Raw genomic sequence first — 126,892 nt, forward strand, 5'->3', positions numbered from 1 at the left:
TCCGTTTTACTTACTCTTGCTGCTGTGATACACGTAGGTCCTACCAATGCTTAAAGTCAAATATTGCCATCTTCAAGACGCAGAGCGCTATAACATGATATTAAGTTTCGAAAACAATGGCCGGAATATTGTCTGACGTATAGAAACGAATAATTACTCGTACAAGTCGGCTGGCCGCTCTGGACGCTGGTTCCCCAGAGGCCGCAACTTGTCACAGTTACTATGTAATATATTTTATGAAACATTCTCTTCCATTCCCTCTCAAATAACTCCCCAAATACTTGTGGGTTCCTATACAGAACAGCCGTTATTTAATCTTCATATGTAACTTATATCTAGGAAAATTGCTATGTAAGCGTATGTATCATATAGACAATAACCTACGAGTAAAGAGAAATGACGAATTATCTGTCCCGAGTGATTTAGTTTTGTAGTGAGTGAGTTGGATTTAAAGCCACTTTAAAAAGTATTCCAGTTCACGGCGTGTCAACTTAATTAGGGAGGAAAAACCCGAAGTGATGCAGGTATGCCACTTCGGTGAAACCCACGAGCACAAGTATGGTGCTGACAAACCTAGAAACGTAATTGGGGCGAACCGGGATTCGAACCCACAATCACAGAGTATCGCAGCGCCAAGGACGACTGGGCCACCCGCGCCCCCTTGTCACGAGCCTTGACGAGGAATGATGGATTATCTTTCCCGAGTGAATAAAATTTTGTAGGTCACGAGCCTTACTTTGTAGGTGACTTACAAAAATACATTTACGAGAGGACAGATAATCCGTCATTCCTATGTCAACTTCAGCAAACTGAATGACAGGATACTGCAACAAAAAAGTATATTCCACAAACATATTTATGTGAACAAATGTTTGCAAACAAATATGTGTCAGATGTAAACATTTGAAAGGTGCGCAAGCCCTGACCTCGAAGTGGTCAGTGTTTTTTGCAACACGGAACGAACTTTCAGTTACTGTTCACAAGTGTATGAAAATGGTCCGTGCAGGGACGAAGAGTTAGAAGGAGTGTACACTTATTCTGAATCGGATGATGTATCAACGGCAGACTGGAAAGACTTGCAAATGTTAATTGTGAATACCGTTTGTTTGTTTGTTGTTTAACAACGCACCCAGCAATATCCCAGCTATATGACGGCGGTCTGTAAATAATCCAGTAAGGATCAGGCAATCCAGTGATTGATATCATGAGCATCGATCCACGCAACTGCGATCCCGCTCTCGCTAATGACAGCGACACCGCCCTTGGACCTATCTGTAAATCGAGATTTGTAAGTATTGTAAGAGCTTCCCCATTGATTATATTCTTGCTGGTTAATTAGTTGGTGCCAAACTTTAGTTTGGTCAGTGTCAGTCCACCTCTGGTTTGCAGACAAGTGATGTTGCTGTAATATCATATACATCTCTCTTGATAGAAATTAATGTCTGATGACATAACGTTGGCCTTCTCGAAGCCCAGACCTGAATCCAATCGAGCATCTATGAGATCAGTTGGGACGTAGGGTTAGAGCCAGGGACACTGCAGTACAGCATCTTCAAGAATTGACCAAGGCATGGCATCAGGAATGGCAACACATCCCTTAGTTGAGGATCAGGCGTCTGATTTCGAGCATGAGAAGACGTCTTGCGGATGTGATCCATATACGAGGTGGCAACTCCAGATATTGACTTACACTGTTGATCATTTAATGTGACATGGGTACAACGTTCGTGTTGGTCTTTTTGATCTTATTTCTGACAGAATCCATACTTAAACTGCCTCTATTTATCCCCACACAGTCGCTTGAGAATAAAGTTGTGTTTTTCCTTTGCAAATGCACATTTTCCCTATTATTCATAAAATTAACATTCTATTTAACATAAAAGTAACACTTTTGATTGCTTTTGTTCCGCTCTCGAGCTTCTCCTTACCGACCTCTTTTCTGATTATCCAAAAATCTGGGTGGTGCGGTACTTTTGACGAGGTGTATGACACGAAAAAACAAAAAAACAACATATATTCGTAATAATTTAGAACATATACAATAAGTTTTGTGCTTGTGTTATTTCCATTTGCAATTGCTCATTTTTCCTATTATTCATAAATTAGGATTTCATGGTTCCACACACTTGAATGAAACTCACCAATCAGAGTCATATTTGCAATTTTTAAGCTTTGACAGTTTCCAGTGAGTTTTAGACAGTGGATACTATAGTGCTACTTAACTTTTACGAAACTTACGGCAATGAACGTTTCAACTGGTTACAATTACTCATAGTTTCCGATGGCAAACAACAAAAGACTAAACCTATGCTACCCAGTCTCCATTTGAGTTCCTGATCTTTACACACATGTAATTACATCGAAGTATGTGTAAACATGAATATTCACCTACCATAAGTAGCACAACCGAACACACAATCACAGAGAAAAATAACGCAAATGCATTAATATTTACTGAAAAAAATGGCTTTGTTCTTCTCATGACAATGTCTTTAGTCTTGGTTACTCGCGGACGACAGCAACAACATGTGGACGACGAGCTATCTGCACATTCGTTAATGAACTATATAAGACCTTTTTCGTCGTGATGTAAAAGATCGCTATGTCCCTGTGAAAAAAAGTAGCTATTGTTATCGGTGTATTAAATCATCTTGCATATACAACGAGCTATCAATAGTACTGATATAACTGTTTGTTTGTTGTTTAACGCCGCAATCAGCAATATTCCAGCTATATGATGGCGGTCTGTAAAATAATCGAGTCTGGACCAGACAATCCAGTGATTAATATCATGAGCATCGATCCACGCATCAACCAAGTCAGTGAGCCTGACCACCCGATCCCGTTAGTCGCCTTTTACGACAAGCATAGTCGCCTTTTACGGCAAACATGGGTTGCTGAAGACCTATTCTACCCCGGAATCTTCGCGGGTCACTGCTAGTACTGAGACAGTGTAACTAACACATTTAACACCGAACTAACATACTTGATTAAGAATTGTGTATGCAAACTCACCTTTTCTTGGGCCAAAATAGATATACCCCATTTATTAAAATCTGTAACTTGGTAAATGGCCATGTGTGGGGGACAACTTGGAGGATAGTTGGAACTGGGGTCGTTTTCACTGCATGTATGTCTCGGATCAACATCAACGTTTTGTCATTGGTCAGCAAGTACATCACGTGATCTGAAACCAGATAATACAACACTAACGTTATAATCACTGACAAGCCGACACGTGAAGATCCGGGGTAGAATGGGTCTTCAGCAAACCATGCTTGCCGTAAATGCCAAATGTGTTTGTCGTAAAAGGCGACTAACTGGATCAGGTGGTCTGGCTTGCTGACTTGGTTGATACATGTCATCGTATTTCAATTGCATGGATCGATGCTCATGAAGTCAATCACTGGATTGTCGTCCCCTGGAGAGGATCCATAACTTCCATTCTTTCAAAGTAAATTTTTAATCGTAGAATATTTGTTCGTTTTAATTGGTGGTTACTCTTGCCTACAATCGCCAGCGACTGAAGGGATGGTGTAAATCCTGCTAGGGAGCCGTGCAGGTAGCAAAAGCATCGTAAGTCCCCTCGGTCCCTAGTGTGGTGGCCGAACTTTGGTTGCTGGCGATCTATAACCCGTTTTTATATTGTTTTGTTGAATTGTTCCATTGTTCTTTTATATACTCTCAAACTAGTTTTAACTAAAATCTGTGATACTCTAGTTATTGTACTGTCCTTTGTCGACAGGTTTTATAGTTCATTTTTTGTGTTTCATGACTATATAACTTGATTTAGTCACGATATGGCTGAAATATTGCCGATGTGACTATAAACCATAACTCACTCACTCACTGGATTGTCTGGTCCCGACTCGATTATTAACAGACTGACGTCACATAGCTGGAATATTGCTGAGTGTGGCGTTAAACAACAAACAAATAAAATGATAATTGTTACACATTCGTTGTCTTTAAATATTTAGTTTCAAATAAAGACGGAAAGCGACTTTTTAACACAAACAACCAACATTTAATTCTTGCCCACATTCTAGCATGATGTGGCATTTGTGTCATTAACGTTATTATTATGATTCTATAGGCATTCAGTATTCATTTCCATTATCGTAATCTGGTTTCATAGATTCCTGGGAGAAATAACCAAAGGAAATCCATTTTACGAGCGTATATTTAAAACACCTACCTCAGAGGCTGCATGTTTATAATTGAGTATGGCGATAAACAACGAACAAACAAAACATGATTATAAACAGACAATCTCGATCTATTGGGGTTGAGTCCCGTCCGGGAATCGAACCCCCTCTGCCAGGACTCAACCCCAAAAGTACGAGAATCTGTACTTTACTAAGAAAGTGTTATCCCAAATATAACATTATATACCATTTGTTACACTTTCTAAATGGCATTGTGTTTTCATAGATCTCGACAAAGCGTCCCAACAGTATCTGCTACTTAGATGCATAGATTACTGACATCAAAATGCATTTATGAGAAAACCCTTGATCTTAATTATTTCTGCACACGTCATGTACAGTAAACTACGGTTATAACGAATACGCTTATAACGAACTGACGGATATAACGAACTTCTTTTTTGGTCCCGACTATTTGCTGTAGTTATGCTGTATATATGCTTATAACGAACTACGGTTAAAACGAACTAAAATTAGTAGTCCCTTTGAGTTCGTTATAACCGTACTGTACATGTAGTTTGCAATCTTTGACATGGATGGCCTTTAGGTTATGCGACTTTAGCTAGTATTTCAGTGAGAAGCACTTACTAGTGGAATCAATGGTGAAGGTAAAATGGTTACTGCAGATATACAAAGGATCCATGCGTTTAACCTCCTTTCTGTACATCTGAGCTCGACCTATGCGCCCAAACCTCTCCTCACGCCAGAACATGACCCTGAAAGAAGTTAATCGGTTTGGTGAGATTTTTATTGCATGTTTTCTGACAGCAAATGATGAAAGGTGCTCAATCAATTTTTCAAACAATCCATTCCTGTCCATTCCTGTGACATTATGATGATTATATCATGGTGGAAGATCCAGGGTAGAATAGGTCTTCAGCAACCCATGCTTGCCGTAAAAGGCGACTATGCTTGTCGGAAAAGGCAACTAACGGGATCGGGTGGTCAGGCTGGCTGACTGGGTTCATGCATGTCATCGATCCCAATTGCGTGGATCGATGCTCATGATGTCAATCACTGGATTGTCTGGTCCAGACTCGATTATTTACAGACCGCCGTCATATAGCTGGAATATTGCTGAGTGCGGCGTAAAACAACAAACCAAACCCTTGAACATAACAAACTCAATAATGACATCCTTTTAACATAATTAAGATACACTTTTCTTAGTACATCTAAACGTATATATCTTATCTTCAGACCTTCGTTCAGTAACCATCAAATAGCCAATTCTCTTCCACTGATTTATCAACCTGAACAAGGAATATAGGAGACCAGTGAGACAGCCTGTGTTTCATATTTCGATCTATGCATAAATATTCAGAGTAACAATACGTTTTCCACAAGACTGTATGACAAGAGAATTGAATTCAATTTTCCCTTTATGTGGAGCAATATTCCATCAGCTCCAAGGGGGCACGAGTGGCTCAGTCGTCTAAGGCGCCGCGATTCGCTGTGCAGAGTTGCGTCCCTTGGGCACGCCAGAAACCTATGATTGTGGGTTCGAATCCCGGTTCGGCCCGATTATGTTTCAAGGTTTGTCAGCACCATACCCGTGCTCGTGGGTATCACCGAAGTGGTAAACTTCCTCCCACATTAAGCTGACACGCCGCGATATAACTGGAATACTTTTAAAAGCGGCGGTAAACCATCAGCTCCAGCTCCAGCCTTTGGTGTTTACATTGCACAATTTGCTGTTTCTACGAAGATTCGTACGATTCTTGCTTAAAAGTTGCAGGTCAGGGTTACTGCCTCAGTAAAGCTTCAAAAGAATTTATAGCAGACATGTATTTGTTCACATGAACACTTGACTTGACTGGGCGTGTATTTGTGATGAGTGCTATCGTTTGGGAAGGATATGCCCACCTTTTTGTACCATCACTATTTGATAGTGATTCATAAACACAAACCTCATGACATAGAAAGAATCTGGATGTGTCTGGATAACTACAAATGGGTTAAAAACTGTAGTCTGAAGTATATGCATTTTACTGTCCACATTCCTACTGCAAAACAACTCGTACGTATCATACAAAACGAGCATTCGCAAACTTAGACGTAGATTTCCTATTACTTTTATCCCATACTGTATTGCTCTGTAGCAATATGAGTGAGTGAGTGAGTATGGTTTTACGCCGTTTTTAGCAATATTCCAGGAATATCACGGCGGGAGACACCAGAAATGGGCTTCACACATTGTACCCATGTCGGGAATCGAACCCGGGTCTTCGGCGTGACGAGCGAACGCTTTAACCACTAGGCTACCCGACCGCCCCTGTAGCAATATAAACCTGAGCTTGATTTTCTGTGATAATTTACTGAAATCACATTAGCTCGTATTTTCCGTCTGCGTGATGTTGTGATTTCATAGCTTTTTAAAACTGGATAATAACAATACCTTTTCCCGTTCAGTGCATCTATGGCTATCTCAGAAGGTGTATCCGATACCTTCATAAAAAGTTCTGGATGTGAAAGTTTCTGTCGTTTAATCTGTAAACGGTACACTGATGTGCCAGCAGACACATACAAGTAATCTTGGTGCAACTGCATTCCTCCAATTGTGCCCCCTGAAAGTGTAGTAGTGTATTATTCATATGCAATATGACACTTTCGTTGTCATCTTCGTTGTCTTTGTTTTCGAAATGTTGCAGCATGTGATAACCAGAATGGCAAACCAACATGTTGCGTCAGGCAGGCATCGATCGCGAGAGCGAGTTCGATAGATATGTATTAATTATTACACGTGCACTACAAAACATAACCACTAAATTGCTGGAACATTCATGGCCAAAGAAATGTAAAATATTTCCCTTCTGGTGACTCTACAGCGGCCATAAAATGTCAGAGTCCCGTGATGGGATTCGAACCACGGACCTTCTGATCCATGGTAGGACGCGTTGTCCACATGACCAAAGAGGTTAACCCCGTCAGCAAGCTGACAAGATAAGGTTGTCATCAGTGGGACGACTCCACGCCCTGCTGCAAGTCTAACAAAGAATAATTATCTTTCGTACATCGAACATAATTTTGTTGTTTTATGCTGGAATTAGCAACATTCATGTTTATTGAAATTGAAACAATAATAAGGAGATACCAAAGGAGATACCTAAATATGCTATTGACAAAAAATAAGAGAACTGATGAAATGATAGGGAAAGTGTAATGCCGATTAATGTGTGTGAAATTAATTTTGGGCGTGTAGGCTTATGTCTGGTATGCCTTCCATGTTGGGCTATACATGCACGACACATTGATGGCATGCTGCTGATGAACTTGCGTATGGTCACCGGTGGTAACCAAATTAGTTCGCGTGTCGCCTGTCGTGTTTGATACCACCCCACATCATGACAATGCCGCCCGAACCGACCATTGCCAACAACGTTTTCTGCCATATTTGAATCGGAGGCAAAACCTTGATTCGTCTGTGAACATGGTGCAACGCTATTGGTGCACAACTCTCCGTAGAGTTCCCAGCACAAACCAATCTTTGCCGCCCATGAGAAGCAGTCAGGGCCACACCTTTCACAGGACTTCTTTCTTGAAGGCGGATTGCAAAGACCCGGTGTTTAACGGTAGATGTTAAAATTCGCCTTTATGTTATTTTACGGAATTCTCAATTGATGACAGGAGCAGATTTGAATCTGTTGGGTAGTGCAGTTATCGTAATGTGACGTTCACGTCTTGATGTATTTGTGTTGGGTCTGCCGCGCGCAGGTCTTACAGCAACAGAACCCGTTTGACGGTAAATTACTCATTTGGATTTGCCAAACATCCCCCAACCACTTATCGTACCAACAATTCGCCACTGTGACTGTTGATTGAGATACAATCCCATCGCATTTTTAAGCGTCTGCTCAGCTCAATTGTTTTAGTGATCGTGAGTTCACCTCCAGGTGCCACACTTTGGTTTGGGTATAGGCACATCACATGGTGTTCATGAATGATGTGAAATTTTCATGCATGGTTTTGTGGTTAGATGTTGCGTTCAGATGCAACGTAGCGGTATTGTAAATGTACACCTCAACGATAGCTACACTCAACCAGTTAATTCCCATTTTGTTTGTCGTTAGTATACATATAATTAACTTGTGGTCGAACCAGCTTCTGTACCTATTGATTTTTGTGTACTTACAGTTTGGAGGCACTGGCATGCACGTGAATTCACTGAAGAGCTTCCCAGAACACAATGTTGGTGGCATTGCCAGGGTGAGGATGACAGTTGTTGAGGAAGCTAACACAGAACCAGTCACCCACTGACTGGGATCCCCGACAGCATCTGCTGAAGCACGCCATAACTTCGTCTTTCCAGTATTTCTATCGTACCATCTAAGTTTGCTTTTTATCAACCCCCCTTTTCGTGTCCATTGCCCGGGTAAAACGCTTGCACTAAGTAAACATGAAGCCTTGGACTTGATCCTCAAATCACTAGTCTTTTCAGTGGCCTTATATTTAGGCTCTGCCCAAATTTCTAGAAGAAATAAGAACAAAAGAAATAAATGTTTCTCATCATGTACTGAATAATGCAAGAAGAAAAACAAATGCGTTGTTTTGTTATTAAGGATGCCATTTGAAAGTTCAAAGCAAGATACATTTGTTTGATGGCATCCATGTTGGATTACATCTAATTGGAAAGTTAAAAGTAGAGCAAACTACGGTTATAACGAACTCAGAGGGATCACTAATTTTAGTTCGTAATAACCGTAATTCATAATAAGCATATGTACAGCATATATATATATACAACCGCCGTCATATAGCCGGAATATTGCTGAGTGCGGCGTTAAACAACAAACTGCATATCTACAACAAATGGCCGGGACCAAAAATAAGTTCGTTGTTTTGGTCAGTTCGTTGTAAGTGTGTTCGTTATAAACGTAGTTTACTGTAGTTCTTAATGACCCCAGATAAGGAATATCTCTCAGGCTATATTTCGCTAGATCTCAAACTCAGTAGCACGTAGGTAGAAACTACTTCAATATTGATTTTGGTAGTTCTTCAGAACATAGCAGCTCAAGATAAAAATGAAATGTTAATGTCTGTGTACCTGTACGTTTCCAGATAAATCCTTCACCTGCGGGTATCTTCGCCAATGTGCTGCATTCCATGTCATTTTTGTCTGCTCTTATGCCAACACATTTGTCATCTGACGAACAATGTCCAGCGCACAGGATAAGATGAGCAGCATACAGAGGGATAAAAGGTCGATGTTTCTCTGATTTTAATCTGAAATTACTCGAACGAAACTGGACATCCCGGTGGCATGGTGATGTTCCCACACTTCCACTGACACTCAATATGATGAGGAGGCAATGTACCGAAACCCACTGTGTCTTCATCAGACTGTCCTGGTCATTGTCACATTATTAGTTACGGTGTCTTTAGTTGCCGTATACGGTGTCATATTAGGTTAGCAGAAAAATATCTTCTTTAAGAGCACAAAAAAACTATTTCGCAGCAGCAATAGCTACAATAAGGCAGTAAAGTCTACTGAAACCAAATCTACACACCTCCTCTATAAACCCACCCACCTCCAAATACATCGAATGTGGTATCCATTTGAATTGCAGATCCTGTTCGTTTGTATAATGTTTCAATATTTTGGTAGGAAACAGATTTGTGCCCGAAGATGTAAACAAAAACTTTTCCGATACACACCAAGGAGAGTATTTCACGCATGTCTAGCGTTGAAATCAGCAGTACAAGATTTATTTTCATAACCAATGATTGTAGGACGGTGTACATAGTAGCCTAGAGCGTTGACTGGTCACCCCGAAGAACTGGGTTCGATTCCCCACATAGGCACAATGTATAAAGCCATTTTTCGTGTCCCCTGACGTGATATTGCTGGGATATTGCCAATAGCGGAGTAAAACCATACTCACTCACTCATCATACGATATATCACTGTGACAAAATATATATTGTGTTGTGTCTGTATATGTACGCGCCTATGTATATTCTTTGTTTCAAATTAAAAGCATGTATGGCACAGTTGAAACATGTGTTGTTTGGTTGATTGGTTTAACGCGGCACTCAGCAATATTCCAGCTATATGATGGCGGTCTGTACATAATCGAGTCAGGATCAGACAATCCAGTGATGACATGCATCAACCAAGTCAGAGAGCCTGACCACCCGATCGCCTCTTACGACACGAATAGTCGCCTTTTACGGCAAGCAAGTTGCTGAAGACCTATTCTATCCCAGATCTTCACGGGTGTGAAAAATATGTGAACAGACAATCCAGTGATTAATATCATGAGGATCGATCAACGCAATTGGGATCGATGACATGCATCAACCAAGTCAGCGAGCCTGACCACCCGATCCCGTTAGTCGCATTTTACGACAAGCATAGTCACCTTTTATGGCAAGCATGGGTTGCTGAAGACCTATTCTACTCCGGAATCTTCACGGGTCTCATAAATGTGAGAAAAAATAGAAACTTCATACATACACTTTGCTCCCTTTGTCAACAGTCCCTTTCATCTGATGACGTCTGAGGAATTCTGAGGAAACATTTTTCAGACAGAAATATAAAAATATAAAACGTCAATGTAACGTAATAAGTAATGAAACCACAAACACAGCGGTCCTTGTTTATACCAATATCTGTAGAAACATGAATTATTAATCTCGAAAGTCTTGAGTCATCCTCAAAAGACTGATGTATCTGCATATTATGTTTCAAAATGCATTTGGAAATGAATTTCAAACGTGCATGTGATTATCATTTAGCTTTATGGGCATGATTTATGCTTGGGTCATTTGAAAATGCAAAAGTAGTTCCACGACACTGTAGCTCACCTGGATATATAGTCAACATTTTAATAAATTAATTGTGGCAATATTGCAGTGTATTTTATTGTTAAACAATGATTGTAACTGTCTTACAATGTTTCCGTTAAGACTCAGAAGAAGCTCATTGCATTGTATTTGGACAATGGTTAGTTTTAAGGAATGTTGTACTAGTTAGCAAAAGTTAGGGGGGTTAAACGGGCGCGTCCCTATCTCATAGCTCACACATACATCAATACATCAAGACCAGCTTTCATGTGAAGATCACATATCACCCCGAATTCCCTACCTAGGCCTTTCTCGGATTTTTACCACTGTCGCCGCTGGGTGAATATTCTAGCATCACTGTGTTTTGCTATCACCGCTCATTTTTTGTATTTGATGCTGACACTGACTATTGTACTATGACTCTATTGTGTACTGCCGTTGTAATTTCAGTGCTAGTAATTTGTATTGATTCGTAAACCTAAAATATTTTAAAAAAACTTTCAAATTATCACAAGATCATGTTGAAACGAACCCAACCTGGCATTTCACTGCGTATTCAACCTTCTTTAAGAGAGATTTTACAATAGGAAATCATCTCTTAATCCACCACATGGGAAAAGAATACGCCCTCTCGCTTGTCTTTTCCTCCACGGCAGTTGGTAAAGTCAGAAGCTGACCTGACATTAGCTAAAGAATAGAATTATAAAATAACACGTGTTGATCAACAAGAATGTTATCAGGAATGAAGCGTATACAATTCAGTCCTTAATGACGAGCGTCAGGCAGGGTTAAAATAAGTACCATTCTTTGGTCTGACGTGGCCGGGGATGAACCAACCCTTCGCTCTCCGCGCAGACGCTCTTTCCACTGCGTGGATTCAACCGCAACCTATGGCACCATTCGTGACCAACTCGTGTTATTCCGGGACGAGCCGAATACGACTCGTGCCCCTCTCGTGGCCATTTTTGCGACCGGGTTCCGTCTTAGCGCAAACAGGCATACCTAAAACAATTGTCAACTCGTTGCGTAATGGTTCACAAATATTTCCCCATATATTACATATATTTCAGATGCAATTTCGCACATAACATTCATCGATAGGGGGATGAATCTTCTTGCAGGTTACGGAAAGGGGCGAGTGGTGACGAATAGTATGGCACAGAAATAATGTATGTCATGAGTGTCCCAAATTACCCAGTAATCGGGGCACTTGAAAAAGGTGAGTGAAAGTTGTTAAATGCTAAAATTATCAATAGTATTGCTTTAACATTATCGTAATGTAAATATTCGATTATGGCTACAGTGAGTGGAAGGAATGCTCCAAGTGATGCAGGTCTTAGACGTTTACCACTTTGGTGAAACCAGTGAGTGAGTGAGTATGGTTTTACGCCGCTTTTAGCAATATTCCAGCAATATCATGGCGGGGGACACCAGAAATGGGCTTCACACATTGTACCCATGTCGGTGAGGTGAGGTGAAATTGGGTTTTACGTCGCGTCCAAGATTATTGCACTTATATAGCGACGTGCATGCACGTGTAAGTGTGTGGCTGCTTGTACTAGTCCGGACTGATGCCGATTTTATAGTGCTAGCTCACTGAGATACCATGCCGCAGTTTAACATGAATACCCTACTCAGATACAGTATACTGACTCCGAGCCGACCAGTCCTTGTTTTAGTCCCTTAATGCCGAGCGCCAGACAGGGCAACAACAAGTACCATCTTTTTACTTCTTTTGGTATGACGCGGTCTGGAATCGAACACCGGACCTTCCGCTCTCCGGGCGGACCCTCCACCACAAGACCACGGAGACGGCATGTACCCATGTCGGAAATCGAACCCGGGTCTTCGGCGTGATGAACGAACGCTTTAACCACTAGGCTACCCGACCGCCACGAGCACGGGTATGGTGCTAACAAATCCAGAAACACAATCAAGCTTCTATGACTAACATAGTATGGTTATGGTGCTGACCACAAATCCTGACAGTTTAATGGGAGCAAGGTAGGGCTTCTTGGCAGCCCCTTAAATAACAGTTTCTTAGTCTGCGTAACCGCCGGCCAATACAAAGTATACATTTGAAAATTGGATTTAACCAAGAAATAACAAACGCTATCGAAATGTTACTAAGACCAAAACAGATCGAAACCAAACCGAAACAGGTCCAAACACACAACTTTGTTACTCATGTCATATAAATTACCATAGAATGACCGACCCGCGAAGATCCGGGGTAGAATAGGTCTTCAGCAACCCATGCTTGCCGTAAAAGGCGACTATGCTTGTCGTAAAAGGCGACTAACGGGATCGGGTGGTCAGGCTCGCTGACTAAGTTGATGCATGTCATCGGTCCCAATGGCTTGGATCGATGCTCATGATATTGATCACTGGATTGTCTGGTCGATTATTTACAGACAGCCGTCATATAGCTGGAATATTGTTGAGTGCGGCGTTAAACAACCAACCAACCATCGAAAGGCCATTTCATGATAGTTTCTTCTTCCCAGCAGTTTTGTTCAAATTTTATGACTTGTACCAAGTTAGTAGAGTTAGTAGATATTGATAACTCTAATTACACTGAGATAATGAAAGTTTGTTTGGTTGTTGTTTAACGCCGTACTCAGCAATATTCCAGTTGTATGACGGCGGTCTGTACATAATCGAGGCGACTAACGTGATCGGGTGGTCAGGCTTGCCACAAGCATAGTGCTAAGGTGTGGAAAAATAACGTTGGTGAGGTAAAGTGGGTTTCAAACTCGTGTTTCGTTCACTCATATAGCGACAAGAATGCACGTGTACAAGCATTAATGACTGTTTGTTCTTATCCGATTTTAAAGCGCTAACCCACAGACATGCCATGCCACAGACCGCCTCCGTGGTCTAGTGGTAGAGCGTCCGCCCGGAGAGCGGAAGGTCCGGGGTTCGATCCCCGGCCGCGTATTTCCAAAAGACGTTAAAAGATGGTACTTGTTGTTACCCTGTCTGGCGCTCGGCATTAAGGGGCTAAAACAAGGACTGGTCGGCTCGGAGTCAGTATACTGTGTCTGAGTTGGGTATTCATGTTAAACTGCGGCATCAGTCCGGACTAGTACAAGCAGCCACACACCCACACACACACACACACACGTGCATGCACGTCGCTATATAAGTGCAATAATCTTGGACGCGACGTTAAACCCAATTTCACCTCACCTCACCTCATCATGCCACAGTTTATGTTCTAATTCACTATGTTCAACCGAACATAAAACATTTACTATGACAACATACTCCACTCATGGGTAATGCCTACCGCTGTTAACAGGCGAGCGGGTTTATTAACAAAATCATACATGTAGACACGCGACTGTCGTGTTATATTCCATTCCAAACTCCGACACTCCATATTCTCTAAGATATTCTTTCTGTAACAAAAACGTACATTTTAATATTTTTGGCACATAAAACCGTTACGAAATACTGCAATATCCATGTAATATCGCGCTTGAACACTTGATAAATTACTGCGAAATTAACTTTTTGAAAATATAAAGATAACTTATCTGGACGGTGGGTCTTCTTGTGTATCCAAATCCATGTCCGGACTCCTGAATCACCTCTTTGTGGGATCACTCACTGAAAGAAAGCAATACCCTTCTCTGTGCTAAACAGCACTCAATGCCCTGCGGCAATTTTTCCCATACGGTTTTACCTGCCATTTGGCAGCACTGCAATAACAGGCGGTCCAACACAGACAAGCATTACACTAAAAGTCTGATTACCTTTATGTGTATATTTTTCACAAACAAAGAAGACAACAGCTCGCCTGTGTGACGCGAAGGCCTCGAGTGGTGTTTCTTGCCCTCTCCTCTGCACCTTAAGCACGTGACGCCACCGCTTTCACGTGCACAGCCTTCTTCAAATCACATTCGTTACCGTATTTACCCCATAGTAAATACATTTAACATGGATACCCAACTTAGACGTAGTATACCGACCAGTCCTTGTTTTATCTATTTAATGCCAAGCCCAAAGAAGGGTTACACTAATTACCATATTTTGACGTCATTTGGTATGGTCCTGTCAGAGGATGGAACCACCAACATTTCACTCTCCGGTTCTACGCTCTATCCATTTGGGGGCACAGGTGGCGCAGTTCGCTGTGCAGAGTTGCGTCCCTTGGACACGCCAGAAACCTATGATTGTGAGTTCGATTCCCGGTTCGCCCCGATTATGTTTCTTGGTTTGTCAGCACCATGCCTGTGCTCGTGGGTTTCACCGAAGTGGTAAACGTCTGAGACTTGCATCAGGTCCTCCCACATTAAGCTGGCACGCCGTGATGTAGCTGGATGACTGTTAAAAGCGGCGTTAAACATAACTCACTCACTCACTCTATCCATTTGATCGCGGAGTCAATCACAAAGTCGTTTATGTTCATCACTTTTGTGACACCTACCATCACGGGAATGGTGCCGATTGGCCAAGCAGCATAACTGATGATGCACAAGAAAAAATACACGATGAGTATCAATTATTTGTTTGTTTGTTGTTTTACGCCGCACTCAGCAATATTCTAGCCATTTGACGGCGGTCTGTGAAATAATCGAGTCTGGACCAGACAATCCAGTGATTGACATCATGAGCATTAGGGCTGGCACGAATCCAAACTTATTTCCCGGGTACCCACCCACTATTACCCGACCCTAACCGGGTACCCGCTATAGGTCTCAAGGTACAAAATGTCCAACTGGGAAACGTTTGACCGTACTCCTGTTAAAATGTATTTAGATTCAGGTATCAAATGATCTGGTCATGCATACACTGAAGTTGACGGAGACCGCCTCCGTGGTCTTGTGGTAGAGGGTCCGCCCGGAGAGCGGAAGATCCGGCGTTCGATTCCAGAACGCGTCATACCAAAAGAAGTAAAAAGATGGTACTTGTTGTTGCCCTGTCTGGCGCTCGGCATTAAGGGACTAAAACAAGGACTGGTCGGCTCGGAGTCAGTATACTGTGTCTGAGTGGGATATTCATGTTAAACTGCGGCATGGTATCTCAGTGAGCTAGCACTAGCTAGTCCGGACTAGTACAGGCAGCCACATAAACACACACACGTACATGTATATGCACGTCGCTATATAAGTGCAATAATCTTGGGTGAGTGTGAGTGAGTTTGGTTTTACGCCGCTTTTAGCAATACTCCAGCAATATCACGGCGGGGGACACCAGAAATGGGCTTCACACATTGTACCCATGTCGGGAATCGAACTCGGGTCTTCGGCGTGACGAGCTAACGTTTTAACCACTAGGCCAACCGACCGCCCCGCAATAATCTTGGACGCAGATAATTTGTGCGTTAAACAATATAATCACGTGACTAACCACATGTCCGGGTAGTCCTGTGGGTCCCCGGGTCCTACTCAGTACACACCCGACCCGAGTACCCGAGTAACCCGTCCCAGCCCTTATGAGCATCGATCCACGCAACTGGGATACGATAACATGCATTTAACCAAGTCAGCGAGACGGACCACCCGATCCCGTTAACCGCCTCTTACGACAAGCATAGTTGCCTTTTACGAAAAGCATGGGTTGCTGATGACCTACCCCGAATCTTTACGGGTATCAATTAAAAAGAGGTAATATATGCAAGAACTATAGAAAACTAGAATTTCCCGGAAATAAATAACAAATCGCCGAAACGCAATCCCGTGCAAAACGTGCCCTTTGCTTTCCGCGCACGGTTGCCTGTGGTATATAAACGACCGTAGAACCCTTATCTAGTAGCACGTGCCGAGTCAGAGCTGAGAGAATTGAGGTAAGATTTTGAATCAGTCGTCTCCTATAATGTTGTTTAAATATTTAATGAGAAATGTTCATTCTGTACCAATTGCATCCAATGGGATATAAATTAAATGCAATGATGAATAATATGCTTAGTTTTACATGAATAGCAATTTAATCGGATGTATTTTTCTTTGCAGCCCCCCCCCCCCAAAGGCCAAAATGCCAGCTCGTGTGACTATCTTGGCGATTCTTAGCTACATGGTCTGTAAAATGCTTTTTAACAAATGATTTTGTATTTAAAAAAACCCTGATTCTAAACAGCAGTTGAATTTGAAAATGTTTTACTGGTTGAAGGCTCGGTACATTTCGCAATTGAATAGCATTTGACATCAAAGCGTATTCATTCTAATATGTATTTAATGCGTTAAACTTTATTCTTCAATAATGGTTTGTATATTTTATAAATTCTCTCCAGAAGCGTAAGTATTACACACGTGTTGCCTTGGGTTCGAATCCCACATTTACTGCTATAATGGCCCTCGCTCTGTTCGCCACATCGCTAAAATAATACCGATGCCACGTATTTTTTGTATTTTTTTTTTTATAACTCGCTCACTCTGTCCGTGTTGTTCATTCATCTCTCCTGTCTCTATTTCGAGCATGACTATTTTTCCATTCTTCGGTCTTGATACATTCAGTGATTCAATCCATTACGATTGAAAGAGGATCAGAGCGATTGCTGCACTGGGCGCAATAAATATTTCTGAAGTTACTTCATGGCGTTATAGGATTATTTTTACGAAGGCCATTTTTGTAACCACACGTTTCCGTGAAGATCCGGGGTATAATAGGGTTTTCAGCAACCTGTGCCTGCCCTGAAAGGCGACTATGCTTGTAAGAGGTGACCAACGGGATCGGGTGGTCAGGCTCGCTGACTTAGTTGATGCATACATCGATCCCAATTGCGTGGATCGATGTTAATGATATTGATCCTTAGATTGTCAGGTTCAGACTCTATTTACAGACCGCTGTCATATAGCTGGAATATTGCTGAGTGCGGCGTTAAACAACAAACAAAAACAAAACGCAAAAAATTCTAAAGGTTGGTGTGCTATTGCTATTTTAGTATGTCAATCTGAAGTTGGGAACGACGATAATAAACTTTTAACAAAGTAAATGCATTTGTGGAGAGATGGGTACGTTTTTAACTACTTATTGAATATATAACCTCGTGTAGCTCAATTCCCAACAAACAAGTGGCGAGCACTGTGGGCTTCGATGCGTCAACCTTGCTTTCCTCGTAAAGCGCGTGTGGTCGTATTAGTTAGGAGCTGAACAGATGAGGCTCAAACGTGTGGGATTGCATTTCAACAATTGAAAAGGAAGTGTTTCTGTAAATATTGCCTTGTTTTGAAATGTATAAATATCTATTTCCCAAACTCATGGTAGACTGGGTGGTCACAATTTAATGAATGACTCCATTTGTTTTAACTGTACTTTGACCATCAATATCTCGGCCTGACGGATCAAGGGAAAGCTCACATGCATGCCTTATTTTTACAGGCTACCACCCAGGCTATTGTACCACCGGGGCATATAATGCACAGTATGTATATACTATATAGATCAATCTTAAACTACAAACGGCCCTGGCCAGTTGTAAATGGTAATATGAAAATTTTACTTGACTACTCGATATACATGCTAACGTAATGGGACCGAAACGGTGATCATGGCTTCTTTTGGACATTGAGCAAACCATTTTTTTTTAAAGTCTTCAGTCTTAACAAGTCTTCAGTGGATCGATGCTCATGATATCAACCGCTGGATTGTCTGGTCCAGACTCGATTATTTACACAATAGCTGGAATATTGTTCAGCTTTTAACAACCAAATCACTTCAAAAATGGTCCCCAAAAATATTCATGATCCCTAAATGTTCCGGATATGTTAACATGCCATTGATTTAATAAGCATTTAAAATCCCGAATTTGGACAAAGTTAGGTTTTTACATTTGTCTGCCAAAGCTACAAAGTTTAGAGTCTTCGTTAAAATCCTTTTTTTTTTTTGTTGCAGTTTTTCCTACGTGTGGCACTAATGTAAGCGGTGACGCCCTCGTCAAACTAGTCACCGACTACGAAACCGGAGCTCAGGCCACCTGTGCTGGAGGTAAGAAGGTGGACTTCGTCTCCAGCAATGGCGTGGAATATATGTTGCCGGTGTCCTACCCAGTTGCCGGCGGGGGAACCTCCAAGTGTAAATTTGTGGTAGGTTTATTCAGTGTTTACTCTAGATTTCGTCTTTGTACGTCCAAGGTGACGAAGCGGCATACTAGAAGCTGGATAGGTAACTAGTGATGCGATGACGTGCATCGACCAAGTCGGCGAGCCTGACCACCCGATCCCATTTGTCATCCTCTAACAAGGATAGTCGCAAATATGGGTTGCTGAAGACCTGTTCTACCCCGCATCTACGTTGGTCCAAAAGTTGATTATCCATACCATCAGTATGGTTTTACGCCCTTTTCTTTAGCAATATCACGGCGGGGGACACCAGAAATAGGCGTCACATTGTACCCATGTCGGGAATCGAACCCGGGTCTTCGGCGTGACGAGCGAACGCTTTAACCACAAGGCTATTCGACCGCCCCCTCATACCATCAGATATCAAGTAATGGATAAGAGGGGGCACGGGTGACCCAGCCGTCTGAGGCGCCGCGATTCGCTGTGCAGAGTTGCGTCCCTTGGGCATGCCAGAAACCTATGATTGTGGGTTCGAATCCCGGTTCGCCCCGATTGTTTCTAGGTTTGTCAGCACCATACCCATGCTCGTGGGTTTCACAGAAGTGGTACGCTTCAGAGACCTGCTTCAATCCGGGCTTTCCTCCCACATTAAGCTGACACGCCGCGATATAAACTGAAATACTGTTAAAAGTGGCGTAAAACCCAACTCACTCTCACTAATGGATAAGAGGCTCCTCCGTTTTACTAACTCCATCTGTCGCCCTCGGGTTTTACAATTCCTGTCAAAGCGTTTTACTATGTGTAGTTTAAAGACGGATGGCACAATCGTGAGGCGTTGTCGTAAGCTGTTGCGTTCCTTGGGTCAGCAATGACCTTGGGCTCGAAAACCGGTTCATCGCCGTTTCTATGTTTGTCAGCACCACACCCGTGCTCGTAGGTTTCACCAACGTGGTAAACGTCTCAAGACCTGCATCATTTCGAGCATCCCCCAACATCAAGCCGACACGTGATATGCCTGGAATACTGTTCAAAGCGACGTTAAACCGAACTCGCTCACTCGTAAAAAGCTGACGCTAACCTAAAATACAAACACTAAAATACAAACACTAACATAAAAACAGCATATCGTTTTGTTTCCAGATGTAATCGAGTACTTCGTCTCTAGCAAGTGAGAACTAGTGTGAAATTCCATGTACCATGTACTGCAACACATATTTTTATTCGGTTTGATAGACATCAGTACGGAAGCCTTTTAGTGTCATTTGTTTAATTTTTTAAAAATATTTCGATACTAAGTTGAAATTTCAAGATAGTATCGAAAACAATAAAAAACGAATGGCCCTAAAAGGCTTCCGTAATGTCTATCAAACCGAATAAAAAAATATTTGTTGCAGTTCTGAACATCATGGCGGCTCGACAGTACATGGGTAGAGAAAACCCTTGTTTGTTTCAAAGAGAATTAGTTTCGATTGTGTTTTTTAGAAAGCGAAAGACTCACTGGTGTTCACAATTCGAGTGTTTGTTGGGTACGGTGCTCCTGGCAGTCGCATCCACCAGTACGATGAGCACTACACCATCAGCTGCTCCTTCCAGCCTGCCGCCAATAAGAAAAGCGGATCCGTCACCGTCAGCCCTGGGTACGTCTCGTGGGTCCACATCGTTGCCGACCCGTGAAGATTTCGGGTAGAATGGGTCTTAAGCAACCTATGCTTGCCTTAAAAAGCGACTAACGGGATCGGGTGGTCAGGCTCGCTGACTTGGTTGATGCATGTCATCGGTCCCAATTGCGTGGATCGATGCTCATGATATTAATCACTGGAATGTCTGGTCCAGACTCGATTATTTACAGACCGCCGTCATATAGCTGGAATATTGCTGAGTGCGGCGTTAAACAACCAACAGCACTGCCAGGCTGTATTTCTAATTAAAAATTGGTCCAATTTAAATTTTTCCCAGACACAAGCCGACAAAGGACAGATTGATATGTGCGTTAAACCGAAGTGTAGCTTCTGAGTGGAAACTAGTTTTGTTTACTGTTTAGCACCACACTCGGCAATATTTCAGCTATATGACGGCGTAGTGTATATCGAGTCTGGACCAGACAATCCATTAATTGCCACCACGCCATTTGGGATAACACATGCATCAACCAAGTCGGCGAGTCTGACCACCCGATCCCGTTAGTCTCTGCTTTGCACTACCGTCTAGTGTCGCATTGTAGGGGCGGTATTCTGAAAGGGACACGGGTCGTGCATGGTTACCGATGCTGTGTGAACATCCGGGGTAGAATAGGTCTTCAGCCAACAATGCTTGCCGTAAAAGGCGACTAACGGGATTGGGTGGTCAGGCTCGCTGACTTGGTTGGAGCATGTCATCGATCCCAATTGCGTGGATCGATGCTAATGATATTAATCGCTGGATTGTCTGTTCCAGACTCGATTATTTAGACCGCCGTCATATAGCTGGAATATTGTAGAGTGTGGTGTTAAGCAACAAACCCACAACAACCAAAGTTGTAAAATATACCAAAGGCATGGGGTAGTTCAACCCACAATAAGCGTATACTAATTTGACAGCACCGTGCCTTTAGCAAAATGTCAAACATCTAAGGCAGGCACGGCTTCAGGCTTTCCTCCTAAAGCAAAATAAAACGTGATCTAACTGAAAAACGTTTCAAAACGACGTGTAACCCAGCTTAATCAGTGTTCCGTCTCGTGTTTGGATTAACACGCAGTATAAATCTTTAGTGATATAATTGTATTGAGAACCTGATCGACGTGGTCGCTAAGTAGGCGGATGTAGTTAACTGTTTCTACTGATAGTGCAGGTACAGCGACTTAAAGACCACGTACCAACGTAGCCACCAATGTATTGATTCATGTGGAAGCATTTGTGCAATAAAATGTTACTGCCAATATAAACCCCATTGCAGAATCCACCCAGCAAAGGTGATCGCTGGAAATTCACCCCCTAAGAGCAAGTCCGTCATCCATTTGTACATCGTGGATGTGATTGGGAAGAAACTTGGCCCCGCGGCTCCGGCAGGCAAGATGGTGAGGTTGCAGGCGGTCACTCTAGGTATGTGTATATTTAAGTTATAAATATTTCAAGTAAACGACTTATACCGGTAATAACTGCTCTTTGCGAAAACTTTACTTTGTAGTGCAAACTTCAGCACATCCAGGTGTACCAAGTCAAACTAACACTAGTCATATATAATATTATCTAATTGTGATTCGCTAATAACGAACCCACCACGCAGTCGGGATACGATGACTCCTATCAAACTACACCATCCATTTTTATCGCCTCTTACGACCAGTGTGATAACGGGAACCTGTAGACCCGTAAAGATTCCGGGATAGAATAGGTCTTCAGCAACCCATGCTTGCCGTAAAAGGCAAGATGTGCTTGTCGTAAAAGGCGACTAACGGGATCGGGTGGTCAGGCTCGCTGATTTGGTTGAAGCATGTCGCCGATCCCAATGGCGTGGATCAATGCTCATGATGGCAATTTACTGGATTGTCTGGTCCAGATTCGATTTATAGACTGCCGTCATATAGCTGGAATATTGCCGAGTTGCGTCCCTTGGACACGCCAGAAACCTATGATTGTGGGTTCGAATTCCGGTTCGCCCCGGTTGTTTCTAGGTTTGTCGGCACCATACCCATGCTCGTGGGTTTCACCGAAGCGGTAAAGTGGTCTGAGACCTTCATCACTTCGGGCTTTCCTCCCACTTAAAGCTGACACGCCGTGATACAACTAGAATAATATTAAAAGCCGTGTTACACCCTACTCGCTTACACAAAACAAGAAACACATGGTAAAACGTCAACCAGTCCAGCGCCCAGCTGCTTCCCTAATTAGGATTTTGCATACTTGATGAAGAAACGCTTAAACATATGATTTTCAAACGTCTAGGACTGAAGGACAAAGGCATCAGGCCCGAATCTTGCGATGCTTTGAATTCAAAGGGTGGCAGGTTTCCTGTGCTGAGATCAGGGTGAGTTAATGAGTTTAAGATTTCTTTTCGGTACCATAGCTCGCCATGAACTAAGCCTACTTACTTTGTGGCATATGCGCGTTGTGCGCCTCCCATCAGACCCGGACCGCCTCCGTGGTCTAGTGGTAGAGCGTCCCCCCGGAGAGCGGAAGGTCCGGGGTTCAATCCCCAGCCGCGTCATACCAAAAGACGTTAAAAGATGGTACTTGTTACCCTGTCTGGCGCTCGGCATTAAGGGGTTAAAACAAGGACTGGTCGGCTCGGAGTCGGTATACTGTGTTAAACTGCGTTAAACTATGTTACTATGTTAAACTGCGGCATGGTATCTCAGTGGGCTAGCACTATAAATCGGCATCAGTCCGGACTAGTACAAGCAGCCACACACTTACACGTGCATGCACGTCGCTATATAAGTGCAATAATCTTGGACGCGACGTTAAACCCCAGTTCACCTCATCTCCATCAGACCCGTAAAGATCTTGTTAGAATTGTTCTTCAGCAATCAATGCTTGTCGCAAGAGACGACAGGCTTGCTGACCTGTCATAGTATCCATACTGTGTAGATGGATGTTCATGTCAGTCCCCGTCCTCCGTCTAGTGGTAGAGCGTCCGCCCGGAGACTGGAAGGTCCGGTTTTCGTTCTACGGCCGCGTCATACCAAAAGACGTTAAAAGATGGTACTTGTTGTTGACCTGCCTGGCGCTCGGCATTTATGGGCTGAAACAAGTACTGCCGGTATACTGCGTCTGGGTGGGGTATTCATGTTACACTGCAGCTTGATTATATCATAGGGCTGGCACTCTAAATCGGCATCAGTCCACTCGCACACGCATGTACATGCACGTCACTAATATGGTGGTGACACGTGGTCCTGTGCACAGCGCACAGATCACAAATCAGGTGAAGTCCGTCTCGGAGAGTAGTTGGATGGGTGACCACGTTCAGCAGCTTCACTGATAGTTTCTAGGGCTTCGGTCCTGCCCAACACTGAAGCACATGTACTACATGTGGTGTCTCCTTAGGCAAGTGACTTTGTTCGAAATGCGCCTTTGTTCACCCAGCAGTGAGTGGGTACCCAGTAGGATGAGATGGTAACCTTCTAGCGCCTCACAGGCAGCTTGGGTTGTATACTCCCCAGGGAGATGAGAATGAAAACCCAGTGCTCACTGCTCCATTGACCGGGGTAATAGTGTAGCGCTATGAGCATCCACTTGGTGAATGGAATCTGGCGCATTATAAATGTTATTTGTTTATTTTTATCATAAAAAAACTTTAAAAACACTGGAATAACGTTATCTATTTGGATGTATGTACTAAACATTTGCTTGGGACCACCATACCCGTGACGATCGGGTCTTGAATAGGTCTTCAGCAACCTATGTATCCGGTTGTCAGGCTCGCTGACTTGGTTGATGCATGTCTTCGTATCCCAATTGCGTGGATCGATACTAATGTCAATGGATTGTCTGGTCCAGACCGCCGTCATATAGCTGGAATATTGCTGAGTGCGGCCTTAAACAACAAACCAATATCAAGAGTATCGTTGGGCTACGTGTTTTTTATCCCTTGTTCAGTGTCTCTATATAAATTTCAGATGTGGAGATGGGATGGTTATAAAGAGGACAAAAGGCTTCCTTACTGTCGGCAAGAAAACCTACAGTTCTTTCTTTAAGCTGTTCATTGTTAATGGGGATCCGTTTCTGAGTTTTGTGTGTAACTTCACGGTGTGCGAAACAACATGTAATGGGGTAAGTACATACTCTAAAGCCAGTTCCTTGGAATCCGACCCGTGAATATCCGGGATAGAATAGGTCTTCATCAACCAATGCTTGCCGCAAAAGGCGATAACGCTCCGTAATCGGCTTCAGAAATCTATTAGGCGTGACATAAGGAAACAATTTTCATTAGCCGATAGGTTTCCGCGTTTACGAATCTTGTGATTCTCGGCAGTTTTCCTTACACTGTTTCTGCAAAATAGGCGTTGCATATGTTAAATATGTGAAACTACCTTTTGAACTTGACATTGATATCTTACAATCAACGGTCGACGAAAGTTATGTGCTAACATACGACAAATCAATCGGAATGGGCGTATGGCATCTGGTGTTTCGATCAAAGAATCCCTCAGGAATTATTTTTGATTTTACAAATATCATGCATTTGAAAACATACCCCAGATACAGTTAAATATGTTCAATCATACTGTATAAATACCGTAAGTCAAGATGTATTTGAAATTATAGAATCGGGAATATGACATGATGGGAGGGGGAAGTGATACGTAAAAACTTCATAAATGTTCAATTATTTTTTTTCGGTTTATAAGTAGGATGAAACACTTCCCCCTTGGGATAAAACCTCGGGGCTGACACACCTCGGGTTTTTATCCCGCGGATGCAGGTTTTAAAGACCATTTAAAAAAACACACAAAACAAACCCTGAACGTTCCTTATCGTACACACAAGCCCCCTGAGCAAACTGAAGGCATCCTCAATGTAACTAACGTGATACAAGTTGAAGACCCGTTGTCAAGTGGATGTGCAGAAAGGAAAATAGACAATGTACGAGAACTCGAGGCAGAAGCTGGCTGGGCGTCGTCCATCGTTATGATAGTTGTAATTGCGCAGGGCGTCAAACATCGGGAACAGTTTTAACCTCTGTAATATTTCGTATTGGGGACGTTTTCGCCTGTTCTGTTTTATCGTCTTGAGCTATTTCCGTTTTTCTATAGTCAAGCATTTGTAAATAAGTATGCCCCAAATTAACTGCCAATTTGCCGTGATTTTAAAGGCCCTTTCAAAGTATCTATCACTGACATCTTGGTACATCGCTCGCTATGTAACAGAAGCAATGTTATTTGTGAACTCGCACAATTGTATTTCAAGATTCTGACGGATGTCTAGCGTGACAAGTGATGCCTGCAAAACGTAATGATAAAAACAGAAGCCTCTTCATAAATAAAAGGATGTGCTAAAATCAGTTATACGTGTAGTTAAAGTAGACAGAATTGCATTAAAGTGCGTTCAAAAAACAAGCAGAATGAAGGACCGTTTCTGAGCCAGGTCCCACGTGGGGGTAAAAAGTGAATGGTATGCTTGACTGCTTTTTGACAATTTTTTTGTAATGATATTGAAAGGGTTACTTTTGGTAAATGTTCCCTTTTTGTTTGTTTGGTGTTTTTGTAGCTGAACAATTGACTTTGCGTGTGCCACCCATGCGTGTACTTTTCTGTGAACACCTGGTATCATGTGATTTCTAATTGATTCATAAACATCAATAACACATCGCACAATTGACTTTGCTTGTGGGCTTTTAGCAGACTTCTTCTGAATTTGGAAAGTGTTTTGTCTTTACGAAATCTGACATTACATTTACTTCTGTTGCATGTTTTCATTCCAGTCGTCGTGTTCTGCGACGGCATCGGGACGTAGACGCCGAGATCAGTCAGGTAAATATGACAGATTAATTATATATGTAATACTGTTATCAACATGCGTGTCGGATAGGACTTTAGGCCGCTGTGGCAAACGCCCTCATTTACACTTAACATACCTCGTGAACAGTTTCACACTTCGCTTAACTTTTTGTACAGTACTTTTAGGTAACGTTTTGTTTCCCTGGTACATATTATACGCAGGCCGCCATATTGCCGGAAAAATGCCGTCAGGTACTATAAACTTCCCTGTTATTCCCGTGAAGATCCGTGGTATAATAGCTCTTCAGCAACCCACGCTTGCCGTAAAAGGCGACTATGCTTGTCGTAAAAGGAGACGAACGGGGATCGGGTGGTTAGGCTCGCTGACTAGATTGATGCACGTCATCAATCCAAAGTGCGTGGATCGACACTCATGATGGCAATTACTCAATTGTCTGCTCCAGATTGCATTATTTACACACCGCCATCATATATCTGGAATATTGCCGAGTGCGGGGTTAAATAACAAATTTGCCCTGTTAAGTAGGTGAAAAAACACCTTGTGTACTTATGGCAGCATCTGGAGACTGATCCTACAGCCTTTCCTCAGTACGGATATGTTAGCGTATGTTTGTAACTCGCCAGCTAAACTCTCCAGGAAAACGACTCGCTCTTGGGTGGGAGAAGTTTATTCGGACTGTTATAGCCGTGTGGCCCAAAATCACGTTTGCTTGATTTTGATTCGCTTGACCCTGTAAGCATTAGGGTAAAGATATGTATCACGGTGTATTAGTTAAAAGGTATTGCATACTGCATATGTTCACATTCAATAAATTCAAAAGCATATACATATAAAACAGGACGGGATCATTCCAGCAGATTAAAATATTTTGGGACATACAACCGAAAAAGCCCCACCCCCATTTGTGGAATAGGGTTTATGGATAGCTACAATCCGTACCAAATGGTCATGACGCCAATGTGCCCTGAAAATTATGACCATGAACAGACGTACCAAACATCCTCACTCGTACACGCACAGAACACGCAAACTAAAACGAACAAGGACACCACACATAAATGCCAACTTGCGGCACAACTACGCACTTAGGAAGAACTCCACGATGTAACGGCAAACTCTGGTTTTACACTAAGCACTGGCTTAACATGTCTACAAATGCAATACAATATAAATTAACTATAGAATTATATTAAACAATTTACAAAGCTGGAATACCTTTTATTCTTAGCAATAAATAGCATTGACTAATGTTATTTCAGGGGGCACGGGTGGCCCAGTTATCTAAGATTAGCTGTGCAAAGTTGCTGTGCAAACACTTTCGTAAAATGTTCGAAGTCTTATTACAGAATCACTCTGCTACATATTGACTTGTGTTACTATTTTATATTTGTGGCAGGTGAGAGTACTGGTACATTTTTCTGGAGTTCAAAGAGCCAGGCCTCGACCAAAGTTTTGACGTTGACCAGTGACCCTATTGACGTTCATGGGAGCATGGACCAAGTTTAATGATTTTGGTGTTCGAAGCAACCAGTGAAGTGTACTTTTATTTGGTTTTTGGGTGAAATAAACTTCAGAAAAATGAGTTCCATATTCATCTTGTGTAACGATCTATAGTATTTTGGTGAGTTTGTGGAGAAGGATTTGCCCTCCCTCGTTAGTAGAAACCTTTCGTATCTAAGGGACGGACCATCGGGGTCCACTTGCACAAAGCGATCTTAGCGCTAAGACAATCGTTATCGTGTGTTAAGGTATGGGATTTACGATCATCTTAGCGCTAAAATCGCTTTGAGCCCTGATAGGAGAAAACGTGAACAAATAGGATGGCAATTATTACATGAACGAACGCCGTTGTCGACGTTGAAGACGCCTACGTAAATACTTTGCGTTATCTGAGGTTCATTTCGATTTCAGACTCGATTATTTACAGACAGCTGTCATATAGCTGGAATATTGCTGAGTGCGGCGTGAAACAAACCAAAATAATCGACCGAAAATGAATACGCAGACTATCTTTTTACTTCGGTGGTGTTTTGAATATAATTCGCGTATATAAGTCTTTAACGCACATAGGTTAGGATAGACTGTTCTTTACAGAGGAAATCAGCATTCGTGATTCCTCAATTGCCTACACATTGATTTCTTGTATCGGTTCCCATACCCATGCTATAGTTGCAGTGATTGCCATTGCAGGGTGGCGCCATCTGCTAGTTGCTACGGGCTTTTGTTTAACGCCGCACTCAGCAATATTCCAGTTTTATGACGGCGGTCTGTAAATGGTCTGTACCAGACAAATCCAGTGATTGCCATGAGCATCGATCTACGCAATTGGGATCAATGACGTGCATCAACCAAGTCCGCAAGCCTGACTACTCGATCCCGTTAGTCGCCCTTTAGTTCTTCACTTCATTCACCCAACAGTACATAAAAATCGCTATATGCCAGAATGAGACATGTACTTTTGGCAAATGGCTCCATTGCAAAATACTGATCCCGTTAGTACTTGTGAGAAATATGGGAACTGTCGCTAGAAGGTTGATGTCTGTTAAGTGTTCCCAATTTCGAACTTAAAGTGGCAATGCATTTGAACGTTGAATTCGTGCGGAATATCGTGCCACCTATTTTCAAACATCCATGCACCGAAACATTGCGGGTGAAAATGGTAGATACCTTCACTGACGGGTCCTACATTTTGAGAACTCTTTACCCCCCCCCCCCCTCCCAAATACCAAAGTAATGGTTGTTGGAGTTTATCACCCGTGTCCGTTACATATGATTAGTGTATAACTTCTCCAGCACAATGAACATGGATGGAAATCGAATGTTCATATAAGGGAGGCTGAATCGCAAAACAAGTTCAATGGCTTCAACTCGGAACATAATTGGGGATTGAGTTTAGTTTTCATTAGTGTTATAACCACATGTGTATATTGTATACACAATACGTAAAAACCAAACGTTTGAACAACAAAACCTATTGGTAAATATTGTTAGTTTATGATAATTAAATACACACATTTAACTTTAATCACCGTGCAGTTATTTTCGCTTGGTAGTTGAACACATTATGCATGAACATTGTGGTGTTTGTAACACTGAACTGGTAATTCAGTTGTCATGCTATGGTTTGCTTGGATATACACTGCGTTATTAAATAGTCCAGCAATATATCGACATCTTATACATGTAGATGCACCAGATTACAGGGTTTACATTGTACTCCCATGGGACATCGAACCGAATTTTAGCGTGTACACAACACGTTATAATTAAGAACAAATATCCGACAATTAGCTGTCTTACTGACTGTAATGCCCTGTACAGTACGTGTACATTCAAACGTTTTACCAGTTCCTGTTATCACAATGACGCTTAGCACATGTTACACAGAAAGATCCAAAGTTAATAGTTGATTTATAGTGGCATATCCTACACTAGGAAATCTGACTTGGTTGTGGTTCAGGGATATTTCACAGCAAATCGTTTCATGTATCAAATTCTTCCAATCATTGACCGCCAGAGAGCTGTTTAAGCGGGACAAACGCACACAGCTCGTGTCATGGTAGACTACCTACATAATACCAACATCCACAACTTGCCCTGGCCGTCAGTCTCCAGATCTCAACCCAATCGAACACCTCTGGGATGAACTCGATCGACGTGAACGTCAACGTCGGAACACGCCGCAGACACTCCCACAACTGGCCAACGCGTTACAAACAGAATGGCGCACAATTCCGCAGGATAGAATTCGTACACTTATCTAGTCAGTGCCGAGGTGCAGAGCCGTGATTGCTGAGCGGGGCTTTCACACGAGATACCGAGTTCAGCGCAACCTTGTGGCTTTATGTGACATTACAATGAACAGTTTTTAATGCCTCTGTACAACAACCTGTGACTTTCGAGCTCCAAAATTTCATATTGGCATCTGTGATATAGAGGATTAACCACTGTGTTCGGTTGTTACCGAAAAATCTACACACGGGTGATTAATCTGCCACGATCAGAACGAGGCTTTGCCGAGTTCTTATCGTGGCAGATTAATCACTCGTGTGTAGACTCTTCGGTAACAACTGAACGCAGTGGTTAATCCTTTTTCTAAAAAAAGTCGAGCTCGTAGTTGAAGATTTCCTTTGTTTTGTAGCAACTCGGGATTCCCCCCGCCTCATTTTATATATATATATCATCAATATGCTCAGTAAGACAACTGCACCAAAAAGAGGTATAAAGGGTCTAGCGAAGACAACCCACACGAGTTTTCCCGTGACAGGCAAGCCACTTGTTAGCATTCATGTTATGGTCTTTGTTAACTATTAAAAGTTGATGGGAATAACGTTTTGAAAATAATTAATGTGATTTGATATTTGTTGATGACTTTGGATTACTCGGCCCATAACTTTATGTGCATTCGTCTCGCCGTGACTATCATTCTCAATGCGCAACACTAAATAGGCCCACATTTGTAGTGTATGTAAATACGTTATTAGTTTATTTGTCCGTTAGAAACTAATGTAATAAACCCAAATGAGGAAATTAATTAATATTGTCTTTTTTTGTAACATATTGTTAACGAAATCCAGGGGCCATAGGAACTGTCAGCAGGATTGATCAGGCTAGATTCTATAAATACCAACTCGGGCAACTGATCAGCTGATTACTGCTAGGTAAATCTTCTCAACATCATCAATGAATTGTAATATTTTTAAACGGATTTTCGTCTTTAAAATGAACTTTACAGTGAATAATTTAATATATAAAATGATTATTTCATGTCATTTTTTAATCTATTTTTTTGCTTTGTTCCTGATCATGGTGAGCACATGTATTTCTATTATAAAAAAAGAAGAAAATATTTACTAATTTAGTGGACATTTTTTCTTTTGACCATGATATTTAACATCATAACACCAAAAATGTAACTAAATGAGTTATCTAATTTTCCCATATATGTGAATGACACAATGTGAATTTGAAAAGCACAATACTTTATTGTGTGTGAAACATAAATACATAGAATATTTGTAAACAATAAATTATAATTTCAATAGTTATACAAATATTTACATTATTTTGATACCCTTGTAATATTACGTTGTTGTTTTACTGCTACAGTTACATCCAAACTTTATTTTATTCTTATTTTATCAGATTAGAAATTAAAAATTACTGATCACAGGTAATTAAAATTTAACATGTGCTTCTTTTTATAAACAAGACTCATAATAAATATATATTTTAGTGACCTGATCATATGTGAATTGTTTGTAAAAAGAATTAAAATTAAATTTTGACATTGCTTATGTTGAGAAATGAGGTTAATGGTAAATGTTGTAAGATGACATCTTGTTAGTCGTTTCTTCATCATCCATAAATTTGAGTTTTTCTTTACTTACCAAGTTATGAAACTTTACACATAACACAATTGAATAATTTAAGGTCTCTGGTTAAAATAGCAACATAGCTTTCCACTCACAGGCAGCCAATAAGATTGTGTGAAAGAAAAGACCCACTGTAAACCTTGTAATGGGAAAATAATACAGAAAAATTACATTTCTTATTTGTTTCATATGTCCAGTTTATCATCCAAAGAAATGCTGAATAATATCTTTACAATTAAGCTAGCTATGCATCTTGGGGTTCTTTAACTGCTATGATAATGTAACAGTTTCATTATTAAAGAAATGTTGTTTTTCAGTAAACATGGTAAATAAAAAAACCCACACCTTTGGTTTAAAGAATATACATGAGACAAACATAATTCTATATTTCTTAAATACTCTGTATTGTCTGTTAATTCTGAAAATAATTAACTGTGATAGTGAGTTTCTATCCAAAATACAAAATATATTTTAAGATGCATAAATGTAAATCATTATTGAAAAAAATAAATATACAAATAATTACAGGCCAAAATGAATGAATTATATTGATCTGGATAATCTCCAACTGTTGAAAGGGGAAACAACTGCGGTGGTTGCAAAACATCTTGGTCGTGAGATGTTCGGCGAAGGTTTATCGTTTAATGCATTAAAATTGAGTATGTCTTTTGATACAAATTATTTAAGGTGTTTATTTTCTTAAAATGTGAAATATAAGCCTCGATTATTTTAATATAAATATAAAATATGTTTTTGACGGTGGGTTACACAAACGATCGATCGGCTCTAGATCAACATTTCGAAACAACGTGACATTTCTTATGTGGTTGATGGTTATTTTTTAAAAGTACCAAAAACAATATGGTATGTTTCGCAATTTTATCAGTATATTTACAAGAATTAATTAACTGTTTCATTAGTTGTTTTATTAATCTTGAAAAAGCCCAGTAAAGAATCTACCGGAGTGGCTCACCTGGTCCTGTAATATCGAAGCGGTATCTCGGTTACCGTCTTCTCATTCTGCAACTGAATCTCGTACACTGGGAAGCCGAAATTCTCTGATACATTTCCACATATCACATCCCTTCCTCCCCCACAAATTTTCTCTTGGTCACCATCTTTCGGAGATGGAAACATCGTCACTACGGTAATGTTTTGACAGCTGGGGATTTCCTGTACTAAGACGACCTCGGGTATCCCCGATCCGAAAAAAAGTGCCTTCAATTATTTTTAGACAGCCAATCAAAACGCGATGACACAGCTCTCCACTCTCAGCCAGCCAATCAGATTGCGTAAATAAAGATAAACCACACCGAATAAACCACTGCTGGCGATTTGAGATCAAGCCCTGTCATGGGAGAAATTAAATTAAATTTATCGAATTTATTAGCTTCAATAAATTTACTGAATATCCACCTGTGCGTTTCCGTTTTTGAAGAGTGTATTTCCTTGTCCAATATCAATCTCGAACTTGTACTTTACGAGGATTCATGACCTACTTGATGGTTCACTTCGCTCTAATTAGTTATGTACCATGATCACATCAATATCTGCATATTTGTATAATTCCATCACAGCAGCAATGTAAAGAAATTAACGATATCCACATTGCGTCAAGTCGTAATCAATGTGATTCTCGCTCTGTGTAGACTTCGACGGTGTAGACAGAGGCTCTATTATTAACTAGGATCGTTAATTAACTAGCAATGCCGTTTATTACTAATTCAATTTATTTTGAAGGGTGATTGTTAAATGAAACCTAACGCTATCTTTCTGCAACGTCAAATCTTTCAACACGCGTACGTTCATCATCCTCAACGTCAGGAACAGCACGACGCCATGTTGGCGCAACTTCTGCTTTCACTTAACTGGCGGTTGGTTCTTGTCCTACACACACAGGAGCTAGGTGAGTCCTTTTAGGTTAAGTGTACCATTGATTGAATGGTTGCAAGAGGGAGGGGGGGGGGGGGGGGGGGGGGGGGGGGGGGGGTTGTCCCTTGAAAAATTGCCTTAGCTCTGAAAATGACGTTTATGCTACATTCACGTTTGCAGAGCCGCTCTGCCAGTAGAATGTACATTAGACAATGACCAGTATGGTGACCGCTTTACAACGAAAGAATTTGAATTTAGAAGCACTTCTTTCGCAAGGGCAAGTTTTTGGCAATTTCGAACAGTGATCTCACTTTTTTAACGCTGCAATTCCTATATTTGCAGCAAGTGTGGTGATATATTTCAGACGGATTTCTAATACTTCGACAGTTAGCGGAAAGTCAGTTACAGGGCAACACGGCTTGACTTTTGGTGTTCATTATTCACGAGCTGTGATGCCATTCATACTTAGACTTCCTACCTTAGGCTTTGTCGTCATGATGGTGGTGCGTACTTTGGAACAAGACATTACAGTGAGTGAGTGAGTGAGTTGGGTTTAACGCCGCGTTTAACAGTATTACAGTAATATCACGGCGTGTCAATTAATGTGGGAGGACAGCCCCAAGTGATGCAGGTCTCAGATACCACTTCGGTGAAACTCACGAGCACGGGTATGGTGCTGACAAACCTAGAAACATAATCGGGGCGAACCGGGATTCGAACCCACAATCATAGGTTTCTGGCGTGCCGAAGGGACGCAGCTCTGCACAGCGAATCGCGGCGCCTTAAACGAGTGGGCCACCCGTGCCCCCACAAGACATTACAAAGGTCGCTTCATTATTTTTTTGCGATGTCTGTTTGAATAATTCATACATGATATCGGCATGCCTACTTGATGTTTGTGTTTCTCATTGAAGTGAATGGTTTGGGTAATAAACAAACGCACAGCTTTTTCCCGATGAACCACCCGTTCCAGTAGAAAAGAGACAGTCATGTTATAGTTTTGTAAACGCTTTTGGTCTTAAGCTACTGGAACTGTGTTTAACTCATGATTTATATATCTTCAACGGCAGGACAACTGGAGACAAAGAGGGTATTTCACTTACATAACACATCAAGGATGTAGCGTAATCGATTATTTTATAGGTTCAGTTAATTTTCACAATTGTTGTCAATCCATGTTTGTGGATACAAGAGTTGAGTCAAAACATTTGCCTGTATGTCTACATTTGGACATATTTCTCCCTAAAGTATCTACAAGTGTTGATTACTTTTCCACCAAAACACACAAATATAAATGGAACCCTCGTAAGCGTGTTTATAGGAAGTAATGTGTTTATAGGAAGTATAACAAATCTATGTCCATCCTTCAACGAGCTTATCGATCTTTTAACTTTTGGTTTCAATCTTGCCCTCGAAAAAATTGTTAATGTTGTTCTTTGTGCCGCTGACTGTATGAAGGTACCTTGTGTTAAAAGTTCACCCCGAAATACGGGGTTTTATAATAGTGAATGCAGACGAGCAAAACGGGAAGCAAGGCGATACATGAGGAAATTCAAAGAGAAGAAATCTAAAGAAAATAAGTTAATCTTTTGTAAAATGAGAAACAAGTATAAATATGTTTGCAGAACAGCAAAATCAAACTATCAATTTATGACACGAACAAAACTAAAGCCATCTCTATCTGATTCAACCACATTTAGGAAAGAGTTACGGAGTATATCAGGTAGCAGGGAAACAAAGAATAACATAAGTAAAGAGTGCTGGTTTGATCATTTTACAAACGTATTTCATTGTACAGATGTATTACATGCTGAAGTCGAATGTCAATGTCATGAAGATTTTATACTTGATGAGATTGACCAGTGTATTTTGGAATCGACCATTACCGACTCAGAAATCCACAAGGCTATAAATCGTTTAAAGAATGACAAATCCCCTGGTGTTGATGACGTGGTCATTGAAATGTTAAAATGTTGTGAAAATGTAAGAACTCCTTTCCTATAAGTTATTTGATTCTGGATTATTTGCTGAGAACTGGACGAAAGCTATCATCCTTCCACTACATAAGAAATGTAACAAAAATAATCCAGATAACTTTAGAGGGATATCTCTATTGTGTACAATTAATAAGGTTTAGACAAGTGTCTTAAACTCTAGACAAACTGGGCTTATATAAGAAGTAAACTACCCGAGACACAAGCAAGCTTTAGACAGGGATATTCTCCTGCTGATCACATATTCACGTTGAATGCAATTGTTAACAAATGTTTATCGAAAAGAAAAGGGAAATTATACGTTGCTCTTGTGGATTTTAAAAAAGCGTTTGATTCAGTAAATCACCTTAAGCTATGGGAGTGTCTGCACGATGTAGGCTTGGGTGGAAAGATGATGAGAGCACTTAAAGGTATCTATGCCTCCGTGAAAGCGTGTGTGAGATGTAATGATAACATTTATACATTATATATCGTGTTTAACGCCGCTTTTAACAGTATTCCAGTTATATCACGGCGTTTCAGCTTAATATGGGAGGAAAGCCCGAAGTGATGCAGGTCTCAGACGTTTACCACTTTGGTGAAACCCACGAGCACGGGTATGGTGCTGACAAACCTAGAAACATAATCGGGGCGAACATGCACATTACAGTAAAGTTGTCCTGTGGAGGTGAATGGGCGATTATTGTAAGCCGAGATCGAAGAATGTAGCAACTCTCAAGGAGATGTTGTTTCACTGATTATAACTCTTTTTTTAATCATGGCTGTTCATAAAATCTTGTGCCTTGTGTACACTGTCCCCACCCCCAGGTATATCAGCAAACATATACACATGCTGGAAATATTCGGTCAATTGCACATTGATAATACCTGGGCTTCTTGGCACTGAAGGTAAAGAAATAATATTGTTGACACGTCTCCAAACGGATTTACCATTATTGCTATTATTGAACAATATTCCTAATGCTCCATTCTATGTTGTCTGCACAATTCACTCTTATTCTTAATCGCACAATTTTCTGTTATATGGTAGTGTATTTTGTTGTTGAACAATGATTGTAGCTGTGTTACATTGGTTCTGTTGAGATTCGGTAGACGCTCATTGCATTGTGTTTAGGCAGTGATTAGTCGTCAGGAATGTGGTACTATTTAATGCGGGCAGTCGTCGGGAAGATAGTATTTGGTACTGTGGTGCGTAAACTTCCGGTATACCGTGGCCTGGCGTGGAATATTCTGTGGTGTTCTAGTGTCGCTGCACTAGTGAGGGCACTGGGTAGAAGTTTCCAGTTTTCGGAATTGGCGAGTTGGAGTGTACATACAGAGGGAAACGAGCATGTTCACGTATCTCTCACACATTCTCATCTGAGAATACATCGGACCGCTTCCGTGGTCAGGTGGTAGAGCGTCCGCCCGGAGAGCGGAAGGTCCGGGGCTCTATCCCCAGCCGCGTCATACCAAAAGATAGTACTTGTTGTTACCCTGTCTGACGCTCGGCATTAAGGGACTAACACAAGGACTGGTCGGCTCGGAGTCAGTATACTGTGTCTGAGTCGGGCATTCATGTTAAATTGCGGCATGGTATCTCAGTGACCTAGTACTATAAATCGGCTTCAGTCCGGACTAGAACAAGCAACCACACCAACACACACGTACATGCACGTCGCTATATATGTGCAGTAATCTTGGACTTGACGTTAAACCCCATTTCACCTCACCTCACCTGAGAATACATCAAGACCAGCTTTCGTGTGAAAATCACCTGCCTGGGTCCATCTCGGAAAATGGGCCACCGTAGCCGCTTGGTTAATATACTAATATCACTGACTTTTGACATCTCCACTGTATTTTTGTATTTGATACTGACCACTGCATATCATATCATATACTGACACTGAATATTGTACAACCACACTCTTGTGTACTGCCACTAGTACTGTTTCAATTGGGAATCGACAAGTAACAATTCCTTTCAAAGTTCCTAATTTCCTGAAATTCTAACAAAATCGATTAAACTTTTGTCTTTTAAATTTCACACGATCATCACCGTACCACTCATTACTACCTTAGACTGTGAAACATTACTATAATTCTTTAAAAGGCCACACGACTCGGCGCAGATGTGAAATAAAGTTTCTACAGCAGACTCGATATCAAGTAGAAGCTGGTCATTGTCAACCTAGTGTGTTTTGAAATTTGATGTGGTCCCACTGTAGAGTAGATACCTCTTTATTTTAATTGTAAACCGAGCGCGTCAGCTATGAAACGGGAGGGATATTGGACGGTTGCGCTTTTGGAATCCAGAAGTATTTGTTGATCTAGAGCTGGTTTCTTGAGGTAGCATTTATCTCCGCTGATGACGTATATGAATCTGTACTGTTGAATGTTGTGTTATGTCTTGCTACGAACACGTTACACTTAGCTAAGATGGGCAAAACTGGGTTGAGCTCACAATGTCTGACTGGCGTACGTCAGACAACGTAACCGTTGCACTTTTAATCAGTCTGTGAATACATCACCCCCTATAATTTCCGTAAGAAAATCACCAGTTTTCTTTTTCGCCTCGAAAACTAGCACACATCCATCAATAAGTCCCATGGGTTGCAGCGTGCAAAACAATGGCACGATTACCTTTACCTGATGGTACCATGGGTGTTTTTTGTCCATCTGCCGATAGCCACATGTAGTCAGTGAAATGATTCATCAAGGTAAATTATCTGGACGCCCTGACTGCGATAGTGATGAATGGTTCGGAAATTATGTGACCTCGTGGAATGATGGAATATTTTGCCCTGAAAAGTGCTTGGTCATCGCCACGCGCAGTGTATGGAAATCCCCTCTCTTGGAGGGCACTAGTTAGTGCAGTCGGGGAAACATTAATTGTATCATTAATTCCTACCAAATTCTACAAGTCAGGGTTACCTTCTGCTCATAAAGCTTGTGCACTTTACGCCTAATCACCCTGTATCAAAGCTGTTTAATATCCTTTCACTTCCAAGTTTGGTTTTTGTGACCACACCTACACCTGTTGTTTTCTGGTTTTCATACCGTAGACGTGATGGTAACCCCATAGCTTGGGCAATTTGGTTATTCAACCTATCTAAATTCATAAATGGTTTACTTCTATCTCTCTAAAGTGTAAAGTGAGTGAGTGAGTTGGGTTTAACTCCGCTTTTAACAGTATTCCAGTTATATCACGGCGTGTCAGCTTGATGTGGGAGGAAAGCCGGAAGTGATCCAGGTCTCAGACGTTTACCACTTCGGTGAAACCCACGAGCACGGGTATGGTGCTGACAAACCTAGAAACATAATGGGGGCGAACCGGGATTCGAAACCACAATCATATGTTTCTGGCGTGCCCAAGGGACGCAACTCTGCACAGCGAATCGCGGCGCTTTAGACGACTGGGCCACCCCTGCCCCCCTAAAGTGTAAAGAACTTGTATACATTTCCCAGTACAGACTCCATATCGTGTACCATGGTTATGGCTATGCAAATGTAATGTAACATGCATCATGGGAGCAATGTTAAAAAACAACAACCCGGCGTCATTTTGTCATTTTAGAAGATGCACATCTCGAATTTTCTCCAAATGATTTTTGTGTGTGGATTAGATGTTTTATGAAGATTTCATTATTGTCATAACAACGGAGTCACGTGCGCATAATTCTATAGTCCGTTTCAGACTGTCATCATTGGACTTAAAATAAATGGGAACTTCCTGTTTTCGTTCAACGTTGTCTCCTCTAAACTTGTCGATAGTACTCATTTTCACTGAAATACTTCCAACCACAGGTAGGGCGATCGGTAGTTACTCGATATTTCAATAACAGTCTGTGAAAAAATATATCTTTTTTAACAGGCAAAAAGCAGTTTTCTAGCATTTCCGACAGTACTTTAAGTGACACGTCGCTATTCTTCGCTATGCGGATGATAGACGTCGAGTTTACAGGCGTCGTGGGGAATGACATGCACAGACATGCTTACATAAGAGGACAGATTTGGTGGTGGTAGTGTGATGATGTGGGCAGCCATCTCCTACACTGGTAGAACAGACTTGGTGCAACCCATTATGCAACCAGCAAAAAGAAAACGCCCGACCTCACACGGCAGGACTAAGAACAGCCTTTTTCAGGAATCACAACAACTATTCCTGCCATGGCCCTCCAGGTCTCTAGATTTAAACCCAATCGAACATTTATGGGATGCACTGCGAGCACGTCAGCAACAGCAACAGAACCTCCGACAGTTGGAACAAGCACTGGAGACAGAGTGGGTGAACATTCCCCTGGTCACAATTCGGGATCTGATTGTTACCATGACACGACGATGCCAGTCAGTTTTGGACTCTAATGGTGGCCATAAAAGATATTGAGAACAGATGACCTTCACCTTGAAATTCGACTGTTCCATGTGTGTCAATGAAGCTGGGTCAATGACAATGATAAGTGCCAATTTGAACAATCGATTACCTTCTGTTGATTATATTTATGATAAATAAAATATTCATCTATTATCACCTTTGCTTTTCTTTTTTTGCAGAGTATATCATCACGGCTTCGTCTGAAAATGTCAAAGGAATCAGACACATAGTCCATGTCCTCAATGCTCGGTGTATATACCGATTCCCATCATCCACAATAAAATCGGAAAATCTATAACTTTTAACTTACCATTTGGGAAAGGATTAGTAATAAATAGTCAACTTTGATCTATACCTTGCAGTGGTCTGTTACTACAGAGAAGCTAAAAGGATGTAGATATGTATACCTCAGATGTAATCAGACAATGAGCTAAACACAATTGTCTAAAAACAACAATTACAACACAAAGGCTAAATGAAGTATATTAATTATAAGGGGCGACTGATAAACATATCTTTCATCGTTATTTCAGTGATCACAAGGACATATACAACTAAACATTTGCTAAGGACCACAATAGCAATCGTTAGGCAAAGGTGTGGCCCTTAGCAGATGTTGGGTAGTATATTTACCAGGATAATAGAGGCAATGTTAAAGTATTGTTTTCAGAAATCCCTCAATTCGATGGATATTGTAAACCATTTTGTTCCCAAATCGCTTCTAAAGATTGTCTAAAGCCTCAATCTCTGCTGTAAAACTCAATTCGTTCATTCTTTGAAGTATGAAACACCCTTGACCATTTATTTGTTTTCGGACAATTGGATGCACCAGCTGTGTGTTATCACTGATTTGGACTGACATATAATAGACCTGCAATATCAACCCATCATTTGATAAAGTGAAATGTTTTCAATCTCTCACACATCCTGGTTCAAAGATCACGTAATGGCATCAAAGGAAACTCTGCGTTTAATATCCACTACTATGTGCTCTCTGAGACGACTTGATGTGAGATGCGACTTGTTGTTAGAGGCGACTTGTTGTCAGAGGCGACTTGTTGTAAGATGCGACTTGTTGTCAGAGGCGACTTGTTGTCAGAGGCGACTTGTTGTAAGATGCGACTTGTTGTCAGAGGCGACTTGTTGTTGGAGGCGACTTGTTGTTAGAGGCGAATTGTTGTTAGAGGCGACTTGTTGTTAGAGGCTACTTGTTGTAAGATGCGACTTGTTGTCAGGGGCGACTTGTTGTTAGATGCGACTTGTTGATGGAGGCGAGTTGTTTTTAAAGGCGACTTGTTGTTAGAGGCGACTTGTTGTTAGAGGCGACTTGTTGTTAGAGGCGACTTGTTGTTAGAGGCTACTTGTCGTTAGAGGCGACTTGTTGTTAGAGGCGACTTGTTGTTAGATGCGACTTGTTGTTAAAGGCGACTTATCAGAGGCGACTTACGGGATCAGAGAATCAGGCTCGGTGATTGTCATCGTATACCAATTGCACATATCGATATTCATGATATCATGCACTGGATTTTCTGGTTCAGACTCGATTTTTTACAGAAGAAGGTTATGTAGCTGGAATATTGCTGTGTGTGGCCGTAAACAAACAAACAAACGTTCACTCATGAAGAAAGATACACCGTTTCAGGTACTTCCGTGTACACCCTGGGAGCATCCGGTATTTCCTATATGGAGTATGACATCAGTTCCTACACAGAAGGATACCTGCTCAAAACCCTGGAGGATGTGGAGAAGGTGTTCAAGACCCACTTCCACGTGCTGCTCCTTTGTGACGTCACTACTACTGTTTCCGTCTTACGCCAATTGGTTAGTCAAGCATCACATACATATATCAAATAAAAATGAACTTAAAAACCATATAGCCTAATAGCAGACATATACGTAGGTGACACGCTTTCCATGGACTGATAAAATCTTTGCCTCTCTTGGAAGGAATTGCGTAATATTTAAATCATAACACGATGACGATGCCATTGCAACAATCCACGAGTTTAGCGTTTAAACCCCTTCAGCATCCACCTTATTCTCCGGATCTGGCTTTGTCAAACTTCCATTTGTTCCCAAATATGAAGATAGCTTTAACCGAAAACGATTTCAACTCGAATCATGACGTCATAATAACTGTGGAGAACGTTCTGTGCAGCCAAGAGTAGGTCTTTTATGAAACGGGAATAAAATTCCCCCAACACCGTTGTTAAAATCATATTGAAGTAGAAGGATATAATGCTGAAAAATGTAAGTTTAATATTTTTATATGATCAAGTCTTTCTATGTGAGGCTCAGAACTTATCAATCAACCTTCGTACATACAAAGATGAATCAAATTGATAAACAACGTCCTTTCAGCAGTCTATGAATTCAAAGATTCGACTTGATGGAGTCCATATGTTTGGAATTAACAAATTTGAAAATACAAAGTGTGCCAAGGGCTCTTTTTACTTGTTTTTCGTCTGTCTGCAGTTTGGAATGAAAAATATCATTTTTTGTTTCGTGTGGCTCTATTGACTGTAATGCATATACCATCGCTTTCAGAAGACGATATTGACTAATGCTCGTTTACAACACGGCCTGTAATTACGGTACTCTTTACACTATACACTTTCCTCACTGCTGTAACGAAAGAAACATAAGAGTTAGTGTATACACAGTTTTAGATGTATCGAGTTGATAATTGTCGTTCCGTCACCAGTCAGGACTGTGTGGAACAAGATCCAACTCCTCGGTCGACTGGTGTCACATGTCAAGGGTGCTGGTTCTCGGGAGATCAGAGGACTTGCCTGTACTCCTGGACAGCAATATTCAGGTGGAGAACGTGGCGTTGCTGGAACTGCCTAAAGGACAGGTGAGTCATTTTTTTTTTGGACTCAAATCAAACACTCAAATATCAGAAACACCTTTTTGAGCAGTTATTGGTATGCTTTAACACGTGCTTGTTTAATTCTTGGATCTGTCATGGAGAAAGCTGTCCAATGTTTGGATGCATTGTTTATACTTTTTGATGTTTAATCAATACTGCTAAGAAGTGAAGAGAATATGTACAGTGACTGATCAGTTTTCCATGGGATCAGTAAACCTTTAATTTCATTTCTCTTTACACACCCTTTCTTATCCATATTAACTGTTATGTGTGTGTGTGTTGATCAAACATTCCAATTAATATAAATGGATCGTCTGCTTCAAACAGTAGATACAGTTTTTAACAGGGGTTATGTTAATAGGATATCCATAATATCTATATTCCCACACAGCCTGTTACTGGCGATGTTATCCCAAGAAAATGCTTGCCTAAAAGTTAACCTTTTTTTATTTCAATCAATATTCGTGTGTTTTTTTTAACCAATTTGATGCAATTGACATCCTAGTATTAACACATACAAAACATTCAAAGTTCAAAATGTGGAAAGCCAGTAATATAATAATTATGGGTCCAATTCTAAATGGTGATAATTTATAAACAAAATGACGTTAGCTTTTATTCACTGTGAGGGATAGTGAGTTTCAAATTGTCATTTGCGTCCGTTGACTATAATTACTGTATCCAATATAAGCATGACATCCTCCTAATATAGATTTATTTAATTTTATTAACTAATTCCTATTGTAAATATAAACAAATGCATTGTGTACACATCCCCGGCAAACTTCACGGTGCAACTAAACATGGCATAAGTGGATCAGATCACAATTGTTAATATCAATACACACACATGATTAAACATTTTCCGGAGTTGATATAAATTCCTTTTCCATATATTACCTTTTTCTAGTTTTGCCACTTTCGTGCTTTTGTGTCACAGGGATCACAGGGACATAACACAAAGCCAAGGATGTGGACACTGATGTTTCATCAAACGGGACATGCCTTCACAGATGTTGCTCTTTTTGATGAAACAGCCCCAAATCTGACAGAAGTGTTCCCCAATGTGAAGTTTGGTTACAATGGTCGGTTACAATGAAGGTGACTCACGCCGTTATATCCTTGGCAACATAACATCAAATGGGTTAAGTAAGATTGGTCGTGTATCTGAGAAGATTGAGATCCTTGCCTGGATCCTAACAAGGGGCTAAACATTGTAGGAAATAATTTCTGATTCTAATTCTAACTAATTAGAAGCCCCTCTCATGAAATCAAACATATTCAGTATACAATCAATATCATGTCTGATAGGCGCATTTTGAGCAACTATTTGAAAATGAAATACATATTAATAAGCCATGCGTTAATGGATAAAACATAATGCATTGCTTGAAGTACACAAGAGGATCGAAAGGCCATAAAATCATCCCACATTTTACAATGAAATTAATTTTCCTCTTTTTTTTTTTTATAAGGGTAATATCCGCAGGATTTAAAAAGTAGATAACTGTTCATGAAAATGTTAAATTTTACATTAAAAATGCTTGTTATTTCCCTGTATCTTCAGCAAAATAGCTATGGATATGGCTACGAGATAGTGAATAAACGGAGGGTGTTTGGTTATCCTTTCCGAATATTGAAGATGCTGGCACAGAAAATGAATTTTAGGTGAGTTAATTACTCTACATTATTTCCTTCTCCAGATTGAAGTATGTTTGGTTTGCCCGTGGTTTACTGGAGAATCAACTATGGTTATATTTTATCTAGTACCACAGACGTAATTTGAGGTAAATTAAAAAATATATATGATTTCGTATGAATGAAAAAAGGCTACCAGTATATTTGTTTTAAGTGTCAACACAGTCAAACTTCGGCAAAACATAGTTCTCTATGCAGTAGTTGTCAATACACACACCTCCAAATTCCAGATATTGTTCAGGTACACTACATCAGATGTTTCACTTCTTTGAAAGGCATTTAGAAGTTGGATACTGAGTAAGGATAAAGTATATGGATGAACAACTACATTATAACATTCAAGAGCGGCGTAGGTTCTAACACCATTATCAAGCAAGTGATGTACAGATTATGGTTGACAAGCATAGATACAGGTTAATTCGGTTGAGTGGTATGGGGGAGTTGGTACAATAGAATGGGACCCGTGAATATCCGGATAAGAATAGGTCTTATAACTAATAATTGTCATAAGAGGCGACTAACCGGGACTGGGTTGTCAGGCTCACTAATTTGGTTGATGCATATCACCGTATCCAAATTGCGTGGATCGATGATCATGATATCAATCACTAGATTGTCACTGACACTGTAACACATTAAACCTCTTCATTTTGCACCTCTTGGTCCACTAATTTTGCTTTTATGGCCAAAAATATCCATATTGCGTTTCTTTATTTGAAGAGTATATATGAACGCGTTTTGTTTTTTAAAAAAGTTACAGAGTTATAGCACCAAGGGAAGATGACTGGGGCAAGAACATTAATGGCTCTTGGACAGGGGTTTTCGGAATGCTGCAGAGGAGGGTACGATGGTATTGGATTTTTCGTTGAAAACTGCGGTTTCAGATTCATGAAACGTCATTCAATAGTTTGGTATGTACGTTTTTGGTGAAAGACATACATGTGGTGTATCACAAACTGAATGCCATCAGAACCTGTGCCTTTTACAATCATAGAATCCTTAATCCAATTACGTTTGGACGTTATATCACTTTCTTTGGGGAAATCATAACAGGTCAGTCTACTGAAACAAATAGTGTCATAAAGTTTCCAACCACTATAATGAGCGTTCCATTGTTCCTATTAGCATTAATGACACATTCTAATCCAATATAGATCATAACATCTCTTTCCGTAAAATCAATAAAAATATCTTTGTTGTAGGAAGCAGACTTTGCGTCGGACATGCTAACTATTCACCTTGATCGCACTGCGGTTTCCGATTATATCCTGCCTCCAATAGGTGAAAACAAACGAATGATCCTGTACAAGAAAGAGAAGGATGCTGATGGGGACCATCTGATGGTCTTTCTTATGGCTTTCCAGCCTGATGTCTTTACCATATTTGGAGGGGCTTTGGTTATGATCGTTGTTGTCCTGTCCTCCGCTAGATTAATTCATAAGACGGATGAACAAACGAATCATGCAAATTCAAAAAACGATATCAAGCTTGATGGAAATACTCAAATAGAAAACGGGAGCCCACCAAGCGTCTGTGCAAAACAGATTATTATGCTGACATGTTTTGAAGTTTTTGGAGCAACTTTAAAGCAAGGTCAGTAAATTCTTGTTAAACAAATCATTCATCAATATTTTCAACATCATTTTCCTGTCAAGTTATGTAACAACGTAACAACCTCAGCCTCAAAAGTTTGACTTTTACTTATTATAAATATACATAAATGTGTACAGAGTTATTATATGAGGGGATATGCAACACTGACTCTTCAAATTGAAAGGTAGTTTTGCCAGGACCAGAAGAGCATAATTGTTATAATCCCGGAATCTCCTGATCTAATGCTCTGCCAGTCTGCATCATGGGCTCGTGGGTATCAATGAAGTTTCCCACCTACATATGGCTCTCCGTTACGTTTAAGATAATATTAATATTATTATACCATCTCACTCACCCATTTATTTTACGATGCATGCACTATGCTAAATGACATACATATCATTGTAGAGATTTCCATACCATTATTTGCACACAGGATCCACCAACAGTTCATGCCACAACTCGGAACGGATCTTGATAAGTGGATGGTGGATATTTACAACTATCATCTCTGCTGTCTACTGTGGGGCCATGATGGCAACATTTGCTGTAAAATTAGAAACACCACCCTTTTCCAGTTTGGCTGAATTAGTGTCCAGAAAGGATTATACAATAGGATATGATTCATCAAGCATCACCGAAATCATCATTCAGGTAAAATGAAAAGCAAGTGCATTTAACCATTCTAATACCCTACAATACACAGTGTCGATAGTAACTACCAATAAGGCAGAGTGCTTGCACTGCATTATTGTTTTTCAGAATGCAAATCTATCATATGTGGTGGCAATGAAACAAAGAACCCGCGACCAATCTATCAAAGATCCTGACCTACTCAGTAGCAACGTCACCAAGCATTTGCAGAGGGTTCAAGAAGGGAAATACGCTTTCATCACCGGCATGTTAATTCTCCCCTTGGGTCGGGCTAAATGCCAGTTAGACATGTTGGACTCGAGACTTAGTAGTGCTTATACAGCCTTCCATCTACCAAAGTCCTCACCATTCAAACACGATCTGCAAAAAAGGTATGTACGTGAATATCGTTAAAGCAAATTCGAAACATGGCAGTATGTGGGCACCCTGAAGTTTGATCACTTACCCAGGCTATCAATATGTAATTGAATATTATCCATTACCATCAGTATATTATCTGCAGCCTATAATTTCGTTTCGCTTTGGTAAAAGGGACAAAAACGTATGCTGATTTGGTGAAATGATTGATTTATTACTGTGTCTTGTACCAAATTTATTAACAGTTTCATTAGCATTTCTTGGCAATTGAATTATGAAGAATGGAATCAAATAACAATTTAATTTGTTACATTATTTAACAATTTGAATTTCTTGTTCCCACCAGCATGCATTTCCTCCGCGACAGTGGCATCCTGCATCAACTATTTCAAGAATGGCTTCAGTCGGTCCCAGAAGAGATATGTCAAGAAGAGGAGTTCCCTAAGGCTGTGTCGCTGATCAAGATTCAGATTATCTTCTTAGCTGCGGGAATTGGACTGGGCTGGAGTATCCTGATACTGATGGCAGAGATTATTTTGCATAGAACAAAACGTGACATCTGTCAAAGATGAAAAGGCAATGCTGGCGTCCATCTTCTTGTCAAAGTGCAACACAGGAACACTTGGTTAGATGAGGGAAATAAGAACATTTTATTACCCACATGTAGATGCGGATACTATTATTCTCTTGTAACCTCCGTCGCTCAATGTCGATTGACTGTTTTAGAAATCATGTAATTTAATTGGTTCACGACGCAATGCTGGAATGTTCGTTCATCTTTTCCCACAAAGCTCTGTCATTTACAACAATAGGCATTCTTAACAATATGTTTTTAAATAATGTCGAAAGTTTTTTTCTGATCTGTTAGACCGGCCTTTAATCTTGAACTCAGCATTTTCGCATACATGTCAGAGATTACAACTGCATGATCGTTCACGCATAACCTCACTACGACCCATGCCAGTGAACAAAACGAATAAAAGCGCATCAAAACTATCGTAACATCGACTCGATCCGTGTTTAGGCTGAAAGTGACAGTCTACAGCCATCTATGAATTAATCTTACTATCTGTTATGATAACCTTTCAGTGATGGGTCAGTTCATCAATAATGACTAACACATGTAACGGCCACAGGTTCATAAACTTCGGAAATCTCTCCCGTAACGTTTATCGTGTTGGCCATTATGACGTCTTGCACTTGATGTAAAAGTATTACGTACGACGTGCTGTCATTCTGACTGACTTACTATGGTACATGTAGTTCTTAACAGACATTTCCCACCAAATGATGATGGTATTTGAATACATTTGGTGTGAACAAACTACAACAGATGTTCCTGTAAAACACTTTGAGCATAGATAAAGAGTTGAGCATCTCTTTTGGAGGAACTATTATATTCCGTGATACAGCTGGTTGTTGTAATGCTGTCAGTGTACACCATACCACTATGTACCACTATAAATAACATTATGTAAAGAACAAGCGCTGCATCCTTTGGGGTAAAAAGGAGAGACAAAAAAATATTTTTTTATAAGAATTTACTTTCACTTTGTGTGAGTTCATTGGAGTATAAACATCCATAGAGTGAGGTCGCAAGCTCCGACGTTCATATAGTCTGGCCTTCACTCTATGAAGGTTCATACTTCATTAATCCAAATATAATATCGTCAACACATGTTGTTTGCGATAATGGAATACACAAAACATAAAACTAATTAAGATTTATTTTAGATTTGATTGTATAAGTAGATTGCTATCCCTCACTGTAAGTAAACAACAATGACAACATTTCGGATCCTGCGTGAACGTTCTTGTGAACGGAAATTTGGTAAGGTGAAATGGGGTTTTGTGTCGCGTCCAAGATGATTGCACTTATATAGGCACGTGTGGCTGCTTGTACTAGTCCGGACTGATGCCGATTTATAGTGCTAGCCCACTGAGATACCATGCCGCAGTTTAACATGAATACTCCACTCAGACTCCATACTGACTCCGAGCCGACTAGACCTTGTTTTAGCCCCTAAATGTCTTGCGCCAGACATGCTAACACCAATTACCATCTTTAAACGTCTTTTGCGATAACGCGGCCGCGGATCGAACCCCGGACCTTCCAATCTCCGGGTGGACGCTCTACCACGGATGCCGTCTAAATTATGTTAGTAGAATAGTGAACATAATACTGCCATTGAACAGTTTTAACGCCTGGCTGAGGGACACGTCCCTCGTTTTAGACTAAATGTAAGAAATACCAGGAAGAACTAGAACGACTATCGGGATAATGCCTTATACTGACATGTCACAAGAGTGACTTTGAGGTGACCGACGGAATACTGTCGACACGTTTTTGAATTTTGTATTAACAATAATGCCAAGTCATGTTTAATTTATTGTTGAAATCTTATACATGAATCCAAATGTATATATAAAGGCAAAATTCATTATATTCCTTAAATTGTCAGAGAATTAATGAACTATTTGACATTTGCGATTGCTCGGGACGTACAATTTCATTTCACTCGGGAGAGATAGTCCGTCATTCTTCGTATTCCGTCATTCTTCTTCACTCGTGAATTATTGTCTATAGATGTGTCTGTAATCTCCTTGGCAAATAGTTATCCTTGGTTTTTCAACCAATACCAATGTTTTGTGCGTGTTCCGCTCATTCTGGGATTATGGATATGGATTAAGAGAGGTCATCATTACCTTTGTTTTACATAACGGAACGGGTGGTCAGACTGGGTGGCTTGGGTGATTGTGTGGGATCGTATCCCAATGGCGTGATGAGTGATATAACATTGGTGTAGCTGAAATATTTTACAGCTGGTTGAACAACCCGATTTACGATCGAACACATGCTCAGAATATAGTCGGAATCGTACAATCGACTCTACTTTTGCAGAGAATTGTATTGGATATGAAAGGATTTTGTCGCTTTATTTAATTGCACTTCCGAAACGACACTTGGGGGGAGAATAGGTCATGATAACCGAGGCTATTCAAATAGTAATTATACCAGAAAATAGGATAATGTACAAAGTGCTGGTGAATGACGGCTGAAAGGTTTGAATAATATTATCAACGTGTGCCTAATGACACATACTCTGTGTAAAGTAGTCACTTGAAACGCTCGGAAATTCGCTGATCCATCTGGCACCCTGGGACATGAAAACAACCACTATTTGCTTGTAAGAACCGACTCAATATTGACAACTAGTCACACTCTGCGAACTGGAGATTGTGTGCAGGGCATGTCTGCTACATCAGCAACCAGGGCACACAACAATCACTCACTCGCTTCCAACTCGTTATCATATCTTAACATATTTGAAGATGAAGTGATTTGTAAAGAGTCTATTACATGCATATAGTCATATATTATTACTATGTTATGTTGTGTACACCAGATTCCCCATTGTTTGACTTATGTTTGTTCCTGGTGTTTGAGTTGGACATACAGACTGATTGCACAACTACATTTACAAACGAAGCTTATTGAGTGAGGTGCCTTTCGATATAAAAAGACACGAAGGTTATATCCTATTTATAATTCTAAATTATATCATAAACGGTTATAATCAGTCTCTTGGGTGTTAAAAGAACGACCCGTGAAGATCCGGATAGAATAGGTCTTCAGCAACCCATGCTTGCCGTAAAAGGCGACTTTGCTTGTCGTAAGAAGCGACTAACGGGATCGGATGGTCAGGCTCGCTGACTTGGTTGTCATCGCATCCCAACTACGTGGATCGATGCACATCATGGTAGTCACTGTTTTGTCTGGTAGAGACTCCATTATTTACAGACCATCGTCATATAGCTGGAAAATTGATGAGTGCGGCGTAAATAACAAAGTAAGTTAAAGTACGGCTAACCAGTTTTTCAGGGACGCCATGTTAACAGTGAGGCCACATTGATCTTGCTTTGTTGCACTTTCACTGAAGCCACATCTTCAGTGGTCAAAATAACCTTAACCTATGTCAAGCTTCTGATGATAATGTTGCAGCCAATTTAAACTAACTCCGTCCACAAGTGACTGTTTTGGTTAACTATTAATAGTTTGTGAGAGTGCAAAATGAAAGGCGCCAACCATTAGCTGTATGTTTGCAAGGCAAACTCACAACGGAAATGAAAACACATAAATCATGCCCACAATTATTCAAAGCCAGTGATCAATTTATTTCTCTTTTGGAGTTGCCTTAGTAAATTAGTTGCTAAAATTAAATGCTATTCCGTAAATGCAAAGTGTCTAACCTTTCAACAGACGTACGTTCACCATCGTCCGTCAGTAACGGTACAACGCCATGTTGGTGCAACTTCTGCTTTCGCTTAACTGGCAATCCTTTCTTGTCCTACGTCAACAGGAGCTAGGTGAGTCATTAGGTAGTAGTTTTTTTGTTTTTGTTTAATTTTGTTTATCGTTGCTCTCAGTCGTTGATCTAGTGCATCCTATAAATGTTTTAATTGGGTTTAAAGCTGGAGACCTGGAGGGACATGGCAGGACCTGGATGTTGTGGTTCCTGAACAAGGTTGTTGTCTGTCTTGCCGTGTGAGGTCGGGCGTTGTCGTATTGGATAATGAGTGAGTGAGTATGGTTTTACGCCGCTTTTAGCAATATTCCACCAATATCACGGCCGGGGACCACAGAGATGGGCAGTTGGAATATATTGGTTTGACTGTTGTTTAACGCCGCACTCAGCCATTCCAGCTATTTGACGGCGGTCTGTACATAATCGAGTCTGGACCAGACAATCCAGTGATTGACATCATGAGCATCGATCCACGCAATTGGGATCGATGACATGTATCAACCAAGTCAGCGAGCCTGACCACCCGATCCCGTTAGTCGCCTTTTACGACAAGCATAGTCGCCTTTTACCGCAAGTATGGGTTGCTGAAGACCTATTCTACCTTGTAATCTTCACGGGTAAGTTGGAATATGACGTTCGCTTGATGCATTATGGGAAAGACGTGTAGCCGATGAATCTCACCCGTGTTACGTTCTGCCGTTACATTTCCCAGAACTTGCACCAAGTCTGTCCTTCCAGTGTAGGAGATGGCTGCCCACAACATCTACTACTACCAACAATTCTAGCCACATCCTGTATGCAGTTTCGAGCATAACGTTCTCCGCGACACCTGTGAACACCACGTCTACCATATGCACAGCGAAGTATAAAACGTGGCTCGTCACTGAACCAAACTCGTCTCCATCGCAGTTCTGACCATACCCTGTGAGCTTGACAACATTGACGACGCAGCCGACGATGAAGATCCGTCAAAATGACACCTGGAAGTGGTCATCTAGCGTTAATACCATCAGCGCATAAACGGTTCCCAACTGTCTGGGCTGATATCCTTCGCAATGAATTTGCCCCGTGCTCTACTGGTGATACGTGGTCGATCGGATCTGGGAAGGTCCCGTATGTCTGATAACGGTTCCAGAGTCTTGAAATGATGCTTTGTGCTGCGTGGAAAAACCTGGCTACATCTGAAGATGATTCTCCTGTTTACACTCGCCCGATGGCGTTGTTGCCTTCCGTCAGTCGTTGCATGTTTTAATTTTCACTTGGTGAAAGATTGCAATGGCATGCAAATGAAAAGCCAACGTTTTTATGGCCCAACGAGTGATGTTGCACGTGCATGTTATTTTGGGGTGCTTCGGCGCTAGACTACACTACCTCATTCTTTCGACACAAATCAATCCCAATCCATGTAGAAGTCACCAATTCATTTTTGTTAGTAATTTTGTATGGATGTCGGCAAAACTTTGTCATATATTTACGATTTTAAAGATCCGTGAAGATCCGGGATAGAATAGGTCTCCAACAACCCATGCTTGCCGACAAATGCGACTATGCATGTCGTGAGATGACTAACGGGATCGGGGGGTCAGGCTCGCTGGCTTGGTTGATGTATGTCATCGTATCCCAGTTGCGTAGATCGATGATCATGATGTCAATTACTGGATTGTCTGGTCTAGACTCTTTTATTTACAGATCGCCGTCATATAGCTGGAATATTGTTGAATGCGTCGTTAAACAAACAAGCAAACGATTTTACTACTTTTGCGTTTCTTTTTTGCAGAGTATATGTGTAAATTGAATTACATACTCATACATATTGTAACCTACCAAATATATCAGCTGGTAGTATCGAACCAATATATTCCATGTCACGTGTCCGTTGTATTCCATAACTTGAATGACAAGATACAGGATGTACGATGTCATCAAATTCACAGCAGCTACAATATAATGGACGTATGGGGTAGCTCTGCTTCCATTCAGCCTTTTTTTGACACATCGATTACCAAAATGATGTCTAAAACAATGTCCAGTATTTATCTCAGGCGAATGTCTTGAATCAATGAATGAGGCACATGCTCCCTTCTTGAACTCAGGAAAGTGTTGGAGGCTTGCCAGACATGTGGCTCTTTCGGAAAGGTTAACCGGCCCCACTGCCCCACTCCTCGAAAAATAGTCTCTCCAAGTATCGATACACAAAGGCGGCTAACTCTTGAATACTGTGCTTGTCGCATTCCGTCAATAACAACAACAACGGCAATTTCATATTTTAAGGATGCTTCTCTTAGGTGCCACAATCAAACATCAGAAATAAGCTTTAACTTAAAATATACACTGGCACATAACAATATCTTGACAATATCGCCTTTACAAGTTTCATGTCTTAGACTAAACAATATTGCGTATCTGACTATATTAGTCTCAACAACCTATGTAGATATGTATACGTATATACGATCTTATATATCAGCACTTTTGGAGTCAAATCGCTAATTTCCGTATCCTGTGCATCCTCTACCCTCTACCAATATCGTATCTTGGCCATATGTTGTGATCTCAGGAAATGTCCAGCAAAACATTGAAATTAGCGCGATATCATATATATATTTCTTCTAAATTGATTGGTAATGACTTTGTATTCTTCAGTCTGTTCCCTCTTTAAATCATGTACCTAGACTGACTGAAAGCCGGAAAGTAATAAGCTGGTGTGCAGTAACATCACCTTCAGCGTCAGCAAATCATATACCACACATCACACGACTATTAAAACAAAGCTCTAGCTGGAATCATTGCGTGAGTGAGATATGTGAAACATTATTCAAGACAATTCAAGGCGAGAACACCAATAATGGGTATCAAAGCCTTCAGCAACCCATTCTTGGCGTAAAAAGCGACTATGCTTGTGGTAAGATGTGACTAACGGGATCGGGTGGTCTGGCTCGCAAGTCATCTTAACCCAATTGTATGGATCGATGCTCATGATGTCAATCACTGGATTGTCCAGACTCTATCATTTTCATACAGCCGTCATTTAGCTGGAACATAGTTGAGTGCGGCGTCAAAAAAAACAAAACAACAACAACAAAAAACAGTGATATCACTGAAATACTGTTTTGACTCACTCCCTCATTAATATTACTCAGGAATATACCTAACAAGAGAAGCTGATATGTTTCAGGACTACCCTTCTTTATTTCCTTGGAAGCATCAGGTATATCCTTTGTGGACTATGACATCAGCTCCTCCACAGAGGAACACCTGCTGATAATCCTGAGAGATGTGGAGACGGTGTCACATCTCCACCTCAACGTACTGATTCTCTGTGATGTCACTGCCACTGTTTCAGTCTTACACCAAATGGTTAGTCAAACAATACATACATATATACAAATGAGAAAGAATATGAACATGTGTCCAGTGTTAGCAAAATCGGACATATATATTCCTTGTACCAGGTTCGAATTGATGGGAGTCCTTTGCACGTGTATATGATAGGAACCAGCCTCGAAAGACAGTGTATGCTATGGACTTTCCTTTTGACTCGTGTCTCTTCTGTGAGATGTACAGCTTTGAAAATGACAGTAATGAAAAGGTTGTTTTTCTCATGTTGCTATGACACTCATGGTAATGAATAAGCCATCACTTTTCGACATATATTTACTATTTTCGATTACAAGACGTTATGTAGTTGTAGTACTCATGATAATATACACTTTCCTCACTAACATTATGAATCTGTGGGTCCTTTCTCTATGTACACATTTTAAGACGTATAGTGCTGATAACCATAATTCCGTCTCCAGTCAGGACTGTGTGGAACAAGATCCAACTCCTCGGTCGACTGGTGTCACATGTCAAGGGTGCTGGTTCTCGGGACATCAGAGGACTTACCTGTACTCCTGGACAGCAACATTAAGGTGGAGAACGTGGCGGTTTTTCAACTTCCTACTGGAAAGGCGAGTTGCTGTTTTTATACTAACAGAAGAAAGTGATGCGCTTCATACAAAGTTCAGAAAAAATACATTTATTCTGAAAACGAAAATATATCTACTTTCAATACATAATTCATGAAGACGTCTCGACTTCAAGGTCGTGATTCACAATTTGCATATGCATGTTCATGCACGTGTTACGGTCATGCTTGTGTGTTTGTTTTAAACATATTTTATTTACATATATGGTCAACGGGATAGGGCAAAAGTTATCCAACTTTGGTGGCCCTTTCCCTAATGTATTTGTACAGACATTGATTATACATATATATATATACATTTACATACACACATACATATCCATACATAGAGAAATATACACATAATCACACATACATACATACATACATACATACATACATACATACATACATACATACACATACACACACATACAGAAAAAGATATACATACCCGTAAATATTATGCTTACAGACAGAGGCAGAGATACTCATGTATCTATATACATGCATGCAGTTTATACACTAGTGTCTGATAACAGGGACATAACACAAAGGCAAGGGTGTGGACACTGATGTTTCATCCAAGTGGCCGAGCTTTCACAGACGTTGCACTCTCCGATGAAACAGTCACACATCCTACAGAAGTGTTCCCCAATGTGAAGTTTGGTTACAATGGCCGGCAGCTTATTGTCACCATGAAGGTATACCATATCGTTATTTCCTTAGTCACAGGAAAGTAAATATGTGTTTAACGATTAAGCTCAAGTTACTTGATTAAGTAAGAACACAACGATGTGCGTTACTGGTAAGATTTGATTTCTATCAAGATTTGTTTATAATGTTCTTGTTCTGATACTTACGAGGCTATGAACCATATTTATCAAAACTGGTTAAACTACATTCGGTATGTAATGTACAATGTTTTCGAAGCACTTCTAAAATAGATAGATAGATAGATAGATAGATAGATAGATAGATAGATAATGTACAATGTTTTAGAAGCACTTCTAAAAAAGATAGATAGATAGATAGATAGATAGATAGATAGATAGATAGATAATGTACAATGTTTTAGAAGCACTTCTAAAAAAGATAGATAGATAGATAGATGTGAACGATTATGTGGAAGTTCATACGAACAGAATGATGAAATATTCATTAAGAGTTTATATTATTTAAAATAGATAAAGGTTGAATGAAATGTTGACACCTTTGAAAGGAAGGGTCTGTATAACATGTCATTGTCATGTCCCTGTACCTTCAGCAAAATAACATGGACTATGGCTATGAGATAGTGAATAACAGGAAGGTGTATGGTTATCCTTTTCGTATACTGAAGATACTAGCGGAGAGTATGAATTTCAGGTGAGTTCGTGGGTATGACCTACTTTATCGGCGTTTTCTTTATCCTTAACCAACAAACATTCTTTAAACGAAACAAATTATCAGCTACATATGCATGTCATTAAGGTAATTGTTACTTAAACCAAAGAAGGTATTGTTTTGCTTGATCATTTGATAATGAAATACCAAATGCAATTTTATTGTCAATCTGTGGCAGGGTTGGTTGCATTTAGGTAGATGCCATTGGTGAAGAGCTTATGCATCTACCATCTATCATAATGCAGCAACATAGAGCACTGTCCCTCACACATCAACCAAACCAAAACAAAACAAAGACAAAAACAACATCACCACAATCTCCACCACAACAAACAACAACTAAAAAGCTACAATACAAACTCAGTCGGAAATGAAGATAGAATCGGAGCACGGATATTTTCTTCAAATACATTGACCACAAGTAAGAGAGACTGATTATTAATGATAAATACATACAATCAAATAATATTTTCAGTCCTTCTCGACTGATGTGTATGAAATATTGTGACTATTTCTTTAATATGAACTATTTATGAAAGAAACATAATTTTTTTATGACAATGACAAGAAAACTAACATTTCCACTTATGTTTCGGCAACGTTACAAACTGTAATGTTAAAAGCATATTATATTGTTTTTATTCGAAAGTTACCGAGTTATACCACCAAGGGAAGATGAATGGGGCAAGAACATAAATGGCTCTTGGACAGGGGTGTTCGGGATGCTGCAGAGAAGGGTAAGGTGGTGTCTGATTATCCGATATAAGAATGTATTGTCAGGCATATAAACCGTAATCACTTGCTGGGGCATGTAAGTATTATTCCCAAGACGTACAGGTGTATGAAGAGCATCACCGACTGCAGATCATGAAGATACGAGATCGGCTCCCTTTATGGTGATGGAATTTGTAAATTAATACCCTTTATTCAGCTATTCTTGGACCATTAACCTTTGGAAAATCGTAACACAATCATTATTACAGCAACTGTATGTTGTAATGTGTGTGTGGTGTGTGTGTGTGTGTGTGTGTGTGTGTGTGTGTGTGTGTGTGTGTGTGTGTGTGTGTCAAATAACTGTTTACATAAGTACTGGGCATCCATTGTTCATTCGGGCGCAAATGAGACATTCCATTACACTATAGTTCATGTGAACTCGGTTTGTAGAATCCATTTCTATGTTGTAGGAGGTAGACTTGGCATCCGACATCCTATCTATTCACTTTGATCGCACTGCAGTTTCTGATTACATCCTGCCTTCGTTAATTGAATCCAAACGAATGATCCTGTACAAGAAAGATGAGATCGTTGACGAGGACAATCTGTTGGTCTTTCTTCGGTCTTTTCAACCTGGTGTTTTTTTAATGTTCGGAGTGTCAATGATTATATTCGCTGCTGTCCTGTCCTCAGTGATATTATTTCATAAGAAGGGTGAACTCAAAAACGATATCAGTTCTAAAGACAATAATATGGTATTGGAAAGCAGGTCCCCAGCAAGCGACTTTGCAAACCAGACTATTACGTCAACAGTATTTGAAGTTTATGGAGCAACTTTAAAGCAAGGTAAGTAAAATCTTATTACCAATCTAATTGTATCCTACGTTGAGTTTCCCTATGCCATTTTCATGGCAACTATTATCAAACAACCCCAGTAGAGTTAACTTGGATTTTAGTTTATTAATTCCTAAAGGGTAAGGTGGTAATGAAAATTTACTCAATACATTGAAAGGTGCGAGGATCGACTTGTCGTGACTTCAAATCTCGGATCCGCCCGATTTAGTTTCCTTTGTCTTCATCATTGACTCGTTGGTATAAACAACATTAAACACAGCAGGTTTTTCGCTTTTCGACGTACAATAATCTGGCACGTATTCTACAAACATACAAAGCAGTATTTAAACCAACTCACTCTTCCCTTAGAGCTCTTGCTGCAAAACGGGGTGGCCATCGATGCAGCTACATATCTATCTTCAGAGGTTCCCGTCAATTTGTCAAAAATGAAAGCAAAAAGTAAAAAAGAACATTTGGCCAAGAAGTTCAATTTAAGATTGAGGTATTTTAATGATCTGATATCGTTCAATAACCACCACGTAGCCAGTTGCCTTCTACTGGTTTACCAACCTGAACTGGAAATAAAGGAGACATGTTAGACCCCTCATCTGTATCATATGCATAAGGATTCCGAAGAACAAAACAGTATCCACAAGGCTGTATGACAAGAGGGATGACTTCAACTTTCAAATAGTAATTTTCAAGCATGGCTGATACTCTTACCTTTTCGCAAACACCTGGTATCATCACAATTTCATAGTGAAACACATGCTCGTGATATAATCGGAATCGTACAGTCGACTCTGCTTTTGGCATATTTCTTATGATATACGGAAAGGAGTTTTAAGTAGTTTCTGTTTAGTATATGGTGTATTTACCGTGCTACATGAATGTACACATACACACTACTTTTAAATGATTATTTGCATATAGGGTCCACCATTAGTTCATCATATGACTCGGAACGGATCATGATAACAGGATGGTGGATATTTACAACTATTATCTCTGCTGTCTACTGTGGGAGCATCATGGCAACGGATGCTGTAAAAATCGAAGTTGCACCTTTTTCAAGCATGGCTGAATTAGTGTCAAGAAAGGATTATACAATAGGATATGATTCATCAAGCATCACCGAAAACATCATTCAGGTAAAATGAAAAGCATGTGCATTTAATATGTCTAATATCTAAGAACACACGTTGCCAACTACGAGTCTTAATTAATGGAGTTCTTTTGCATTATCAATTTCAGAGTTCCAATCTCTCATATATAGGGGCATTTGTACAAAGAATCCGTGGCCTATCCATCAAAGATCCTGGCCTACTCAGCAGCAACTTAACGAAGCATTGGCAGAGGGTCCAAGAGGGGAAATACGCTTTGATAACAGGAACGTTAACTCTAACATTGACTCATTCTATGTGCCAGATAGAAGTGATTGACGCACGACTTGCCACTGGTTCTACAGCTTTCCATGTGCCAAAGTCGTCTCTGTTCAAACACGATCTGCAAAGAACGTAGGTATAAAGTTTATAATGCATGCTCGATATCTCTTTTTACGTTTGTTGTTCAGGCACTTAACGATGTTTAATTTGATGCACTAACAATGAACATAATTTTGCTTGTTTTATTGTGGTAAGAGGAAACTGAATTTCCTATGGACTATGGAAATTTATCCAGGCTTGCAATATATGATTGTTTATATTTACACAGATTACGATATGAACTGTCTATAATAATTGTTTTACTTTTCTTAGTTATATCGTGATACAATACATTTTAGAGTGATACAATTGGTTTTGGTTCACAAACCACGATGGTCCTTCACGATCTGATTGCCAATGTCCGAAGAATGGAATCATACACTAGTACTTATTCTATCTGTGACATTATTAACCTCTTCGGATTTAATAGTTTGTAATTTTTTGTTCCCACCAGCATGTACTTTCTACGCGACAGTGGCTTCCTGGATCGCACATTTCAAGAATGGCTTCAGTCGATCCCAGAAGAGACATGTCGGGAAGAAACACTCCCCAAGTCTGTGTCGCTGATCAAGATTCAGAGTATCTTCTTTGCTGCGGGAATTGGACTAGGCTGCAGTTCACTGATACTGATGGCTGAGATTGTTTGGCATATGTTGAGGCATAAGAGATAAATAGGGATTATTCATTGAGTGCGTTTTGAATAGGGTTTGGCTAATATGTGACGGGATAACAAGTCCAGCCCTCCAGTGGTTTCAATCATGTCTCAAGTATAGACGTCAGTCAGTGAAAGTGGAAGGTGCAAATCAGATGAGAGTGTGGTAGAATGTGGTGTGCTACAAGAACTAAGGTCTTGTTTTGTTTACTCTATACTCCTCTCTTAGTAATGTAGTTGACGGTTTCAATGTCGACCTTCACTCGTATGCAGATGACACGCATCCATTTAATAGTTTTCGAGCCTCAAATGCATTCAAGGAGTCACAATGCTTATAGAATATATTATAGCTCAATGGCAGTGAAAATGAAGCCCTGCTCACCGGCACTGATGCTAAGCGTAGCCAATATGCAGAAACAACATCTATTTTCTTTGGAAACTGCTTGCCGTAAAAAGGCGACTATGCTTGTCGTAAAAGGCGACTAACTGGATCGGGTGGTCAGGCTCGCAGACTTGGTAGATGCACTGTCATCGATCCCAATTGCGTGGATCGATGCTCATGATATCACTCACTGGATTGTCTGGTCCAGACTTGATTATTTACAGGCCGCCGTCATATAGATGGAATATTGCTGAGTGCGGCGTTAAACAACAAACTATCCATCCATCCACTAATCAATTTTCTAGATAAAGTCGTTATAAGTCTTGTATTTCGTTACGATACGTAAGAGGTTTATTGACAAACGTGAATATAAGTGGTCAAGAATGTTTCATGATTTCTGCCATATGTGACTATTTCACTCCGTGAAACTTGTAATATCCACCCAATATTCAATTGTTTCGCCAGAATGACATATCATATGCATGTACATTTCGTATAAGGTAATGCAGAAAGTACCGTATACGACGTAATAAGCGCCCGAGGCGCTCTCAAAATTAGAAATAAGGGGCTCCTATTAGAATATAATTTTGGTGAAAGAGTCGAAAGATCGTAAATTTTATGGTTTCTGCTGACAGCCTGAAATAATACAAAAGAAAAGTATTTGCGTATTATACACGACAGATATATTTTACAGAATTGACTTAAGGTTGCATATAACACACGAGTGCGTATTATACACGAATAAATGTACACGAATTGTGTATATTGATCAGTCGGAAGGGTGCTAATTGGGATTGTTCCACAAGCCAATATATTGGCAAATATCGCGGGGCGCTTATTACGTCGAATACGGTATATTGTTTTTAAATTGTTTGATAGGCATTTCTTAGCAGTTGACGGGTGGCAAAGTAGACATACATTGTGGTCTCTGTCAATCATGTTGTGACAATATTTTCCTGTTGTTGTTTTACTCACTCATGGTTATCTGTCTCATGTATGAACATTGTTCTTACTGTTAATCCTCGCCTTCCACATATAACTCTGTACCATGTCCACACTATTAAACTTGCGCCACAGCTATATATAGACCTATATCCAAACGCCGCTTTTATTGTTTAATAAAGAAACTGTTATCCGTAAAATGTGTCTACTTTATGGGTCTTTTTCCAATGTGAGTTGGTCATTGGGGCACATATTTCCACTCTCAATCAATACTACTTATGTTATTCAGTAATTCATTATTTTGTGAAGAATCAATAGGTTAAAGGTGATGCAAATTTGATATATGCTTGCAACATGAAATAGTCATTTTATAGACCTCCGTGACCTTGTGGTAGAGCGTCCGCCCTGAGAGCGGAAGGTCCGGGGTTCGATCCCCGGCCGCGTCATACCAAAAGACGTTAAAATATGGGTATATGGATATGGATATAAGTGCAATAATCTTGGACGCGACGTTAAACCCAATTTCACCTCGACTGGTAATTTTATAGATTTTCTAAGCCTCTATAATTAGAATTGTATACTGAAACGTTTTTCTGTCTATCGTCGCTATTAGATTAATAAATATATCTCCTACAACTATACCAGATAATTGTTTATGTTCTGAGTGCAATTAGGAAAACATATAATAAGCAACATGTTTGTGTAGCAGGGTCACAATACCACAGCAAACCTATCAATTATTTCCACGCTTGAAGTGTTGCTGTTTATATTTATTTATTTTGTACACTATACAATACAGGCAAATACATCGACTCGCTGAGATCACTATAAACTAGGAATGATATATAATTACATGGTTGTCTTGTTGAAAATTGAGACCAAATGTGTTACTTTAAAACGTTACCCCTATATGTGCTTAATGTTAAACCGTTCAACAGCCATACGTTCACGTCAGCATCAGTAACACCACAACGCCCTGCTGGTGCAACTTCTGCTTTCACTCAACAAGCAGTCACAGTCACAGTGTACCGATCAGTCCACTTTATGCCGAGCGCCAGGCAGGGAAACAACAAGTACCATGTTAACGTCTTCTGACATGATGTGGCCCGAAGATCGAACCATGGGCATCTAAGGTAATATAATAAGGAGAGTTACGGATAATGTTTGGTTTCTAACATAATTTGTTTCTAAACTGTTTTTGCTTGGATTCTTACAAGCTTGTGCTGATCTGTGAACAATAAAAATGGTACCACTACATTTTCACTTATACATAATTAACATTTCGTTGTGTTCATTGTAATGCCTACTTTCTGATTACCTGAATTTGTCACGTGTTATGGAAATCATTTCCCAAGGAATGTAAAAAACAAATTAAGCCACGCCCACTAGTTTCATCAGTATGGAATGTCGGGGAATCCCATATTACAGTCGGAGAAATTCCCTTTCTCCTCACCTGTATCATCATGTACAGGACTGTCTAGCGAAATGCATGCATTATCATTGTCCAAACCATTCTTCGAAACCGAAGGCCCAGAAGGATGGGCAGCAAACGTTCACACGGCTGTTGTTTTTTCGCTAGCATGGGTTCCACAAATTTCGGGTTTAATTTCTAACTCTCATATTTCAAACTATGTCTTCCCGTTCTCAATTATTTATTTTCAGATTTATGTGCTTGATGTGCTGTGGAGCAATTTTAATTGATTTGTAAACTTAGTGAATTTTGTCGTACATTTGTTCATTGGTTTCACACTAAGTTTCTTTACGTACACATTTCTGGGTTTACATATTACTGTTTTTGTTACCATTTGGGAATCGACACGTAACACTAGCTATGGTATATAAGCAGTATTCCAAAGACGTACTACATGTGAATAGAGTCTAGTTTCGAATCAATCGGTCCCGTACTCTTATCGTTGAACCGTGACGCCCTAAACGGGTTCGATCGTCAACATTTTGTGTTTGTGTTGTACCTGCTCCATTTTCTGCTTATCAGCAACCCATGCTTGTCGTAAAAGGCGACTATGCTTGCCGTAAAAGGCGACTATGCTTGCCGTAAAAGGTGACTAACGGGATCGGGTGGTCAGGCTCGCTGACTTGGTTGATGCATGTCATCGTATCCCAATTGCGTGGATCGGTGCTCATGATATCAATCACTGGATTGTCTGGTCCAGACTCGAGTATTTACAGACCGCCGTCATATGGCTGGAATATTGCTGAGTGCGGCGTTAAACAACAAACAAACAAAAGCTTATCACATACTTATTGACCACTGCACGCTGCCAGTTTCCAGCATGCCTATATCCCGTAGACGCTACGTGCGTTGAAGACGCCGCATCGCTAATTCATACTCACACATTGAATGAGATCGTAATCACAACTGTATAATAGGAAGAATCAATACGACTGACAGAAATACGGGTACACAGAAATTAATCGAACTTCTTTGAGAGTGTCCACTGCGTGAGGCACGTGCAACCTATAGATGTTTAGTTTTACAGTCGAAAACGTCCTTGCATTGTGTGTTTTTCGTTAACACTTATCTTTAAAATTTGTTCTGATAATTGGTATTAACATTTATATTTCATGATCACCTACTTCTTTTGAAGAGTGTACATGGTAATGTTCATTTCTCGTGCTGATCATACATCCCATGATAGTTCCTGTATGGTAGTCAAAGCTATCTGACATGCTTCATGGCACGATTCTGGTGACGATACCAGGTGTTCGAGAACAGGTAAGCGTATCCTGCCCAACTGGTAGCATCCGTCACACGTACATGCTAAATTAGTCAAGTGTTCTCTGAACATTCAGCGGAACATGTGGTACAGAAGTAAAAATGCAGAACTGCATCAAAGGTTCTTATGGTCACTGCTTCGTAGAAAGAGTATGCTCGATTGCACCTCAAACATTGTGAAATGTAGACACCAAACGCTGGTTCAGCTGGAATATTCCTCGATGTAAAGGGAAGTTGGAGAGTTGAAGTTATCCCACTGACGTCATTAGGCAGTGGACGATATAGATGGGGCGGCGGTTTGGGGATGCATTGGTGCTCATGGTGGTCATATTCCCTATTAAGAATGGGTGGTATCTGTGAATATTGGTGCTCGTGGTGGTCATATTCCCTATTAAGAATGTGTGGTATCTGTGAACATTGGTGCTCGTGGTGGTCGTATTCCCTATTAAGAATGGGTGGTATCTGTCAACATTGGTGCTCGTGGTGGTCATATTCCCTATTAAGAATGGGTGGTATCTGTCAACATTGGTGCTCGTGGTGGTCATATTCCCTATTAAGAATGTGCCACTGTGGTATGTGTGAACATTGGTGCTCGTGGTGGTCATATTCCCTATTAAGAATGTGTGGTATCTGTGAACCAACTCAAACTGATCATGACAATATATCCTTGACCAGTTCCTGTGAACTCTGAAATTGCAACCCCAATGTTTCTATATACGTCAACTGCAAGTTGTGATATACCAGTTGATGTGATGCATGTAATATCGCCTATGATACCCATTTCAAATACGTCACCATTTAGTTATATTTTACAGTATTATGTACGCCTGCATCATCACGTGAAATATTGGAATGCAGCTTTGTCGTAGATAAAGACGCCACATCCATCTACAACTGTACACAGTTGTTATATATCACTGGTTCTGTTATTTGTCGAGCACCATGCATCCACAAAACATTATACAATGGAATTGCAGAGTTATTAAGAAGAAGTTTAATGAAATACAACTATTGATTCAAGATGTAAAACTATTGGTCTTTTGTCTCCAAGAAACTTACCTAAACACGCAGATCAATTTGTCGCGTATCATGTGTCTTTATACCCCCATTACACCACAAAGCAGTCGCATGCATTCACGGGAGTATTCACAGGTGTATTCACGTTGTGTAATTGTTTACAACGTAACGTATCAGTACACACATGATCGCCGCCGTGGGGATACCGGGTTAGAATGGATCACCAGCAACTGCAAATACATAGATGAGTGGGCGGCGTGGGACGTTGCTGACAGTGCCATGTTGACAATGTCACTTACTGGTTACCCTTGCAGAGATTTGAATATTTACTGGCCGTCGATATATATATGGAATATTGGTGAGTATTGAATAAAGCAACACAATACCCACGTCTATTCGGCTCACAAGTGAGCTTTTCAGCTTGAACAATGCTGTGTGATATATTGGGTCAGTATTAACACTTTAATATGTGAATTGTCAGCGTGGGTATTTTTATGTCAGCTTATGATTTATTGTTTCAACAAATACATTAGTTGTAAATTCAGTACTAACGAATATCAACTTGCGTGCTGGTGATTAGTTACACAAGCTCTATTTCAGGGTAAACTAGGTAAAATAAACAACATGGCATTGTTTTTAGTAAGAACAAAATCCATAAATGCAGTGTTTGGTTTGTTTGCAGACCGCCGTCGCATAGCAGTAATACTGCTGTGCGGTGCCAACAACAAAAACATATTTGTTTTGCAATATGAGTGAGAGGCGGGTGCTGCCGGTAGGGCAGGAGATGCTTACCCTTTCCGTGAACACCTGGTGTCATCACATTTTAACCGCTCTACACGCCCAATGGAATCTGACTTTGACGTTAAATTCTTTGGACATATTTTTGCCATAAATGATAACCAGCACCCAAATTAAGACCACGTGATCACAATGTGTTACCTGGCGGATTGGGTGCCATCTTAACTGTCGTCAACTATAGAATCACAGATATACATCGTATATTATTCACTCCCTCGCGCTATCAGAAACGGTCTCATATGTCTCATGTATTGTAAACTTGACCTAACGCGAATAGCTGCAATGGTGACTATGGGGCGTGTGACCATTTGCACTCACTCGTTTCAGTAAGATGTATTCACATGTATGAAGATAAAGAGGTTGACAAAGAGTTTATTTTCAATTTCATATATATTATCATCTATGTATATTTTGTTCTGTATACCAACTGTCCCTATGTTTCGTCTTAATTAAAATGTATAAATAATCTTTTCTAAAATATTACTTACATTTCCAAAAAGATCATACATTGTTTCCAAACCTATGATGTTTCTGATATCTACGTGGGACATACAAACTAATCCACCATCTACAGGCAATGCTATAAATTTAAAAAAATGGTTCTTTGTGTTTTAGTTGGTACCTGGGCAGTTGGTTGGTTGGTTTGTTGTTTAACGCCGCACTCAGCAATATTCCAGCTATATGAAGGCGGTCTGACGACTGATGACATGCATCAACCAAATTAGCGAGCCTGACCACCCGATCCCGTTAGTCGCCTTTTACAACAAGCATAGTCGCCTTTTAAGGCAAGCATGGGTTGCTGAAGATCTATTCCAACCCGGATCTTCACGGGTCGCCCCTGGAAGTGAGTGAGATATGGTCTCAATACTAACTTGGACAGATAATAAGTGCGTACCTGATTAAAGTAGGCTGAAAATCTAAAAAGTTGGTTGGTTTGTTGTTTAACGCCGCACTCAGCAATATTCCAGCTATATGACGGCGGTCTGTAAATAATGGAGTCTGGACCAGACAATCCAGTGATTTATATCATGAGCATCGATCCACGCAATTGGGATCGATGACATGCATCAACCAAATGAGCGAGGCTGACCACCCGATCCTGTTAGTCGCCTTTTACGGCAAGCATGGGTTGCTGAACACCTATTCAACCCCGGATCTTCACGGGTCTGGTACCTGGACAGAACCTATACCACTTATACCTGGACAGAACCTATACCACTTATGAGTAGTATTTGTTTGATTGATCTGTGTGTGCCTCAATAAATATAACGGATGTTTTTCCGTAAAGGAAAACAATATTTCCATCAATTGTACATCAGGTCAATAGAGCAATGCAAACACATCGATGATCTCCACTTAGACTCAAGGTGGGTGGCCAATGTTGTTTTCGCTCTGTGTTTTGTCTCATTAATAAGTGACGCATGTGTGAGATTCAAATATACCCTGTTAGTGTGTTTGTAATTCTGATAGGGTGCTTTATGTTAATATTTTTATGGGCGCCATCTGTCCGGAATGTCAAATCTTTTCATACGCAGACCTTTACGCCAGTGTCTCTAACAACACGACGCAATGTTGCTGCAACTTCTGCTATCACTTAACTGGCAGGCGGTTCTTGTCCTACACACACAAGGGCTAGGTGAGTCAGTTTAGGCGATCATTAAGCACCATTTAGTGACTTGTTGCATGAGGGTAAAACTGGATATTTTGTGTGGTGGTCCAAAGACCTCATGCCATGGTTCTGAAAATCAGAACCGGCTAACCGACAAAAGTCTTTATCACAAAATTCCTTCTCGTTTAGTGTGATAGATTTAAAATTAAAATGCATAGGGACGAAGCAGAATGAAGTTCCACAGGTTTCGCGTGCATTGAGTGTCTTGTAAACGTCACGGGTCATCTCTTGTCAACTAACTTTGATTTGTGCGACAACTACAATTATTCTGAGGGAAAGGCTACTCGCACATCCCTATAGAGTGTAGGTGCGTGGATTGTTATTGTACTGCAATTGTACTTCTTCATGCTTATCATGATTTATTACTGATCATGCAGAACATACACTAGTAGACAAATGAGTTAGAATAACCATTATGAGGGCGACTCATCAACTGCTGTCTTTCATCGATGGTGATCACGTGGATATGAGTAAATGGATAAACATGTGTCTACGAGCTGCATTTGCATCCATCGTGTTGACTTATTTTGACAGACATTTATGCTAAACAATTGGCCAACATGACACAGCAAGACCTCAAGACCAATCGAATCTTTTGCAGGCCCTCAAAGCATACGACTGCGTCCATGTAAACTATGCGATCAATGTGCACTATTACTTTTTCATACATAGAGACTAGAATATTTTCCTTTACTCAAAACTCATGTTTTTGTTTCGCAAAAACTTAACTTGTATTCCATCAAGTATCATACACAAAATTTAACTCATCTTAACTTAATTCAACGATTTTATAGCGATATTGAAATATTTCGCCCATGGGCGAGAAAAGGGTTTGGCCCATGGGCGAGAATATTTTCCATTACACAAAACCTCTGTGTTCGTTTCGCAAATATATTTTAATGCATTCCTTCACGTATCATGACACAACATTTAACTCATTTTAACTTAATTCAACGATTTTATAGCGATATTGAAATATTTTACCCATGGGCGAGAAAAAGGTTTGGCCCATGGGCGAGCATATTTTCCTTTGCTAAATAGTTTTAGTTTCGCAAATACATTAAGAGATTATAAGTATGACACATGATTCAACTCATTTTAACTTAATTCAACCACGGACGTAATACGTCTTTGATTCAACTAATTTTTGGCTTTATTGAAATATTTCGCCCATGTTTTCGTCAGTCCCTTTAAAGAATTAACTAATTGTTTACAAAGTATATTGTATCATGTGAAACATACTTTATATTATATCATTACAATACTATTATAAAAGGGCCTTTGGTTGGATGTTTCCTTTGCAAAAGTATTACAAATTTCATCTTTTTTACATATTGCAACGATCTTAAATGAACCCGGCCTTATCTCTCAAAACGTTTTGACAGTTTATCATACAAATTCATGCGCGTGTACACCAATTCATTGGCACTATTTTTCTAACGAATTAAAGTTTAGTTTGTTTCTTTCTCACTTCCCATTTAATGTCTCGTTAATACATCACACTTGAAAATGGTAACAGTTCAGAAAAAAACAACAGCCTTCTCATGATAATTCTCATATTCTCATTAGTACGTTGTATCTAATTACAATGTCGGCATTATTTACAGGTGATTCTACAATACCTGCTCTCGGTCAATTTTCATACATAGAGACTGATGATGCATGTAAATTATATGATCAATATGCACTATTATTTTGTCATACATAGAGACTGATGATGCATGTAAACTATACGATCAATATGCACTGTTATTTTGTCATACATAGAGACTGATGATGCATGTAAACTATACGATCAATATGCACTATTAATTTGTCATACATAGAGACTGATGATGCATGTAAACTATGTGATCACTATGCGCTATTAATTTGTCATACATAGAGACCGATAAGGCATGTAAACTATGTGATCAATATGCACTATTATTTTGTCATACATAGAGACTGATGATGCATGTAAACTATACGATCAATATGCACTATTATTTTGTCATACATAAAGACTGATGATGCATGTAAACTATGCGATCAATATGCACTATTATTTTGTAATACATAGAGACTGATCATGCATGATCAAGAAATTACCATTATACCTACATGTACTTTTCTTGCCATCCTAATATGGCAGGTTTTACGCTAGGAATGGTCATCAGGCCATCATGAAATAACTCAAATAATACTAACTGCGACACTATATAATATTCACTCATTCAACAATGTTACTCTGAACATACAGTTTCTCTGATAAAGGAGGATAATTTACTTCAGATCCGTCCTTCGTCGTTTCCTTGGAAGCATCAGGAATATTATATGTGGACTTTGACATCGATTCCTCTACAAGGGAATACCTGCTGAGAATCTTGCGAGATGTGGAGAACGTACTCCAGCCCCACCTGCACGTGCTGATCCTCTGTGACGTCACAAACACTGTTTCAGTGTTACGCCGATTGGTTGGTATAAAAAATGTATATATATAAATAAATAAATAAATAAATAAAGAACATAAGAGCCTTATAACTTAATAAATGCAAAATAACAGAAGATGAAACACTGGTCACTATTTGTATAAAGTTCACATTATAAGATATATCACGAGAACCAACCTTCCTCTCCAGTCTGGAATCTGTGGAACAAGATCCAACTCCTCGGTCGACTGGTGTCACATGTCAAGGGTGCTGGTTGTCGGGAGATCAGAGGACTTACCTGTACTCCTGGACAGCAATATTCAGGTGGAGAACGTGGCGTTGCTGGAACTGCCTACAGGGCAGGTAGGTTGTTGTGGTAACAACGGAGTTTTTAAAAATCATGAAACCCCTATGTGAGCGGTAATTGATATGGGTATATATGTGCTTGTGGTATTCGTATTACCTATACTGCATAGAAGTGGATTGGAACATTGAAACTCACACGTGATTGATGGCCTGGGTAAATATGCGTGCCTTTACAGTACGATGAAATACAGGCTGCACAGGAAAGCATTGTCACAACCATGTCTCCTTCTTAGATATGAAATATACTCGGCTAAGGGTCGCTTACTTTACCATGGGATCACTGAAGCCTGAATATCTCCTCCCTATCATTAAGTTAATGTTTTATAGTGCTGTATCATATATTTGTTGTACCATAACTTTAAGGCCACATTTATGTTACAGGGTGTTTGTGTTCATAGGATTGCTGTTACGTGATGATTCCCAAACTAAAACGCAAAGTTTATCCCAGAAATTTGTACGTACAGAACTAGATTGTGAAATCAGTACATAACCACACAAGACCAATGAACATTCAAATGCTATTGAAAATACAAAAGGACATGGTTTAAAATCATAAAGGCAAAACAATGGTTTAAAATTTGTGGAAGCAGTATTAAATAGCCACAGCAAAAGGCCTTTACAACCTAGCCCTAATCTAGCTTCTGTAACAGGGGTATATCTTGAAAGGAGCTCGTCCTCCGTTCTTGAATCCAACAAACAGTGTTGGAAACAGGAAGAAAGTCAGTGGTTTCCGACAGTTACTCTGTCCGCACTTAGCAAATACAGAAAAAGCTTGTCAAGTTGTAGTAGGAAGGCCTATAATCACCATCGTCTTACACCTCTATAGGTATAGTCAGTATTCGAGAAACTTCTCGAAACTTCCAGACTGTTGTCGTTTGTCCCAGCGTCAACAACTTACTAAGGGAGACCATTTTAACTAACACTTTCGGTTGAGGTAGGTAACGAGATGTATTGTTTGCGAGTTTCAACCCAAATGCCACTTACTACGATATAAAGTTACAAAATACACTGCCAAAAATAATAGCATGGTGACTTAGGCACAATTAACATGTAATGTAGACTTTCTTAACAACTGTTCAAATGCAAAGTCATGCCAATAATCAATGTTGACTGTAGACATGATATCCAATGGGTCACACAGTACGATTTCTTGATGTTGGCATTGGCGTCAAACATGGAGATTATTGCATAATCAACAAAAGAGAAATGTTTAGTGAAGCAACGAATCAAATTTGATGTCACATCGAACTGATGGGAGGGTCAGGGTGTACCAACAGGACATGGAACATGTACAGGACTTGTAATGTATAAGACGTCCCATAGCTCTAAAAATTACAGATTTGCATCCGTGCTGAGACATTGTCTTTTGCTGCAACAGCTTGCACATGCACGACTGGCCAAGCGGACTAACACCTCAAACGTGTACGCTCATTCTCTCTCTCTCTCTCTCTCTCTCTCTCTCTCTCTCTCTCTCTCTCTCTCTCTCTCTCTCTCTCTCTCTCTCTCTCTCTCTCTCTCTCTCTCTCTGTGTGTGTGTGTGTGTTTTATGTTTGTATAAATGTATGTTTTATTTTAATTGACAGGTAGTTACTATTTATCAATTTAAACAATGTTCATCTAATGCTCCAGTTGGTAATTTCTGTATTTCTGTATTCACCTGTATGGGAGGCTGTATGCAATATTATGGACTTATGTCATGTTAGGCCACTGAGTTACCATGCCACATTATAACATGAATAATCCAATTAAACACACCACTTTGACTCTGAACAGAACAAACTTTGCTTTATCCCGGGCTCCAGACAGGGAAGCAATAAGTACCATATTTTGACGTCCATTTAGTATGAGGATCGAACCACCGATCTTTCGATCTCCAGGCAGACGCCCTATCCACTAAACGGAGGCCGATAATACTGGAAAGTCAGAAGGGACTGCCTCACTGCAAAAGGCAGTAAAACATAGCAATGAGCCAGATCCCCTACGTGTACATTAATTGATTGTAATTCATTTTCCATATAGTAACCTTTACTAGATGGTGTTACACACATGCCTGTCTTACTGTCAACAGGGTCATGCCACAAAGCCAAGGATGTGGACACTGATGTTTCACCAAAATGGACGTGCTTTCACAGACGTTGAACTCTCCAATCGACCAGTCGCGAATCGAACAGAGGTGTTCCCAAATGTGAAGCTTGGTTACAATGGCAAGCAGCTCACTGTCGTCATGAAGGTAACTCATACCCATATTCCCTTAGGGGCCGACCATTTGATATTGGGGAGGGATGGCTAGGATGTGTTTGAATACAATTCGTAGTACAATTGTCTTCAGGTTCAGGTTTGTTTTTGCGTGACCTGCTTGATGTCCAGTAATAATGTTTTGTGAGAACATTAATTGTTTTGCTTCTCCTTTCAAATAACAAAAGTGTATTAAAGAAGTGCCAGAAATATATCCTGTCTCTAAGAATCAAATGATGAGTGCAACTGATTATATTAAGTTTCTATAAATATTTGTTTTCAAAATGTTTTTAGTTTGATGCATAATAAGAAATGGATGATCAAGCGTTAAAAATCAAAATCAATGAAAGTGGTACCACTTTCAATCATATGTGCAACGACATATTCAAAATGTAAAACTGTGTTGTTGGTATAAGTAGTTTGAGTTCAACAAAATGCCGCTTTACTTATGCAATGGTTCATCATCATAGTCTATGAAAGCAGCCCACTCTTACCTGTCCTACGTTTCATCCTAAAATAACGTAGTGGGACCGGTGGAACAGGTGCGCGCATTATTTGTCAGCAAGGTGGAATATCCAGGATTTGTTTATCACATACAACAGAGTGGATTAATTGTTGATGCTATATTACATATTTTGGTCATTTTCTGTACCGTCAGGACACAAGCCTTGACTATGGCTACGAGATAGTGAATGAGAGGAGAGTGCTTGGATATCCTTTTCGAATATTGAACATGATGGCCCAACATTTGAATTTCAGGTGAGTTCATATCTATTCCCTTGGAATTTGTATCCAAACATTTGTTACAGCTTTACATATATCAGATATAACATGTTGACAATATGAACACCTGTAACTTCTCTATTGTTGACAACATATCAAATTTGTTAGTTACTCAAATATGGCCCAAATTACAAAGGTCAGCACTGATATTGTGCTAGGTCGAACGATTGCATCACCTAATCCCTGTATGAAAGATTAACCATGATCCTTAATACAAACAATATAGGACTTTCTTAATATTCACAGAAAGTATTTGAGACAAGTGTTTTAATACCATGTAAGATTCCCAAAAAGTAAAAGGATTTCCCTGACATTTTGCAATCTAAGAAAACAATTATGTCAAAATATTTGATCTTTGAGCTTTGTACACCACAATAACAAACGCCAAATTAGGAAAGACATCAATAGTTGATCCAAACATAATATGACACAACACGTGTTTTTTGTTGTTGTTGTTGTTGTTGTTTTTTGTGTGTTTTTTTTGTGTTTTTTTTTGGTGGGGGGTGGGGGGGGGGGGGGGGGGGGGGGGGGGGGGGGGTGTACGCCGCATTCAGCAATATTACAGGTACATGAAGGCGGTCTGTACATAATAGAGTCAGGACCAGACAATCCAGTGATTGACATCATAGCATCGATCCACGCAACTGGGATCGATGACATGCATCAACCAAGTCAGCGAGCCTGACCACCCCATCCCGGCAAGGATGGGTTGCTGAAGACCTATTCTACCCCGAATCTTCAGTATCATAGTTGACACCTTTATTTTACCTGGCCAAGGGTCATCTGTGCTACATTTGCTTTTTTTTAAATATGAACAAATTGATCCTTTATGTATTTCCTTTCGTGAAATGCCATTTTAGGCAGGTACTAAATTAATAATATCAGTCGTATCTTAGTTTTCGTCATTTTCACAGTTTCTCGTTGACCTCTCGAAAAAGATCAGCTTGTAAGTTGGTGAAGATATTCATAATGAACAGGGGCGGTCGGGTAGCCTAGTGGTTAAAGCGTTCGCTCGTCACGCCGAAGACCCGGGTTCGATTCCCGACATGGATACAATGTTTGAAGCCCATTTCTGGTGCCCTCTGCCGTGATATTGCTGGAATATTGGTAAAGGCGGCGTAAAACCATATTCACTCACTTAATTTACATGTTCAAAACGCACATGACACAAAACAATATCTGTGAGGCCACGCATGTTTCGATTTACCCTCGTTCTCATAATATTATTTCTTTCAAAAGTTATAGGCTTATACCACCAAGAGAAGATCAGTGGGGTAAGAACATTAACGGATCTTGGACAGGAGTGATTGGGATGCTGCAGAGAAGGGTAAGATTTCACAGTCAATGCCCATTATAACCATATGATTACAAACCAGTTATCCACTTACATTTTTCCAATGAACATCACATGTGGACAAACCATTGATGAAATGTTGTTATGGGGCAGTGATAAAGGATCAAGACAACCATGCAACTGTGATCGTTTGTTCAGATGAACACTTGACTTGCCTTTGCATGTGTTTGTGACGAGAGACGTGTTGGCATGCTTATGGTATTTCAGTTGTTCTCTCTGCTCTCAGCAAATAGTTCTTATGATCACATTAAGTGTTTTGTCACTTCTAATGTGAATGTAACATATTGCTCTCGAAGCTACCTTTGAAACCAGAATAGTGTTGTATGCTGACAGGACAGGTGTTTCAATTGGGTATGAAATCTGCACATGACAAGTAGACTAATACACGTTACACTTGACAAGTAGATTGGCAAAAACGCGCTCCGAATTGTCCCTCGTGTTGCTCTTGTACATTTATTTCATGACTACCTGGTCGGTACGACCAGGCACATCTGGACACAAATGGACAATCTCGTGAGTTTAGTTTGACAACCGCTTGTTTTTCTGGAGCATTGAAGATAAGCTACTTTCACAAGAGGATTGTTTAACACCTCAGAAAGCTTTAGCCTTTTGCAGGCCTTTTCACCCGAATGATCTACCTTCGCTTTGTCACTGGTAAATTCAGAATTGCGCTCCTTTGATACAGAATCAATAGGAGTAGCAATACCTTTGGTGGCATATGTTCAGGACGTGCACAATATTCCTCTATCATACTCAAATGACAGTGTAGTGTCACTGACATTCTTATAAAACACTAACAACTGAATGCCCTCACCCCACTCCAAATTTAAAATCAGTAAATCCTTATCATATTTTGACTGATGACATTTTTCCAATGAACCTTGTGACTCAGGATGATAAACGCTAATTTTACATGGAACTTGACCCTTGATCAGTCTGAACTACTTAGGGTAAGCCTACCATGCCCAAAAATGGTGCTGGCATATAAATTTTCATCAATGTAACGGGTTTTGGGAATCTAGTTGAAGCATACATAATTGCCAAGAAATACTGATTTCTGAACTTCGTATCAGGCAAGAGACAAACATAAACAATATTAACTGATTAATTAGTCAAACCCTTGGGCCCTGCTATATGGAAAGCGTACCAGTACCTCCAACAGTACCCTTTCAAATAACACATCTGAGTTCGCAGAAGACATTTCCATAAAATGCAGGACGCCCTATTACAGCAAGAAAGGGAATGTTCTGGTGTTCCTCACATATATTAATAGGGCGTAATGTGTATTTATCACATTTAGCAAAACATAGCGTTTCAAAACGCGTCACAAACACACGGAAGGGCAAGTCAACTGCTAAGCGTAAGAAAACACGAGAACACGTAAAAGGAATCAAAATAGGGAATTATATTTGACATAATTTTTATCACTGATGCGAAAAAATGGAAATGTCATCTAACAGTACCTTAAAAGCTTGTTGAAATCTTTAATCGGGCCTTGGATGTTGTAACTGTTTGACGCCCTTTGAACTATTGGCAAAATGGGTATGCTCAATTGTACCTCAAAAGCAGTCAAATGACACCTAGCGCAGTTGCTGCAGGTATATCGCTCGACACAAATGGAAAGCTGATAATTGGAAAGTTGAAATCATCCCTTATGTCTTGTGAAGAGTGTATTGTCACTCTGGATCTTTATGCATCGATCTAAACATGAAACAGATGAGGTGGTCCCACTGGTCTCCTTTATTTCTAGCTCAGGCGGGTACATCGGTGGAACGGAATTGGCTATTTGATAGTCGTTGAACGATATCAGCTCATCGATATACCTGAATATTAAGTTAAAGCTAAGTTAAATTTAGTCTCTTGAGAGTTGTTGACACTGAATATCTATCCTTAGATCTAAACATAAAGCAAATGAGGTGGTTTCACTGATCTGCACAAATTGGCATCGCGCCATTGTTCCTTTTCGTATTAGTTTGTTTGTTTATGGTTAACGCTGCACTCAGCAATATTCCAGCTACATGACGGCGGTCTGTAACAAATCGAGGCTGGACCAGACAATTCAGTGATTGACAACATGAGCATCGATCCACGCAATTGGGATACGATGTCATGCATCAACCAAGTCAGCCTGACCACCCGATCCCGTTAGTCGCCTCTTACGACAAGCATAGTCGACTTTTACGGCAAGCATGGGTTGCTGAAGACGGGCCCCTTTTCATATTAACTACAATGTGTCTAAACATTCCTCACACAAAATGACATTACTTCATTGGTCATTTTCTCATTAAACAACACCTTCTATACCATGTGCTTCAAGAAATCTGGGATGGTACGATCATATCTGCCTGTTGCAGGAGGCCGACCTGGCATCGGACTGGCTGACTATTCACAACGATCGTACGACAGTGTCTGATTTCATCCTGCCTCCTATTGGTGAAAACAAACGCATGATCCTGTACCGAAAAGAGAACGATATCGAGGAGAATCATCTACTGGTGTTTCTCCGGCCTTTCCAACCTGGCGTATTCTTAATATTTGGTGGGGCATTGATTATATTTGTTGCTGTCCTGTCATCTATACGAATTATCCATAAGAAAGATAATCTAAAAAATCATGTGAGTTCCAAGGAGAATAATTTTGGTGGAAATACGCCAATTGATGAAAAGGGTGCACCAAGCTTCTGTGCCAATCAGACTATTACGTCAACTGGGTTTGAAGTTTACGGAACAACTTTAAAGCAAGGTAATATAAGTAAAATCTCATGTGATCTGAATGTTACCATGTTATGTTTCTATTTAACTTATATCAAACAACCTCAGTAAAAAGAAAGTTTCAATTATTTAATTATAATTATATTTTTATTTTATTATGTTTTTTAAAAAATAATCTCAGATCATATATGTATACAGGGTAAGGTTATATTAACAAATAACTGTTTAAGTTAAATGGCAGTTGTGCCAGGTTCCACTGCATGTTTTTTATTTATGTATGTCTCGTGAGTATTGTCGTAACTGCTTTTGGGCGTCCAGTGCGACCCTGCTACAGTTACTAAATGTATTGCCGTTCCTGGTCCTTGTGGTCAATTAAGCCAGGACATTGTCCACCACGGCTCGGCTCCGTCAAGGAGTGATTGGCCTAATGACCCTCACTCCAAGTTGTCTCTATCAGCATTCATACTCACATAATAAAGAAACGCAACACCAGTTTATACTCACATAGTTTTACTTACTCTCAGCCCATCTATCAATACAGAACAGGATCAGACTGGCCAGACTCGTCCCTAACTGGGGGAAACTTAGAACGATCGGGATTCGACTCGATCGATTGCAAACCGCGCTCCCCTCTCCTAATGTTGAGGGTATCATTTTATAGTGTTCGAGCCTGGCCTGTCCTTGTCACATGTCGCATACCTCCATTTGATTCGTTACAAGTTGAGATCTGACCATGAACTCATGTGTGTCGCCATCGGAAAAATACCAAAAGCCTACGTGCCAGATTGCTCATCTCTCTATTGATTTTGTGACTCGCTCCGAATCTCCAAATGGATTATACCTTGTAATTCCCCATTTGTTTCATTAACTCATGGACGATTGTCAGAGACCAATCCAATGATAAATGTGAAATGTCCAGAATACACTTGTGATAAATGTGAAATGTCTTTTCTCTATTGATTCCTTTCCAACTACAAGTTCTGTCACGAACTATATCGAATGCAACTCCTCATTGCAGGTATAATGGTTCTATTTATTATCATTAGTTTCTGAGATGCATTTTTAACCTTATAACAATATCAACAACTTATATCCTGCATCTTTTCAGGTCCGGGGTTGTATAGGTCTTCAGCAACCCATGCTTGCCTTAAAATGCGACTATGCTTGTCGTAAGAGGCGACTAACGGGATCGGGTGGTCAGGCTCACTGATTTGGTTGATGCATGTCATCGATCCCAATTGCGTAGATCGATGCTCATGATATTAATAACTGGATTCTCTGGTCCAGACTCGATTATTTACAGACCGCCGTCATGTAGCTGGAATATTGCTGAGTGCGGCGTTAAACAGCAAACCAACCAACTTTTTAGGTTTTCAGCCTACTTTAATCTGGTACGCACTTTTTATCTGTCCAAGTTAGTATTGAGACCATATCTCACACACTTCCTGGGACGACCTGTGAAGATCCGGGGTAGAATAGATCTTCAGCAACCCATGCTTGCCGTAAAACGCGACTTTGCTTGTCGTAAAAGGCGACTAACGGGATCGGGTGGTCAGGCTCGCTGATTTGGTTGATGCATGTCATCGATACCACATTGCGAGGATCGATGCTCATGATATCAATCACTGGATTGTCTGGTCCAGACTCGATTATTTACAGACCGCCGTCATATAGCTGGAATACTGCTGAGTGCGGCGTTAAACAACAAACCAACCAACTTTTTAGATTTTCAGCCTACTTTAATCAGGTACGCACTTATTATCTGTCCAAGTTAGTATTGAGACCATATCTCACTCACTTCCAGGGGCGACCCGTGAAGATCCGGGTTGGAATAGATCTTCAGCAACCCATGCTTGCCTTAAAAGGCGACTATGCTTGTTGTAAAAGGCGACTAACGGGATCGGGTGGTCAGGCTCGCTAATTTGGTTGATGCATGTCATCGATCCCGGATTGCGAGGATCGATGCTTATGATATCTATCACTGGATTGTCTGGTCCAGACTCGATTATTTACAGACCGCCGTCATATAGCTGGAATATTGCTGAGTGCGGCGTTAAACAACAAACCAACCAACCAATCAACCACTTCCTGGGGCACGGGCCAGAAACCTATGATTGTGGGTTCAAATCCCGGTTCGCCCCGAATATGTTTCTAGGTTTGTCAGCACCATACCCGTGCTCGTGGGTTTCACCGAAGTGGTAAACGTCTGAAACCTGCATCACTTCGGGCTTTCCTCCCACATTAAGCTGACACGCCGCGATATAACTGGGATACTGTTAAAAGCGGCGTAAAACCCAACTCACTCACTCACTCACTTCCTTCAGCGTAAATTGAAATAATCGAACTACAAAACATACATTACAGAACAGGTATTTTGTATCAACTTAATTTGCATATAGGATCCACCATTAGATCATCACATGACTCGGAACGGATCTTGATTACTGGTTGGTGGATATTTACAACTGTAATGTCTGCTGTCTACTGTGGAACCATGATGGCAACATTTGCTGTAAAATTAGAGAAACCGCCCTTTTCTACCACTGTTGAACTAGCGTCCAAGATGGATTATGCAATAGGATATGAATCAGCAAGCATCACCGAAAATGTTGTTCAGGTAATATGAAAAGCATGTGCTCCACAATGAAATGTACAAGCAAATTACATGGAATGATGACCTAGGTTGATGTTTCCTACGGAAGGCCATTTTAAAAAAAAAAATTAATTTAAATTTCAAGATACTAACTTGAAATTTCAAGATGCTATTTTAAAATTTCAAGTTACCAAGTTGAATTTCAAGTTAATATCTTGAAATTTCAACTTACTATCTTAAAATTTCAACAAAGTAGCTTAAAATTTAAATATAATAAGTTGAAATTTAGGGTTAAAATCTTAAAGTTTCAACTTATTATCTTGAAATTTCAACTCAGTATGTATCTAGAACTTTCAACTTAGCATCTTGAAATTTCAGCATAACATATTGAAATTTCAAATTAGTATCTTGAAATTTCAACTGAATATCTTAAAATTTCAACTTGATATCTTGAAAATACAAATTGCCCTAAATGGCTTCTGTAGTTCCCTACCTCCAAGGTCTTGTGTATAGAACATCTGTGCGGAGGGCGGTAGGTTGGTGATTCGCTATGTCAGTGCTACACTCTTGAACGCGACGTTAAATGCAACGTTAGCTCACCTCACCACCTCTAAGGCACAAAACTACTGCACACGAAACTGTCGATCATGGAAACATAAGTAGTGTGAAATGTCCTTGCATGCTAATTGCCAATTGTCGTCAGTGACCGCCCAGTAGTCTTAGTGCTAACTAACCAAATGGTTTCATTGCTATATCAAAGATCCTGGGTAGAATCGGTCTTCAGCAACCCATGCTTGCCGGAAAAGGCGACTATGCTTGTCGTAAGAGGCGACTAGCGGGATCTGGTAGTCAGGCTTGCTGACGTGGATGATGCATGCCATCGTATCCCAATTGCGTGGATCGATGCGCATGATGTCAATCACTGGGTTGTCTGGTCCAGACTCGATTATTTACAGACCGCCGTCATATAGCTTAAATATTGCTGACTGCGGCGTTAAACAAAAAAAAAAACCAACAACATTGCTATATCACTATCTTATAGCTATATCGCTATATTTCAGAATTCCAATGAACCACATGTGGTGTCAATCAAACAAAGAATCCATGACCTGTCCATCAAAGACCCTGCCCTTCTCAGTACCAACACGACAAAACACTTGAAAAGGGTCCAAGAGGGGAAATACGCTTTCATCACAGGAATGTTAATTCTCCCCTTGGCTAATGCTAAGTGTCAGTTAGAGTTGATTGACTCAAGACTTGGCAGCCTCTATACTGCCTTCCATCTACCAAAGTCGTCACCTTTCAAACACGATCTGCAAGAAACGTATGTAAATGTACATGAATATTTAATGAAAACAAATGGGCAAATATGTTCAGTTACAGTAAAGTACGGTTATAACGAACTCAAAGGGACTACTAATTTTAGTTCGTTATAACCGTAGTTCGTTATACGCATATATACAGCATAACTACAGGAACTAGTCGGGACCAAAAAAGTAAGTTTGTTATATCCGTCAGTTCGTTATAAGCGTGTTCGCTATAACCGTAGTTTACTGTATTTCGATCATGCAAGGATGAAAGAAAGTTAGGTATTGCGTTTCATGTTTTATTTGAGAGTAATATGCATGTTGACTTTTACGTTATTTTATTGCACTAACAATGACTTATATTTGCTTGTTTTATTGTGCAGATATATGAAAAAGATGTGCGGATCTGATTTGAAATCTGATACGGGTTATAGTTATATGATATCTCGTTTGTTATTGTGAGCAATTTTAAATTTGGTCCCTTTTATGCTCGAATATTACCAGTCTTAACTCTTTGTTTCTCAGAGAAACAACTCCGTGATATAAAGCCATTTTGTTTCAACCATGAAATGATTGATTTTATCCCATGTTGTCCCATATATATTCAAAATGTCCGTGACGCCACATTTGCTCCCATACACTGATTACAAGCCAGTGATTAGATCCTATATCCGAGATCTCATGCAAAAGAAGTGGGACACCCAAGGATGTATGAATAAGTTACATGAAATAAAACCAACTATTGGTTACACCTACTTTGGATATCAATCCAGATTTGATGAGGTCATAATGCGACGATGTCGTATTGGCCATAGCAAATATTCACATGGATATTTGTTGAAAGATGGGGATCCTACTTTTTGTGTCCCTTGGGATGAGAGAATCACAGTCAAGCATTTCCTGCTTTTACCATCACAAGTGATCAATATTGCAAAGCTTCATCTATTGAGGATCTTCTCGTTTAATTAGTGTTTGTTTTAAGTAAATAGAGTTGTTTGAAAACTTTTGATTGGTGTGTCTTGTAAAATATAAATGTTTTTTGATTGGTAGATTAAATTAGCAACTGAGATTGTTAGTGGCTGTATCCTCGAAGGGGGTTAAAGTACTGTAAAATTATTGTCCCTTGAGAGGGTACGTAAGCGATCTACTACGCTTCTAATCGTAGAATATGTGTTATTTTAATGTTAGGCTAACTTTGCCAATGATCGCTAACACATGAAGGGATGTGTAAATCCTGCTGGGGTCCATGTAGGTAGCAAAGGTACCGTAAGTCCCCATGATCCCCAGTATGTTGATCTACCGGTTGTGGCTGGCCATCTATAGCCAGTTTTTATCATGTTATTTATAGTGATATCCTTTTGATGATTCCATACTGGTTTTATATCTTTTTCTGTGATAAGTCTAGTTAATTTACTGTCTGTCATTGACATGTGTTTATATAAGTTTCATAGTATTGATTATATATAACCCTTGATAGTCTCAAATATTGCCGATGTGACTTAAAATTTTAACTCACTCACTAACTAAATCACTTCAAAATGTAATAAGTATCACCCTGCATGAATCATGGTAAACAAGACCTTTCATGGTTCATAGTCAACCTTTGGAGAAACAAATCATATTTTAATTGTTTTGTACTACTAATAATCTGTTGGGATAATTTTTGGATTATTTTGTCACGACCAGCATGTACCGTCTTCACGACAGTGGCGTCCTGCAGCATGCCTTTCAAGAATGGCTTCAGTCGATCCCAGAAGAGAAATGTCAAGTAGAGGAGATCCCCAAAGCTGTGTCGCTGATCAAGATTCAGAGTATCTTCTTTGCTGTGGGAATTGGACTAGGCTGCAGTACACTGATACTAATGGCAGAGATTGTTTGGCATATTATAAAACATTAAATCTGTCGAAGTTAAAGTGCAATATTTCACCAGCCTGCTTAAATTGAACCCTTTTAAATGACACACTCACTGGTCAGAGTTAATAAGGTAGATTAACACTGTTTATGATCAGCAGTGGTTTCACATTATACCAGTGCCCTCTAGTCTCCCCAGGATTCCTTGCCATCCTGGTATCCTTGATTGGTGACTGGTTAATTCAGTGGCATCGTATCCTGACGACGTTGGAGATGTTTTATTGGTCTAGGCTCGATTATTCCCCGGGTGCATGGAACATTGGCGACTTCTGTTATAAACACCAAATAATCAAACAATTTTGTTTCACAAGTCAAACTCAATCTACGACTGGGTTTATCTGGATGTTTTCTTGGATTTCAGCAATCCCCAGGAAACCCAACTTAACAGTTGCTTACCTATTTCATTTTTTTATCATTTGATTTCTTGTCATATTTAGCTATGTTGTAATGAATATAAGTTATTTGTCTCATCATGGTCTAAGCATTTGATGAATGCCTGTCTGTAGAGAGGCAAGGTATTACTTAGTATCGTAAAATCTTTATATATGTCGGAGTCAGTTCCATACTAAGTATTCATAAAGATTATTGAAACTATAATTACCCCAATCTTATTCTTCTTGTTTGATTCTGAAATATGTTGTGTTGATGAGATTTGTACAAAGCTTGTAATGTAAAATCGGGAAACCCCAAATCATATTATTACAGGGGTATGAGCGACGTAACCATTTTTAAACGAAAGGGCTTGAAAATCCCCGATTATACACAGATGCAAAAGTGTTATAATGTGTCATTACAAAAAACCCTAAAAAGGCAACATAAACTGGGTATCTGAAATTAAACCTATTTTACTGTCTCCTGCATTTAATTATATACGGCAGCTATACCAAATTGGCAATAGCATTATCTCGTTTTCAGAATTCAACTTAATATTGTAGTCTTGTTATAAACAGGACTGGCATGCCAACTTTTACGAAAGTTGTAAACTGTATTTATGTTTTTTGTTTCGACAATCTTTTAAAATTGAGCAAAACCTAAATGTCCCAATTTAGAGTTGCTTTTCCACAATTAAGATGTTGGTCACATTCCTTAAAAATACAAATTCGTCACAGTACAAAGAAACTAGATAATTTGTCTGGTTTGTAAATCTTCAAGTATAGAAGATGAATATAATAACATTAACATTATCTAAAACTTCGCAAAACAGTATGTTCCTAAAAAAGTACTAAGTATATCCAAATAGAAAAATCCCAATACATCATTTGCTGTTCAGTTTAATTGTATCGTTTGTTGTTGCTTTAACAATGCAAATATACAACGTACACAGCACAATACGAATAAACAAACATCGTGCATTCAGAAATACATGCAGCAGTATTAAGGCAACAAGCGCTTACCATTTCTTATGAGACTCGTTTAAGTGGTGAGTGCTGTCGGTAGAGCAGGGCATGCTTACCTTTGGTACCTGGTGTCATCAATGATTTTGCGTGATCAAGTCATATATCTTTCTGCACCACGTCGCCTTTTAGGCCCAGTGGAATATGTTTTGGCAGATAATCGAGACTGGTTATTCTCTGGCCTTGGCGTTTCAAAGTATTTAGTAGGACCACTGAAAAAGGATTTGCAATAACGAAGACAACTGGGATGAAAACACGATATCCAATCAGACCGCCGTTCTCATTTCGAATGGCTGACTACGAGAGTAGACGCCTTGATAGATCAGATAATGAAAAGATTTGAGACTGTATCCCTGACAGACACAAAATGACAGATAACCACAGAAATTGTTGCTGCCGCATTTCGCTCTTGCAGTAACAGAGGCATACAGACGAGTCAGCCTACACAGTATCAAGTAACACTGCACATCGCCGCAACATGAAAGGCTCAGCGGGGCTGGGGAGGGGAGTGGCGGGGTCGTTTAAATTAGCTCTGCATCGGTAAGTGTTTCAGTTTAAAACAGTGTTTGACAAAGATATGAAAGTACTTGGGAGAGATGATTGAAAACTTTGAAGCAATTCAAAATATTCATCAGCGCAAATAACACAGACGATGACGATAGAAGCGACCACGCTTTCGAAACACATTAAATATTTGCTTTTCCTGATACATAGATTAATTGGGGCGGTCGGGTAGCCTAGTGGTTAAAGCGTTCGCTCGTCACGCTGAAGACCCGGGTTCGATTCCCGACATGGGTACAATGTGTGAAGCCCATTTCTGGTGTCCACCTGCCGTGATATTGCTGGAATATTGCTAAAAGCGGCGTAAAACCATACTCACCCACTCACTCACTCACATTAGAATAATTGATACCCTTATCATTAAGAAGAGGATGGCGCTCCGCATAAAGGGGATAAAAATAAGATAGATAGCCTTGGTCAGCGGATCCATTCCTAAAAGTACCGTAAAACTATATACTGTCGTGAATGTGTATATTGGCCCATCAAAGTTTTCAAATTACAGTAACAGCTGATTTGTTGTACGGTAGCTAAAACGGTAGCTACTAGTATCTGCAAAAAAAACTACATCTTTCTTAATCACTGACATGATGATGTTTTGTTGACATATATATATATATATATATATATATATATATATATATATATATATATATATATATATATATAGTTTCTAAATAGCATAATGTGATACTCTTCTATTTCGGACTATGAAATTACTTTTCAAATTGCTCACGAGCTATTTGTAAAATCTATATGAAATGACTGTCAAAGAGAACAATGTTTGATAATTATCAGCGTCATAATTATTTTAGATTCAAGTGTTGTGTTATCACTACATTCATACGTGGATGTATGCACTGTTACGTGTCAATTCCCAAATTGAAACAATACGTTCACCAAGAAATACTAGCATGTACATAAAAGAACTTAGAATAAAACCAACAAACAACAAGTGTATGACACAGCTAACTAGATTAACGAATCAATACAAATTATTGGACATCAATGGCACTGGCAGCATACAATAGAGTGGTACAATATTTAATGGTAGTCTGAAACACAAAACATGATAGCAGTGATGATAGCAAAAAGTTCAGTGATAATAATATTCGTCTATTGGCAACAGTGGTCAAGCTTCCGCGATTGGCCTATGCTGGGAATCGGGAGTGATATGTGATATATATTCAAAAGAATGCTGGTCTTGATGACTATGTCAGATGAAATGTGAGTAAGACAGGCACGCGTTCGCTCCACTTATATAGTCTAACTGGCGTCCAACACTTTCCACACAGTGCCAGAACCAGTCCAGTGTCATTTGAGCGTCACAGAATATTCCATACTTTTCTATGACGCTTGACATCCATCCATGCTATTCCGGAAGTTTACAAACATCTAAATATAACAAGAAACCAGCGCCAACACTATTCCGCGCCGCGGGGAACTTTAGAATTTTTTGTGTGCATATAGTAGTGAATATCAACTATAAATAAGTCCTATAAAGCCTTAAGAGATAGGCACGTGGGTCGCTTTTTTGTCAATAGACATAAATGATGAAATATGTAAATAATGCACGCAAAGTAAAATAACATGTATCAAGGGCCGTAATTCTGTAAAGAAATAATTGACGCAACCAGTTGTCGAACTCAGTCTTGATAAGTATCTCTAAGATAAGCATGCACACTTTCATTCATGTAACTTCAGGAGTTTCAGAGAAAACTTGTCTCCACTTCTCGCAGTATGAACTAACTTGAAAAGCACGGAACAAGGGCCATAACTTAGCCTAATTTCCCTATAAGCTTCAATTCTCAAATTTCAGTCTCAGTTTTCTCTAAAGCGAAATTATCTCTCGTTCTCACCTTCAATTCTCTTTTCTTTTTCTTTCTCTGCTTCCAATCTCAATGTTCATTTTATACATACATACATACATGCATACATACATACATACATACATACATACATACATACATACATACATACATACATACATACATACATACATACATAACACCACCAAGCAATTGTATGTATTCAGGGGTGGTTTCATGGATAAATTCTTATTTTGGAGTCTAAGATGACTTGATTGGATTAGTTACTGATAAATGCACATGACTTGTTTATTTTTGGACAAACTTTAAAAAGTGATGTTTACAAAGTATAAACTTCGTCTTTGACGTTTACACGATTTTTGAACTACTATTCATGGGGAATCCCCTAGTGGAACAATTCTCTATTCTCTCCCATGCTTACCACGCTCGTGAGGATCTGCAATTTCGGTGCCTATTTCACTCAAGATTTCATTAAACACTTGTTTAAATATTCGCATTATCCCCTGGATTCAACCGGGACAAATATGTCTCTCGTCTTCTACTCTCACTTTGAAGTCAAATAAAATTCAAAATACATTATGGAATTGGAACTACTTTGTTCTGCGTAGGTGTGAAAAAAATATCCGCTTGTAGATCACTGCATTCAAGTGTAACGGCTAACGTAAATCGTCTAAAATGTGCATCACAGTACATTTGGCATACCCTCAACTGCAAAATACGAATTTATGAGAAATGAATTTCACATTATGGTGGTTTACTGGAGTATGAACGCTTTGAACGGTGAAAATTGAAATCGTGTTGAAACGAAGGAGTTTACACAAGATTTTAACTGGCACGGTTTCACCGCAATGTGAATTTCTTTTCTTAAATGTATTCACGTTGTGTAAATGATTATAACGTTAATGACCACATATCAGGTACTTGTGGGGATCCCGATTTACATAAATCCCTACCAAATGGTTCTGTTGTTGCGTGGTGTCTTGCCTGTCGTCGTACCTCACTGTCGTTGGACGATGCTTCTCTTATTGGTGAAACTGTTACGGTCATTTACTGGCCATATAGGTGGAATATTACTGAGTTTTGCATTAAGCAACACATACGAATCACGGCTAACCTATAACCAATTGAAAGACTGGAACATACTACTCATTGTATCAGTGTGGCAATACAGATCTCCACATGTCTACTGTGTCGGCCAGGAGTGAGTGAATATGGTTTCACGCCACTTTTAGCAATATTCCAGCAATATAACGGCGGGGGACACCAGAATTGGGATTCACACATTGTACCCATGTCGGGAATCGAACCCGGGTCTTCAGTGACGAGCGAACGCTTTAACCACTAGGCTACCCGACCGCCCTCCGACATTTTGAACACTTAAATATGCAACGTTGGAAATTCTCAGCAACGATATTTATATATCCCTTAAATGACTTATGTTTTAACAAAATAAATCGGCTGTGAATTCAGTACTAAAGAATATTATCATAATAATAGTTTGTTATATTACAGAACCAGTAGTTCAGGGAAAGATAGGTAATCATATGCATGGAATGGTTTTGGACGTGTCTTAGGCATACATGATAACCATCACCCAATGCTTGTACCCAACAGTGTGGATTGTCGTATGTAATTCAATCCCCTCACTCTTTTTGAAAAATGAACTGGTATATCTCTTAAATGTCGTTAAAATGATACACCACGGACCGCTGCACTATTACGAATGCGGCGTTCAGCAATATTCATTCACGAATTTCAGTGATTAAGTTTGAGTTACATTTTACGTCGCATCGGCAGCATTTCATTCAGGTTCAAATGTGAAGATAAAGTGGTTGACAATAAGTTATAGTAATACTGTATATATTTTCATTTGTTTAATAGTATTCGATTCCGGCTGCGTCATACACTAAGGGACTAAAACAAAGACTGGTCGGCTCGGAGTCAGTATACAACTATACGGGGTATTCATATAATATTTCGGCATGGTATCTCAGTGAGCTAGCTCTATAAATCGGCATCAGTCCGGACTAGTACAAGCAGCCACACACACACACACACACACACACACACACACACACACACACACACACACACACACACACACACACACACACACACACACACACGCAATAATCTTGGACACGACGTTAACGAACACACACACCCCCCCTCGGCCAACCCCGCCAACCCACCCCACACACACCCACCGCACCCTCATTTAGGCATTTGGACAGAATCGATACCACTGATGAGGTAATATTTGATTGATGTAAATGTGCCTCCGTAAAAATAACAGTCGTTATCTCCCAAGGAACGCCATCGTCAATAGTGAACCTCAATTATATAATTATAATGTCTACGAGGATTCATGACCTGGTGTAGACTTGCAAATGATATAGATCTAAACTCGTCCCACAGTACGCTCCTAGTGACAGTATTGTAAATATTAGAAAGTTAAATGCAGGAATAAAAGCGAGGCCATTGCTAACTTGCAAACACATTCACGGTTTCAACGTTGACTCAAGGTAGATGATCAATGTAGTCTTTTTGTTCCGTGTTGATTTTACTGATAAGTCAAAACGCGCCCATCTTTGGGATCAAACCAAGCAGATAAAGGCGTATATTTACTTGCTTGCTGGGTTGTTAATTGAGGCTTTACGTCACAGAGTGCTACAATATAATCTGAATTGTCAATCTTTCCATACGTGGACGTTCGCGGCAGTGTCTGTAACAGCACGACGCCATGTTGGTGCAACTTCTGCTTTCACTTAACTGGCAGTCGGTTCTTGTCCTACACACGCAGAAGCTTGGTGAGTCATTTTAGATTGTCATTAAGTTCCATTCAGTGAATCGTTGCAAGAGTGAGTGAGTGAGTATGGTTTTACGCCGCTTTTAGCAATTTTCCAGCAATATGACGGCAGGGGACACCAGACATGGGTTTCCCATGTGGGGAATCGAATCCGGGCCTTCGGCTTTAACCCCACCGCCTCTCGCTGAAAGAGGTTAACAGATATTTTCAGGAGTGGTCCAGAGAACCTATATCATGGTTCTGACAATGATGCTTATGCTAAATTTATCCCATAACCGGTCAAGGTCCTTATTACGTGCTGCTTTCTTACTTTCCGAGACAGTCTTCAATCCCAAATGCATGTGAAAGTAGCAGTTTGAAATTGCACGGGTTTCGCATTCATTGAGCGTGCCTGAATCGTTTTTTATGACACGCCAATAACAGTTTTGACCATGTAAATTCTACGATCAATGCACTTATATTGTACCACTGGACATATAGGGATATAAATTGCCAATTTAAGGAAAGGATATATATTGTTAGATTGTGAACACGTCTTGATACCTTGGCTGCAGGAAACAGAATCCAGGTTGAAAACGATAGCCATAACACACCCGACATCATCTGGGGGTCAGAGGTGTATTTTGATAAAAAATAATTGTTTCGAAGAGTTTTGTATAAAACAGGTACTTCGATGATAGAAACTGAAATAGGGAGTATTCAAACCAAGCAGTTGGATTTTTGTCATCTATTGTGGAATGACACACCTATTATATAAATACGTCAATATCCCCAGTACCAGGATGTTTGATAAATCAAGAAGTGTCGTTTCTCGACTGTGGGCTAAGCACCGTGATATTGACCAGATATTGATCTTCGTGCCCGAAATCAATTTTATAGACATTTATCGTCATTACCCCTTATCTAATCATCAGTTCCCTTGTTTTCGTGGGTAATACAAAAGAAACGCAAGTGTTCTTAAGCAAATAAATAACAAACACGGAACCATAAATTGATTCGAGTTTTAGCATGTAGTGAAGCCTGATGGTGTTCTCAATATTTTTGGTTGCATTTTGGAAGCCCCGAGTAAAAACGCAACATAAAAAACGACTCGCCAATACGCACCATTTCAATGAATATGTTGGTATCATGCACCCCTTTCTCGCGAAATCGAAAATGCACGAACTGTTGTGGGTATAAAACTGTGGCCTTGGACCTAACTCAAATTCAGAGAAACCAGGCTATCGGACGTTTGGAAGCTGGAGAGTCTGTCCAAGATGTTGCCCGTCATTTCAATGTTAACATAACCACATTTTACCTGCATCGATACAATGCTACACAGACCACTGATGACCTTCCTCGGAGCGGTCGTCCTAGGGTCACCACACCTCGACTAGATCGGCAGATTACCCGTCAACACCAGCGACATCCGTGAAAGTGCTCGACAGACCACAGGAACACATAATCGACACATTAGTCCGGACGCTGTGAATCGACGTCTCCGTTCCAACAACCTCAGATGTCGCCGACCAGCACGTCGTCCTGTTCTCCAACCACGGCATCGACAAGCACGACCTCAGTGGGCACAGGGTAATCGCAGTTGGCGTCATCGTGAGTGGAGGCGTGTCATCTTCTCTGATGAAAGTCGCTTTTGTGTCTCCCATGCAGACGGAAGAGTCAGAATTTGGCGGCGTCGAGGTGATCGTTTCGCTGACAGAAACGTTGTGGAAAGGGATCCATGGGGTGGACCTAGCGTCATGATATCGGCAGGGATTGGACTTAATGCGAGACTTGGACCCATGTGCTTTCTGAATGTTGGTCAAGGTCGGGGACACGGCGTCACTGCTCAGCGGTATATCGACCAAGTGATCAGACCCCACGTTGTTCCACGTTTTTCCACATTTTCCAGCAGGACAACGGTCGTCCCCGTGTTGCCAGAGCTGCCATGGCCTTTCTGCAACAGCACAACATCCGTGTTCTACCGTGGCCAGCCCTCAGCCCTGATCTGAACCCCATCGAACACTTGTGGGATGAGGTTCAAAGGCGTCTGCACAATGTGCGCCCAGTCCCTACAACTGCCGATGAACTACACACAGCTGCTCTGGATGTGTGCAGGAGGATCCCTAGGGCCTTCACAAATCGTCTGATCCACTCAATGTACAGGAGATGTGTGGCAGTGATCAATGCTAATGGTGGTCACACCAGGTATTGACTGACACTTTGGGTATTGCCCAAAACCGTGTAAGCCCTTAACATTTGAAAAAACCCAATTATGTCATCTGCCTTTTAATCCATTAACCTGTCTTCAGTCAAATGTTTATCAATCTTGCCCTATTAGTATTTCTTGTCTTTACTGTTGAAAATAAATAACATTTATACTGCATACTCGACTTGCGTTTCTTTTGCGTGTGAGTATGCATGTATGTATGTATGTATGTATGTATGTGTGTGTGTGTGTGTGTGTGTGTGTGTGTGTGTGTGTGTGTGTGTGTGTGTGAAGAGTTAGTTCGGTCCAGCAGTATTCGAGTTATATCATGGCAGCTTAATGTGGGAGGAAAGACCGAAATGAGACAGCCAGCCAGCCAGTGTATGTTTTATCCATCTTGTTCATTGTTTTGAATTAACATTTATGCCAAACATTCCTCCAAAATGAAATAATCATCTGGACAAACGTTTTTACAGCCCTGGATAATACTGGCATAATAATCACAGCATACATGTAAACAATGGTGTCATACATAGAGACTTACCATGCATGATCAAAAGATAAGTTCGTACCTAGATGTAGTTTTCTTGCCACTCTAATATTACAGGTATCATTTGTTGCATAATTTCACGCTGAGTCTGGGTATCTCAGAACACCCTGTAACACCTGGGAAAATGCTGACTTCGACATGAAACAACATTCACTCACGATATTATATAACTGGTGACATACAGTTTCCCTGATAAGGGAGGATACTATGTTTCAGATTCAACGTTCTTCTTTTCCTTGGAAGCATCAGGTATATCGTATGTGAACTATGACATCAGCTCCTCAACAGGGGAACAGCTGCTCCGAATCTTACGAGATGTGGAGAATGTCCTCAAGCCCCACCTGCACGTGCTGCTCCTCTGTGACGTCACACCATCTGTTTCTGTTTTACGTCAATTGGTTAGCCAAGCAATACTTACATGTGTATGAATGAAAAAGTACATAAAACCCAGTAGGCACAACAAGATTGTATCAACGTTGAAACAACGTCTTAATTCAACGTTGAAACAACGTCGTAATTCAACGTTGAAATGATGTTGATTAGTGGTTGAACATTCAAGGTGAAATGACCTTGAAATCACACGTTGATTAAACATTGAAACCCTACGTTGATTTAACGTTCAGTCTCAGTCGTTGAAACCTGACGTTGATTCTTCGGGAGAGAAACCTTTGATTCAACGTTGAAATCAGACATTGCAATATAATGTCTAAATCAATATTTATTCCGCATTGGACATCAATACTCATGACATCCACCAGACAGTCTCCCCATCACCAATTCGTCAAGGGTCCAAAGATTGATATGCTGAAACTTGATTGTAATGGACGATGATTAAGCAACTACCACGCTACTCGTAAAAACACTTTCTCTGACATTAATTTCCCCAATTAAAGTCTGATAACATCAGGATTTAAATCATGAAAACTGAATGAAAAGGGGAAAGTTGGAGAGAGAAACAATATTTCCAATACAATTAAAAGATACTTCATGTTCCAAAGAATTTGCAACTTAAAATCCACAGGTATTAAGCCTCACATAATGATGGGAAACATAAGCTTTACGTTACCACAATACTTTGATCACCACCAGCAGGAAGAACAGAAACCCCAAAGTTCTTGATTATATCCTATTTCATTTCTAAGCATATTTTTGTATAATTCAACTAACCTGGGTGGAAATCAACACTTTTATTAACTGTATCTTCATTGACAACTGAAAATTCAGGTCGAAATAACAGTGCCAGTTGACGTTAAAACAACGTTGGAACTTCAATAACATGTTTTCATGGGTAGCATTTGTTACGTTGATTCAATGTCGAGTCAAGGTTTCGACCAGGAATCTACATTGAAACGCAGTGTGCCTGCTGGGAAATAATTTTAACTTAATGATTAAAACATAACAGTGGATAAAACGCTGATCTCTTTTTGAATATACATTATCAGATATATCATTGTGAGAACCAGCTTTCTTTACCAGTCAGTACTGTGTGGAACAAGATCCAACTCCTCGGTCGACTGGTGTCACATGTCAAGGGTGCTGGTAGTCGGGACATCAGAGGATTTACCTGTACTCCTGGACAGCAATATTCAGGTGGAGAACGTGGCGTTGCTGGAACTGCCGACAGAGAAGCGTTTCATGGTAAATCCGCTCAGGGTGATTAACGTCAACAAATACAAATTCAATCCTTATATTGATAGATACATAAATCATAACATAATAATCCATTTAAACACCACACTTTAAGTATTTCAAGCGAACTACATGTATATTAACGCGGAGAGGTACTTTTGTCGTCATGTTATCTGTCCAAAAAAATCTCCCAAAGTCCTTTGCTTTACAAAAGTCATGAAAAGGTGGCCACGGCAATGTCATGCATCTGAAACAGAACTTATACCACGTGAAGCAGCTGGAAAGAAAGAGTATTGGATATGGGCTTGTCATACTAGGGCTACATGAGCTGCTGATGACAGGGAATACCGCTTGAGGTGGCTCGGTTGGATTGACGATGCATATATGCCTACACGATAATATGGACTTAGTGACGTCGTTTGGTAAGAACAGCATTTTCTGTTGTTACAGCGAATGGACACTTCATTCTGTCTGGCCTGAAAGCCTGCGTCATTCATGGACTGACTCGTACGATAATGTCGTCTATTTGACGTTATTTTTAGGAATTTCCTTTAAGTTGTTCTGGACCGCCTTCGTGGTCTTTTGGCAGAGCGTCCGCCCTGAGGGCGGAAGGTCTGGCGTTTGATCCCCGGCCGCGTCAATTCGAAAGACGTTAAAAGGTGGTACTTGTTGTTACCCTGTCTGGCGCTCGGCATTGAGGGGCTTAAACAACGACTGGTCGGCATGGAGTCAGTATACTGTGTCTGAGTGGTGTATTCATGTTAAACTGCGGCATGGTATCTCAGTGGGCTAGCACTATAAATCGGCATCAGTCCGGATTAGTACAAACTGACGCACACACACACACACACACACACACACACACACACACACACACACACACACACACACACACACACACACACATGTGCATGTACGTCGCTATGTAAGTGCATTAATCTTGGACGCGACGTTAAACACCATTTCACCTCACCTTTAAGTTGTTCTGAATCCCTCCGCTCGATTGATAACGTATTCACTCGACAAACTGGAAAATGAACAATAGTTAGCTTGGTTGTGTCCATCTAGGCGAAGTTACCCGTTAATGTCACTATTTTACTTTAACTATTCAATATTGGAAACAGAAAACAAGAACGAACTGTGTACATATCCTTGGCATACTAAACATAATTGTCACCACCAACGCATACACATGACTGAAAACTTTCATGGATTTATTTTAATACCTTTTCCATGTGTTAACGTTTGAAATGTCATTACTTTCGTGTTGTGTGTCTGATAACAGGGACATAACACAAAGCCAAGGATGTGGACACTGATGTTTCGTCCCAGAGGAAGATCTTTCACAGACGTTGCTCTTTCTGATGAAACAGCCACAAATCTGACAGAAGTGTTCCCCAATGTGAAGTTTGGTTACAACGGCAGACAGCTAACTGTCGTCATGAAGGTGACTCACGCCGTTATATCCTTGGCAATACAACAGTAACTACGTTACGGTCATGCTATTTGTGTCTACCGATATTAATTTCGTCAATGCTCTTGCTTGGACCCTAACAAGGAGCTAACATGTGTTATTCAAACTGGTTCGACAACATTTTCTTTTCTTTAATGCCGCAATCAGCAATATTCCAGCTATATGACGGCGGTCTGTAAATAATCGAGTCTGGACCAGACAATCATGAGCATCGATCCACGCAATTGGGATACGACGACATGCATCAACCAAGCGAGCCTGACCACCTGATCCCGTTGGTAGCGTCTTACGACAAGCGTAGTCACCTTTTACGGCAAACATGGGTTGCTGAAGACCTATTCTACCCCGGATCTTTACGGGTGCAATATCAAATAATGATACACCAGCTGACCGTATACTGCCCCAGCGGCGGCACCGGTGGCAAAAAGGCAAAGAAAAATATCCACCTGAACAAACAGGGGAACATAACATATGATACAAGTCACAATAGAGAATCAGTTTGGAAATATCATTTTAAAAATGTTGAAAGGACGTGAACGATGTAAACCTGGTCAAACGGCTTATGAGCATATGAGTGATATGGCGACCCTTTTTGAAATCATCATAGAAAGAGCATACTCACTGGTCTTGATTGTATCCCATAAGTTGTGAAATGTAGACACACAAAGCTGGAGCTGCTGGAATATTTTAAAAAGGTTGCTGGACTTTTAGAAAGTCATCCATCTTGTTGTTCAGTCTGGGTTTGGGTAGGGTGAGCAGGCTAAGGGCGTGAAGCTCTGTGTGAGATGGAATAGGGCCAGGTTCATTTATACAGCCTTGTGTGTATAACTAATGTGTTGCTATAAGTACACGAGGATATTTGGAATTCATAACAGGACCCAACCTTTTCCTGTCACACTTTTCACAGTAATTCAATGTAGTTCTTACTGACAGCAGTTTTACAAGTGGAAATATCCTTGAGATTTCATACAAATCGTAGATGACGGTTGATAACATATTAACAAATTTTATAATTATAATTCTGTACAACACATGGTGATCATATCCTGGTACCTTCAGCACAACGGCTACGAGTATGGCTACGAGGCTGTGAATAAGCGAAGGGTGTTTGGCTATCCATTCCGTATAATGAAGATGCTGGCGCAATATATGAATTTCAGGTGAGTTCATTTCTATACCCTTATAGAAAGTGGAAAAAACATTTCCCGGAGCAACTATTTAAGATATTACACTCGCTTCAGTCTGATATCATTTTCTTTCTCCAGAGCGAAATAGTTTTCCGTTTATCCGTGGATAACTTGATATCGAGCAAGTGTGATGTTATATGTAATACCACAGAGTTAATTTGAAGAAGAATTAACACGGAACAACATTTTAGATTGGTTTATATAGCGATTGAAAGGCCAAGGTCAAGGTTGCACAGAACGCTTTAAGAATACCCAGATTTGGGGGGAAATGGTCTCTCCACATAATGTTAACAAAACAAATGTGTTCCATTGACATGTCATAATTTAGAAAACTATAATTCAACACTCCATCATAATCTCAGTTGATTTTCTCCTAATGAACTAGCACCCTTACTAACAGAAGTGCCAAGCACATTCGGTAACTGTGCACACGCAGCAGAAAGCAGTTTCCAATGGGAATTCAGACATTTAATTGAGAGACTGGACAGCGAAGATCTGTGAAAACAGTGCTTTAAATGCAAGAGTTATCAATACACACAGTTCCAAAATCCACTGTTAGATATGTTTTGAACGTATAGTAAATTATATGTTTCACTGGATGCATATGTGTCGTTCATACGTCTGACAGATATAGGCTAGTTGAAACCATGCCCTGATGCTGCGAACCTCGCCGTCGCTTTAGCTGCAAGGCCACTAATGACGAGTAAGGCCATGTAACAATGGCCACTAATGACGAGTAAGGCCATGTAACAATGGCCACTAATGACGAGTAAGGCCATGTAACAATGGCCACTAATGACGAGTAAGGCCATGTAACAATGGCCACTAATGACGAGTAAGGCCATGTAACAATGGCCACTAATGACGAGTAAGGCCATGTAACAATGGCCACTAATGACGAGTAAGGCCATGTAACAATGGCCACTAATGACGAGTAAGGCCATGTAACAATGATTAGTCAACGCATTTGTTTGTAAAAGAGAGCGCATGAGAACGAGATCCTGAGTGACTATGTAGCTCGGCGCTCTCGGGGACTAGCGGGAACCGTCAAATATCAAACAAACAACTCTTATTGCTCTTTGCATTTTAGACATATCTTTCGACCTATATCTACATTTTGACGTCGTGCTATGGTTTCGGTAATGAGAACTGTCTAACTGAATAAATCTGTCTGTCTGAAAAATAAAAATAAAAAATAAAATAACGTTCTTTGAAAGAAAATGATTATCAGCTGCATATGCATGCAAAAAGACAATGAGCTAACTTTGTATTTTCTGCTTTATATATGAACATAGCAAAAGGAACATAACTTCAGGTTTTTTCCTCAGGTTTGTTTGCACGTCCTGTATATCAGAAATCAAGATATAACTGATGGTGTGTGGCGAAGGTAGTCGCCTTGTAAAGGTCAAATAAAACAGACACAATCGGAAACCAAGAAATCACAATCAGTGCTCAGAATTATTATTTTTTTAGTAATATTCACAAGAAAACCAGGCTCATAATAAAAGGTAAAATCACAAAGTGAAATGATATTTTCGGTCCTCCTTCCTTGATGTGGAGTGAAAATGGTACTGCTTATGGCAGTAACTAGACTTCTGACCTGTCATTTTCAAGAATATTTGTCATCACGAATTGGCTGAAATATTACTAATGTGACGTTATATTTTAACTCACTCACTCACTCTAGAATATGTAGGCACGATTATAACCATGTAAGTCAAATTGAGACTTCATTACAAACGGAATGACTACATTCTTAGCTAGCATTTTAACATACTTATAAAATGCGTGTATCTAAAGTTACAGAGTTATAAGACCAAGGGAAGATGATTGGGGCAAGAACATTAATGGCACTTGGACAGGCGTGTTAGGAATGTTGCAGACGAGGGTAAGATGTATTATTCGTTGCAAACTGCCGATTCAAGAATTCATTACTGAATATATAACACTTCATTCGCTAGTTGTGCCAGATATAAGAATGATTCCAAAGACATACATATTTATGGTATGTATCGCAGACTGAATGACATCACAGCCCGTGTCTGGTATGATCATGTCTTTTAGAACCCTTACAGTTACTTTTGGATCTTATACCATTATCTTTTGGTAAGTCATAACAGGTAAGCTAAAGAAGACGTTGCGTGTTATTATAGAGAAATAAAAAAGTTTCAAACCTTACTGTATACCTAAGTAATGAGCGTTCCATATAGTTGCTAATAACACATTCTATTGCAATATGCATGTAGTTCATGTCTTTTTTTTTGTATATACGCTGCGATATAACTGGAATACTGAAAACCCTCACTCACTCACTTTTTGTATATATACAATCATATCTATTGTTGCAGGAAGCAGACCTGGCAGCTGACATGTTAACTATCCACTATGATCGCACAGCGTGTTTTGATTACATCCTTCCCCCAATAGGGGAAAGCAAACGAATGATCCTGTACAAGAAGGAGGACGTTGACGAGGACCATCTGATGGTCTTTCTCGGGGCTTTCCAGCCTGGTGTCTTTATAATGTTGGGAGTGTCTTTGATCATTTACATTGCTGTCTTGTCCTGTGTAAGAATTATTTATAAGAAGGGTGATCTTAATAAGAATTCAAACAACAAAAAACTTAACGCAAATGCACAGTCAAAAAACAGGCCTTCACAGAATATCATGCCAACAGTTTTTGAAGCTTACGGGGCTACTCTAAAGCAGGGTAAGTAAGCTCGTATTTCAAATTTATAAATGTTATTTTATTTCAGCTCATATCAAACAACCTCAGTAAAACAGTTTCCTTTTAATTTGTTATTATCTTTACCATCAATTTGTACAGGGTAAGATGGTATTCAACACTGACTCTTTCAACTGAATGGTAGTTTCGTCAGGATTCCCTGGTCTGGGTTTCAAATCCCAGATTCGCCTGTTTTAATGTCCTTTGTCATACGACAAGCCTTAAAACAATGTTTAACGTTGTATTAAAATCATCTCGCTCCCATGTAGTCCATGGTGATTACTGGATCCACCAATAGTTCATCATATGACTCCTAGTTCCACCTGTACCATATGTTCACGTATTTGTTCCGTCGAACAATTGACTTGCCTTTGTAAGTGTTTGTGACGGGTGCCACCGATTGGGCAGAATACTCTCACCTATTCGCGAACACCTGGTATTATCACAATTTCATAGTTATTCATAAACACGTGTTCTCGATATAATCAGAATCGTACAATCATCTGCTTTTGGCTTTCTTTTCGTAGTTTAAGTTTATGGTGCATATACCGTGCTACATGACAAACACATTTACATAGCTTCGTTGTCTACTTAGATATGATTATTTACATACAGGGTCCACTATAAGTTCATCACATGACTCGGAACGGATCTTGATAACTGGGTGGTGGATATTTACAACTATTATCTCTGCTGTCTACTGTGGGACCATTATGGCAACATGTGCTGTGGAATTAGCAAAACCGCCATTTTCAAACATGGCTGAATTAGTGTCCAGAAAGGATTATACAATAGGATATGATTCATCAAGCATCACCGAAAACATCATTCAGGTACAATGAAAAGTGTGTGCATATAATCACTGTAATGTCATTGAGAACACATTGCCAACAGTAACTACCAAAAACTTTAAATATCAACTTTAAAAGGTTTAGAATATTTTAAGCACAATTTATTTGCAGCTCTCATAGACTTAGGATCGAAGTAGGCAGGCATAGAAACATAGCCAGAGAATTGAGAATATGTGAGCAATGTGGTTTAAATGTGATTGAAGATGAGTTTCATTTTCTGTTAGTTTGTCCAAAATACGACCACCTTAGAAGAAAATATATTGATCTGCCTCCCACTCTACAAAAATATATAACGATCATGTCAACAACTGATAAAGATACTCTAAAAAAAATCTATCAATGTTCATTTATCATGCTATGTTAATTAGAATATGACCTGTTAAACGGATCTGTAACCACTCCAGAAAACAGAATTGTACTATGGGCCTGATGCCTTTCAGTATGGAATAAAAAAACACCTTAACCTACAACAACCAAAAAGGCAGAGGGTTAACTAATTGTGTTTTCGCTAAATTATTATTTTCAGAATTCAAATCTATCATATCTGGTGGCATTCAAACAAAGCATCAAAGATCCTGGACTACTCAGTAACAACATCACCAAGCATTTGCAAAAAGTCCAAGAAGGGAAATACGCTTTTATCACCAGCATGGTAATTCTACCCTTGGCTTATGCAAAGTGTCAGTTGGAAATGATTGATGCCAGACTTAGCAGTTCCTATACAGCCTTCCATCTACCAAAGTCGTCACCTTTTAAACACGATCTACAAGAACAGTAAGTACACGTATAGTGTTAAAAAAAAATACGACAAATTGACAGCTTGTTGCTGATATATCTGATAATAGTATTTTATAGCACTGTTTGTGTTTGTTCTTTTTGTAGAGGACCACCATTTTATAACGTGTTGTGGTGTCATTTCGCATTTATGTTTACTTCGGTACATTTCACTAAGAACATACGTTGTATTGTTTTATTTTAGATCTTATTTTGATTTGAACTTTGAATATTTTGTCAGGCTATCATTATGTAATTGAATATTGTTCATTACTATCAGGTGTATGATAACTGCTGCCTGGAACTTGTTTTTGTCCCGGAAAAGACATATACTTTGATGCTCAGTTTTTATTTGAGCAATAAAATAGTCCTTGTTAATACTACATTTTTAACCGTTAATTTATGATTTAATATTACCTTGCACTAATAGAATGTATTTGATTTTACAAAACCTAAGGATTCGATGTCCTATGTTTGAAAATGGAATCACATACCAACTTTAATTGTAACGTTATTTAACAATTTGTATTTTTTGTCACCACCAGCATGTACCGTCTCAGCGACAGTGGCTTCATGCATCGAGCCTTTCAAGAATGGATTCACTCAAGAGTGGCTTCAGAAGAGACATGCCAAGCAAAAGAATTCCCCAAGGCTGTGTCGCTGATCAGGATTCAGAGTATCTTCTTTGCTGCAGGAATTGGGCTCGGCTGTAGTACCCTAATACTGATTGCAGAGGTTGTTTGGCATATGACAAGACATGAAATGCGTCAAAGATGAAAGAATTTGACGACGTCAATCTTCTTTTTGTGAAAATCCAAAACACCTTTTTAGAACAACAGGGAAATATATTCACTCCCATGTGTGTGGGCCTCATTTCTAAGCAGCCAGTATACATTATTGAAGGTGCATTTGCCACCTAAATGTATTCCGATGATGATCTATGTTTTATCAACCAATGTCAGTGTTCTTGGTGTGCACCTCAAGACATTCTGGAATCACACTCTATTCTTGACACCTTTACGTGTTCAGAATCAACCAGCCAAATATATACAGGTCGTGTTTCATTTCAATCTCATTAAAATCAGATTTAAGTTCTCGCTGCCGCTACACAAAGATCTCGGTCACGTCAGAACGACATTCATCCGACCAATCAAAGCGTCGCTTACCAGATAATGAAAGCGACAGTCGGAATGTCTTTTCTAATCATACAACCTCGAAAACGTTAACACGGTGTATTCCGAACGACAGTTAGAGCCCGTACGACTGATTCCGTCAAAATTATCGTCTATCTCTCGCTTCCGTGAGATAAACATTTGAACGGAGGAGGCGTTGCACAGTACGTAGGAAGCACTGCCATACAATCGCAACCATATATTAGACATTCCGGAATGTTCGTTTGTTCAATTTTCAAAATTTTAATCGAGAACTGTGTCAACATATTGTTCAAGCGTAGTCCGAAATAGAAATCGCCAGGTTGAAACGAGTGTCGTAAAGCTCGAAAAAGCTGCTTTCTGATTGGCTGATGTCGACTTCTTGTTAGTCGTTTCAGTGGTCGGTCAAAGTTCGCGAAAGGTCGTTCTGACGTGACCCGTAATGGAATGTCTTCAGATCTTTGTTTTGCGATAGCGAGAACTAAGATATGATTTTAATGAGATTATGTTTCATTTCTTAATTGTCTAGTTCCTATATTTAAATGTACATATCTACTTGATATTAAGTATGTGATGGATATATTTGTTATAGTTTTCTTGCAGCAAGCAATTTCTTTTCAACATTTCACTACGTGTTTGTCTGTATGCATAGCTACTTGGAAAAAGCCTGTCAACAGATCACTTATTTTGTGTGTTCACAGGCCGTTGTTGCATGACAGGGGTCAGGCACTAAACATTTCGTGTCATCACTGATTTTTAGTTATCCATTCATATACTTTTAACCACTTTATTACGCCCAATTGAATCTGCTTCGGTAGATAATCGAAGAATTTATGGAAGAGGTGAGGTGAAATGGGGTTTAACGTCGCGTCCAAGATTATTGCACTTATATAGCGACGTTTATGGAAGAAAATAAAGGTGTTTTCTGAAAACATTTCAGGCTTAGAGTTTTAAAGTAAAAAATATCTTGTCTTGAAGCTGTAGCTGCAAAAATCTAATATCGATGCGAAATCCAGACATTCAACAATGACAAATTCCGAACATTCATGAGTGGACATGAATAACCTTTTTTTTAAAATTATTTTTTATTATTCCATTTCATGTATATTGTTACAAGTGTAGGTATTAACATGTGTATATATGACAGTATTAACACAAGTTATAATTTTCATAGGTGAGTACAGGCAGATTGTGTAGGATATGTCGTTATTAAGGTTCTTAAACTGAGAGGGAGATTATACATAATTGTTTACAAGAAATAGATGATTACTAATTAACAGGTAATATGTTTCAACTGCTTCATTAGATTATGAGATGTAAGTTTTGCCATTTCTGAGCATTTTGGTTAAATTGATTATTTTTTTTAGCGATATACCTTTCCAAACAAATTGTGTCTTTTAGTAGTGAAAGAAATTGTTCGAAAGATAAATCTTGTTGTTTATATTTGCTATGTAGATGAATCTCTTTGCTAGTATAATAATATGATTTGCTACATGGTTTTGAGTGGAAATTCCAAAAAAGATATTAAGCTTCGAAAGGATGAAATTTGTTTGCAGGTTGTTATTTAGGAAGTTTTCAACTTTAAACCAAAATTGTTGAACAGATTGGCAATCGAAATATACATGAGACATATCTTCAGAAGCAGTTTTACAGAAAGTACAAATATCTTCATCGACAAGTTTCATCTTGAGTAATTCTTTCTTAGTGTAGATTATTCTGTTTATAAATCGATATTGAAAATCTAAAAGTTTATAATCACGAGTGCATTTTCTATAACATAGAAGTATATCTTTCCAATCCAAACCTTGAGGAAAAACAGTATTCCAGTGTTCTAATGATTTCGGTTCAGTATCATTCCTAATTAGTTCCTCATAAAAAGCCCTTGATTCCAGTGTTCTAATGATTTCGGTACAGTATCATTCCTAATTAGTTCATCATAAAAAGCCCTTGATTTTTTAACGTTATTAAAAACGCGTTTACATATATTGTTCAGTTTAACTACACTAACATCAAGGGTTTTGTCTCTGATTTGAAATCTCCAACTCTTTGGAATATTGTTCAGTAATTATTGAAAGTCTAAAAAAGTTCCCTGGATCTTATATTTTTGTTTGAAATTTTCAAAACTAAGAAAACCGTTGTTGTCGCAAAGGTCTCTAACACTCTGGACGCCTTGATTAAACTATTTTTTTTATAAAATAAGATGATTTAAATAAATGATTCAGCCAGAGTGGTTGATTCAAAATATGGTCTAAATCATATTCATACAAACTCATTTTGTTGGTAAAATATCTTCAAAGAAGACAATACATCTCTCCAATAAGGGTTATCATGTTGAGACAAACAGTCTACAGCATTAGAACCAAGTTTGAAAAGATGTTTTAGAGGAAAGATTGTTGTAGAATCTTCATGCTTTTTTATATACTTTTGAAATAAAGATAGTTTGAGAGCATTAATAAAACATTCAATATCCATCATCCTTAGACCTCCATCTTCATAATTTCTACTAATAGTTGATCTCTCAATTTTGTCGTTTTTGTTATTCCAAAGGGATCTAAATATTATTGTGCTTAGGTCGGTAATAAATGCTTTAGGTGGATTAGGTAAAGCAGAGAAGATGTGTACCAGAGTTGATATAGCAAGAATTTTGATAACCGTAATTTTTCCATTAAGAGTTAAGGTTCTTCTACGCCAATTAGCTAGTAGTCTATTAATATGTTCTATTCTTTTTCTAGTATTGATTACCCAAAGGTCGTTCAATGAAGCATTTAAAGTTTTCCCTAAAATTTCAAAATCTCCCTTCTACCAATCAAGTTTAAAGTCATGTGCTAAAACTAGATTACTCTCGGATAATGATCCTATCCAAATTGCTTTTGTTGTTTCTACATTTATTTTAAGTCCTGACATTTGATAGAATTTGTTGAGGGTATCCATTGATGTATTAAGGCTTTTTTCAGGTCCATCTAGAAATAATTGAGCATCGTCCGCATACTGACCTAGTTTATTTTCCTTATCGTTAAGTGTTATACCTTTTATATCTGGATTTGTTCTTATCATAATACCTAGAATTTCTACAGCGATAATAAATAAATAGGGTGAAATTGGATCTCCTTGTCTACATCCCCTTTCAAGCCTAAAAAATGATGATAGATGTCCATTTTGAATAACAGATGCAGTGGTATTAGAAGACAAAATACCTACCAATTTAATGATATTTGGCCCAAAACCAAATTTTGTCATTACTTGTATTAAAAAAGGTTTAGAAATTGTATTAAAAGCCTTTTCAAAACCTATTAATAGGAGTAAGCCAGGTTTGTTAAGTTTTTTAGTTTCAAAGATAATATCATAGAGCTTCCTAGTGTTTTCACTTTTACATCTACCTGGAATAAATCCTGTTTGGTTATTTGATTGTGTTTAAGTTTTTTTTTTAATTCTATTAGCAATACATGAGCTGATAATTTTATATAAAGCATTTAGCAATAAGATTGGGCGACAGTTTTTTTTTTTAAATCTGTCTTTGTTTGGTTTTGGAAGACAGGAAATAACTCCCCTGTTCATTGTACATGATAATGAGTTGTCATCAAAGGTTTCCTGTATGAATCTAAATATCCATTTTCCTAAATCATTCCAGAAAAAATTGAAAAACTCAATAGGATAACCGTCTATTCCTGGACTTTTATTATTTTTCATAGAAATTTCCTCTTATGAGAGATCTTTTTCTAGGTCATGGTATTCTTTTGCATTAATTTTTGGTGTGTTGATTTCTTCCTAACAGGTTATTATTAACATTATTAGTATTGTAGGTATGTTTATATAGTTTAGAATAAAAATCCTTTAATTCATCTAAGATTGTTTTACCATCTGTAATAAGTTCACCCTTTTCTGTTTTAATGCTATGAATTAGTTTAGTGGTATAATGTCTATTTTCAAGGTGGCAGAAATAACTTGTAGGTTTCTCTCCTTCTCCATACCAGATTATTCCTTTCCTTATTAGGGATCCTTTTACCTCCTCTTCATGGTATTTTTCTAACTGTTTTTTCATTGTTGATAAATCGGAAAATTCTTATTCATCTACATTCATTTTGGAAATCATTTCTTATTTTATCTTCCAGAACCCTAATATTTTCTTCCAAGTCTTTTAGTTTCTTGTTCTTTTCTTTCTTTAAAAAGGAAGAGAAAGAGATAGTTTTACCCCTTAGCTTCATTAAGAAAGTTTCCAGAAAAAGACAATTAGAAATGTTTAGTTGCAATGTTGAATTTTCCATATGAGAATCAATTTCCTCTTCAGTATGTTTGCTATCAGCATACTCATGTAATGTTTCTTTTAGAGTCTCCTTGACTATCTTACTATACTCTTCTTTTTCGCAATAGTGAGGTACTAAATTTCCAATATCCTCTCCCCCTCTCTTTAGTTAAAGCGTTCGAAAATGAAAATGTTATTGGGGAGTGGTCAGATTTATACCCTGCCATAATAGCGCTATCACATGAGAGGATATGCAAATCCTGTGAAATAAGAAAATAGTCTCATCTAGCCTGTTATTTTGGGTTTCTTTTCCACCATGTAAATTTTCTGCTGTCAGGGTTTTGTTCTCGTCAAATATCTACTAAATCAAATTGCTCTATTTTCTCTGTTATAATCTTTCTTGCACTAGGGTTATTGATATGTTTATAATTTTCTATATCTACAGATGGATTTAATACCAGGTTCCAATCACCAAATCATTGGTTCGTTTCCCAGTTGTTCAATTAATTCAAATAGTTTTATATAAAATGAAGGTTCATCTTTATTTGGACCACAAAGGTTAGTCAATGTCATTTTAATCCCATCAATAGTTCGATCTGATATAATATAGTTCCCTTTATTGTCAATATAACCTTTGTGAATTTTTATTTCAGTGTTGTTATTAAATAAAATATCGACTCCTCTAGCGTTGGTTGTAAAAGGAGCTATAATGCAATTTATTCCCCATTCATTTCTAAATATGTCTTTATCTTTATCAGAAATGTGAATATCTTGGAGACATATTACAGAGTACTTCTTTTTGCGCCAGATTTTCATAATTTCAAGTCTTATACTTTTTTCTGCAAGCCCTCTACAATTAGCCGAAACTATTTTAATCTTACTATCCATGTGTGAAGTTTGATGAAAAATGTGTTATACCTACACATGAATTAATAAAGACTGATGATGGAATTAATTTTTTGTTTTTTTTGTAACTAAAACAAACTCCATGAATGTAAAACTAAGATATGCCCTGCTATCTGCCCTTGGTTACAATAAATAAGTTAACTGATGTCAACCACATAAATGTACAAACATAATTCAACACTGCCGGTTTTTTTTACAAAATCTTAACATGGTATATGCAGATTGGTCATGTCTAGAGAATCGGAATCATACAAACAAATTACAGTTTACTGTTTTCGAATTTATCGTTCAATTTAACCCCCTTCCATACAGAAAAATAACTTGTCCTTAGCGCTTGTATGGCAAACAAAATAACGAATGTTCGGTCTCTGTCTTCGAACAAAGTAAAGTAGCATGAAATACATAATTAGTGAAAATGTCAGAAAACAAAACAATATAATAAATCATATGAAACAGATTAAAGACCCATAGGGGATTTAGAAAATACCTTTTTCATGCCTTCACTTGTCATAACACAACACAACATCACTTCACGTTTTCATAACAAAATCGACACTTCCGTAACGTATTCGTCACGTGGTAGTCATGTGGGTTTGATTGTAAATATCGGCACCCGTTTGAATGGACTGATTATGATTGTTACAAGCAATCAGGATCATATAAATAACTTACAGTTTAATATACTCGATCTTATCGACCGATTGAACCTCCTTCCATACATTCCATTCCTTCATTTACCACAACACAACGCAGTCACTACACATTTTCACAAAACAATCGACACTTCCGTAACGTATTCGTCACGTGATGGTCATGTGATGGTCATGTGATAGTCATATGGGTTTGATTGTAAACATTGGCACAAGTTTGAACTGACAGATTGTTACAAGCAATCCCGGGATCATATAAGTAACTTACAGTTTAATATTTTCGATCTTGTCGTCCATTTGAACCTCCTTCCATACAGAAGACTTGTCCTTTCGAAACTGTAGAGACTAATTCTAGGGCCTGTGACATATTGTGCTGACACTTGTAAGCCTAAACTGTGCGTTTCAATATAATCTGTTGATTATTAACTGATATTGTGTGGTTATTTACTGATTTCGCAATTCATTTTGTAGGTACGAATTTCTGGGTTAACCTTTGTGTTTCAAGTTGAAAATCACCTCGTAACACGCGGTCGCGCAAGTTTCCTAAGCTGCATGGGTATTCTGGACATAAGAACAGTCACCTGTGCTTTGTGTAAGAGCTGACTAAAGTGAACAACCATTGGTCAAACTTATGTGGAATTTGAGCACAGAATGTCCGCTACGTCAGTGACTTGGGTGCACAAATTTCCTTCAGTCGCTTTCAACTCGTTGCAAATGTTGTATTTCGTTACAATCGGTAAGGCTTACCCATATATACCAACGGGAAAAGTAACTGTGATTCCTATAAAGTTCAATAAGAATAAATGTATTCTGAAATTAAATAATGTATCTTCAATGCATATTCGAGGCGGTCGGGTACCCTAGTGGTTAAAGCGTTCGCTTGTCACGCCGAATACCCGGATTCGATTCCTGACATGGGTACAATGTGTGAAGCCCATTTCTGGTGTCCCCCGCCGTGATATTGCTGGAATTTAGCTAAAAGCGGCGTAAAGCCATACTCACTGACGCAATGCATATTCATAAAGACATCTCCTCGACATTAAGGTCGTGATTCACTATTTATCACATATACAATAATGCCACTGCTTGCTGAAAATCAACGTCCATGTGCCGTGGATATACTTCAAACAGGAATGGGGCAAAATGTAGTTGCCAGACATTTTAATGTTCATCGTAACTCAATATCATCTCTTTGGAGTCGATATCTACAGCGGGGCAATACTAATTATCTGCACTGGCCAGTTATCCACTTGTGACCGCACAGTTCCCCTCTTCTTTGATTGTCCGGCTTCCGTCCCCATTCAGAAAAGTCCGGCAGTCGTTTTGTTCAGTGACTTTGCGTTCCTTGTAATGACACACTTTTATCATGTATTAAATTGATATACAATGTTTGTTATGTCATATATGTTTGCGACCTTACTCGTGAGTTGGATATGTTTTTTTGTGATTTTGTGCACGTGTGTGTGTGTTTGTGTGTGTGCTACTGACTGATGCCGATTTTATAGTGCAAGCCCACTGAGATACCATACCGCAGTTTAACATGAATACCCCACTCAGACACAGTATACTGACTCCGAGCAGACCAGTCAGACAAGATAATGATTGTGGGTTCGAATCCCGGTTCGCCGGTGCCCTTCATAATTCTAAGACTACTGCCGTAGTTGCTGCGATATGATGTAGATGTTCCAGTGAAGAGTAGTATTGACTGTTGTGTCCGATGTGACAGCGGCAACTGCCGTTGGTGATCCGCGTCCCACTGTGGTTGAGGTGAACACACTCCGCAGCAACGGGAACATACCACTAGCTACAGTGTGTAACGTGGGATGAAGACCTCTAATCTGTAGACACATGACCATAGCGTGGTCCAATCACATCCTTTACTCTGCGTACCAGCAGTACGCCATCTCGCACAGGGAGCAGTACCTAATACAGAACACAATTACAATGTTTGGATCTTTCAGTTTTAACGACTAACCCGTCTACGTTCATTTAAACCCTTTTAGTTGTAGATTATGAGTTACATTATTGCATACGCAGACATGGCTCTATCAAAACATTTGATTTTTCTACTTTGTACACCACTATACATGACAAACTACAGGAAAAACTTCATTCCTTGATCCATGGGTTTTTTTCTGTTTCAAAACTTGGTGAACACAGATAGTTGGTTGGTTTGTTGTTTTACGCCGAACTCAGCAATATTACAGCTATATGTCGGCGGTCTGTAAATAATCGAATCTGGACCAGACAATCCAGTGATTAATGTCATGAGCATCGATCCACGCCATTGGGATCGATGACATGCATCAACCAAGTCAGCGAGCCTGACCACCCGATCCCGTTAGTCGCCTTTTACGACAAACATAGTCACCTTTTACGGCAAGCATGTGTGTGGATAATGGTGTTGGTATCCACACCGATCGCGATACCTCCCATTAATTGTAATAAAGAAGATTTATATGCATAGAACTATCTCTCGTGTTTATCATACCAAGTTCTAATTGACACTTTAAGAAATGTGGGCAGTTATCAGATCCCCGCAGATATCCGTAATAACAAAAACAAAATATACAAGTCCGTAGTTCAGGATAGGAACGTGGGGAATTGAAAACACATTATTTACTATGTCAGCATGTTTCAAATTTCTTTAAAAAAAGTGTCTCAGCTTTGTATATATCAGATAAAGTTCCAATAAAACAATCAAAGAAAGTTTGTGGTTTTCAATATTAGACACAGGTAGATGGTTCTTTCCGACAAGAATCACACGCTTAATGTTTAAAAAAACTTTCATTAACAAAATACAATTGCACTTGCAATTGGGACCAAAGATTGCTAACTGGAATCCACTGAGTGCTTTCTGAATCTGATTTTTCTCAATAAATACTTCTTAGAAATGAATATATTGGCTGAAGACATGTTCCCACTTTTTAACACACTAAGGGTTGAATTGATATTCAGTTCCGGTTGATGTTGTTAATTTGTCAGGTAAGGAGGTGTTCAAGCCGGCATTATCAGTTGAAAAAACCTTTGTTTGAAGCCATAACTTACCCTTCTTACGCTTGTGTCCTTCTCCACCCGCCTGTTCAGGGCATCAGCGGGGTTGTCAGTATCAAGATATGCACCACCGTTTAGTAGAGCGTTGTCGAATGCGATCGTCCCATTATCCGCTAGAAGGCCATGATTCATGATGGTCTGACATAAACAACAGATGCATGTCAACGTTATGGATGAGGATACATCGTGGTATCAAGTTGAACTGCTTCGTTTTTCCATTTTCAAATACTGATAAAAACCCGACCAACCTAATAACCCAAGGCAAATTAGGGATGTGCCGATGGTAGTGTTGGACGTAAATTAATGACAAACCGTGAAGAGTGTCTGATAAGACACAACGTTAGGAATAAGATTCGGGTCTTCATCATTCACAGAAGCGACGTTAGGCCCATGACCCACATGCAATCATGTCCCAGAACTCAAAACAAGACTGAAAGAGAAGTATGCCAGCTCACATACAACTCGCCTGTCAGAGGATACCTTTAACTATATCCGGGAAAATCTTTGGCCAGATAATGTAGTGACCTCAATAAAACTGAACATATGCGTGATCATGATGAATATGAACATTGTGTTCCCAAAGTCCTGCAACACTTCACAAACTGGACAAATTTGTTTCAGGTCTGCAAGAAGAGTTGCTACAATCAAGGCCCATTTTCAGAGCATGACTGTCCAGACGATGGCTTGGAGTTGTCTGGTTCTACGAAGATTACAGTCGTTATTAGCATTCACTCATTCACATAACTGTCAAACCTGAACTTCATGCCATTTGATTTTTTATCAATTCTTGCAATCCCTTAATATACAAATAAATTACCCCCTGGGGAATCTGGCTTCGAACAGGTCCCCGACAATCTGTGATGGTTGTAAGTGGCGACCCCGTGGGAAATCTAGATTCGAAAAGGTCCTCAACAACCTGTGCTAGTTGTAAGATGCGATCCTGTAGGGAATATGCGTTTAAACAGGTCCTCAATAACCTGTGCTGGTTGTTAGAGGCGACCCGGCGGGGAATCTGGGTTCGAACAAGACCCCGACAAGCTGTGCTGGTTGTAAGAGGCGATCCTGTGGGGAATCTGGGTTCGTACAGGTCCTCAATAATCTGTGATGTTTGTAAGAGGCGATCCTGTGGGGAATCTGGGTTCGAACAGGTCCCCGACAATCTGTGCTGGTTGTATGAGGCGATCCTGAGGGGAATATGCATTTAAACAGGTCCTCAATAAACTGTGCTGGTTGTTAGAGGCGATCGTGTGGGGGATATGCTTTTAAACAGGTCCTCAGTAACCTGTGCTGTTTGTAAGAGGCGACCCTGCGGGGAATCTAGGTTCGAACAAGACCCCGACAAGCTGTGCTGGTTGTAAGAGGCGATCCCGTGGGGAATCTGGGTTCGAACAGGTCCTCAATAACCTGTGCTGGTTGTAAGAGGCGACCCCTTGGGGAATCTGGGTTCGAAAGGTCCCCGACAATCTGTGCTGGTTGTGAGAGGCGACCAAATGGATCCGGGGGTCAGGCGCGATGACTTGGCTGATTGAGTGTCACCGTATCCCGATGGCACGGAATCCAGGTTGATTCTGGCCAAACAAATCCCTATGAATGAAAAGTAAAGGTATCATGACAAAGCAGCAAGGATCCAGTTTTACTCACATTGTAATACGTTACGTAGTTTTCTTTATCTGTGTCCACGAAGATGAAGTCAAATGTCTGTCCTTCCCCCGCCATACTCAACATCGTATCGTTGGCGTTACCTGGAACATGATTCATAATATAGATGCACTACTTTGACACCATCTTTAAATTGCGTGCTTCTCAAACACAACCTTTGATATGAAATTTTTGTCCCCGCAACCTCGGACCACTTGAAAAACCTAAACATAGAGAGCTCTGATATCATGTAAGCATAATGTTTCGTCCCAAATCTAACGCTTCTATGATGTGAAAAATATCACAAGAATATATGAACAACATTCTTTTCTGCCGACCGTTTCCATCTTCCCGCGGCAAGAGAGTTAACTGCCTATATACATCCAGTTTCCACCCTTGCCAAACTAGGCTGGTCTTATGGAGTTACAGTTTGGGTGGACTAACGAGTCTATGCGTAGTCCAATCAAAATCGCGCAATGAAATCGAAATCCAGTTCGTGAATTGCAGGATTTGCAAAGCATGTGCACCGCCAACTCGTTGTCAGCAGATATTTTCCAAATCTTTTCATGTAATCAAGGTGCTCACGAAATTTGATGCGCTTGGCGATGTAAGACCCGTTTTATCATAATATAGATCTTGATTATCGACCAGATTTTCTTGAATGGGCGCTTCCATTTTGTTTGAAACAAATGCATGTGATACGAGAGGTGGAATCTGTTTGGCCCATAGGAGAGGCATAGAAGGGACATAACTCGTAATAGACACTGGTGGCACTCCGATCGAGCCCAGGAATTCCAGGCTAGTTCGGCAAGGGTGGAATCTGGACTTTAAAAATCAGTTAACTCTCTTGCCTCGGGAAGATGACCGTTTCATTTATTGATATGAACTGCCAACAGGTAGAACGAATTGATACCACATTATGACGCAGCTGGGAAAATGAATCCTTGTTTGGTTGATTCCAAAGAAACTGCCCATATAATGTCGAATGGCAGTATGTAATTTAGAATTGATATGCATGAAGCAATGTGTTTGTATCTTTGTATATTTACACCTTTGAACATAGATTACCACATACTTGTTTTGGTACCCTCACAAGAAGTAGAACTATAAGATGATTGCATTCAATTGGATTTTCAATATGTCCTGTTGAAAGTCCCTCCTTTACTCAATCATGTATACATTTATCCATGTGCAATTTAACTTACTGAAATGAAGAATTGAAGAGCCATGGTGGTTCAGTGCTACAGAAGACGTTTATGTATAATAGTCTAATGACTACTGTTCGTTTTAAAGGAGATTCGAAGCCCCTTGAAAATAATTGTTTTACTCATAATTGTTTTATCAAATGGTTAAACGTAAGCACAGGTCGTTATACTTTATTGACTGTGAAAGGTGTTTTTATGTTGAATCTTAGTCTTGAAAAAAGGTTTACATGTATTTGGCATTGATTAATACATATTGTAATTAATACACATTGTGTTAATGTAGGAAGGTGTATCTACACATATGGGAAAAAATAAAACAAATAATTAGCATGTGTTTAGGAATTTCTATAAGTAGTGATGATACCAGGTGTTCGCTAGAAGATGCGCGTTACCTTCGCCATCCGTGGAGATTTGTTGCATAATACACCGGCAAACCAATGCTCTGTGACGTCGACAAACCTAAAGCTAAAGTCGAATAACGCTCTTTGAAAACTTTGTTGAAAGAGCATGCCCGATTGTACCTCAAAATGTTTTTGGGAGTGTAGACAGCAAAAGAATTCCCCAAATTCTGAGAGGATGAATAATATTCAGAAACAAACCCACCTATTTTAATTTCAATCTTATTTCCGTGAGGAGATTCGTCGAACTTCTTCCGATTGATTTTCTCCAGATACTGCTCAATGTCGCAAGTGATCACCACGCCATCTGGTGGCACAGCTTCCGCCATGGCCAAGGCACTGTATCCGGTAAACATGCCAATGTCAAGGACACGCTTCGCTTGTTGCATGCTCACCAAAAATTTGAGGAATTCACCTTGAATTGAATAGTTATTTGTCTGTCAAGTCTTCACATTATACTCACTATAGATATTAATAAAAACCTGCTACAGAAGATATAACGCACCCACCACATCAGTCCATGATCAAGGCCAGAATGAATACAAGTACATTTAATATTAACATGATTATTTTCATGACTAGGAAGGAATGAAGTGCACCCGTCACAAAATACTCAGAAGAGAGAATAATGATATTAAATCTACATTTACAGGTATTGACATCAGGTAATAATACCTTCAATAAAATTACAAAAAGTTACAAGAAGATCATGACAATGTAAAAAGGTCTGACACCTTATCAACTTTTTGAGAATATGGAGGTAGAACGCCCAAGATTGTAAACTGCAATGGTGATATAAATTAAAAATAGATAGTTCGTGTGAAGTCATTCTATTGTTCTAACCATGTATCATATCTGAGGAACGATTTCTGCAAAACACCTGTAACCCCTATCAACATAAACTATTCGATTGCCATCGCGCATCTCCCAGTAATTCGTTGTACCCACGACATCTCAAAACGCAGGTGTAACCGCCTGTAGGTGTCTGTCTGCGCGTTGGCTACTGTCAGTGTTGAAATATTTATGTCACCATAATTTTGAGCCACCACATAAACAACTGGGTGTGTTTAGCAGATGGATTGAACTCCAGAGAATGTCAGAAATTACAATTATCGTTTTGGAAGTAACGGTAACTCGATTACCGACGAGCTAAACGATAAACAAGGGAAACTATGGAAGTAATAACAAACTGGTAAGTTATGGCCGAAACCAGTTCCAGTCTGTCCAAATCTGTGCGCTGAGGATCGGATTCCTATAAAAAAAATGAGTGTATCAAAGTTTGTGTTGGCTTTCTGTGAGTAGGAGACAGATGAAACATTAACTGTAAAATCAGAGATGCTTCCCACACAGACAGTTGCCCCCATCGTCCCAAGGAAAGAGAGTTAGGAACTAGTTTGGAATTACTGGGGTCGATCGTAGCGCCACCAGTGGCTATTACCAGCTATGTCCCCTCTAAGCCTCTGATATGGACCACCTCTCGTATCACTTCAAACAAAATGGTGGCGCCCAGTCAGGACGATCTGATCGATAATCAAGATTTATATTGTGATAAAACGGGTCTTACATTGCGAAATGCATCAAATCACATTAGCACCTTGATTAATAACATGAAAAGATTTTTAAAATTATCTGCTGACAATGAGTTGGCGGTGCACATGCTTTGCAAATCCTGCAATCGACCGAACTCAGCACGACAGTTTACGAACCGGATTTCGATTTCGGTGCGCGATTTTGATCTGACTATGCATAGACTCGTTAGTCCAGCCAAAACTCCAAAATACCAGCCTATTTCGGCAAGGGTGAAACTGGACTTTTATAGTCAGTTAACGCTCTTGCCTAGGGAAGATGAGTTGCCCCTGGCCTGTCGTACCTCTTCACCCTCTCTAAAATAGTCCAATCGGTCATAGTCGACGCAATACACTCTGCACAGTCGGGTCGCTTTGGCGCGCCAGGACCCCGTGAACGTCGATTTGAATCAGAGATTTATCGTGTTATCCTTGGGTTTGTATCATCATAAAAGTTCATGTGTGGTTATCATAATGGAAGTTCTTCACACAATAAGCTGACACGCGGCGACATACAAGTAGCCGAAGTTCAATCAACTCACTCACTCAAACCGTCTATGACATACTGACCTTCAGATTTGCCTGTCAGCATGCCAATCCCCTTTTGCTTTTCCAGGTGATGTCTCTCTTTGGCTGTGGACCAATCAGATGCCTCTGTAAACAAGCGGATCTCCTCAAGGGTAGCACTGTCAGGGGAACAATGGGTGTCCAGATATTCCTCCCGGGTTTTCATAATAGCTATTGTCGTCTTGATTCCTCCCATGATGGCTTCACGCGACCTTTCGCCTGCCGGCAGGTCAAGAATATCTCGCAAAATCCGGTAAACTGGGTCCCGGAACATTGGACCATATTTGTCGGAAAGATTCGGAGAACCGTTGACGGAAGTGGCCATTATTTGTTTCAAAGAAATCTGGAAAAAAGAAGAATTAATGTTATCATTATCAATGTTTGTCCATAGATCGAAAATAGTTCATACTTTTTCAAATCGTATTTGTTATTATTCTTGTATAGGGCGTTAATTTAACAGCCACTCATACTCAGATATATATGTTAACACTGTTTTATGTGAAAGTAATGTTTGTGGCGGTGTTTGTGTAATAATTATCAGCGGCAGCAGATGATTTGATTTATTGGTAAACATGTTTCTGTGGCCAGATTTGAACAACTGACAACAGCATTGGGTGGAGCTCTCCAGCACAGTTTGGTACTGGTATTTCAGTTTCAGAAGGTTGGCTGTTCGTATATCAGACTGACTGACTGAGTATGGTTTTACGCCGTTTAAGCAATATCACATCAGAAATTGACTTCACATATTGTTAGCATGAGGGGAACTGAACCTGTGACTTACATAAAAGCGACAAGTGAGCGATTCCGTGCCAGTCGACCTAAACGGTTTCTAGTCTACTTGATAGGAGCGATTTGGAAACTGTTGCCACCATAACTGCGTAAGTATGTTTAAAAGGAATTGTTATTTTACTATTTGTGAGCGATATCAGATTATCGATATAACTGATCATGAAGCTTGAGTTAAACGTGTTGACCAAATCTTCCCCACCCCACTTAACTCGTATGCACGAAGTTATCTATTCATGTGTTAACTGTCTATCAATATAAATATCACATGTATCTGCAACGTTATAGTTTAAATGTATTAAAAGCCGGTCAATGTAAATAGAAATCTGTAGATTAAGTGTATTAGTTTTCAATTAATTTAAACTGTACATTGTAAAAATGTTTCATCGATATTTACACTGTATGAATATATTATTGATCGTAATGTTTAGTTTTGGTGCACCTCCCACACTACAGTAAAAACATAAAAAATACTCTGTCAGTGAAGATGAGATACATGTACATGTCACACATTGTAATCCAAAAATTTCTAAATACGACCCATAATGTAGTTATTTATTTATTCTGCTTGCCTCTATTGAGGGTCATAATGCAGGCTTGTGATCAGGGCCATTTGTTCATTCTCGTTTCATATGTCTAGCAGCAAACATAATCTAGAATTGACACCTTAAATATTTATCGTAAAACAGTATACTTTTTTAAGTAATATTTTAAGAACAATTTGCCATACATAACTCAGCGTGCATTTTTTGGATGACACAAAGACACCAACTTATGTAAATATTCAAACATAGTGTAGATTGAACTTACTGTGCAAAGATGCAAGCAATGTGTCTTGGTGTTAAATGATATAATGTTTACGGTCTCGGTAGATATAACTAAGTATTGTCTGGAACACACTGCGTTCATTCCTCTATGGACAAATTGGAAGAAATGACCGTAAACATCATATATACGTATATGTATATAAATGAGTGGATCAATACTGACCGACTATACTTGTGTGGTTTTGAATTAACTAGATGAGACGATGTAAGAAATTGTAGAAATGAAAAATCTGAAATCGATAAATAAAAGAGGAAGGTATTGTTAAAGTGATTTTAAAAGTTACTTACAAATGCTGAAAACGCTGTGGCACCATAAGGCTGTGGCTTGAATAAAATACAAGCTCTGATGTTTGACCATTAACATACAGTCAGGGTCGGCTGACCTACCACGATCTATATAATCCTTTTAAATGTCGCACTTGTATATGCCTACACGCTGAACATTTATGCTTCACACACGCTGGGCCGCTATGGACCATTTACAGCAATGGTATCCAGCAAGGGCTCATCCACAACACTGAACAATAAGCTTAAGGCTGTTCTTTGTTTTGATATAAATACACATTGATCATCTCATTGTGAAGATATATTAAACGAGACTGATATCTGTAAGCACACACTGACGAAGTAGCAGCTTGTAGTGGTGCGAATCAGCGACAGTGAATTAAAATATCTCAGCGTATTGTTCGCAAAAAATATTTATTCGTAAATATTAGTATAGTACAAGGCAATTAAATGCGATTGTGTTGTGACACGTCACTGTGTTTGCTTTCATATTTAGTTCGCAAGTAAAATAAAGATCTCTATATTTTATATTCATGATCATAAACATTTTGCTCTCGTTATACAAATCTCAAGGTGATTGCTGAATTTTCATAATGGTGAATCTAAGATCACGAGTAGTTATCTAAAAACAGTTTCCTGGCACATCTGTTCAAGGGAGACTGTTAAAAACTAATAATTTGATCTGGGATCTTCCCTTTTCCAACTCGTAAACACATACGTTTGAAAAAGAGAGAGCACAAAGACTTGTGTTGCAGAAGTCTGAGAAACGTGGCATCATAACGGTTCAGAGCAGTACTACTAAACAAAACATTATGTCGAAAGAACATAAAAACATATATGACCGCGTGTGCTTACGATCTTACATTTTGTGTTGTGAATAAGAAGAGCGCCCCTTGAAGTGTACAGCGGTCAGAAATGTCATCCTCGTGTCAATCTCGTGAAAATCTCGTATCGTGAATCCGAAAACGAACAAATGCCGTATCTTAACGGTAATTGCAACCAACTTCATAACAGATAAACCATCTATGGACACTAACTGACTCCTATCACCTACTCTGAACAGAGTTCGAAGCTAAAAACTCCGCTGAATGAAGACGCTTCTCACTTGTTGATGTTAGTATGTACTGATGTATTGTATTGTTTCTCTAGATGTGCATATGTTACCTGAGTAATACATAAGTTACTATTCGTCCCCGTCAGATACCTTCTTTATTAAAACGAGCGTATTTTAAAAACCCGCATCTGACGAGGGGACTCGATTAGTAATCGATATTGCTGAACATATTGTGGAGTTTCCATTGAAGAACATGCCTGGAAATAGGTACCATTTTTTCTGTTCTATAAAGTATCCGATATGGTAATGTGTACACTTTTGAATGTTGATAGGTGTAGGTGTTAAGAGTAGGAGTAAATAGTAACCTATCCCGTCTTCCGTGGAATCATCATCATCATCATCATCATCATCTTAATCATCATCATCATCATCACCATCATCATCAAATGGAATATTACCATTTCATGAAGAAATGTATAAAGAGGAAATGTCTTAATAGTTGGAATAAATGTGGACCTATCCCGCCTGATGTGGAAGGCGCACTATGAATATTCATGACCCTGGTGTTATGCTATTAGACATGCATGACGTCACAATTAGAACGGAGTCATTATGCATGAATGTTATGAATGTGAAGAATGCTACCTTTGTTAAAATGTCTTAGCCTAGATATTCTTTAGGAATGGCATTGAAGATATTTGGAAAGTAATCGGGGTAGATTCCCTCAGATTCCTACTAGAATGATCGTCTTCAAATGGAATGTCTCCCTTTCGTGAAAGAATGTGGACATGTGTTAACACCCTTCTCTGCTTAGCGTAGTCAATCTCTCTTCACCTTAATAAAACAGAACTAATCATTTTAATGTTAATTATAGAGATGATGCCAAAAGGTTATCTAACCAATCAGCTCACATTTTCCTTTCAACAGCCAATGGATATGTAAATATCGTTTTAATGTCAACACTGATGCACTGAACGTACCACAGATCTGATGCTAGAATAACATATAATCTCTGAAATGAACATATTTTACAGAAAAAAACAGTTGTGAAACAATAATTATAAAATATATTAATAAATAGGAGACTTTCTTCATTTTGCAAAATAGTGAGCTGTATTGAACATATTTGTTTCGGGGTCTGTATGACAGACAGACCTGATGCTTTTAAGTATAAAGATAGGTAAGTATAACTGTTGCATATATTCAAATGTGTTTGTGATTGACCCAACCTTGAAAAATATTGAAAGATGAGAGGTAACTATTTATGTCATTATTTCAAATTAGAATGATAGCACAGCAGGAAAGCATGGCACTTTAATATACGTATCTTGTTAACCCAACAGTTTTTGTTAAGTAAGAGCAACATGTATATCGAGAGTATAGGTTTGGTGCGTGACTTATCACACATTATTTTTAGAAAGTGTGCATATTCAGTTTATCGGCAAAACATGACATAAGGCAATACATACGGGTAAATACGATTTACTTCAGAACTAGTATAGATTACTTTAGGTTAGGGGAAAATGTATGTAATTAACAGAACTCTGGATTTCGGCAAGCGTCGTGCTCAGGGGGTTGTTTGGGTGGGTTTAAAGGATTCGGGTCCTGGCTTGGGCTTTGTGTTGGACGTGTAGACGGCATTTCCAGGTTTGACGTATCAATGGCAATTCTCTATTTTGACTTGATACCGCGTGTTCCCGTGCCTTCTTGGGTGAACAATTGGCTTGCTTTTACGTGTGTTTGTGGCGGGTGCCACTAGTGGAACGGGATGAGCTCGCCTTTTTGCGAGCACCCAGTGTCATCATTTTGTTATTGTGAATCATGACATTTGCTCCTGGTGTTGTCGGAATCGTGCAGTTGGCTCTACTTTTGGCAAGGGTTTCTTATGATAACGGAAAGGCTTATGTCGCTTTTGTTAACTGATAAACACGAGATATGATGTCAGTGTGTATGGTCATGTAATTAAGAAACAAACGGCGAGTGGGAGTTGTTTATTGTACGATAAACAACGACCACGATTCGTTTATTTCTTATATTAGATATAAAAATTACGTACAGCCTCTTTAAAGGTGTTAAATTAGGAAAAAGTACACGCTTTAAAAATATTTACCCGTACTTAAATAATGATGACTCTTTGAATAGAATCCGACCGCGGCAATGCCAGGTAAATCCATTTTATGAACAAGAGGGTGTGCATTTGGTCTTTCCCGCATACTCGCACAATTATCTGTACCTTTTCTCCTAATACCGATTGTCATATCGCTCTCACTTGCGGATGCGATTGTTCGGGCATTGCATTTATCTACCTTCCCCAGCTACATGTACATCTATTGGGAGCAACTCACTAGACAATTCCCTCTCAACAATAACGTCAAATTTACGATATCCTCAAGTTGCGAGTGCATATTGGAGTCACCATAAAAGACGTCATGATAGAATCATGTTTTATCGTGAAATAAATATCGCTTCCTTCTTTTTCTTTGCGATTATTTGCGTAGCTATCTTATATCATCAAATGCCAATTTCTCATTGCTTTATCATGACGTATCCGTGTCATAATCAATCGTGTAGCAATAGCATACACAAATATCGTTGACTTCGACGAAGAATAGTGTCATGATACATGATTATCCTTTGGTGTGCAATATTTCAGGTTGATAAATCTAACATATGCTTACTTTTAAGAATAGCGACTTCACATTTTTATATCACTTTATCAGGTCCCGGTAACATTTGCAAAATAAAACAAATTTAATAATACAACTGAACCTAAATGTTTGTAATATCCTTAAGTTGCTGAGTGCGGCATTAGACAGTAAACAAAACATAATATCTTTAAGAATTATGTTAACAATGCCGATGCTAAAAAATAATCTCCACAATATAGATACCTCTTTCTCTATGTTTAATATGAAAACATAATAACTCTTTTTAATAATCTGAAGGAATAATAATGGCAACAACAACACAATAATATCATCGTTATTTATGTTACTTATCCTCAACTGAAGCAGTCCTCAACACTATACGTTCAGTGAAGAAACCCATGAACATATTATCTATGTAACATACAATAATGGAAATGAACAGTTGAAGTTATCAAATGATATTATTCGGTCGAACGTCTATCAGCCAATACTACATTGGTCTACAGTGATTTTTGCAAGGCTACTCTCATAAATGTCATGACGCATTTTAGGCCAGGGTTCTATACTCGCATTAATGTGCTGACTTATTATTGCGATAATTTCATGATTTACAGTAATCATGAAGAACATTTCACGTGGGACCAAAAGTGGGAATTATGACTATCGAGTATTTTTTTATATTTAGCTAGCTCAAATGATCAATTGGTTTGCTGTATTGTTATGGTATCCACAAAGTAAGTAGGATCCGTTTTTTCCGTTTTTGTTGTTCTTTGTTTAACGCCGCACGCAGCAATATTCCAGCTATATGACGGTTGTCTGTAAATAATCGAATCTGGACCAGACAATCCAGTGATTGATATCACGACCATCGATCCACGCAATTGAGATACAATGACATGCATCAACCAAGTCAGCGAGCCTGACTATCCGATCCCTTTAGTCGCCTCTTACGACAAGCATAGTCGCCTATAACGGCAAGCATGGGTTGCTGAAGACCTATTCTACCTCGGATCTTCAAAGATCAAGTGGGATTCAACTGATATATTAAGATGAAATAACACTGAATTATATGAATTGTTTACATATCAAAGTTTGCCAAATTGTTACAAAATATTTGGCCACAGCAAGGCTACGTATTCACAACATATTGTGCTTGGCACAGTTTAACTCATCAACTGGACTGAGCGGGGGCCGTATTCCTCCTTGTGGGTCACCTGCTTGGCATTATGGGACGGGAAAACTGCAGGGAGAGAGGGCAGTTTATTTGATGGTACAGACAGATAACAGAGATCATTTTACAAGTGTGAAACCTCATTCCACAAAGGAAGAGGCGAAAGTTGAAACTTGGTGAGATTTACAGAACAAAGGCAGTTATTTCTAGTTTCTTACTGACTCTCGAGGATACAGTTAATATAACAATTAATGTGTGTGTGTGTGTGTGTGTGTGTGAGAGAGAGAGAGAGAGAGTGAGAGAGAGAGAGAGAGAGAGAGAGAGAGAAGAAGAAGAAGAAGAAGAAGAAGAAGAATTGTACAGCATAAAAATGGCTACGTAGTTAGGGTACATATGTAGAATGCCCGGCCAGTATGGCCTTTGAGACACCATATTTTCAGTCATTAAGATGCGTAATAATGTATTGAGTAAAAGAAAACACTATAAGTGAGTGAAACAAAAGACATCAGTACAGACACACCCAGTCCCCCAACCCCAAGTCTGCATGTATCAATACTCATACCTGTCACATCCTCAACCACTTAATTAACCTACTTAGAAAATTATCTCGCTACATGTTCGCCAACCCTCGTATCACAACGCACGCACGCACGCACGCACGCATACACACATCGCATTCATCTTTCCCCTTTATCCCTACAGCCATCTCATTATGTCTACGTCAGCCATCATGGATCCATGCGCATGCTTATATACATAATCCATCCTCCCACCATTCGCCAACATCTATCTAACTATAACTATATCAGCAGTAGATATCGTGGAAGTACCTACCCTCCCATTGTCTTTGATCCCGTTGATCTCTTTGATCTCTTTGATCTCTTTGTCAGTCAAACAATCACATATGCATGCATAACTTTCAATCAAATAAATATGAAATAGAATCAAATTTAATTATCAACACAAAACGAGGAATAATTATGATGTTATAGATAAGAAAGGGTATAAAACCTATAGTAATATATTTTCGTTGTCAATCAAACAATCACATATGCATGCATATCTTTCATGTGGAAGTATCCCACTGCCCACGGGCAGCGCCTCTATTGTCTTTGAACAATGTTGTCTATTGTTCTATTGGCTTTTGATGTGAGTTCGAACATCACGTTCTGGCCGCCTTCTATTGTTCCTAAAAGTGATTGAAATTGAAGCTATTGTTAATGTATCACGTTCCGACCACCTGTTAGTACTCGATGTATATATATATTCAAGTTGTTTTCTGCAACTATATCACGTTCTAACCTCGGTCCGTACTTATGAATGGAAGGTGGGACTTTGAATATAATGGTTGGTTGGTTGGTTTGTTGTTTTACGCCGCACTCAGTAATATTACAGCTATATGACGGCGGTCTGTAAATAATCAAGTCTGGACCAGACAATCAAGTGATTGACATCATGAGGATCGATCCACGCAATTGGGATCAATGATATGAATCAACCAAGTCAGCGAGCCTGACCATCCGATCCCGTTAGTCGCCTCTTACTACAAGCATAGTCGCCTTTTGCGGCAAGCATGGGTTGCTGAAGACCTATTCTACCCCGGATCTTCTTGGGCCGAATCTGTCTGGACTTATTTGTCGAAGATGATAATGTTTTACGTTATTTAAACATATTTGACCACATATAACAATTCCTTTCTATATGAATAAGTAGATGTCGGAGAAGATCGTCACACCTAAAATGATAGTGAAACTCGCCTCCGACAGCAAATGAACTGCAGGGTGTTCACAGAAACAGATCCAATGACAGCATATTCTGTTCAAGCTGTTCAACCGCATGCCTGTAATACCTATGACATTAAGGGTTGGTTCCGCATACCAATTAGGACGACGGGTGTGGCATATACCTGACGACCTATTACAATTCAACTGGTGTTTATTGAATTGAATTGTTTGATGTTATATGCGATCAAATGTATCCGTGCATGTCAACATAAAACAAATATTTGCAGAAATCGCCAAATTCTTAGAAATTGATGGAGGATTATGTCATGGAAACTTGGCGATATATTCTCCAAGCAATGCAACAGACATATGGCACAGCCGTCCCTATATATATTCGCCGAAATATTGTAAACAGATCTAGACCATGAGGGAAACACCATCAAATGCTTTTTGGTCAAAGTATGGCGCGTGTATATTTATATGTATACTCTTCAAAAAAAGAAACTTGACACTGACTTTCAAAATGTAATATAATGCGATTGTTTCAAAATAGGACACAGAAACCATAATTGAAACACTGTTTGAAGATCAATGTACACAATGTTCAAAACATTAATCGTGTCACTAGACAGACACACGTACACGATATACTTAATGTCACAGGGGTACAGCAAATGTCAGTATCGGTTGCCCCCACCCCGTGCATCAATCACCGCTTGACACCGACGACCCATAGATGCAATCAAGTTGTCAGTGCATCAAGAAGCGCCGGAAGTGTTTGGGGCGGTGGATTCCTTCTGCGATCGCGTCGATCCAACTCGTTCCACAGATGCTCAATCGGGGACAAATCTGGTGACCAGGCTGGCCAAGGTAATGTCTGGATGTTGTTATGGTGTAAGAAGTCCTGACAACACGTGCAATATGCGGTCGAGCGTTGTTCTGCTGGAACTGTCCGCCATGAACGTTGACGTGAGGAAGAACGCAAGGCTGTAGGATCAAGTCTCTGTAACGCACACCTGTCAATGCACCTGCCACATACACGAGAGGCGTCCTACCACCTTGATGAATTCCGGCCCATACCATGACATTCCCGCCGCCAAATGGGACAACCTGCTGCACACAGTTGGGGGCGTAACGTTCACTCCGACGTCTGTAGACACGTGCGCGCCCATCAGCACGTGTGAGTAGGAAACGGAACTCATCAGTAAACAGTACATTTCTCGACCTTGCACGTGCCCATCTAACCCTCTGTTGGCACCAAAGCAGACGTCGAACACGTCTTCGTGCAAAAAGTCCAGCCTCCCTCAG

General features: G+C 39.6%; 6 protein-coding genes across 6 annotated transcripts; 5 read left to right on the forward strand and 1 right to left on the reverse strand.

Moving 5' to 3' along the window:
- Nucleotides 1-16,976: 16,976 nt before the first annotated feature.
- Nucleotides 16,977-27,946, forward strand: LOC139459139 (vitelline envelope sperm lysin receptor-like). The gene is made up of 9 exons (XM_071240589.1): nucleotides 16,977-17,018; nucleotides 18,321-18,363; nucleotides 18,834-19,024; nucleotides 20,483-20,637; nucleotides 21,933-22,078; nucleotides 22,922-23,003; nucleotides 24,598-24,751; nucleotides 26,403-26,451; nucleotides 27,837-27,946. The coding sequence occupies exons 1-9, from the start codon at nucleotides 16,977-16,979 to the stop codon at nucleotides 27,944-27,946; spliced, it is 972 nt and encodes a 323-aa protein (XP_071096690.1).
- A 13,775-nt stretch (nucleotides 27,947-41,721) lies between these two features.
- On the forward strand, nucleotides 41,722-47,784 carry LOC139458588 (probable glutamate receptor). The gene is made up of 8 exons (XM_071240016.1): nucleotides 41,722-41,859; nucleotides 43,860-44,004; nucleotides 44,461-44,578; nucleotides 45,363-45,450; nucleotides 45,811-46,201; nucleotides 46,638-46,855; nucleotides 46,964-47,226; nucleotides 47,559-47,784. The coding sequence occupies exons 1-8, from the start codon at nucleotides 41,722-41,724 to the stop codon at nucleotides 47,782-47,784; spliced, it is 1,587 nt and encodes a 528-aa protein (XP_071096117.1).
- A 4,790-nt stretch (nucleotides 47,785-52,574) lies between these two features.
- LOC139458589 (probable glutamate receptor) lies at nucleotides 52,575-60,557 on the forward strand. Its single transcript, XM_071240017.1, has 10 exons — nucleotides 52,575-52,632; nucleotides 54,695-54,876; nucleotides 56,011-56,172; nucleotides 56,736-56,836; nucleotides 57,504-57,591; nucleotides 58,039-58,323; nucleotides 58,366-58,414; nucleotides 59,336-59,553; nucleotides 59,657-59,919; nucleotides 60,341-60,557. Exons 1-10 carry the CDS (start codon nucleotides 52,575-52,577, stop codon nucleotides 60,555-60,557), a joined length of 1,623 nt encoding a protein of 540 aa, XP_071096118.1.
- A 7,423-nt stretch (nucleotides 60,558-67,980) lies between these two features.
- On the forward strand, nucleotides 67,981-82,250 carry LOC139458590 (probable glutamate receptor). The gene is made up of 10 exons (XM_071240018.1): nucleotides 67,981-68,047; nucleotides 70,355-70,536; nucleotides 70,702-70,854; nucleotides 72,926-73,087; nucleotides 73,751-73,851; nucleotides 75,115-75,202; nucleotides 77,584-77,971; nucleotides 80,340-80,557; nucleotides 81,595-81,867; nucleotides 82,224-82,250. Exons 1-10 carry the CDS (start codon nucleotides 67,981-67,983, stop codon nucleotides 82,248-82,250), a joined length of 1,659 nt encoding a protein of 552 aa, XP_071096119.1.
- An 8,025-nt stretch (nucleotides 82,251-90,275) lies between these two features.
- LOC139459140 (glutamate receptor ionotropic, kainate glr-3-like) lies at nucleotides 90,276-101,719 on the forward strand. The gene is made up of 9 exons (XM_071240590.1): nucleotides 90,276-90,342; nucleotides 93,293-93,474; nucleotides 94,553-94,714; nucleotides 95,991-96,152; nucleotides 97,239-97,339; nucleotides 99,167-99,254; nucleotides 99,715-100,075; nucleotides 100,706-100,923; nucleotides 101,468-101,719. Exons 1-9 carry the CDS (start codon nucleotides 90,276-90,278, stop codon nucleotides 101,717-101,719), a joined length of 1,593 nt encoding a protein of 530 aa, XP_071096691.1.
- An 8,776-nt stretch (nucleotides 101,720-110,495) lies between these two features.
- Nucleotides 110,496-117,414, reverse strand: LOC139459141 (uncharacterized). Its single transcript, XM_071240592.1, has 5 exons — nucleotides 117,093-117,414; nucleotides 115,163-115,372; nucleotides 113,358-113,458; nucleotides 111,711-111,854; nucleotides 110,496-110,585 (listed from the first exon to the last, which is right to left on the reverse strand). The coding sequence occupies exons 1-5, from the start codon at nucleotides 117,412-117,414 to the stop codon at nucleotides 110,496-110,498; spliced, it is 867 nt and encodes a 288-aa protein (XP_071096693.1).
- Between the last annotated feature and the right edge of the window lie 9,478 nt (nucleotides 117,415-126,892).

The sequence above is a fragment of the Haliotis cracherodii genome, unplaced genomic scaffold, assembly GCF_022045235.1.
Source record: "Haliotis cracherodii isolate W230 unplaced genomic scaffold, xgHalCrac1.p SCAF_13, whole genome shotgun sequence".
NCBI lineage: Eukaryota > Metazoa > Mollusca > Gastropoda > Lepetellida > Haliotidae > Haliotis > Haliotis cracherodii.

Coding starts and splice junctions, on each gene's coding strand:
- LOC139459139 (XM_071240589.1), top strand. CDS start 16,977: ATGCCAGCTCGTGTGACTATCTTGGCGATTCTTAGCTACATG. Junction 17,019..18,320: donor TGGCGATTCTTAGCTACATG/GTCTGTAAAATG, acceptor TTATTTTTACAG/GCTACCACCCAGGCTATTGT. Junction 23,004..24,597: donor TTTCCTGTGCTGAGATCAGG/GTGAGTTAATGA, acceptor TATAAATTTCAG/ATGTGGAGATGGGATGGTTA.
- LOC139458588 (XM_071240016.1), top strand. CDS start 41,722: ATGGAGTATGACATCAGTTCCTACACAGAAGGATACCTGCTCAAAACC. Junction 46,202..46,637: donor TGGAGCAACTTTAAAGCAAG/GTCAGTAAATTC, acceptor ATTTGCACACAG/GATCCACCAACAGTTCATGC. Junction 47,227..47,558: donor AAACACGATCTGCAAAAAAG/GTATGTACGTGA, acceptor TGTTCCCACCAG/CATGCATTTCCTCCGCGACA.
- LOC139458589 (XM_071240017.1), top strand. CDS start 52,575: ATGAATTTGCCCCGTGCTCTACTGGTGATACGTGGTCGATCGGATCTG. Junction 52,633..54,694: donor ATCGGATCTGGGAAGGTCCC/GTATGTCTGATA, acceptor GATATGTTTCAG/GACTACCCTTCTTTATTTCC. Junction 58,324..58,365: donor GTTCTAAAGACAATAATATG/GTATTGGAAAGC, acceptor TTTGCAAACCAG/ACTATTACGTCAACAGTATT.
- LOC139458590 (XM_071240018.1), top strand. CDS start 67,981: ATGTTGCTGCAACTTCTGCTATCACTTAACTGGCAGGCGGTTCTTGTC. Junction 70,537..70,701: donor TTTCAGTGTTACGCCGATTG/GTTGGTATAAAA, acceptor CTTCCTCTCCAG/TCTGGAATCTGTGGAACAAG. Junction 70,855..72,925: donor TGGAACTGCCTACAGGGCAG/GTAGGTTGTTGT, acceptor TACTGTCAACAG/GGTCATGCCACAAAGCCAAG.
- LOC139459140 (XM_071240590.1), top strand. CDS start 90,276: ATGTTGGTGCAACTTCTGCTTTCACTTAACTGGCAGTCGGTTCTTGTC. Junction 93,475..94,552: donor TTTCTGTTTTACGTCAATTG/GTTAGCCAAGCA, acceptor TTTCTTTACCAG/TCAGTACTGTGTGGAACAAG. Junction 100,924..101,467: donor TCACCGAAAACATCATTCAG/GTACAATGAAAA, acceptor TATTATTTTCAG/AATTCAAATCTATCATATCT.
- LOC139459141 (XM_071240592.1), bottom strand. CDS start 117,414: ATGGCCACTTCCGTCAACGGTTCTCCGAATCTTTCCGACAAATATGGT. Junction 115,373..117,092: donor GCTGACAGGCAAATCTGAAG/GTCAGTATGTCA, acceptor ATTCAATTCAAG/GTGAATTCCTCAAATTTTTG. Junction 113,459..115,162: donor TAAGATTGAAATTAAAATAG/GTGGGTTTGTTT, acceptor ATCATGTTCCAG/GTAACGCCAACGATACGATG.